The following is a 123,936-nucleotide window of genomic DNA, read 5'->3' as shown; positions in this document are numbered from 1 at the left end:
TTGATAGTTGAAACAAGATTTGACCAACGCAACACATAGGAGTGCATACATCTTTAACCACTAAACCAACCGAGTGGTGGCTCAGTTGGCATGTTAGCTAGGTAGTCCTAGCAGAGACGTGGATGCCACTATTGAAAAGTTGGTGTGTGTTGTATTAAGTACCAAAAAATTTTAAAAATTTACTTCATGGTAACAAATGAAATAAATTAACTTTTATTAACATTAATGACTACATGCAATCTAAACAACTTACACTTATATTCAACAACTTCAAATAAAAATAATAAAATAAATTTTAAGATTAGTATTTTATAAATTGATGGAATGAATAATTTATCAAATCCACATATACATATACAGATATACATAAATACATACATACATACATATATTATGATTTTTAATTTCAAAAAAGTATACAAATAAAAATATTAATACTAAACTAATTATTTTAATACTTAAAATTTATAAATTTGTACATGATATGTATCTTACATTTTTTATAAATTATTAATTAATATTTTAAGTTGCATTAAATAACATTGTATTTATAATTTATAAAAATAAAAATATTCTTTACAAAATGTTTGAGAATATAATATAAATTGAATCCATCAAAACCACTAACCTACATTTATGTAAAAAAATATTTTTTTTTTATTTTAGAAAATTTATAGAAAAATAAAAATACTAATAATAGAATAATTATTTTAGTAGTTAAAATTTATGAATTTCCATATGATATGTATCTTCAAAATTTTAATAGGTTTGATATATATTAAGTTAAGATTATTTATTTTTATCAATTATTAATTGATATTTTAATTACATTTTATAATAACGTATTTATTGTTTACAAAAATGAAAATTTTGTTTACCAAACATTTGAGAATTAATTTTGTAGTTGATTTTTTGTTAATGTTATAAATTAAACATAAAAAACATAGAAAAGTAGAAAAAATGATATAATAATTCAAATACAATAGTTGCATATGTTTTGTGCCTTGGACTTTAATTGAAAGTAAAATAATAATGGCTTTGTACATGTATGAATTTGTAAAAATCCATATAATATGTGTCTTGGACTCCTGGTTGATGCATTAGTAATAAAATTGCATAATATATATGCATCTTGCTATATTAATTGTAATATTTTCTTCATATATACCATTAAAATATATAATTTATATGTATTTATACATTATTTATAGTTATTTTAACATTAAACTTATTGTTGATAATATATTTATAGAATTTGTATACATTTCCCTATCATATCCAAGTGTTTCCTTATTTTTCGTGTGTATCCATGTGTTTTCCAAGCATATCTGTATCCGTATATGTATCCAAATTGTCTAATACGATACTTGATACCGATACTTTAATCATTGGCTAAGTGAACTAATGTGTCAATGTGATGATGGAAAAAGCCCTATTGACAACTCGAGTTGTTGATGTTGAATTTAGATAACGAGCAAAAGTGTTCACGTAGCAAGAACCCTTCAATGCTTAAAGCAATTTTGTTGAAACAGGTTGCATGATCTAAGCTAAACAAGTACACATTGATTTACCTAGTTGGATCAATAAGCTTCAAGCCCACATGGGGCAAGTATTATACTTATTTAGCTTATTAATTGTAACAAAGAAGGGCTTACTAATTGTGGTGATAAACTAAGGTTCAGCCCCATTTATTAAAAGAGGTCATGTGTCTACATTTAAAGTCTCTACTTTCTACAAAGAAGTTCATGTTGCAAGGCCTAGAAAGGTTCCTTCCTGCCTGACTACATGTTTTTGGTCAGTAGCAGTGGAAGGATATTAAGATGTACTTAACAAAAAATTAAGAAAGGCAGTATCCATGATCTAGCGGAGTGAAGGAATGAGAATGACATTCAAATCATATATTCTAACTCTATGTACTTGGAGTCAAAAGCAAATATGACCATTGAACTAGCATGTACATTCATTATAAACTCTTTTAGTACCTTCCAAACAACCTGGTTAGTGCATCCTTAAAAGGTCTCAACCATAAAAAATCGACTTTTTCATTCTAATCATTTTTTTTCGCTCTCACAAACCAGAACCATAGCTTTACCTCTATCAATATATGCTTTTTTTGTGTAGGTTTCAAAGTATCCATAAGGTTACAATATATATATATATATATATATATATATATATATATATATATATATATATATATATATATATCAATTCTAATACCACCAGTTAAGATCTAAACCACTTTTGAATGTTAACACCCTTCTTAGAGATGGCTTGACTCAATTCTTGAAACTCAAAAAAATAAATAAATAATTTAAGAGTATCACCCCCTGAATCGTGCAATATGGAATTTTGGGTATTGTGTACCCTGAGATTCCCCCAGGGTGGGGGGTGAACACAATGAATTCATTAATTTAAAAAATTTGTCATTGTTTGCCACAAGGCATTATTCAAGATTTTTCTTACTTGAAGGGTTGAACCTCCATTAGAAACTCCTTTTAATTTTTCATACTTTAATCATTATCATGACTTCCTCTCACGTGCAAACGCACATGCGCACTTACTAGTGCTATTTATGTCTTCAACATTGATGAAGTATTCATCATATATAATATATTGTATTTGGATTTAAATTTTTATGACATGAAAAGAACCCAAGCAAATATCCACTTCTTTTTTTTTCTTTGGTAAGAAGATATTTCATTAAAAAAAAGAACTACAAGGAAAAAACACCAAAAACAACACAAACTAAGAATATCTACTCGTACAACTAATCAAATTAAATGAGGTTAGAGCTCCATAGCTGCAAGGCCTGCACGAAAAGGAAATCCAAATAGAGACCTTTCTTGGCGAGCGCATGAACTGCAAAATTTGATGTAAGAGAAAACCATCTGGAAGTGTAACACTTCCATGCAGAAAGAGCTTTGATATCATTACATATGAACAATACACCGGTGAAACAAGACTCTTTTTCAAGCAAACAGTTTATAAGGTTTTGACAACCATATTCATAAAGCACCTTCTCTAGACCCAAATTAGAAACAAAAGAAACGGTTCCATAGAAGGCCTTTGTTTCAACTTCTAATGGTGAGTTAACAGTAATGCTTCCACCTTTTATACCCCAACAAAAAACCAAAATTGTCTATAATCAGCATGCCAAATGAACCTCTAAAGCTATTCGAAAAACTGCTATCTATATTAACTAGCATCTGGTGGAACCCATTCAATCTTCTTGTTAGACAAAGTTGGAGTCTGCAAACATTTTCCGAATTATAGTATCCTCATTTTCAAACAAATGATGATTTCTATCTTTCCAAATATTCCATAGATAGATAGAAATGTTGTGAAACCAACTATCAAACCCAAATGTCCCTATCTGCAACCGATCTAATGCCCAATCCTGATCCCAATCAGATACATTTGGCTTTCTCATAGAGCATAAGTGCATGGATGACAGATTCCTCTTGAGTCTTGCATCTGTCATAGTTAGGGGAGGGGGAGATTATTTTTCTTCTAAAGAGGTCCTACTTCATTGCAAAGCCATTAAGGCAACATCTCCAAATGAAGTACTTGATTTTTTGCTCTAAAGGTAATTTCCAAATCACCTTATAGTCTTCCTTACGTAAAACAGCTATTGGTTGATCTTCTTCATTCATGAGACCATTTGAAATACTTAAGAAATAAGCTAATTTGACTAAAAATTGACCATTCTCATTGAGGGACCACGTGATTTTTTCATCACAAGTATTATTTCCTAAGATTGATTGAGATAATCTTTTTGTGATTCACACTTAAGGAACGAATTGTTTGTTTTCTATGTGTCCCAACATCTTTCCTCTTATTTTGATTAAATCAGCCATTACTCCAATTGTGGAGGGATTAGGTCTAGGTCCATATATAGGGTATAAAATCTTTCATGCCTAGAACCCAAGGGTCCTCCTAAGGATCAATCAAATCCCCTTTGTTTACTTTTCATAGCAAGCCTTATTCAAGGACTTTCCTGCCCTCCATTATGCTTCTCCAACCCCAACCCCAAGATGGGTTACTTCTCATAGATGCATGTAGGAAGTGGCATTGAGGGAAATACTTTGCTTTCATAGTTTTGGCCCATAAGCTTTCTTCATAATTTAGAGTCTCCAAATTAGCTTGGCTAGAAGAGCAAGGTTAAAAGAGTGTGGATCTCTAAAGCCTAAACCCCCATTGGGTTTGGTTTTTTTTTTTTTTTTTTTTTTTTTTTTTTTTTTTTTTTTTTTTTTTACATTGGGCCCAATGGATCCATCTAGCATTTTTATTTCTTTCATTGTCTCTCCACCAAAATTTCTTTTGGATTTTTTTTTGATGTCCTTACAAACGTAGGAGAGATAAGCACCCTTCCAACCATTGGTTTTGTTTTCCACTCTCTCTGTAAGGTAGTCAAAGAGCAGACATTTCTTCCTCCCTATATTCAGGTAAGAGCCCAAATAAATGGAGGGATTTTTTTACCTTTTTTTTAAACAAAGAGTTCTTTTTCTTTTTCTTTTTTTTTTTTTGCTTAGGAAGGTTTGAACTGAAAAGGACCTCTGACTTTGAGTAATTGGCTTGTTGTCCTGAGGCTCTTTCATATAGGGTCAGGGCTTCCATTAAAGCATTACCTTCATTTAGGTTGGCTTTTATGAATGTGCAACTATCATATGCAAAGAATAAGTGGGATATAATTGTGGATTGTCTACAAATTTTAACTCCACCGATCTTTTTCCCTTCTACTCACCCATTTAGCATCATGGATGGAACATTTGAGCAAATGAGAAAGAGATAAGGAGAGAGAGGGCCCCTTGTCTTATCCCTTTACTAGGCTTAATCCTTTTTGTAGGCTTCCCATTAATCAACAATTGGTAAAATATTGAAGTTATGCATTTCATAATCCAATCCCTCCACTTTGACCCAAAGCTCATATTTTCCATGACATTATCTAGAAAAAACCACTCAACTCTGTCATAGGCTTTATTCATATCAAGTTTTATTGCCATGGATCCTACTGAGGATTTTGTATGCTTCAAAAAATGCATGATTTCATGAGCTAGCGGAATATTATCAGTCATTGCTCTACCAATAATGAAAGCACTTTGATTCCGTGAAATTATCATTGAGAAGATAGGTTATAATCTATTAGGTAGGATTTTTGCAATAGTTTTGTAAATAGTATTGCATAAATTGACAGGTCTAAAATGGGAAACCGATAATGGATTCTTGACTTTTGGGGTTAGGGCAATGAAGGTTGAGTTAAGATCTAAATGGAGAATACCCTCTTTAAAGAAGTCATTGATTTTCTTGATTACATCACTTTTCACTAATTCCCATAATCTTTGAAAAAAAAGAGGTTTGGGAAGCCATCTGGACCTGGGACTCTCCTTGTGGCCATATGGAACAGAACATCTTTAATCTCATCCTCTGTGACCTCTTTTTGCATATCATTGTTATCTTCAGGTGTAACCAATTCTTGGATCCCCGATAGAGCCCTCTCAATGTTTAAAGGGTTAGTAGAATAGAACAAGTTGCTTAAATGATTTACTAGAATTCTTTCCACTTGATCTTGATCTTCAAACCACTCTCCATTTTCATCTTTAATTTCAAGGATTCTATTATTGGCTCTTATTCTCATTGTAACCTTATGAAAAACCTTGTGTTTTTATCACCATGAATCTTCCAATTGATCCTAGATTTCTGAAACCAACATATTTTTTCCCTTTTTAGCATAAGTCTAGATTCCTCACAAGGTTTTCTACCTTCCCTGCATTGTGTTTCTAGCCAGCCTTTGCTTTTTCAATAGATAATTCCAGCATCACACTATCAATTTGATCTTGTAGCAAACCAAATTCCTCTTTGTTCCATTTTCTCAAGTCCTTACCCAAAGATTTACACTTTTTAGCCACAGATAGATTTGCATGTGAGTTGTTCCAACTTGATCTTATAAACTCTTCACAATTATCATGTGTCATCTACATTTCTTCAAAATAGAATGGTTTCCTAAATTTTATGTTTATTAGATCACTATTGAGACATAGGGAAAATGGTAAGAACCATGAGAGGATATAGTGAGTTTTTGCTTCAGGAAAAAGGTCTCTCCATTTATAATTGTAGAGATCCATATCCAATTTTGCTTTGATATGGGGTCTTCTCCTTCTCTTTTATTAGTCCATGTGAACTTTGGTTCACGGTTTGGAATTTCCCATAACTTCCATTTCCTTGGCAGATCTCGTCTCCTTTTGATCTCTTTCCCTTTCAACATTCTTCCCATAGAAAACACCTATTTTATGCTATATTTTCAATATTATTGTATTATGACAATTAATAAATAAATAGATTTACAAGTCTTTTTTTCCAAGGATAGACAATAATCCCAATTAAAGACTCGTTAGGGATTAGCATAGGGTTTTTTTTTTTTGGAACCAGTGTAAGACATTTATTCATCGAGGTTTGGGTTCGAGTCTCTATTGATCGGATCAAATCCAATCAATTGACAACAATGAGATCAATTGCCCATCTGGGCCAAGCTCTGTGCTCCTTGATGCTTTTAAGGAGTTTGGATCAACTACCAACACAGTGTGTCAACAATGCACATTGGGAACATGTCTCCCTAAAATGACAAGGGAGATGTTCCCAACTATAATGACATGTTGGAACAGGGTCCGTAGCATTTTGTGGGAGTATTACTTGCTTCAAAGAAAAAAAATTTTGGTTTCATTTTTTTGTTCAATTATTTTGATTTTTTAAAAACTCTGATGCGGTTGGTTTTTATCTAGTAATTATATTTAATTAATAAAAAACCAATTTTTTACATATATAATAATATTTACCAACAACTCTGATGGTGCGTGATCTGGTAGCTTCCTATTGAAGGACAACTCGGATGTCGGATTGGTGAGGTTGGTTGGCCAAGCTGCAAGAGAACAATTAGACTACCTGGGGTGGGCGCTCCAATGCTTAAGTCAGCAATGAGAGTAGAGAAAGCAAGAGAGATTTCATTGCACAATCGCGCATATCTTCTATGGTTGAAGGAGGTGCCTTTATATAGGCATGGGTCTTGTGTAGCATGTTCATGATCTCCGGGGGAACATGGCTTATCAACCCGCCACCCTTGGAGGTGGTTTTAGTGGATAGTGATAAGGCTTATCCGATTATCTTCGAAACATGCGACACTGAAGTCAATTTTGTTGATTAAGCAACATGATCTCGGAGGAATTGGAGACGATAAATCACACGTAGCGGAAGTCGATTGCCACATCACATAGGTCGCCACATCAGACCTTGGTCAGGTTAGTGAGTGCTCTGCAGGAGGTTGGCTCTCTTGCCGAGGTCTCCAGTCTGCTCCTACTGAGGTCTCCGGTCTACTTTGCTGAGGTGCGTACATCGCATAAGGCTAGGCCGAGGTGCGCTCACTCTCTCAAAGCGTGCGAAGTGCATTTAAGGTGGATCCAAGGTGCATCCGAGGTGAATCTAAGATGGTTTTGACTGACTTGATAAGGACACAACACTGACGATGTGACACCAAGGTGTTATGTAACAGTTTAGAAGTACCACGCGACGTGATGTCACTAGAAGGCTAAATTACCCCTCATCAAATTCCACGTATGATTCACCACCCCTTGAATTTTGAACCATTCCCCCCACGGGCCACATGTTACTTTCCAACTGTACTAAAATTTATGGGTGGATTAAACAATAAAATAGTATAATACATAATATATTATAATGAAATTCAGCGATTCGGTTTTTCTTGGTTTAGTTATTTTGGTTCGGTTTTTCATATGAGGGTTAAACCGAATGCTCACCCTCACTTCCGCAATGTCAGTGCTTTTACTGTTTTACACTCTGCATGGGTATCGTTGTAATTTTGTACATAGGCATCATATCCTCAATCTTCTTTTTCTTCTTCTTCTTCTTCATTCTCTGGAGAAAATAGTTAACTCCTCGGCCCTCTTCTCTCTCTCTCTGTTGCAGACAGTTGGTCATGAATCCCCTCTCCATGTCTACACTCGTTAAACCTCCCTCTTTCCTCTTACCTCACACCTCTAGTGCATCCCTTAAGCTTCGCACCTCTCGATGCAAATCCCCTCCTCAAGAAATCCAAGTCCGCATTTCCTCTTCCTCTTCTGTGACTAGTTCTCAGGAATTCCGCCCCAAGGCCCTAGATAACGTCGATACATCAGGTTTTAGCTTTGATCTTAAACCATCTTATCCTCTACACCCATCTTATGTTGCTCCACAGACGCAGGAGACTGCCATGAGAGGTGCGGCATCCGATGTGATGGGATTGTTGCTGAAGGAGAGGATTGTATTCTTGGGCAATAGCATCGATGACTTCGTTGCCGATGCAATTATAAGCCAGTTGTTGCTGTTGGATGCTCAAGATTCCACCAAGGATATTCGGCTCTTCATTAACTCTCCCGGTGGCTCTCTGAGGTATCAATTTAGGTTTTCTTGGTCGTATATGAATGGATTCTTTCCTTAGATTTTGTCCAATTTCGTTTGGTTCAATTTTTTATATCTTCGTACTTAAGTGTAACATGGTTGGGAATTTGTTATCTCGCTTCTAATCCGTGAAAATTTGGTTTCGTTCTTTTTCGTTTGTTTTTAATGTCATAAATGTGGTTTACTTAGTGAAAAGGTAACTTATATATTTTAGTCAGTGCTTTTGTGCGCGTATGGTAGTCGTTTTCTCTGGACATGAGCCTCTGAAAATAATGCCTTACTTCTTGCTTGTCAACCAAGAATACATTAGTATCTTGCATCTCCCCACTTCTTAATTTGAGGTCAATAGAGATGTAAATAAGTGCTTTCAGTTGCTGCAAGATGATGTGAAAAGAATTTTTTTTTTTTCACATTTGATACGTTTCCTCAAAGGTCAAATGGAGATACCAATGCATATGGTAATCCAATTTCTGGAGGAACCCACTATATAAAACTAAGATTTATCCACATGCTTGTGTGAAACTTCTAACATCAAGAAAAAGAATCAAGAATTCATTGGATTTCTTCCAACAATCATGAATTGCTCCAACACAAGCATCTATCAAAGTGAATCTCAATGGAATGAAAGCATAATTTTCCACTAATTATGAATATTTATGTGTTTGTTAACTACTTGGATCAAATAAACTTCTAGCACCCATCATCTCCAAGCAAGCACCCTTAAACCTCGTGATCCTAGAAAGTAAAACCTCATGATCCAATCACCACCTTTAAGTTGTGATCTAGTACACTTAAATGAGGTGAATCTATCCTCCATTTCATCTCAATAAAGTGCATAAGAACTTTTTTGTGCCATAAATACATTTTTTCAAATATATTATCTTATGTTCACCATTTTAAACATAGCATGAATTTGCATCTCTTGAATTAATGTCACTTACCAAAATGCAAGTCTTAACAAACCAATCATTATTGCTTTTCTGCATATTGAACTTGGTATCCTCTTTCTAAAGTGGACAAGGCAGTCTAGATGGTCCTCACTGGACCATTGATGCTCCTATGTGCCAATAGGGCTCCGATAATCCATACTTTCGCAAAGGGTTAAAGACCAAAACCCATATAAATTGACACCAACCACAACCTGCACAAACTTTCTAATGCCAGATTTTGTCAAAAACTTGGGGCATCCCATACATGCCTGCATAGTTTTCAAGGCGCCAAGGCGAGACGGCAGGGGGGGTGCTTAGTCGCCTAGGGGATGGATTTTTTTTAAGTAAAAAACATATATCCTAGGGTAGTTCCCTAGGTTCCATAACCATATTTCCTTGATAGTTATCCATAATTTTCATAAGAAAAGTTTAAACTTCATGTTAAAGTATAGAAAATCAACATATTTCATGATAAGAAAAAGAATAAAAAAAGAAAATTAAAAAAATATATGGGCTGAACCCCTATTTTTGTTATAGGAAAAGAAGAAAGTTATTGTGGTTAGACAAAATTTTAAGTTCTTCCATACTTACTGGTTCAGGTTTTGAAGTCTTTGAGGGTTCATACAGTGTTTAGCAATGTCTGTGTTGATTAAACCTAACAAATAAGAAAATAATAAAAAGAAATTAATATATAAACACAAATGAATATTTTAGTTTAGTTATTTCTATTTTATAATTATAAATTTATAATCTCAAAAAATTAAGAATATAAAAGCATTTTATAGCCCAATGTACAAAGCTACTTGGTGATTAGGTGAGGTGAGCCTCCAAGGGTGCCTTGTTGCCTAGGTGTTGCCTTGAGAACTATGCATGCTTGCTTTGCAATATGGAACCTACAGATTCATTTGTGCCATTTTCATCTTCTTTGATTTGAAGAATTGATGATACAGTAGAGAGAGGTTCTCAAAGTAATCCATTGAGGAGCTAAGTCTATTCTGATACATCTGATGGAGGGGAGTTTGAAGGAATATGTGGTACAGACTTTTGAGCATGATGGAACATTAATTGAAGAGTCAATCAAGACAATGATTGCACTGAGTAAAAATGTAGTCTTTTCTTCATGGGTGTGGATGCCCCTGCTAAGAAATTTTTGGGTCAGGCTAAGGTGCTGGATTAAAAGGAAAGGAATATAGATGGGAGTTTTGAATCACACCAACAATGAATCTGAACTTAAATTAAAGAAAAAGGAGAAAGAAGGAAGAAAGATGGAGAAGTTCAGAAGGAAGAGGAGAATGGAGGAAAGAGGGAAGAAGAAGAGATCTGTTCACGTCTCTCTCTATTCATCCAACTGTATTTTATCAGAACTGATTAAAATAATGGTGGAATTACATGAGTGCCCCTGGTATGGTGGCTGACTCAAGAAACACAGAAAAAAGGATATTAATGGCCAATAAAAGGAGGCCCACTACATCTAAAACAAAGACTAATAAATAAAGAAAAGAAACTAAGGCCCACTCGTCCTAATATCTCTACAGTGGGTAAAGCAGTAGTGTGGAAACAGGGAATAAAGTAGAGCTGTAGAGGTAAGGAGTAGCATTGAGAAGAGGGTTGCCAAAGACAAGAAGGTAAAGTTAAATTCATTTAATACTACAACTACTAGAGAAGTTAGAGGAAAATGGGATAAGAGACTAAGAGCTACAGAAAAAGAGGCAGGGGTATGCAAGGGAGTGTGGGCAAACAGGTGTTTTGGCCTTTGAGTATCAAAGTTATGATCTTTTGCAAGCCAGTGGTCTATCAATATAAGGTATTATTATTATTATTATTATTATTATTTATTGTTGTTGTTATCTTTTGCTATCATTACTTGGTGTAATGGTAAAATCTTGGATTGTTAGGTGTGAGATTACGGGTTCGAGTCTGAGAGCAGCCACTTTTTGCAAAAAAAAAGGCCAAAGGTTAGGACTGTATCCAGTCAACCCTTTCCAGATGGCTGGGACCATCGCTATCTTGTTGTTGTTGTGATCTTTTGCTATCATCATCTTGTTTTTGGGTTCTTTCTAAATTTTGTTGTTTTTGTGGGGGAAGCATAGTTGTCAAGGCGACACCTAGGTGACAAGGCGCCCTTGGAGTCTCACCTTGCCTAATCGCCAAGCAGTTTTCTATAGCGTGTTATAACAAACTTTTAAATTCTTAATTTTTTGAGGTTATAATTATAAAATAGACATTTTTAAACTAAGTTATTCATTTTGTATGTTTATATACTAATTTCTTTTTGTTATTTTCTTATTTGTTAGGGTTTAATCAACACAAACATTGCTAAATGCTGTATTGAACCCTCAAAGACTTCAAAACCTGAACCAATAAGTAAGAAAGAACATAAAATGTTGTCCAATCAACACATTTTCTTCTTTTTCTTTACTAATTTTGTATTTTATATACTAATTTCTTCTTCTTCTTCATCCAATTCAGCAATTTCCAAATGTGGTCCCATATAGTCAACTCCAGCATTGTTTCATATTGCTCTTAGAAAGTTGGTAGTGTATAATCCATTATCTAGCAAAATGAGGATATGTTTAAATTCATCACAATAGAGTAGGATATATATCTAGCAAATAGAGATATTCTTTTGGTCCTTCATCCCATTTTAGCATGTAATCCTCTGTTTATATATTGATGTCCATCAGTAGACTTGTACCAAAGATAACCGTTCAACCTGGCTCTAACCCAATTAGCCTCATAGGTTTGTTGGGTTTGCAGGGAAGTAAATGTACAACCCCAACCTTATCTTGTTTGAGGATTACCAAAATAAAAAGCTTATCTTGTTTGAGGACAATCAACCCTAGTTATGCTATGTATCTCTCTTCTCAATCAATGCCCAGAGAGACATCTTCTGTTTTGGTTGGGCTTTTATCATGCCAAATTCTAGTACATGCTACTGCACTCCTTGTACGACAAAGTCACTCTTATCTTCTTATGATCTGATTGTGAATACAACTAGTACTATTTGAAGGTCTTTATGTTTGGGGGTATTCTTGGTCACTTTGTGTAGACTGTGATGATTGTTTCAGTTGAATTTAGAAATATTGGATTTTGTGGCCACATCTTAGGATAAGAATGTTGTATCTAGCAGATTTCTTAGTATGTTTACTTGGTGTTTTGGGAGCTTAGGTAAAATTCATGCTGCTCTCCCAGCTTCTTTGTTTCTGGGTGGTTGGGATACATTTTGGATGTATAGGGACTTAGAGAGTTAGGTTTGAGGTGCATTCCTCTCATCTTCCTTAGGTGTACCATTTATTTGATTATTGTTTTATAAAATTCAGAGTTATTGATCTCTCACCTTGAGTAAATTTTAGGGCTTAAAAATGTTATATCTCGCATGTTGGTAAAGCCTTGGGAATGGTTTTCAACCAGCAATTGACACACCTCAGTTAATACCTAACTAGCTACATCATTGCTCCAAGCGCAAAGGCGGAAAATGAAAAGAAAAGAAATTTCTTGGTTATAATTTTTAACTATGTAATATATAGGATTAACTGCAGGTAAGAAATTGTGATACCAATAAACTATTTATTTTTTTATATGTATGATACCGATAAACTATTATGACATTCACATTACTTGCCATTTCATTGAGGTATCTTGATTCTTGTGCTTCATTTAAAAACTGCCTTCTTTAGGACAAGTATTTCCTTGAGGTTGATGCAAAATGAACATGATTAAAATTTTGGTCAAAGTCAGATTTGCAAAACACAACTGTATGATCTCTGGTGAAGCTTACTAGGTGCTGAGGCTTCCAGTTCTTAGCTTTCATTTTACTGATGTCACCTTTGATTGAGAGAAAAGCTTGGACTTCTTAGCATTCCTGGTTGTTTTTCTGGTTATGTTTCCCCTTTTTCCCCTAAGTTTGTTCTTATGATGTTTCCCTTTTCTTCCTATGTTCAGTGCAACAATGGCTATTTACGATGTGGTGCAGCTTGTGAGGGCAGATGTTTCCACTGTTGCACTTGGTATTGCAGCATCAACAGCTTCTATTATCCTTGGTGGCGGCACAAAAGGCAAACGTCTTGCGATGCCTAACACACGGATAATGCTTCATCAACCTCTTGGAGGTGCTAGTGGGCAAGCAATAGATGTGGAAATTCAGGCCCGAGAAATAATGCATAATAAGAACAATATTACAACAATTATTTCTGGCTTCACTGGTCGAACATTTGAACAAGTCCAGAAAGATATTGATAGGGATCGTTACATGTCTCCAATTGAAGCTGTTGAATATGGAATTATAGATGGAGTTATTGATAAAGACAGCATTATACCACTTGTGCCTGTGCCAGAAAAGGTTAAATCAAGACTGAACTATGAGGAAATAAGTAAAGACCCCAAAAAATTCTTGACGCCAGATATTCCTGATGATGAGATATACTAGATTGAGGGCATTTGATACAGGTACAACATTTTCTTTGTACAATTTTTGTTTATCTTTATATTATATATATATATTAATTTTTATATGAGCTGCAGTTGTTTGAAATGGATGACCGCATTGTTATGTATTTGGAAATAAAACTTTTAGACATATTGATTATGTAAAGCTTTATGTGGTTCTGATTTATGATTTTTTTTTTCAAGTTGGTGAATTATCATCTATGGTGTGCCTACTGAGTTAGTTATGCCAATATGCTCTCAAATATCACATCCTCCATTCAAAAAGGCTCTTACACCTGATTTTTATTAACTGGAATTTCACTTACTTTTGCCTACACTGAATAAAAATATCCTTTTGCTGCATATTTTCCAACTTTCTTTTCCTTTTCTTTTTTTCCCCTGATAATTAGGATTGAAGGACATTGATAAATATAGGTAACCTATGCCTGGTGTACATAGATATCAGTATATCACATTTAGTCCAGGCAAATGCATTGTCTTGTTAGGTGATGCAGTGCATTGGACCTTCAAAATATTTAGGCCCTCTGTTAAAATTGATCTGATCATAATTTCTGGCAAAAGACCTAGGACTTCTTTTTTTTTTTTTTGAGAAAAGGTAAAGTATAATTGTTTTGATCAACCGGTCCTTTGTACAATGAGAAACTGTACACCAGTATTAAATTTGTCTTCTTTTTTGCTTTTAAGTTATTTTTCACCGGATGACAGATCTTTGTACTTCTATTCTTAACCCCTTGCAAACATCAGAAATATGGTGAAAAATCTTAGAATTCCTGCCCATTAGCTTAAAATAAGGAGATCATCCTCTGCTTAGCAATGGTAAAATGCTAATCAACCATGAAGAAGCAAAATAGAAGCAGGAAGGAAAATGATAAATAGAAGGTTTATATATATACACTTAGATCTATTTTCCATTCTGAGCTGGGTAGAACCTACGTGTCGCTCTTCAATGGGCAAGTACCAAAAGGAAATTCTTTTCTCATTTACTTTGAATCATCAAGAATAATTGACAATATCTTGATCTTGATCTTTGTATTTTGATTTTTGAGACTTGCAGCATGGAACTAAGCTGCTGTGACGTTTTTGTATTGACTTTCTAGTTTTCTGTTCCATCAGTACAATTCAATACTTGTACAAAAAAAGGGAGTGATTTAGAGACATCCCAGTTTTGTTAAAGAGAGAGCTCACAACGTCCTAATTTTCACCATGGATGTTGTGCCAAGTTTGTCTAAAATGGGGTGTGTGCTAATCACTTCCCAACCACTCAAAAAGCAGTATTTTGTTTTTGCTACTTACAAGTGGAATAAGTAATAGCTCTTACTGATTTTTCTTTCGTGATTGTTGCAGAGAATATGCACCATCTTTTGTTAAACAAGCATCAAGATGCAGTGTCCATCTTGCTTGCTTGCAGAGGATGTTGGATGGATTTCAACCTTTATCCTTTGAGCAAGGTTGTTTCTCTCTCTTATAGTCAGTCACTCAGGTAGAGAAAAACTCATGAGGAACCGCCTGGAGAGCAACAAGTTTTAATCTGTCTTGATTGTTAACAAGCAGTTACGGACACTGGGACCTAGTCAGTATACCTCCGTTTACTGATCATGTTAAACATGACAGCATACTACAATATGGCTGAAAACAATTGGAAACAGATTTTTCGCAAGAATCTCACTTTTCTTTTTTTCTTTATAGGGGTAGGATGAGCTTTGAACTGAGCACTCTTTGACTGCCTTAGACACTCGCAGGCTATAGATATACACCTTAACACTGTTGCAGGTAATCAAATTAATGTGGGACTTGTTTTGATCTTCAGGGGAGATTTCAAATTTGAAGGGTAGCGAGCAGGAATCCAACTGCCCCCATATATAAGCACCTTTAAGCGATTTGTTGGTTTTCGAACTCACAGGTCTTCTAGGTGGGCTGTGGGCAAGCGCATTTAGTAATATGCCATTTTATCTCGCATCACCAAGATATATATCCCTGCATCTAACCTTGGGACCTACATTAAAAATTGGCCTTAAATTTGTATTTGATAAAACTATTCCTCCAAACCTTTATCCGTATTCGTGGCAATCTAGCAATTTCCCTTACGTATGCAGCAGCGTCCACCTTGCTGCTATAAGTTGATTATCGTCCAAAATAAAGTCCTATCTGGGTACATTTTCACCCCTCGAATCAAGTGATAGGTTGGGTTGAGCATTTGTAAAATTTTGAATGGGACTGAGTTTGGTTTGGTTGAAATTATTTTAACTCGGTAATCCATTCCAGGCTATGACAGTTGCTGCTTAAGGCACAATCTACATTTTGATGATCATGTTTATTCACTACTTAATATTTGCCAATGAAACGACTACAGTAACAAACTTGCCTTTCTCCCTTCCTAAGTGCTCTGCAACCTTGTTGGTATATCTCTGAAACAATTCATCCATCGTTACCTCTCTGAAGTGACTCATGAGTATTGGTTCTGCTATGGCTCTCATCCACTTGGTCACGTTCTGCGCGCTTCTGAATGTATCAATCACTACTTAATATTTGCCAATGAAACGACTACAGTAACAAACTTGCCTTTCTCCCTTCCTAAGTGCTCTGCAACCTTGTTGGTATATCTCTGAAACAATTCATCCATCGTTACCTCTCTGAAGTGACTCATGAGTATTGGTTCTGCTATGGCTCTCATCCACTTGGTCACGTTCTGCGCGCTTCTGAATGTATCAATCACAAAATCTTTGTCCTCTCCATCATCTTCTTCCATGTCATCTGGGTCCCAGCTGATTTCAAAAGTTTCTAGTGAATCAATCCTGAACGATCCTTCCATTTGAATGGTGTCTCTTATTTCTTGGGCAGAAGGTGTATAGTAAGGGAGATTAAAACAATCCAGTTTGGCCTCTTCAACAAGCCCCTGAAGTAAATTATACAGAAAGAAATTAAACAATGTTTGATGATCAATAGCTGATAAGAAGAGTTAAAATTAAAAGGAATACATGCATGAACTGAACCCTACCTCTGAGACCATCTCTCTTAGTGCCATAGACAACAATTCCCAGAGTTTGAAAACTTCTTTCTTCCATTGATTACAGCTTCTTCTTCCTACAATGTTCAGGACCATATGACCTCCAGGAACAAGTTCCTCTGAACGCGACTTGAGAAATACTGTGAAGTCCATCTGAAATTGATTGACGTAAGCATCGATCACGTCTGGAGGGGTTGATTCCCCAATGTAAATGTTCCCCTTATTCAAGGAAATACCTGTTACACCCTCAAGCCCCCGAGGAACCTACCATTTTTTTCATTGCAAGAAACATCTCTTCTTAATTAGAATTTACTATGCAATATAAAATAAATTAAGAGGCAAATTTCATTCCTCCCCTCTAGTTTGATTATTTATTCCTTTAATATTATAAGAACTGAAGTTTGATGCCCAATTAAAACCTATCTTAGATTAAGATCTTCGAGATGTGTTATTTGCAGCATAAACACAATTTTAGTTTTTAGGTGTAACTAATTAATTGAACATCTTTTTCTTATAAGAATACAACAGAAACTAACAAATTTAATGTTTTATAACGCAATACGTGGGTATTAATAATTACATATTAATTTACTTCAAATACTAACTATATATATTACTTTCTCTCGACTATCTGTTTCTCTCTTATTTTCGATATAAGGAAAACACAGTCATTGCTCACCTGAGAAAGCCAATGAAGAGTATAAGAAGAATGGGCAAAGTGTAGAACATTGCTTGGAAAGAGCCTCCCATAGAAAGACCCAGGTGTTGCCGTGATGTAACACTTGAAGTGATCACCCTTCTCTTTCTTGAGTTTCTCATAGAACTTGGGCAGAGACGCAAAGAGGGTGTTGAAGTCATTTCCCGGTAGATCATTTAAGAACACTTGAAGTTCAGGCAATGGGTGATCCAACCGGTGGCATATATCGTCAAGAATGTTTACAATCTCTGAGATCAGAAGCAATGAATTGGGTCCTGAAGAACAACCCAAGTCTGCAATTGCCAGACATGGAGGAAAATTGGTACAATAGACATCTTGTATGCCATCCCTTATTACATGTTTTGCATTTGATACTGCTGTACCCTGTAAAAAAAAATAAAAGATTAGAACATTTATAGAGAGAGAGAGAGAGAGAAACTTGTAATGTTGAGTTATTGGCATAGCTCATTTCTCCTTCTCCTCCTATCATGTGAAGAACTTGTTGCACTTTCATGGTTGCTCTTGTCGATCTCACTGTGAAGTGAAGAACCACCCACCAATTAATCCTTACATAAAGAAAATGAAAGAGTGAAGACACTGTGGATAAAGCTGACACCAAACCACCTTGAATCATGATCAATCGTGCAAAAGGGTTTGCAACTTGGAGGTGAGGAGACACCTGCGTCCAGATTGATTAAGTACAGGTACACTTGTTCTTAATCCTAAGCTGATATTCGCTGCTTGGACGGTGGATGACCAAGAGACGACGTCATTATGTTTGGCCTAACCTCATAACAAACTTCCAAGTAATCCTGTTTCTCATTAGCCAAATGACAATGGTCCTATTTGTCCTTCTCGAAGAAGCGAAAATGAACTCTTTGTATTCAATCAAAGCGACTTAATTTGTTGCATCTTTGAGATCAAATCAACCTTTTTCTTCTTTTTTTTTTTTTCTCCCGCCATTTCATTTTCTTTTGCTATTGTATGGATTGTATCTGCAATTAGTCACCACAAGTGTTGCCCTTTCCTGTTCACTTATGGAGGACTTGAAAGGAATATGTTTTATGTAATATTCCCTTACGCTCAGTTTGGAAAGAATATAAATATACAATTATTTATATATAATATAATACAAACTGAGCCTTAAGAATTTCAATGAATTTTCATAAATTAAAATACTATTTTCCACCTAATTAACTTGTGGAGAAACACAAGTTTTAAAAACAATTATTTTTGAAAATGATAGTGCCTTTTTTATGAAGGGAAAAATTTCAATTTAGTACCTTGAACTTTGGGAGTAGTGGTAAGTTAGTTTCCTAGCTTTCAAATGTGTCACTATTGTACTCAAACTTTCAAAAAGTGTCAAGTTAGTCCCTGTCGATAGCTGATCATCAGTTATCTAATCACATGATAACATGTGCAACTTAAATTTTTTGAAAATATCAAAATTACCCTTCAAAAGAAGACATTGTTCATTGTCTTCTACCTTGAGATTGAACCTCATGTGGCAGATGACTCGGATGCCTAATAAGATGCTTGTGATCGGTGGCCGAGATGTATAATTTTGCAAAAGGAGAGAGAATGCCCGGGTTGTTTTACCTGGGATGGGCACTTCGATGCTTAAGTCAACAAGGGTTTTTTAGAATGCTTTAAGTAATTAGAGTATGCGAGAGCTTAATTGCGCATACATCTTTAGGTAGAAATGAGGTCTTTATATAGGTGTGAGTACTCAGGGACCTTCTTGTAACGGGTCTCAGGTTCTCATAGAGCCATTTCCATTAAGTCGGGGGAATAATGACATTGATTATGTAATATGTGCAGAGGATTAAGGTTCGTTTGATTGGTCTTGATGCACATGATGTGGGTAAGCCGGCCTAACGGTCGACTCATTAATATTCCAGAGAACTCGGTATGGTAACAGATCTATTTGACAAGTCAACGAGTGTGCCTCGTAGGTCATCGATAGTACTTTCTTTACCTCGGCCTATCCCCAAGGTAGGTCGCTCCTTAGTCGAAGGTCCCCTCAGGTCGGCTGGGCTGAGGTACTTTTAGGTCGGCCCTGTGAGGAGCTTCCAACCAACTTGCCGAGGTGATAAGGTCATCAGCCCACTCAGCGCCGATGTGTCATTTGGAAGCCACTTATCATGATGTCATTCGGAAGACCAAATTACCCCCCATTAGAACCAATTGAGGTATTTGAGATTCTGGAATAATGAAGACACCGTTTGTTGCCTTCTACCTTTAGATGATAGGCCCACCTCTAACCAAAACGGGAAGGAAGAGAGGACCAGGCAAGTTTGACACTCTCCTCCTTCCCCACCTCACTCCTGTTTCCTATTACAGTGGCTGTTGGTTTCAATTCATAACAAACTCATGGACAGCAGCAACAACAATATTGCCAACAACCCCAACAAACAACTCCTCTCTTTGGAGTCTAGCCATGAATCCTGCTTGAATCTGTTTCTTTATTTCTTCTACCTAAAACAGTAAAACCCCTTATTTATAATTCAATCTACTCACCGATACAACCATACTTATAGCCGTTCATGGCTCTGTTACCAAGCATCATCCAATGCCAAGGGACAGAACTTTGATTTTATTTCACTTTGTTTGCACATCTCTGCTCCCCAAGTTGGTTATAAGGAGTTGTTGTCTTGTTGATCATGTAATGAAAAGGAAAAAAAATAATGAAGTAAAGAAAAGCGTATGAACTTTACTCTTTTTCCTATCACAAGTGAACAAGCCAAAGATCGAAGAAATCCATCCTCCTTTGCTTGAATTTCTCAGTTTGACAAAATCCCAACCCGAATTAGAAATAAAGTTGGAACTTGGTTACAAGCCTTCACTTACCAAGTTTTCAGCATCATTTGAATTCTGAGAAATCCAGACAAAAACAAAACTCGGTCCCATCTCTTACCCCGCTCAATCATCCAAAAAGTATTGGTTGTCAAAGCCAATTAGGTTGATTATCCACCACCCCAACATGATCTGACCTTTTGTTTGGTCCAATTCTACAAGCTTAAAATCCAGATAAAATGCTTTAATGGCATACTGAACTACAATATGATTATATATATTCTCGATGCAAATGGGGGAACAAACTGAGACAAGTTGTTAGGAATTGGGAGAGATGTCGAACATGGTGGTAATGGGCTCGGGTCTCTACAAGGTCGGGATAGACACCCATTAGTGGTGGTTCCTAATTGTTTTGGCTACCCGATGACCTCCTTCATGAAATGGTTCATTGCTGACTATTTCCAAATTTGCGAGGACTTAACCCCAGAAGCAAGGATTAAAGTATCGGTATCAGGTATCATATCAGAAAATTTGGATATGAATACGTTTTAAAAATGCATGGATGCAGACAAAAATATAAAAACAAATGGATGCGTTAGGAAATACATACAAATTAATAACACTAAATTTAAGACCAAAATAGTCACAAATAGTAATTAAATACATAAAAAATGTATATTTTAATGGTGTATATGAAAAAATATATTAGAATTAATATATCAAGATGCCTATATATCATATAATTTTATTTATAATGCATTAATCAAGAGTCCAAGACACTAAACACATATGCATATTGTATATTAATTATTATATCAGTTATTTTTTATTTTACTATTTTAACTTTCTAGCATTAACAAAAAATCAACTAAATATTAAATTCTCAAATGCAAATTAAAATACCAATTAATAATTCACAAAAATATAATATTAATGTAAAGTATATCAAATTTTTTAAAATTTCTAAGATACATATCCTATAAAAATTCATAATTTTTAATTACTATAATAATTATTTCATTGTTAATATTTTTATTTCTATAAATAATTCAAAATAAAAATCATTTTTTTGAAATAAATGTAGATTAGTGGATTTGATAGATTCAATTTAATATTATATTCTTTAATATTTTGTAAACAATATTTTTTATCTTTTATAAATAATAAATGTGTTGTTATTACTTATTAATGTAAATTAAAATATTAATTAATAATTTGTAAAAATATATAAAAAATTTAAGATGCATATCATGTTCAATTTAAATATTAAAATAATTATTTTATTATTAATATTTTATTTGTATAATTTTATTGATATTAAAAATCATCTTTTTATATAAATATGGACTTGATAGATTATTTGTTCTATTAATTTATAAAACACTATTTTTGAATATTATTGTTTGGAATAGTTAGAATTGTTAAATATAGACATGTGTTTTCTGTTTAAATTGTATGTCGACACACGTAATAAAATTTATTTTATTCTATTTAATATTGCAAGATGAAGCTTGGCTTGATGGTTTAGAGTGTGGCGAAAGATAAGCACGAATGGCCTGGTTCGAATAGTTATAGTTGCATTTTCTATGATGTATAGAGAGACACGACATTTTGCGTGTATCAATTGATATCGATACGATATGCCCAATATTGTGTCAATATTTAAATCCCTGGCTAGAAGGAGGTCTAAGACTGTGTCACTTCTGCTCTTGTCAGTGCCTCTTCTCGTCACAATAGGAGACATTTTGTGTCATCTACAATGGTTCGAGTCTTATGTGTGTAAGATACTACAACTTCAGAGAGCATTTGCAAAGATATGGTTTTAGAAGCTCGTTAACTAGCTTGATATTGGAGCTGGTTATTGTTAAGAGATTGGATACCAATCATAAGAAAATTAGATGATAGGTACAGGGCATTTTTGTCCTTTTACATGATACTTAATGTCCGTTAATGGTTTTGGACCAACTTGACACTTTTTGAAAGTTTGGGTACACGTTTGAAAGTTCGGGTACTAACTTGACACTACCCCCAAAGTTCAAGGTACTAAAAGTTGAATTTTCCCTTTTATGAATTAGACAATGCAAAAGAAGTTGTTTTATTGGTGGTTCATTTTTTGAACCAATGGATATTAGTATTAATTGTGTGGTTCATGTGTAAAATATAAAACCATACTAGCAGGGACCCGTGGGATGCACGGGCTTTGTTGAGTGAAAGTGGAATAATGGAAATATATAATAGTAAACACATTTTCTTTATTTCCCATTGTAATACTATGAACTAATATCATCATCGGCAAGGATTATAATGTTTAAATACACTATGAACTAATTACATTTATTTCTTGAAGATTATTGATAATCAGAACATATTTTCAAAAAGTAATTTAATGGTTATATTTTTAATTTTTGGTAATTTATCATATTTATTGGAAATCATGTTAATCCAGTTTTAGTAATTTCTTGGATCATTTTTGGTAATTATCACAAAATTATTGGTACTTTACTTTTTTGGTTATTTTCTTGGCTAATTTCTATTCATTAAATGTAATTTTTTGCTATTTATAGCTTAAATTAAAATGTAATTTAAATAATATTTAAAATACAATTTAAAGTATAACTTACATTAATTAACAATTTAAAAATTATTAATTAATGAATTAATAAAAAATATTATTTTAATAAACACTGTAATTAATAAATATTGTAATTAATAATACTGTAGTTATTGAAAATACTATAAAATGTGGTTAATTATTAATACTATAATTATTAAAAATATTGTTAATTAATAAATACATTATTTTTAATAAATACAGTTAATATTGTAATTATCATTAATACTTTAAATTTAAAATAGAGTAATTATTATTACTACTCCTTCCCTCCCTTCCTCACTCTCTCTCTCTCTCTCTCTCTCTTAAATGTCTTTTTTAAATGTAATAATAATATGCATTAAAATAAGAGGCTTTGGAAAATCCAAAGGTCTTTCTCTCTCTAATATTGTGCAATGATTATTTTTTAATATTTTTCAAACAAAAGAAAATAGAAAAAAAATGTTAATTAACGAATTAATTAAATAGTTTAAAATTTTAATGGGGTTTGTGCTCCCTTAGCCAACTTACTCATGGTCCTCATAATTAGAATGGTAAATACCCAAATGATCATCATATAATTAATGAGGGTTTAAAGTTTCAATATGTATTGGCCAATACATATCCCTTTTCATAACAACTAGAAAGGGGATGAATGGCCTACCACTTGGAAATCAGTTGTTAAGGCTTTAATTGAGTCTTGCAATGAGTTTGGTTTGATGGTGGGTAAACTGATGGATTTTCTGTTTGGCATGCCTCTTGGGTTAGAAATGAAAATAATTCTTATAGCCCTAGCTAGCTTCTAGGACCACCCATTAAGAATCAGGTTAGTATCAGAATAATGGATGTAATGCATGAACACTGATGTGTTGGAACTTGGATTAGAGAAACAAAAATTGTTGAGATATTGTCTATAGATTTTGGTGGGTGCAAGAAAAGGTTCAATCAAAAGTTATTTTATCAACAATTGTTGAAAATTCGTGTTAGACTGGTAAAAAAAGTGTTTGGTCTCTCAATACCCTCCCTCCTTAACTAGATGCAAATTGTTTATGTGGAGAGTCAGTAAGGCAACTTGTTCCTGCCAAGGAGAAACTCTGGAAGGATGATAAGCTCTGTGTTTTCTGTAGACTTTAGCCCATCTTTTCACTAATTGTCCATATGCCTTCCAAGTTTGCTATGATTCCCATTGGGGACAAGTTTGACTTTGTACATGAAAGTTCTTGGCTAAAACCTTTAATTGATTTAATTCACACAATGTTAATGATAAATCTATGTTTGTCAAAACATATGGATTCCTCTAATTCAAAACTTTACAAATTTTATCAATCCCCAATAGGGATTCCTCTAATTCAAAAAACAAGGTTAAATATCTAAATAGTAGATAAAATCTATGTTGCATCTATTGCATTGTACACTAAAGATGTGATTGATGAAATATAAATTAAACTAATGAAAATTAAACAAACTTTAACGTGATTGGTTGAGATCTGGATTTAACGTGTAGTTAATAATAATGAATGCACTATAATTGAACTCTAAATAGTATTCTTGATGAAGGGTTGTCAAAATTTATCATGAGACTAATTGTCATCGCATCTATCGTTTCTTGTGTCAAGGTAGAGAATTAGAATGTATATTTCAAGTGAGGCGATTTACAGAGCAAGGAACAGTAGTTTTAGCTAAAGAAAAAGACAAGAGTTCAGTTGTTATTGATGGTGCGCGATCTGGAAGCTCCTAACTGGAGAATTGCCTAGATGTACTCACGTGGTGAGCTGGATCAATATGCAAAACAGTGCTCAGAGAGACTGGGGTGAAAGACCCGATGAGGTCGCTCCGATGCTTAAGTTAGTATTCTATGTGAGTAATCGCGCATACCTTCGTTTTGAGGATCGATGCTCTTATATAGTTGAGTAGTCGTGATTCTTACGAAAAGGCTCCGGGACCCCTGGGCTGCATAGGTAAGATCCGTTCCGTTTCCAAAAGGAGAGCAATGCGCCAGTTGATAAGGTTTATCACTTTCCTCCGATTCAGACGGGGTAAGGATGAGCCTTGTTATTAGATGTCGTGATCCCGGGAGATTCAGAGTCCGTTGGGGAAGCTTCTGGAGTACTCACGTGGTGAGCTGGATCAATCTGCAAAATAGTGCTCAGAGAGATTGGGGTGGAAGACCCGATGAGGTCGCTCCGATGCTTAAGTCAGTATTCTATGTGAGTAATCACGCATACCTTCGTTTTGAGGATCGATGCCCTTATATAGTTGAGTAGTCGTGATTCTTACGAAAATGCTCCGGGACCCCTGGGCTGCATAGGTAAGATCCGTTCCGTTTCCGAAAGGAGAGCAATGCGCCAGTTGATAAGGTTTATCACTTTCCTTCGATTCAGACGGGGTAAGGATGAGCCTTGTTATTAGATGTTGTGATCCCGGGAGATTCAGAGTTCGTTGGGGAAGCTTCTGGAGTCGATTATGTGGCACTTCGGTTCTTTGGTCCTGAATTGGCACCTCGGTTCTTTGGTTCCAATTTGGCACTTCGGTTCTTTGGCACCGAACTGAATTAGGTGCCAAGGTGCTCAAGGTCCCGAGCTCCCGAGCTGCTAGCAAGGCTCCCTTGCTGAGTTGTCACCCTAGTGGCTGATGGAATCCACGTGTACCTCGGTCGCTAGGTCGGGCCAAATTGCCCCTCATCAATTTCCCCCCACTCCCCATGCCAGGGGTCGTAACCCCGGTGCGGGGAGTTTACGGCCAATGCGAGCAGGTTGGCCCGATTTCTTCTTGGCTCACTTCCTAGTTTTATGGTCGGACCAATGTAACCTATGTGGCTCAATGGAAAAACCAGGTCGCATGTCGGGGACACAGGGAAGTGACACGGTTTATAAACTCCACGGACGCCAAAAATCGCGCTCAACCAAAATCTTTCCTCGAAGAGAGAGACTGAATTTCATGAGAGCCGTAGGATCGCATCGATCTGAACCATCAGTTCCCAGATATGGTGTCTATAAATAGGGGGACCCAGGTCCCTTTTCCTTCGTCTTTCAAAGTTCATCGGAGAGTTGAGGACACGCATCCGTTCTTCAGCTCGCGTCTTGTATTCGAGGCAGTTCGCTTCCTCTTTCGTCTTTTGGTGAGTTCATTTGTTTCCTTTTATTCATTATGTTTGGCCTTAGTTTAGATAGCCTTCTAGATGGGAGTGGTGAGTCCGCTGGGGCCGAGGAGGGTACCTTGGTACAGACTACGGAGTTTCATCCTGCCGAGGTAGGAACTTTGGCACAGGATGAGGACCCCAATCTGTCCAAGGTAGACTCACCTTGGCGAGAGTGAGAAGCTTCTGGCAAATCAGCCTCCTCCTCACACCGAGGTCGCCTGCCAGAAAGCTTCGATCCGTCTATAATGACAGCAGACTCCTACCCTTAGTTGATCGCTATAGACTTCCTAACAACCTCATTTATAGTATCCCCTTAGGCAATTTTCCTTGGGATCATGGTCACGACGAGATCGTGGTTTTCAAGGAGCAGCTCGTAGTTGGCCTTCGTTTTTCACTCCACCCTTTCATAATCGAGATCGTCAAATTTTTTGACATCGCCATTGACCAGCTCCACCCGAACTCGATTCGCAACATTGTAGGTACCATCTCCCTTTTTCATGACTATAACCGACCTCTTGACCTTGCCATTTTTTCCTCGATCCTTTCCATCAAAAAGAATTCTACATATGTTCTACTCGAGCACAGGCGTAGTTACTACATATCTCCTTGCCCCGGGTACAAATTGTTACACGAGCTCCCCAACAAAGTCCCAGCCTGGAAGGGGTGTTACTTTGTAGTTCGTAACACGGAAGGGTGGCCTTTTCCAACCCACTGGAGACTTGCCATCCAAGACCCTGGCGTTAGGTTGGACAAAAAGTGTGGGAGGAAGTCCGGGCTTGGGCGAAGCTAGACTTGAAGTTCGAGAACTTCGTGACTGAAGAGAAGCTCGCGCAAGCCAGCCTAAGTCCTCCCGGTAGGTCGTTAACTGTTGTACTCTTTTTCTTATTTTGTTTTACTTTGATGTTGCATCTAACTCTGTTCGTTGCGTTCTTGTAGTCATCATGGCCGACTTCTCTACCGATGAGTTCTTCAAAGGCATGTAGAAGGGTAAGAAGAAGAAGAGGGCCTCCAAAAAGTCTCGCATTCAAGAGGAGGTTCCCATTTCGGGCATTGGTGTCACCACCTCCGAACCCCTAGCCGACACCAAACAGCCCCCAATAATCAACCTGGTCGAGGAGGACCAGGACAGGGCTTCCCCACACCAATTGCCCTAGGAAACTACATCTTCCAAGGCCCAACGAGCTCAAGAGGCTAACCAATCGGGCAGCGACATCCCAACTCAAAGCGTCTTGAGCCCAAAGCTTGGTCTCCTCAAGAGCAAAGACGCGGTCTTCCCTGAAGAGGTTACTCGGTGGGCCGAACAACCGGCCGCTCAGCTCAGGGGAAGAGTGATGACACACTGCATGGTCGTATGTACCCAACCTTCAATCCTTCTATACTTAGATTTTTTTCTCAATACTTATGTCTCGTTTCTTCTCCTGTCAGGTGAACTCTTCGATCCACGCCATGGTCTACCAGTTCGAGATGAACTTGAAGCGGGCTCTCGAGGCTGAGTAATCATCTCACAAGGCTCACTCTGAACTGAACCTGGCTTGCACCGAGAACAACAAATTATTGAGGGATGTGCGAGCTCAGAAAGAATTGTTGACAGTTCTAATGGCAGAGAAGGAGGAGCTGAAGAAGCACGAGAACCTCGAGGAGCTGGTGAGGGAGCGGACTGACATCTTGCTTCGTTCGATGGAGGAGGCGAAGATCAAGGCTGTCGAGGAATATAAGTCTTCGGCAGAACAATGCGAGCTGCTTTTCGAGACCATAACGGCGGGCTACCACAAAGGCTTCAAGCTCAGCAAGTGATTGACCCGACGTGAGTTTCCTCACCTCGACCGCAGTGCCATCACAACATGAAAGATCACCGAGGAGATGGCCCTCGAGACAGCTAAAGACCCCAACTCTGAGGAGGAGGAGAACGACAACCTCTTCGGCGAAGAGACTGTGGAAGGGGATGAGGGAGGTGATGTCGCCGACGCCACCAACGATCTCATGGAAACTGATCAGCCTATCGATGCTGCTACTGGGGACGAAGAGCCCCAAAATGATTGATACCTCTTGCTTCTTTTCTTGGACCCCCCATATAGTGTATGTCCCGGGCCTCCGAGCTTGGTTGTAGTTTTTTTTTTTTGTCATGTACTCGAAACTTTTTTTTTAATGAAACATAGTGATTCAAAGAACCTTTTGTGTACAAAAAAATATCAAGTGTTGGTTATTCCAAAATTTTTCTAAGTGTTGGTTATCCCGAAGTGCCAAGCTAACGAGCTAGACTCCAAGTAAGACTAACCCAGTATTGTTGTACGCTGAGGTGGATGGACATTGTAGGGTATGTACCCAACCTATCTATGGACGGGCTACTTGCTTGCCCAAGCCGAAGAGGCGACTGGGACTTGTTGCGCCTATGCCGAGGAGGCGACTAGGACTTTTCTGCCCATGTCGAAGAGGTGACTATGACTTGTCTGCCTATGCCGAAGAGGCAACTATGACTTATAGTACCATAACTTTTTGGAGAATCAGATCGCTAACACAAAACTGCCGCTTCTTGACCCAAGCATTATAGTACTGAGCTACTCTCTACTGGTACGCCGTAGTTCGGATGTAGGCCAGGTCTCGCACCTCCTCTACCAGGTCCAGGTTGGTACGGAGCTCGTCGTCGTTTGCTTCCTCATCATAGGCCTCAAGTCGCAATGTAGGTACCTCGATCTCTGTCGGGATCACTACCTCTGTACCATACGTGAGGTTGAAGGGGGTCTCACCCGTCGCGGTCTTGATAGTAGTTCGGTAGGCCCAAAGGACACTGGGCAACTCATCCACCCACAATCCCTTTGCTCGAGCTAGGCGAGCTTTCAATCCACGAAGTATCACCCTGTTAGTTACTTCTGTTTGTCCGTTCTCTTGAGGGTGTGACACTGAGGTGAAGTTTTGCTGAATCCCCATCTCGACACACCAGTTTTGGAACTTAATATCTTCGAACTGCTTCCCATTGTCAGATATCAGCACTCAGGGTAGTCCGAAGTGGCATACTATGCTCCTCCAGAAGAAATTTTGTATGTTATGAGTTGTAATGGTTACTAGGGGCTCGGCTTCCGCCCACTTCTTAATGTAATCTATTGCCATAACCAGGAACCTCCTTTTCCCGATTGCCAGCGGAAAAGAACCGAGGATGTCAATTCCCCACTTTGCGAAGGGCCACGGGCTGGTAAGGTACTTCAAATCGGCAACAAGTTGATGGTGAATATTAGCATGCCTCTGACATCTGTCACACTTCTTGATGAGCTCAAATGCGTCTGCTTTCATTGTGGGCCAATAGTAGCCTTGCCTTAACACTTTCTGTGCAAGAGCTCTGCCTCCCAAGTGTCCACCGCACAAGCCTTCATGGGTGTCACGAAGTACGAGCTCAGCTTTTGAGGGTCGCAGGCAGCGCAGGTAGGGGAGCATGAAGGATCTCATGTATAGCTGTCCATCTATGAGGACGTACTTGGTCGATTGACGCTCTACCCTCCAAGCTGCATTGCGTTCTGCAGGTAAGGTCCCGTGGAGTAGGTAATCAGCAAGAAGGTTGATCCAGCTCAGTTCCGCTTGCAACACGGGAGCAAACTCTTCTACCCACCGAGAATGTTGGGACGAGGTAAATCCCCTATGTACACAATTCGCATAGTGTTGCCACTCGTCCTTTCTAGATGTGATAAGGTGTTGGCCTCAGCATTCTCAGACCTCGAAACTTGTCTAATGAAACAGGAGTTGAAGCTACGCAGGATCTCTCTGACTTTGGCCAGGTAAGTTGCCATAGTTGGGTCGAGGGCTTCATAGTTGACAGTGACTTGGTTGACCACCACTTATGAATCGTTGCATACGATAAGGTGTTTTTCTCTCATTTCCTTTGCTATGTTCAGCCCGGCGATCAACGCTTCATACTCTGCCTCGTTGTTCGATGCCTCGAATCCAAACCGGAGAGCATACTCCAGCTTCACCTCGCTTGGGTCGTACAGTATCAGTCTCGCATCGCTTTCTCGCTAGTTGGACGAGCCGTCAACATGGAGGATCCAGGGCTCCTCGTCCTAGGTCAGTACTACTTTGACCGGGTCCGGTGCCGCACTGGTTGATGCCTCCATCGTGTGAGAGAGCTCGGTCAATTCAGGGGCCGGTGCACCGAACGTGCACTCTACTATGAAGTTTGCCAAGACTTGGGCTTTGATTGCTGGTTGTGGCTTGAACCGGATGTTGTATTTGCTCAGCTCGATGGACCACTTCGTTATTCTTCAGATACCTCGGGCTTAAGTAGAATCTGCCTCAGGGGTCTGTTGATGAGAACAACGATAGTGTGGGCTTGGATGTATGGGCGTAGTTTCTGAAATGCTATGACCAGCGCGTATGCTAGTTTCTCGATCTTCGAATACCTAGTCTTTACATCCTGCAAAACGTTACTAACATAGTAGATAGGTCATTGGACCCAATCTACTTCTTTGATCAGCACCAAACTAAGTATTTCGTCACTCATGGAGAGGTATAGTTTTAACTCGTCCCCTTCTTTAGGTCGAGTTAAAACTGGGGTGGTACATAGGTACATTTTCAACTCGTCAAAGGCGAGCTACACTCTTCGATCCATTTGAAATTCTTGCTTTTTTTTATTGCTTTAAAAAAGGGTAGGCATCGACCCGCCGATTTAGACATGAAGCAGCTTAGGGAAGCTACCCAGCTCGTCCGCCTTGGACTTCTTTTATTTTCTAAGGTGGTCTCATATCTACAACTGCCTTTATTTTTTTTCGGGTTGGCTTCGATGCCATGTCGGTTGACTATATAGCCTAGGAATTTACCCGAAGTGACTCCGGAGACACACTTATTTGGATTTAGTTTCATATTATATCTTCTTAAATTTTGAAAAACATCATTTAAATCAATTAACAAAGAGTTCGAAAACTAGGTCTTCTCGACCATGTCATCAACATAACATTCTATTTTATTCCTGATCAATGGCTCAAAAACTTTATTTACAAGGCGCTGAAATGTTGCCCCAGCGTTTTCAATCCAAAGGGCATGACCTTATAACAATATAGCCTGAGCTTAGTTACAAATGCAGTCTTGTCCTGGTCAGCAGGGTCCATCCTAATCTGGTTGTAACCGGAATAGGCATCCAAAAAACTCAGCAAGTCGTGCCCTGAGGTCGCATCCACTAGGCGGTCAATCTTGGGCAATGGGAAGCAATCTTTCGGGCAGGCTCTGTTTAGGTCGGTGTAGTCGACGCACATGCACCACTTGCCGTTGGCCTTCTTCACCAGAATCGAGTTGGCCACCTAGCTTGGGTAATGGACTTCCCTGATGAAGCCTATCGTGAGGAGTTTCCTGACCTCATCATCGACTACCTTCCAACATTCCGGGGCGAGGTTGTGTTTCTTTTGTCTTATTGGCCTGACTAAAGGGTTAGCATTAAGCTTGTGAGTTATTATTTTTGGGTCAATCCCGGGCATCTCTGCCGTAGACCAAGCAAAAATATCTAAATTTTTAAGTAGAAAACTTAGTAGTTGAGTTCAAAGTGGCTCGCTGATCGAGGCATCGATCTAAAGAGTTCCGGTCGGTTCGGCGTCAGAGACCGGTATGTGGACCATTTCTTCTGTCGAGGCAGCTCGCTCTTCGGTGTTCTCTGTTGGTTTCTTGAGCTCGACGTCTTCCGACAGCTTTGCTTTTCCTTTCAGAGCGACCACGTAACACTTATGGGATTCGAGCTAGTCACCTCGCACGACCCCCACACCGTAGTCAGATGGGAACTTCATCGCTAAGTAGTAAGTAGACACTACCACACGCAAAACGTGTGTGATAGGCTGACTTACTATCGTATTGTAGGGGGACGGAATCATGACCACCAATACTGCATTCTCAAATCGTACAATGTTTGCCCACGTGCCTGCCTCCACGAGTACTGTGACTTGACCAAGAGGCCTGACCTCTCCGCTGCTGAACCCTATCAAGGGTATATCTACCAGCTTCAAGTCGCTCTTTTGCAACTGCAATTTGTTGAAGGCCTCCTTGAAGAGTATGTCTTCTGAATTGCCCGAATCTACTAAAATGTGTTTCACCTCGAAGTCGTTGATCCTCAACTTCACTACTAAAGCATCATCATGCAGGTACTGGATCCCGCGCGTGTCATCCTCAGTGAAGTAGATAGGTTCCTCGAGCCGAGGTCGCTTTGGCGGGTTTTCGCATTCATTCTCCAATTCGCAGACCGAGGTCCTCCCACTTGTTGATGTACATCCCCGTGATGATGGATCCACCAGTGATCATATTGATCACTCCGCGAACTGGCCTCTCCTCTAGTAGCTACTGAGGTGGCTGCTCATTCTGCCTGCTAGTCTCAGGGGCATTCCTCCTCTGGTCCCCCTGATGATCCCTCTGTTGATCTGCCTACCCCCTCTCTTCCCGCAGGATGTAATTCTCCAGGTACCCGCGGCGGATAAGCTCTTCAATCTTATCGCGAAGATTCCTGCAATTTTCCGTGTTGTGTATATGATCTTGGTGGAAATGGCAGTAGACATTCGGGTTTCTTGTTGTTGGGTCTCCCCTTAGCCTGGGCAGCCATTTGACAAAGGAGGAGTCCTTAATAGCCATTAAGATCTCTCCTCGCTAAGCATTCAGAGGTGTATAGTTCGTTCTCTCTACGGGTGGAGTCCTGGAACGCCGACTTGACTTGTGGCCGCGCGAGGGGGACCTGCTTCCTGACTTGCTTCTTCCCCTGCTTAGGGACTTGCTCTTCTTTCTTTTTTGCCCATTGTTGCTCGTCCCTTCATTCTCTCTCTTCCTCTTTTTAGTCGATGGATTATCAACCTTCTGGTTAATATCCTCCTCGGTACCGATGAACTGGTTTGCCAACTTAAGGAACTCGGTGATATCTTTTGGTTTGTTGGCTACCACATGCCAATTGAACTCTCTGTGGGTGATTCCTTTCTTTTCCGCAGTGAGACGCACTATTCGGTCGAGGTCCGGTATCTACAGGCAAGTATCGTTCAAGCGCTTGATGTAACTTCTGATTGACTCTCCTACCCTCTGAACCACGTTTAGAAGGCTCTCTTGCGACTTCGGGCATTTCTTGCTAGTAATGAAATGAGCACTGAATAGGTCGGCAAACTTTGCCCAGCTCTTGATGGAGCCCGGTGCGGGGGTCTTATACTAAGTCCGAACTACCCCCCTAAATGTGGTGGAGAAGGTCACACACATGCAGGCTTCGTCAGCTCCGATTAGGTGCATTTGAGACTAGAAAGAATCCATGTGATCATTGGGGTCAAACGACCCGTCATACTTATCTAGTGGGGGAACCTTGAAGTCTTTCGGCATTGGGGTTGTTAGGAGCTCGGGAGACAGAGGAGATGACCTGCTAAGCAAGGGAGGCGCAGTCTTCATTGCCACCGAGTTCACTTCTTCCCTTTCTTTAACTTGCTCTGCTTGTTGGCTTGGCTTCGCTGGTGGACTGTTTCTGGCCGAGGACCGACGTGTCTTGTGGCGTCGCCGTTTTTGCTTCTTCATTGGCTCAGCATTGGTGCTACTGACCTCGGTCTGGTCTGGTATCTCGGCATCATTACGGACATTGTCGCGAGGTGGGTCTTGGTTCCTTCTCACCGAGTTCTCCTGACTGTGGAGTTTGCACCGGCTATCACGAGGCACCGAAGGGACCGGCCTCAAGTTCGCGCCTCTGGCTCCAGGCTGGTTGTTATCTCCCCGCGATCCATTGTTCTCCCGCTGGGAGTGCTACGGCGGATTGACCTTGTTGAGCTAGCTATCCTCGAGCCTACTTCTGGGGTTTTCTTGTGATACTAGAAGAGTGTGTTGACTGTCCTTCCTCCCACGAGGTGGAGTCTGACCCCTGAGAGGGAGTGGCAATTACCCCTCATAAGTTATCTTCTCTAATTCTCTCTATCTATGGCCTAACCGTTAAAAAGGATACAAGCAATATGCATTTAAAGGCAATTTTATATGAAACATAGTATTTAACTTATGCATATTAATATCTAACCTATTTGATTGATCACAAATTTCGGATATCATATCTTTCGAGTATCATAGTTGAATTCCAATTCATTAATTTTATATGAAACATGGAGTTTGGCTCTATATATGTGGAGCCGATCAGGTCCAATCCAATCCAATGAATTGGACCGGTTCAATTCAATGTCTAGACCATCTAATCTAAAGTTTTTAAAACTGATACAGCGAACGAACCGGTCAGAGGTTCGGTTCCTGGGTCGAACGGTCCGATCGTTCGAACCAAATGGTTGGCATGTTCTAACAAAATGTATAAAAAAAATAAAAAATAAAAAAATAAGATCAAAACCGTTCAAACAATTTAAACGATTCGAATGGTTAACCACCCGAGTCAGCGGTTTGCTGACCAAAATCAACGGTTTTTGAGAAAAACAGAACCGATCACCTAACCGGTTCCCGATTTTTCCGATCCGACCATCCAGTCTGGTCTGCTTTTGAAAACCATGGTCTAATCTATTCAAATTCATTTTCATTTAGATTAATTTCAACCCAAACCCGGTCCATTGACACATATATTCTTATCTTATATCAATGGACCAAATAATGGCTTAATCCAACCCAATCTAATATAAATTTGTTACAGACGGACCAGGTCCAATCCAATCTAATAAATATTTTGGACTGGATTGGTCCAATTCAATATGTCTTATTAGTCCGTCCAATCCATTCAAATTAATTTTGGACTGGATCCATAAACAGTACATTGACACCCTTACATGTCATCATAATTTCCTGCGAGAAAGTATTCTCAAGGTGTTGTTGTAAGATACAAAGAAAATGACATCATTACTGAGATGACCTTGTGGGGTATGTTATGATCATGGTTTTCAAAACGGGACCGGAAAAACTGGGAATTGACTAGGTGATCGATTCCATTTTCTCTAAAACCGTTGATTTTGATTAACAAACCACTACCTATTTAAACCGTTCAAATGGTTTTGACCATTTTTTACTTTTTTATTTTTTTTGTTAGAACGGAATGATCGTTTAGTTCAAACGGTCAGACCGTTCGACTCAGAAACCGGACCCTGATCGGTTAATTCTCCCTTGGTTGTGACCATCAAAGCTATTTAGATGGAACACTTAGGGTTGTTAGGTACTGCGGCTGAAGTGTTTCAACCTATTGGGTCCCATCATGGAGTGGATGAAACTACTTCACACTCTACGAAGAGGTTTTGCACCGTTACGTGGACAGTGTGGATTGTTTTGTCAAACAAAATTTTCTATGAAATGCCTTAAGAATTTAATGCAAGATTTTTACATAAATAGTTGTATTCAATATTTTCAAAACCGGACCAGACCTGACGTTCAGACCAGAAAAACCGGGAAGCAAGTCACCTGACCGATTCCATTTCAGCCAAGAACTGTTTTTTGGCTAAAAACCAATGACTTGATCAGTGAACCATTGCCCGTTCAGTTCGAACAATCGACCATTCGACCCGAAACCAGACTCCAAAACAGTTCCCTGTCCAACTCAGTTTTAAAAACCTTGGGTGCATCTATAATGACGTGAACAAGATTTAAATGTAAACAATAAATTAAAAGATGGCCTAATTCAATCCATGCTATACATAGTGTGAACCGAACAGAGCTACATCTCAAACAAATGCTTAAGATTTTTGGATGCGCTTATTGGGCGTTGAATAGACCATCTTAGATCTCCATCAAAATAAAAAAGAAAAAGGATGTTTTTTTTACTTCATTTCTTTTTGTACATGTTAGATACTTTTTATTACTTATCTATAATTCGATTATTTATATTGCACGTGCAAAGCATCTCCCTCTCAGCTGGTTCATAATAAAGGATTCATGTTTATTTTGAGATCATGTGTAGACCTGTTCATGGGCCGGGTAGCCCAATGGCCCGGCCCACACCCCAGTCAGGTTTGGACATGTAGTTAGGCCCATGGGCCTGACCTTGGGCTCAAAAACACCAATCCCGATTGTGTTTCAGGGGGGCTCGGGATTTGTCAAAAAAGCATGGCTCAATCCCGGCCCAACTAATTTATATAATATAAAATATATAATATTTATTAATATATATATTAATAATTTAATATACAATTTTTATTTTTTCTTTATAATTTCTCCTCTCTCTCTGTTCAGATAGCAGTAGCATGAGTTTTAGACTTCGGGCTTGGGCCCGGGCCCGAGATTTGGGCTTTTTATGAGGGTCGGGCTCGGGCCCAATTTATAGGCCCGATGGTCAGGCTAGGCTCAGGCTCGGACCTTAAAAAAAATCTGTTAATGAAGAGTGAAAGCTTGGCCCGGCCCATGAACTGGTCTAATTATGTGTAAGATTATCTTCAGTATTATTTCCACAAATTTTATAAAATAAAGGGTAAATTGCTAAAACCTCATAGGAAGTTTTTGGTTGTTGCTTAAACCTCCCTTGAAGTTTGATAATGGCAATCACCTTCCCTGAACTTTGTGACAGTTGCAAGTAGACCCCCTTTGAAAAAACCCTCTAACAGAGACATGGAAATGTCCAAAATACCCATGTAGTTACTTTTCACAAAAAAATGTCTATTTTTCAAATTTTCTCTTCATATTAATTGCTAGCCCAAACCCTTCCAATCTCTTTTTCTGAAATTGATTTATTTTCCAAATTTGCCCTTCATATCAATCACTCAAATGTAAAGTTGCAACTTTAAATGTTTTTTTTTATTGTTATTGTTTGTCTATAGAAACCAGCCTCAATAGTAATTGCATGGGTGTTTTAGACAATTTTGCATCTTTTGTTAGTGGATTCTAACAAAAGGAGTCTAATTGCAACTATGTCAAAAAGTTCAACGAATGTGATTACAATTATCAAACTTTATGGGAAGTTTCAGCAACAGTCGGAAACTTCTGGGAAAATCTCAGCAATTTACCCTAAAATATAATGGATTTATGTGATTTTTGCATACAAATGTAAATTTTAATTGATTAATGTCCAATATATTGATTGTAATATGTTACGTCAAAGTAAATATTTGTATACATTATTCATGGAATAACCTTAGTGCACATGTTTGTAGTTTTTCAAGGAAACCTTTCACCCTTTGTTTCAGTTTTTTCCAATAAAAATTGAAGGGTAAAACATAAAAATCTCCCCTAGGTTTTTTTGACAATCATATATATAAACCTCCCCTATGTCTTGACAGTAATAAAAACATCCCTTCTGTAAGTTTTTTTAAAAATGGTGCAACTACCTCTCTTCTCTTCTGTTAGTTTAATTTCTATCGGTAAACGCTGATGTAATACATTATTTTTTTTAAATACTAGATTTACCCTTAACTATCTTTGTTTAGATATACATTTACTAAAACATCCCAAAATAACAAAATCTCGTTCTTTATATTTCTCCTTCAATCACAAGACCCCTTTATAATCAACCGTGGCGTTTGATTGCACTTTTCAGATGTTTGAATCTGAAAATATTGCTTGTCAGACACCACCTTTGTTTGGTGTTGCATCTGAAATAGGGCCAGTCACTTAATGCGTTCAGATGCATTTCAGACGTTGCCAAAAGTCAAAACTACCCCTCCCCAATCGGCCTCTCTCTCTCTCTCCCTCCCTTGTCTTCCCATGCAATAGCGGTGGTTTGGTGAATAATAATAATATTTTTATTAATTATTAATTATTTTAATATTTTTTTATTAAACATTAATTATTTTTTATTAAATTTACTTGTGCTATTTTTTAATTATTAATTATTTTTATTAACTAGTAATTTTAAATTATTTCATTAATTTTAAAATTATTTTAATTTTTATTTGTGTAAATTATTAATTATTTTAATATTTTTATAGTCATTAATTTTTTTTAATTTTAATCGTCTCATTTATTAATTAGTAATTATTAAATTATTATTTTTTATTTGTATTGTTTCAATATTATTACGAGGTTGAAAATTATTTTTTATGAGATACTGCAAACTAAATTCAACATTTCCAAATAGTATGTTGTAGGGGTAAAATAGTAAAATCAGTAAATCTTAGATGGTAAAGGGTTAATCCAACACAAACAAAATTATGGATTCAAATCCTCTAAAAAGTAGAAAAGAATCTATGCCTCTTTTCAGATTTCAGACACTTAATATATTTTCAAATCTGAATTTTCAGATTTATCAAACGCCACTAAATCCTTCCTCTTCCCTTGACACAAGGTGGTGAAACTGAACCACCGTGAGCTAGCATAAACTTCATTTGCTTCGGCGTTGTGGTATTCTTGTGCCCTACTCCTATAAACCTCAATGCACCACTTACCCATGTTCTGCTTGTTTCCTTGAACCGCAAAATCAACTTAAAAGAGAGAGTATCCCAAAACACAAAAATCCTCCCCACTGAATCCGGCCACCATCTTTGTCTTCGTGAGGTGTTCTGACTTCTGAGGAGACCAAAGAGACAGCTTCTAACCTGAAAGATTCTCCTCTTCTTCCATTAATGCTTCCAAATGCATGAACAGTCGTTCAAGAGTGTACTAAAAATTCTTGATTTCCAGAAACCAAAGTTTGTTTTATTAGTTTTAGTGAAACTATAGTGGCCCAACCAATGCTCTTCAGGCATTCATATTTACCTTAGTTTGTTGTTACTTCACTGCCATCTGACAAGAACATATGTGATATTGTGATGACAAATGAAAAGGTTGTGGAATTTCACACCAGTGCTCATCACTTTGACATGGATACAGAACGTCAAGCTTACAGTCAAGAAAATGGCGAGCAACGTGTCTGCTGAATTTTAATTTCCAATGCATCTTTGGAGGTCCACGTCCAGCAGCAGAAGATACATATATTGACGGCAATGTAAATACCTAAGTAGGTGAGAAAAATTAAACTTAAATACCACAAATGTCATCATTTTCTCTTTTTTTTTCGACAGAAATTAAAAAAAAAAAAAAAAAAGTGAAAAATAAGATCATGCTCATGAAACAGAGAACAATAAACAAATTCGAGGTATGGAAATTTAAATCAAGTAGTAAGATACCAATGCAAAACAGTGAATTGAACCACAGTTATGAAAATTAGAGAAGGGTGATTTACCTTGCAGTTTAACCTCAAAAATAAAACCACGAGACTTTTAAACAAAGAGAGAACGAAGGCCACCATGATCAAGACCACAAGAAAACCTCATGAGCTCAGTATCAACAATAAAAAAGGAAACAAAGAAAAATGAGATTGGTTGTTGAGTCAAGCAAGAAATGAAGAAATCTAGGATATTGGAAATTTATCCTCAATGTGCCCTCCAATCTCTGCCTTCAAATCTTGGGCTTTCGCTCTGGGGTAACCGGGAAAATAAAATTAGAGAAGGGTGATTTTCTCTCACCATCCACACCGCAGCTTGTGGATGGTGAGAGAGTTTGTATCATGGTTTTCAAAACTGGACCGGACAGTAAAAACCGGGAACCGGTCAGGTGATTGGTTTTGATTTTTCCCAAAACCAGAAATTTGCCCAAAATCGTTGATTTTGGTCAGCAAACCGCTGACCTAGGCGGTTAACCGTTCGAACCATTTGAACAGTTTTGACCATTTTTTATTTTTTTTTATTTTTTTATTTTTGTCAGAACGGGCCGACCATCGGGTTTAACGATCGGACCCCTGACCGGTTCGGTCACCATGTCGTTTTTAAAAAGCATGGTTTGAATTTAACTTTTTACTCTCTCTCTAAAGTTGCAAGTTCAAGGTAAAGTAGCAGAAGGTAAATTTAGAATTTTAAATTTATGTAGGGTAATGTTTTATTGGTGATAAGAGTATTTTCTACTTTACTTGTTCTAACCAAAACATGGGAGGTTTATATCGGTCCTCGAGTATCTCGGTCATTTCACCTGTCCTCGAGTATCTCGGTTCTAACCAAAGATAGGGTAATGTTTTATTTTAAAGATTTATGTGAGCTTTCCCACCTGTCCTCGAGTATCTCGGTCATTTCACTATATCCTACATAGCATCTCCCAAGTGCATCCCTTAAAATTGCCTTTCCAATAGATTCAAGCCGAGCAAAGTCAAGCCAAATACTTGGTTATTTGAGCTCAGCTTGCCAAAACTAGGGATGCTCATGGTTCGGGTAACCAAACCATGGGCCTTTTTTGTGAATCGAACCGGTAGTACCGGTTTTTAGAAAACCGATAACCAGAACCAAACCGAAACCAGTTGGTTAACCAATAGATTGGTTTGTCGATTTTTCAGTTTTTTTTACTTTATAATATTTATTATAAAAATATATAAATATATAATAAAAATTATAAATATATGTAATATTATATTTTAAATAATAATAATATATAATATATCATAAATATATACATTTATATATAATGCGAATTTATTAATCTATAATATATATAATATACATAAATATATAAAAAATATATAGAATAGCATGTATATCGATCAGTTCAGTTAACTACCGGTTTTTTTTAAATTGGTTAGCCGAAACCAAGCCGGTACCTCGATTTCTTCAAAACACCGAACCGAAACCAAACTGACTAGTTCAATTAACCGATTTTTCAGTTCGGTTTTTCGTTTTTTTTTTTTTTTTTTGCTCACCCCTAGCTGAAACAACGTTAGGCTCAAGCTCGAGCTCGATTCGAGCTAGAGACTTGAGCTCAAACTCGACTCCGTTCTAAGCTTGCAAGTTCACACTCGGGTCGAGCTCAACTACAAGCCAAGTTTTTTCTAAAAAATAAAAATTATATATATATAAATATATTTTTTATTTTGCATGCAAAAAATTAAGAATTATAAAAATTATTTATTATTATGCATATAAAAATGTTTTTTTATTTACATACAAAAAATAAGAATTATAAAAATTATTTATTATATATATATATATTTATTTATTTATATGTATGTATATATATAATAAAAAATTATTTATAATTATACTAGGCTCACGAACCTAACTTCACTAGGCTCGAACTCGTCTCAATTAGCAAACAAATCTATATATCAGGCTCGAACTCGGCTCAAAGCACAGTTTAGCGCGGTTTAAATCGGTCTTTGAGATGAGCTCGAATAACTCGTGACAAGCTTGGCCCATGCACACCCCTAATTACACCAATACTATAGTCTTGGGTGAAAGTAGCATAACTAGCATCCTTGAGTGTTAACTGTTAAAGCAACGGCAACAAACAGATATCTAGTTCTATTCGAGGTAGGCATATTCTGGGTTGGTAACATACACATTGCAGAAGATAGGTGAGTTCAGAAAGCTAACAATAATCAATAGCCTTGGCCTCTAAATCATTTGACATGTCCTATAATTACAATGAGCCTTACATGAACTATAAAATTCAACATAAACAAGCATTGGGATTTGGGGCCATGCCTCCTACAAAACTTGAAGGGCGTATTACTTTCCCACTAAAAGCAGCATACAAGCGAAGATTTTGGAGAATACAGCTGAAGACTTTCTCAGGGAATTTGCATTTCAACGTTTTGGTATCAAGACTGGTGCTGTTACAAATACTACTAAGAATTGATGAACATTTTTGGGAAGCCAAGCATCTTTCCATATTGAATGGTCAACCAACCCATAAAAGAGAAGTATGCAACCAGAAAACAAGCTCGCTTTATGCGAACCCCATAGACAGCAAGATGAAGCTTCCTTGATTCCCAGCCTTTGCTCAGCCGGGATTTCAATCCATATAGGAGTCTAACTAAGATGACACTAATAAAGGAAGTTAACACACCAGCAACAAGTCCAGCTAATGTTTCCCTGTATATGTGCCGAACTCTTCCCTTGCCAGAAAAAGAGGAGTATACCATCGTTGTGAAGCTGTCAGTCCAAAAAGAGCCAGAATTTAGTCAAATTACCATTGGAGCATATGTTTCCCATATCATCTGTTTTGGTAACGACATAAATGAAATATGCTCTTACAATCAAAAAGAGAGATTTCATGGTATGTATGATATAAGGAAAAAAGAACCTTTTGTGTTTCGCAAGTGTCCAGGTTTCCTCCAATAGAACCACCATTTTTGCTCTCCCCCCCCCCCCCAACACACAAACACACACAGAAAAAACAATAAAGAAAGGTCCAATGTAATTGCATCGTCCAGGTAAAAATGAAATGTTTGAGTATTTTACTGTGCAAAAATTTGCAAGTCACATAGGTAGGTTTGCAACTTGGACTGGATTGGATTGGATTGATGTCAATCCTAACCGAACTCAATGTGTTGAAACTTCAACCCCAACCCTACAACCAAACTTCAACACAACCAAGTGGTAGACATACAGATGTTTGGAATCAAGACAAGCTTTGTAATGTGACTATGAAGCAATTCCTTTTATATTTCTTCCTGAGAGACTATTAAACAAAGAACAATAGCTTGATGAGTACATTTAATTTTCTAGTGGTCTAGCCTTATACAGTATGAGAAATATCCATGGTATAATTTATGTCTTTCCTTGAAGAGAAATTTCTGTTTAGGCATTATGAAACTCATGAATCTGCATTGAAAACAAGCATGCTCTTCACTAAGATGGACATGCAGAAAAGAAAAATCAGCATCATCATCATCCAAGCATTATCTCAACTATATGGGGACATGCAGAAAGAAAATAAATAAAATAGAAGGAAAGATCGAATTTAAAATGGGATGTACTCACAGGATGGAGGATCTTCTCATCATTTCAACAATAGATGGATCTTTGGTTTGACAATTGAAGAGGTTGTCAGAATAAATGCCCACTTTGGAAAAGCCAGGTGTATACCAGCAGTTATAAGTTTCATTTACCTAAAGAAAGCAAGCAACAGTAAGAGAACATCTTTAGGTCAACCAGTACCTAAAATATTAAGAAATGAAATTTTAAATGATATAAACCTGGCAATATAAAGAACAATAGTTCAGATCCACTTTTGTCCTTTTGCATAGAAAAAATAATTGTTTTGCAGTGTGAAATTTGCAAATAAAAATAAAAATAAGCAGCTTTTCTTTATTCATTTGAACTTGAAAGGTTCTGTCTACATTGCTTCTTTCAGTAATTTGACATACCAAGCTGTTGTTGGACATGTGGCAGTGATACTTGAGCATCAGAGTTATGTGGCACAGAAGCTGTTAGTTTACAGTTCTCAAGAACCTACCGGAATCATAACTTTTTTATATGGGGTTGAAAAGTTACTAAATCTGATATTCAAGAAGTTCATGTCAAAACACACCATTGCAGGAGAATACAGACAACTACCTTGAACTTATCCTTGGTCAACCATGCAGTGCCAAAACTAGGCCTGCAATCAAGAGGTAGAGCTTCCCTTGGAGCCTCTGCCAATGCAAGCCGTGTTTGACCTGAAGAATGTTCTTTGTATTCCACCTGAAATAAGAATATTAAAGTAAACTTTAATACAAATCATCAGTTGTCTGTATACTACTTAAATACCAGAAAACATCCAATGGTTTGGTTGGGATAAGGCATATAGCTGACCCCATATAGTTGTTTGTATTAAACAACTTGGATTCAAGCATTATACCATTGGATGTATTCTGGACCAGAATACATCCAAGTTGTTTAATACGTCCAATGGTACAGACAACTACTTAAATCCAGTTTTTGTATACTACTCAAATACAAATCATCAGTTGTTTGTATACTACTTAAAATTTTTACTTGAATCCAATTACCTTCTCTATTAAAACTTTGAAAGGATAGTGCACAAACAAATGATTAAACAGGCAAAAGCCAGTATAAGAATGATATTATAGATAATACCTATAAATCCTTGGCAATAAGAGCCTAAAGCAAGAAGTGACAAGAATAATGTTACTTCCCAAAAGAATATATTCTGTCACTGAGTTACATGAAGAATCATCATCCATGGGATTTTGCCTCATTTACAGGAAGCCTTGGACTATCATTAAAGATAAGCCCACAAACACTCATCAGAAAGACCAATTCATGCTCATAATTGCAGGGAATTAATCCCAAAAATCTACTCATCCTAGGAGTAAATAGGTAGCTTATAGATTGCCTATCCTTCAGGCCAAGAGGCAGGGTTGAGATGCCAGCATCTTTTATGCCCTGGTCTTCTCTATTTTTGTGTGGATGAACATCTTACTGCAATCAATCATAAGCCAGCACTGATACTCATCAAGAACATTCAGAAGAAACTTGATTTCTGCACAAGAAAAGGGCTGGATTACAGCAGTAAGATGAATTCTATAGAAGAGAGCTTTTGATAGTGACTGCAGGGAGGGAAAATGTGACCAATTGTTTGAAAATCATGTTCAGATTTCAGAAAATAGTCAGAGTTTGATAATGGCTTAAGTGGCTGAACAGGACAACTTGTTGCTTTGTCTTTTAGTGGATAGAATAGTCATAAAATAAGTCATTCAGTTCTGCCACTTCAGCCATTATTAAATGCCCCCTCAGTTTAGTAAAATTAACCATGTAAACTACGAAACCTGATCCAACTTTACTTTCTAAGCATAACACTGATGAAGTTGTCTGAGGCTATAATGATTCTGTCCATCAGCAAAGGGAGGAAGATCAGAGAAAAAGTTCAATAAAATGTTGACTGTCTGCAGGAAAAATAAATAAAGACTAAAAAAGAAACACGCCTTATAGGGAAATTCAAGGAGTATACAATCAGTCAGGTGTTGACTATATATGCATAGAAGGGACAATGTGGGTGAGTGGAATTTACCGACTATTAACTTGGATAGAAGGGACAAAGTGAAGCTGTGGAATTTACCAACTATTTACTTGGATGAAGATGCTTGTTTATTTAATGCACAAATCAACTGAGGTCAAAGATTTAGTTGTCAAAATCAATCGCAATAATGGGAAAAAAAACATTTGATCATGAAACTGATTAAATGGAAACACTTGCTTCTCAGACAGGCCCCTTAGAGAAGAGGTAGATATTACAAGAATTAATAACAGGAGAAAGGAAAATTCAACAATTTTGATTTCACCCCAAGCAGGCAGAGTTAACATGAGACACCATAGACTGTAACACCCAATAATAAATAAAGCTCGTACTTAGGTAAAGCAGTGCCACAATGCAACTTGCTTCTACTTACCTCACATCTAGCCTAAATAATCAGCTAGGACATTGGTAGATCTCATCCAACATAGCAAGGTATTCCTTCTAGCAGCTAGGAATTTAGCCTCCAACCCCTGCAATTCTCCTCTCTGCAGCCACTGTTCCCCAATTCTTTAGCTCATGCTGTTTCACCCCCTTCATCAACTCAATGCTGTGCCAGTGGCACAATGACATGGCAGTCAGTGAAACCAATAGGATTCTGCAATGTTGCTTTAAACCACAACCTATCAACAGTTCAACACCATTTCCTCTCTGTTGGATTATCCAAGGAATGTCACCCACAGGTCCTCATTGTTCTAACACCAGCCTCTCAGGACGTTTGGAACCACATTTACCATTGACGAAAAAGAGCCTCACTATTGGACTTCCATGCACACTCTCCTCCTGCTTCGAGTCATCAACACAGATAAATCCACTACAAACTTTTCCAATCATCTTTATGAATTCCCCACTTAATAGGTACATTAGGAGCCCAAACACCCTTATCCAACAGCAACAAGTCATCACCTTCTGGTCATCCTTCATTGTGTTCAAACCTTGAGATACCACCTGTCTATCCAAAGTGTATGCCCACCACCCAGACTTGATGCCATTGACAAACTACTAGGCTGACCTCTCTGTTAGCAACACGACTAGCAACAAGTTGTTCAGCATCCGTCTAACTTCCAGTAAGAGTATTAACTGTCATATTTTCTTTAACTTTGAAGCAACCCCTGCCAAAGATGTTGACCAGTCCCCCTCAAACTTCCATAACCAGGCACTGCCGCAGATGAGCCATTCTTGCATTGTCTCCTTCCCCAACCAAAACCAAGTAGAATGCCTTATCCCCTTCTCTCACCCGGCATGTTCCATCTTGTAGTCATAACTCCATTCCTCACTTCCTTGAAACTTCACTTGGTTATCCCCATTACATTCAACCATCCCCTTCTGGTTTCTCCTTGAACCATCTGCCCCATCCTTGCTCTCCACTCCACCTATCCATTGGATCCATGAAGGTTCACACCTCCACCCAATGAAGATAACACCTGAGGGCACATCCAAAACCTTACCATCAACTCCTTCAGACCACCATTACCTACTGCCCCATTCTTGATCTCCACTCCACCTTTCCATTGGATCCATGAACATTCACACCTCCACCCCATGGAGATTACACCTGAGGGCACAGATCCAAAACCTTACCATCAACTCCTTCAGACCACCATTACCTACTGTTCTTGGTTTCACTATTAACATTGTATTCAAAACATTTTTCTTCTTCAAACAAATCAAATTTAAATAGAAAGTCTAAACAGAAGAATGGATCACCAATCAAACCATTGCTACATGAACCAGATGGTTATCATACTAGAATGGTTGCATCACTTAAACATTTAAGAAGTGAATGTGGGGTCAATAGTTGTAGTTCATCTCGATGCCTAGCTGCAATGCTGAATCCTATTGAGAAAAACCATCAATAGGTGATCGATGTGAATAACCTCTTATTTATTAAGGTCAGCTTCAAAGATCAGGACATCTGATTTATGTATCAAATTTCAAAGAACCAGAGCGTGCATAGAACCAGAAATGAGAGAGGTTCATGGGTCAGAGGTTCAACCAGGATCAAACCGAAGGTCGAATCATCATAATGTGGCAAATACGTATATATAATATGGGTCACATAACTACTATATATAATATATTTTACAAATGTTATCATACTAAAATATGGTGGATGGATAGCAAGTTCCTTAATTTTTAAAGCAAATGACCAGGGTTCAAGTCTCTTTGTTTACATTTTCTTTAAAATACATGTTTAATAAAGTAATATATACAATAGAGAGTCATTAATTAGGACAAATAAAGAATTGGATAATGGTAATTAAGCAATACATAATAATAGGAGGTCATGGATTCAACCCTTGTCACATGCGTTTTGAAATTTCTATTATTTAATGACTTGGGTGGTTTCATGAAACTGGTAGGTTCATTGGTTTTCTGGTTAAACTGGCTGGTCAACCAGTTTTCATCAGGTTTTTAGCAATTCCTGTTCTTGGGGTGCAACCAAACTGGTCAGGGTTCAACCATTCCAACTGGCTGGTCCAGTCCAGTTTCCTAAGCACTAGTTATGAATGTGGTACGTCAATTCATGTACTAACCTAGGAAAATAGATCTGGAAATAGTTCATAGGATTTTTTAAGTCTTCATCTAGGAAACAGATTTTGTTTACCAACCATGGGCATTTGTGTATTGAAGCATATACAGATGTAGACTAGGTAGGCTCTTTCATAGATCATAGGTCAACCTCTAGTTACTGCATTTTAGAAAGTAGCCTAGTTACTTGGAAGAGTGAAAAACAATCTATGGTCACCCAATCTAGTGCTAGAGCAAAGTCCAAATCGATGGGTTATGAAGTTTGTAACCTACTATCGGTTGAAATTATTGCTCATAAAGTTCATATCTAGGGCCGTAATCAGCATTGTTCACAATCCTATTCATCATAATTGAACAAAACATATAGAGGTTGATCACCATTTCATCAAGGAAAAACTAGTTCCTTTGGTTTTGTACCCCATATACAGCTACAATTAATCAACATCTTTACTAAAGGCATTTTTCAAGATTGTTTGTTAGAGATAACAAGTTAAGCACGATTGATATCTCAGCTCCAACTTGAGGGAGAGAGTGTTCAGACATGGGGATATTCCTGGTATTTTACTGTTTTAGTTCTTAAGTGTTATTATTTACATAAGTGGATTTATTATTATCTTTTTCACCATTCATAGAGTATTATTATCTTTGCAACCAGGTAGAGGTGCATTGACTTCAAATAAATATGAAAGATGCAATAGAGACTCGTCAATTAGGCTCAGTTTGGTTGCAGTGAAAACTCCATTTGCATTAGCATAAATGCATGGGAGAGTACAGATAAGCTCAGTGTAAATTCTGGTTTACTTTATATTATTCGTTTGTGAAAGGTAAAATAGGAAGTAAAATTATGTGTTCCCCATCTTCTGTGAAAGAAAATGGAGGTAGGAGGAGGGTTACTTGTTTGGGAGGTAAGAAGTAACATGATGTGGTCCTCACTTTAAATGAGCAAGAATTTATGTAGGAGGAAGGTGGTGCAGTTTTGCATCAGTTCTTGGGATGCAAAATTCGCACTGCCAGTGAGTGGAAATGAGACAAAAAGTACAAATTTTGTGTCAGGTAGGAGTTCAAGTCATAGTCACAAACAAAAAAATGCAAAACTAAACTGAGTGCAAAATTTGTATCTGGTTCAGATTTGCACTGCAAACAAACAGAGCCTCATGTACAAATTTAACGTCTATTCAATTTTGGAACTGCCATAGGTCATGGAAATTTCTTCTAAACCAATTTTGAGAATTTAGCGAAGGATACAAACTATAAATTTGAACTAAATAAAATGTTAATGTCCATTTTCTATAAAGGATTTCTTGATTTTGCATGCTCTTTTTCCCATCTTAATAAATTCTTCTATTCAATCAGTCAAAGATAATGAAATAAAATATCAATATCACCTTGAAAACTGAAGCCCAATAGTAATCATAATGGCATCGAAACTTTCTTCTTTCTAAGGGATAAAAGACATGCTTGGCATTGTAATTCAACAACCCAAGTTCGCAAACCTTGGATGACCTCAGATCAACACCTGCAAGAAATACAATATGTCCATGTAATAATTCAATTCTCTTTCCTAGAAAGCATGGAAGAAAGAACAATAAAGAAAACACATGTTATTGCATGATTTGTTGGGTGAGAATTGAGAAACATATATTTAAGTACCCATCATATTAACTTCAATATAATTCATGTATCCTAGGGGCCATTGCTTTGTGCAATGGTAAAACCTCAACTGGCAAGCACGAGAACATAGGTTTAATTCTGAGAGCAGACACTATGCAAAAAAAAATACCAAAGGTTAGGTCTGTATCCAATCAACCTGACACAGATACAGAAGCAAGGAAAGAATCAATGGAGAAATAAATCAGTTTTTAAATTCCTACACCAATTTCAAAATTTCTGAGTGATAGAGATATTGGTATTTTGATTTTTTAAATTTATTTTCTAGTTATAGGTGTCTTAGGAATGGTATTTTAAGTTCTCTAGAAATTTACTGTTATTTTGAAATCACTATGTATGGTTACTATTGCATGGACTCTCCTAAATGGATGGCGTGTCCATGTTGGACATGTGTTGAGTCTGGCATTTCATGGACTCTTGAGGACACTTCTATGCAGCATTTCCTTTTTATCTACTAGCCTTATTTGACATAAATGAACAGCTAATATACAAGATAAATGCTAGTTTTCATATCAAATGTCACTTAGTAATAAAGGCAACATTTTTTTGATAAATAAATTACAATTTCATTAATAGAATGAGTGGTTCAGTTACAAGCTTCCCATGAAGTGGCACGAGCTGTGTCCTCTCCATAGAATTCAAAAAATATTCATTGCGTTAAAGTATATACTTGTCCATAGATGTGTCCAGGAATCCATGTTTTCTCATCTTTCCAAGTCAGACTCTTGGACATGCATCAGATTCCAATTCCTACATCCATGTCCATGCAACACTGTTTATACTAATTTCTGAACTTACAATTTTTTTTTTATCAATAATTTCTGAACTTACAATTTATAGTAATTCCTGTAATTAATATTTATAGTAACACAATAACTTACTATTTTTAGTAATTTCTGGTTTCTTTACATTAAATAAGTTTCATTAAGATTGAAGGCAGCAGTGTTTGGTGTTGAGAAAGCTAAAGAGTTGGAGATTAACAGGTTGATTATTGAAGGGGACTCGAAAGTCATTGTAAACTGGCTGGAAAAAGAGGAAGGAGCAATCTGGAGATTAAGAAATGAGTTCAGGTGCTTTAAGCAGGCTTCTAAAGATATGGAAATTCACACAAGATGGATTAAGAGGTCAGCTAATAGCATAGCTGATGATCTAGCTAAGCAAGGAGTCCAAAGGCAATCTATGTTCTGGGCTATGTTGTAGCTAGTGGGATATCCCTTGGGTCCTTTTGGGGCTTGTTTGTAACTAATGAATTTCTTTGTTGGGTAAGCTTGGGTCTGTATTGTAATTAGTTGGGTTTAGGTGGACTTTATGTCTACCCACAACTTCTTGTTGTACACATTCTGATAATCTAATGATCTTTTTGTGTTGCTGATAAAAAAAAAAGTTTCATTAGGATTGATTAAGTGTTATTGGAGTTTTTTAGGAGTTGAAGTGCTTTTTTTTAATAAGTTTAGGAGTTAAAGTCCTTATTTGAGTGTCCTACGGATTCCCCATGGATTTGTCCTAATTATAAAACAAGTATAAGTTCTTTTGGATCAGTTTCCTAGTCCAAATTGGAGTCTGTAAAGAAACATTCTAGTTCGCATAGTGAGTCTATAAATAAAAAACATTCTCGCTTATTTCTTCTAAGCAACCCATCTCATTGTTGGTTTCTATAACAGTTTGAATCTTCCCCTTTCAAATCTAATTACTCTTTCTTTGGTGGACAGAAAACTGTCTACTTGCTTCTCCATCTCTATTATTCATCATTTATCACCCAAATCTCCCTTTATCACCCCACAAAGACCATAACCAGATTTGAAATCTGTAGGACCCCTACCTTGTCCAACATCAAAACCCTTCCTAAGACCCTTGAGAGCCATGACCAGCATTAGGTAATGGGTCTAATTGAAGGAGTTAAGTAAAACTTTTCTTTTCTTTTCTTTTTTTTTTCTATCAGCATGGGGTTAGGTAAAAGTTTAAAGACTAGGCTAAGTAATTTTTTTAATTATTCTTTTTCTCTGGTTCTGTTTTATGCATCCCAGATAAGACAAAACCCAAACAAAGAGACCAGAAAACTAGCAAAAAGTTTATGTCAAATATGGAACAGTAACCTAACTGAAATAAAATAGAAGTTGCATCCAGTATGATTAGTGGCTGGTGGCTGCTTGAGTCTTTAGGTAAGGTATTTATTGTGTCTATATGTTAACGGTGACTTCATGTAGAAAAACCATGACACAGCATTATTGATCCAAAACAAACATGACATGGCATTCTTATTTTTTTCAAGTTAATTAACAAGACTAATGTTTTATTAAAAAACATCCCCCCACAAAAAAAAAGTCTTCCATTATATGGTGGTTCTGATATCTTCACCTAGGTCCACAAATTGTATGAGCTTCTTGTTAGTTATATATTGCTCTAGAGAGAGTATTTATGTATAAGTTCAGCAAGCCTTTACACCCATGTTACAAACATACATGGACCTTGGTGTGGGTGTCAAGCATATGTGTCAATGAGTAGGATTCGATCAATGTTATTCTCCCTCCCATCAAAATATAATTCCTTTTCCAGCTTGCTAGCCTTTTCTCAAACCTCTCCAGTCTCCACTACTAGGGTCCAAAAACTACCTGATCTAGGGTTGCCACCAAGGGGTAATCCTAAGTAACACAGAGGCCAATTCCCTTTCTCACAACCCAACGAGTCTGCCATTGCTCTCAGATCATCATCCTCCAAGTTGATAACAGCCAATAGACTTTTAAACCAGTTGATTCTCAAATTGGGAATCCTCTCAAAGAGCTTCACTACCAACTTCAAAATTTCTGCCCCTTCTCTGCCTTCCCATCACAAAAAACCAAGATATCATCTGCAAATTGGAACTGGGAGACCAAAACTCTATTTCTTCCTATTACCCAACCCTTAAACATCTCCATAGAGTTAGCCTTAGAGACTAGCTTACTTAAAACCTCAGCTATCAAAGTGAATAGAAAGGGAGAGAGTGGATCACCTTGTCTAAGACCTCGAAGCCCCTCAAGGAAATCAACTGCCAACCCATTAACTATAACAAAGAAGTGGCTTGTTTGCAAGCAACCTCTGGTCCATTTACACCATAAAACCCCAAAGCAACACCTCCTCATAATATTGATCAAGAAATCCCAGTCCACTAAATCGTAAGCTTTCTCCAAATACAACTTGATTGCTATTTCCTTCATCTTCAACCTTATTTGAGCCTTCACACACTCATTTGCAATTACAATCCGAAAACTATCTGTGTGTCCTGGATAAAGCCCCTTGGAACTGGGATATAAGAGGGGGGAGGACCTTTTTAAGTCTTAGAGAAAGTACCTTGGAAATTATCTTGTAGATACTAGTCACTAGGCTTATAGGTCTGGAAGTCCCCTGGTTGGGTGGCATCTTTCTTCTTTGGTATCAAGGCTAAGAAGGTTGAATTCATTCCCAAGCTGATTACTCCCCTATTGTGGAATTCCCTAAAAACTTTAATCAAATCATCTTTAATTATCTCGCAACAATCTTGATAAAAAGCCATTGTAAATCCATCAGGCCTAGGAGCCTTAGATCTATCCATGGAGAAAACTGTTTCCTTAATTTCAACCTCCTCAAACCTTTTCTCCAAAAACTCCAATTGATTTTCTTCCAAAAGATCCCACTCAAGCCTATCCAATAACCACCTCTCATTGATTGGCCTATTATATATATATATATATATATATATATATATATAAAACAGAAAACTTTTATTAATAGAAAGATTAAAATGGAGGATACAACGGGAGGGAGGGGTAAAATCTCTTAACCCTCCCTAAAAGTTTACTTCATATTACAAAGCTTCCCAGAAAAGAAAAGTTCTTCCCACCCCTTGCTTAGCCAAAGAATCTGTCAGGGAATTAGCACACCTTTTAGTCCACTGAAACTGAACTTCCATATTTTGAGTCAAATGTTTAATTTTCTTTTTCTCATTTAAGTATTTCCACAAACTGAAGTCTTCCTTCTGCAGCCACCCAATAACCAGACTTGAGTCACCTTCCACCACCAGTTTATTGATATTCAGCTGCCATGCTATTTTAATTCCTTCCAACACTGCCAGTATGCCCCGAATACATTGCAACAACTTGATCTCCTCTCTCAATAAAGTAATATCTAGCTCCTTTTTTAGAGACCATCTCCTCTCCCTATCATGATCATCTAATACACTTTGCATCTCCTTCTTGTCAATCTCCTCAATTTGCGAAACAATATTGCCTTTTTTATCTTCCAATCTCCCAAACTTAACTTTATTCCATTCTTTAATTTCTCCCTTCAAGATCTGCAGCTTCGTCAGAAATTTCTAACTTTCCCAAATAGGTTGTGGTATGTGGGTATCCCGCCACTCCTTAACCTTTTCCTTCAATTCCAGATGGGTAAGCCACATATCTAAAGGGAATTGGACCTCCATCATTGGATCTCTGAAACAAGCATACTGGCCAGTGATTTGAAGTAACTCAAGGATGTGCTGCTTGCACTAGTCTGTTGCAGTCCAACATTTTGGAGTGCAAGGGTTCTCATTTTCCATCATCATCATCTAAACCTTGTCACAACTATGTGGGGTTGGCTACATGACGTTTGTTCCACTATTCCATTCTGTTCAGACTTCAGAGCCACTCTATTGTCAAATTATTTGCCCTTAAATCATTTCTCACTACTTTCAACACATGCCTTTTTGGTAGAACACACCCCTCTATTTTGCTCGTTCTGCTCTGGTTCTATGAGTGACATTCTCTTCACTCTATCCCTTGTTATGGATTATCAAACCAAGATAATGGAAGATGCCTCTTGATCTCCAATCCTTAGTGTACATTGCTTTTCACTCTATTATTGTTAAATTTAAATTCACAAATATTCTGTTTTAGTCCTACTTATTTTAAAACCTCTTGTTTCTAAACAAATCTAAATTTGCATTTAATCCTTCTTTGGCTTCATCACCATGTCATCAAACAAATAAACAACAACTTTTGTTCATCAAATAAATTCTTCTAAACTTCAAATACAATGACTCTATTTATGGACCCAACATTAGGGCACAGAGCTCCCATTACAGACTCCAAACTTAACAGAGAAATTGGCCCAAAACAACATCTAATTTCTTATAAACTTATAGGTAACACAGTAGGAATAATTAAATAAGGGCTTTAAATCCCAAAGTAATTATGATAACCCAATACTATGAAATTGCCTCTAGTATAGGAATTTGAAGAAACTTGATTTCCTTTCCATGTCTGCATCATTCTTCCACAGTTAAAAAAAAAAAAACGTCCTTGAGTTTTGAAGTGAGGAATAATGAATTGTAGATCCAAGACTTGAACATAGGAGCCAACATTCGTCATCATATGCAGGATGAAATTTGATTTTGAAGAATTCTGCCAAAAGTCTCAAGGTTTCAGAAATAGAGATCACCATCCAAATGTGTTTAACATCATCCTGATCTGCAATAAAACCACAGAGAAACCAATTAGCAGCTTGTCACTAGATTCATGTTGAAGTTGTTCCCTTGAATACTTAGCCCATCTCCTTGGGAGCTTCTTCCATAGGCTTAAAAAGATGCTTTATTGCTTCAATAATAGATATCTCTACAACTGATATTTCCTTTTTCTAGAACTTCTTCTTACATACAAATTCAGAAATGAGGATTTTTTATGCTTTACAAAGGGCAGCTTCCTTTTGACACTCTGACCATACATCTTCACATTTACCTTGTTTTTTCCTCATATTGCAGAGATATTGTTGTGAATTTGAGATTTAAATGCTTTCAGCAAGCATGTGACATATCCCACATCTCCAGGCCTTGGTTTGATACTTCCAAGTTTTGCAAAGATACCTCTAGGTTTGACTCTAATACCAAAATGACATAGGAGAGGTAGAGGGACCTACATCTTTCAGATCTGATGGCAGGCTTTGGAGGATGAAGTAAGACATTTCATTATTAACGATGATGAATAGAGATGAAGAAATAAGTAAGAGATTAGGAAGAAATAAAAAGGATACAGAAATTTTAGCTTTTGCATCTTTAAATTTTCCATTTGAAAGAGCAATGGTTCTTCACCATTGCCATTTCAGGCTCAAACGTTTAGAGAAGCAATGCCATTTCATGTCAAAAAGCCTCTAGCATTTTGACATGAAACTTGTTTTGTTGGTACTTATGCTCACTAGGTGTTGAACAAGTGTTTTGAACAATAGTGTGTTTGGTATTGGGATTGCTACCTAAAACATTTATATGTTCATATTCAATGTGGACCGCCCTACTATATTGATTCTCATCTAATGGTCAAATTTAAAAATAAATGTTTTCTGATGATTGGCTCATTATCACACATGACACATGGATTAACATCTGGATGCAGATCTAATGGTTCTAGAAGCATAAAACCAAATAAAGAACCTTTATTTTGGAGGTAGGGTTTATGGGTATTTAATGGTGTATATTCATCTTTGCTAGTATGTGATGAACCAGAAGTATCTTACACTGCCACATAGGACACCAACTAATAGCCAGGTCATTGGACTATTTCTTCAAATGGGCAGCTGATGGAATAAATGTTAATTTGATATTTACCCAACACCCCCCAGTTCAGGTTTCTAATAGAAACGTTTTATGACTGTTTTAAAACCAAAACAGTCACAATCAAGCAGAAAAATGATGTTTGAACTCAAAACACATAGGTGGTGCTGATGTGGCAGCATTTCAAGTAGAAACGTCCACAGTACCAAACATCACCTATATTTTCATAATCATGACAAAAAAAAAGTGTAGAAATTCATTCTTCCAAAATTTGCTGAAACCCCAATTAATGTTGCATTTCCTGTCTTTCCAAACACTAGAAAAACCGTTCAACCTTCCCATTAAAAATTGGTTGTTCATAAGTTCCTTTCTGTCTGTATAAAACCAGCATATTGTAAACAGGGTCAAGTTTCATAGGATATAGATATGACCTTGTTTGCTGTGTACCCTCACTAAGAATCAGATATGACCTTGTTTGCTGCACCCCTTGCAAAGAATCAATCAAGCTCAACAAGTGACCAGTACAGCTCATTGCATTCTGAATTACTTAAAAGCATGCTTCAAAACCTGACTCAAGAAGCTAGAATAATCAAGAGATGGACACTGATTCTAGGAGGCTTGACAGGCATGCAAACATTTCTAATGTCTCAACCCCTTGAGGTAAGGTAGACATTTATCATGATTTTATTAAGATAGGCCATCCACATGAAAAGCCAACCTTAGTTGGGCTATGGAGATACCAAATCCATAACAACTGCATGTTTCTCCCTTCAATAGAAAACAAACTTAGCTCGCTTATCTCTATTGTGCAAGCACCAACGTTGTCAGTGCTGCTACTTGTCCCAACTACAGTAAATTAAGATTTAAGACCAGTTTAATACATATACACTAAGTTCTAAGCAATTAGACATAGACTTGCCAATATTGTTACCAATGGTTTGGCTAAATCTGGTGCATGGAGATAGGAATTGCAGTGGATGTGATAGCACTAAGGTAGTGCTTTGTGCTTTCTTCAAAGCCCACCAATTCTTTTATCTAGTCCCGAATTTGAAAGACATTCCAAGATGATAGCTTGATTTGTAAGCTCATTAAAATTTAGTCCAGAACTTTTACCACAAGCTAAATTTAAATAGAGTAGACCATTTACATATTCTCTTTCCTTTCTGTTAAAAGGATCGCTTTATTTAATTATGTAGACAAGGCATATCAGTGTAAAGGATATTAAAAGGACCCATCTCCAAGATTTCAAAGAGCAAGCAGATTAGCCAGTTAAAGTCCTACATTGAAAAGCCAATCAACAGCATGATTACATGTATATAAAGAGAATTATAAAGGGTATAAGACTATAAGACACAAGATCAGAGATGGCTCAATGGTAGACAGATCCCTAGTAGGTTGACAGACCACTTAATGAGGTTTTCCCGGCACTATATGAGACAACAGATTGGTGTCATAATCTCATGGAATTTTGAGATTAATTTCAGTATGAAGTTCTAGATTGCAGCATAACCTAAATGATTTGAAATGATTGAAGTGCCGTATACATGATCTGGAAGTTGATAAAATTGCCTCCCTACTACCACTACTTCAAAATCATCTTCTCTCAGTTGACAAGGACTCAAGTGTGTGGTTTTTTTTGGGGTCCTCAGTTGTCACTGAAGTGTGTGGTTATGTGATCCAACTGGCTAATTCCCAGTATGCTCCTATAGGAAGCTTCAAGCCATGAACAGAGGATCTTTCAGTCTCTCTATGCTACATAACTTTGGGATCCACTCATACCATTTACTTTACATTCATCATAGACTCATAGTTGAACAGGGACACCAATTTCATCAACCTCCAGTTGATCAAGAGCATTAATGGTTTAGGAGTTGACAGAGCTGGCAGACAAATCCAACTCTCTACCATGTCATTTCAGCTAACAAAACGAGAACATGATCAGAATAAGAAGGATGAAGAGCATTAAAAAATAAAAAAAAATAAAAAAATAAAAAAACTCAAGAACTCCTGGTTTGCAAAATCAAAGAGTGACTTAAGCATGGTGAGTATTGACTCGCTTGATACACAAAAGTTGTGTATCGCGTGATTCAAAGGGAAAATAATCTTAGGTTAAAATGTTTTGAGTTTCAAGAATTGAATCAGGGCATCTCTAGGAAGAGTATTAGCCTTCAAGAGTGGCCACATGTCCTAAATCCCCTCATTTAGCATTTCGGTGGTTCAAAACCAATATGCATCGTAAGATATGCAACAATACGTTATGATATTTTGAACCTTGGGCTTCAGTCTGAGATACTTCTTTCCTTGTTAAATTCAAAAAGTAACTGATCCCAATGGATAAATGGAACCAGTTTTATTTTCAGAAATCAAATTTCATATGAATGCAAAACAAACAAAACAAAAGAAATCAACCAGAGCAGTAAAAATCCATAAAATTCACACAGTTTAGCAACTCCACTACGGCCTTGCATTCACATATAACTACAAAAGCTGTAACCTTTTCTTATCCTCTTATCCAGTCTTGAACCTTTAAGGTGAGGTTACGGTGAAGTCTTTAAAATTCACACACTCCAACAACTATTCATGAAAATATAACCACAAAAGTTTCATCCTTTTTCTATCTTCCTACACCAGTCTTTAACATATAAGGTAAGGTGCCTGCCTTCTTCATTTGGTGATTTATTCTATAATGTTCATACTCCATAGTTTCAGTCATAACCCAGTAACCAGAATAGAGAAAATAAGGCCAAAAAGGTATATAAAGCTAAGGCATTATTTCGTTTAAAAGTCTCAGAAACCGGTGCATGTAAGCTTCCAAATATTGATAGATTAAGGAAGTAACCCTACTTTCGAATTCAAATCAGTAAGCTCCTTCGAGTAATTTATAGGGAAGAAACATTTAAGCTCCAAAAAAAAAAAAGGTCTGAACCAAACAAGCCCTGAATTAGAAAAGATCAATACAACTCAACAACGGGAAAGAAGAAAATACCAGAAAACATACCACTTGAGACAATCTTGCACTGCCCCGCCACTGAAATCGGACTAGAAATTGACAAATTTCCAACCAAGATAACGACGAACCCGGCGACGAAGGATAAGAAAAACGTCGCGACGACAGAGAAAAGGAGAGCAAAGGAGCAACGCAGCAGAAGGTGGTAGGAACCTTTCCCGGCTGCCTGAGAGATCTCGGGAGAATCCATGAAATCCAATATCACTGCAAAGCTATAACAGAGTTCGCTTCCACCCTGCAACTTCCGGCCACCGGAATCATCTTTTCCGGTGATCGGACACGCGATGCCAAAGAAAACGAAGAGATATTTATTTAGTTTAGAAAGACGAAATGGACCCGCGACCTTTATATGAGACGACCGACGAGCTTGTTTCAATCAAATAGAGTAAATTGGGAAACCGAGTTTTTGTAGGAGAAGCGTTCTTGATATACTGGACAGATTCAGGATTGCAGTCGGATGGGATGGGAGACTGGGAGAGCCGTCAACTCTATCCAAGGTCCATCAGATTGGAATAAAAGCCAAAAGGTTTCTATGCGTTCAGAGGCTGCGTAAAAGAAGATTCTAATCCAATGGTTAAGTTATGGAGCATTGGTTGTGCAGAGCCGGTGTATTGTATCAATGACATAGTTTCAAGTTTCAACCGTTAAAATGAAAAGGGGTTGTCAACTGAAAAACAGCCATGTGTTAAAAACGAGTCTACGCAGATTGGCTGGCTGTCGCTTGCCATCTGGCTCTGGTTTTAAGTAAATCCATCCACACATCCTTCTAAAGGAGTAAAACCAAATAAACAAATAATAATAAAAAACGCCCACCGTGGGGCTCGAACCCACGACCACAAGGTTAAGAGCCTTGCGCTCTACCGGCTGAGCTAGACGGGCTTATGACAGTCGCTTGAATAAAAATTTCTAGATGTATTATGTATGAATCAACTTGCACCAATGAAATCAATTTCTTCGTAACTTCGCAAGGAATTAACGTAAAAAATCTGCACGCACGTGTGAAAATGAAGAGTAAAGTTGTGTTTGGAAATGATGTAAATGGAGTGTAAATCCCGGTTTAGGATAAATTTGCACGTTCAGTTTTGATTGTGTTTAACAACAATGTATTCATGCATTGACAAATGACAAAAAACATGTTTTTTAATGCATATTTACATCAATAAAAAAGAAGTGAATTTGCATTCAAGTGGGCTTTGGATAAAAAAAGGCATATATTTTATTGGAATTCGTGCTTGTATCCATTACAACTAAAAGTCCGTTTGGTAAGAAGGTAAATTTGACGGTGCAAAACTAACCCAACTTTGTAATTTATATAAACCGTTTTACACTCTGCATATTTACATTCACACTTATTTGCATCATTTCCAAACACAACCTAGAGGAAATACTCAATTTAGCGAGTTAAAATCTAATCAATATAGTGAGCTCAATTTATTTTTGTAGAAATTTGATATCAATAAACAAGACCAGAACAAAAGAGGAAGACAAACTAGGAACAAAAACAAAACAACAAGAAAGAGAAAGAAAAGAAAAAACAACAGAAAACAAGAAACAAAGGACGCTAAGGAGGGATTAAATCCTTTTGGATCAGGCCAGAGAGACAAAACGGTATGATATAGATCTTGCAAAATGAAGACAGTCTTGAATAACAATAGAGATTTCAGAAACACAATCAACACCAGCAAAAGTCAAACATTCCACAACAAGTTTACATTCACTTTCTATGATGATTTGGGATAATCCTAGCTCAAAGGCTAGGAGTAAACCATTTAACACTGCAAGATCTTTAGTAAAAACAGCAAAATCTGCCTTTAAACAAACTGAGTTGACAAATAAACAGGTATCAAAACTATCCCTTACAACAGCTCCAGTCACAAACAGAGTAGATTCAGCTACAGAAGCTCTGTCTACATTAATCTTTATCCAACCTGGTGAGGGGAGTACAGCGAGACTCAGCAACTTCACCACCTTCAAAACAGGGCAGTGTTGGTGGTGATGAAGCTACTTGACCTTGAAACTCCTTGGCTAGCATCACAACCCTTTTAATCACCAAGCAATAATCAATATTAGACTCATCATTAAAAATATAATCATTTCTATGTAGCCATATACACCAAATCAGAGAAGTTGTTAGAGATAGCAACTCCTCTTTTTTATCCTTTTACCCACTACAAACTCTGACTCATCTAGTAAGCCAATCCTTAAAACTTGCATTTGCATCTACATTGTAAAAAACAAGACCCAAGGGAGACATAATCCATCACCTGCTTGCACAGTCACACCTACAGATAGCACGCAATACAATTTCTTCCTCTTTTAGACAAATAGAGCATAAAGGGGAACCTACAACTTTCCTTTTGAACGAGTTTGAATTTACTGCAATGGCTTTAATGCAACATTTATAGAGGAAAGTTTTGAGTTTCGGAGGAACTGCCAATGACTAGTAGATTTCTAGAGACATCTATCATTCTCTTTAGTTGGGCAAGAGTTAAAATCTGCATTCTTCATGACAAAATAGGCTTATTTTACATTAAAGTGACCCTTTTGTTTAGACTCCAAATCAGTCTATCTCCTTGCTCAACCAAAGGAATCCGAATGCTAAGAATTTGGCTAGCTATTTCGGGAATGAAGAGTGAGTTTATCAGCTCGATATTCCAGGTTCTGGATCCTTGGTCCATTAGGTCTGCCACTAAGGATACTCCAAGAATTATAGGTCTGGGCCCATAGATTCTAAAGCGAGGCAAACCAGGGACCCACGGGTCCTCCCAAATGGAAATTCTCCTTCCCAATCCCACCAACCAACAAACACCTTTGGAGATGACTTCCTTTCCTTCCAGCAAACTCCTCCAACCCCATTAACCATTTGGGGCAATTTGGCATTTAGGAATGACCTATGCATCACATACTTGGCTCTCAAAACCTGAGCCCAAAGATTGTTATCATTACATGCTAACATCTAAGCTAGTTTAGCTAAGAGTGCCTTGTTAAAACAAGTTGGGTCCCTGAACCCCAAACCACAATCCAACTCATTTTTACTAATTTGATTCCAACTAAACGAATGTATGCCTTTTGAGTTGTTACTTTTACCCCACCAGAAGTTTCTTTGTGATTTCTTTATATCCTTTGATATGTTTTTGGGTAAGAGAAAGCATGACATATTATAAGCTAGTAAGGCATTCAAAACTGATTTTATATAATCACCTCGTTACCTGCTTGGTTCAGTAACTTACATTTTCTAGTTTGAGGCCTTCCTATCCACTTTGTCCACAGGATACTCGAACATCCTTGAATTAGATCTGGAAAAATGAGAGGGGAGCCCAAGATATGTTAAGGGTTTCTCAACTTTTTTTAAATGCATGCTCTTAGCTATGATTTTCTCTAATTTAGAGTGTAGATTAGAGCTAAAAGAAATTTCAGATTTGCTAAGATTCACCTGTTGGCCTAAGGCTTATTCATAGAGTTTAATGGCCTCCATAATTTTCTAGCCTTCATCTAAATCTGCCTTTAAGAAAATGAAACTATCATCTACAAAAAACAAGTGAGAGATGATCGGGCCTCCATGACTCACCTTGATTCCAGAAATCAATCTACCTTCGACTAAATCATAAAATGCTCGAAAAGACATAAGAGGAATAGAAAAGGGGACATTGGATCCCCTTGTCTTAGCCCTCTCAAATGGTAGAATTTTCTACTTGGAGCTCCATTTATCAAGATCTGATAGGACACCGATGCCACACACTCCATGACCCACTTAACCCCCCAAACCCAATTTTTTCTAAAACTTTCCTCAAGAAAAGCCACTCTATTCTATCACAGGTTTTACTTATATCCAACTTAATGGCCATATAACCTTTCCTAGCCTTTGTTTTCCTAATAAAGTGAAAAATCTCATGGGCTATCAATATGTTGTCCCCAATAAATCTCCCTTCTAGGAAATCACTCTGATTATGTGAGATCACTGAGGGAAGGATTTTTTTCATCCTATCGGCAACGATTTTTACAACAACCTTGTACACAGTATTGCAAAGACTGATTGGTTTGAAGTAACTAGGTTCCTCTGGGTGGTTTACCTTCTGAATAAGGGTTATGAAAGTTGAGTTCATATCTTTATGGATAACCCCATTTCTAAAGAAACTTTTCACTGATGCTTTAACATCCCCTCCAACTACATGCCAATATTTTTGAAAAAAACATATTAGAGAACCCATCCGGCCTAGGGGCCTTTCTTGGGTTCATTTAGAACAATGCCTCATAGATCTCCTCATCAGAAACATTCCTTTCTAGGTCTCTAGCACCCTCTTCAGCTATTACTATTTTAACATGATCTAAGGTTGCTTCCATATTTGTGGGGTCTGAAGTGCTAAATAAATTCTAAAAATGATCCTTAAAAACCATCTCAATTTTTCTATCATCCTCATCCCAATTTCCTTGATTATTTTTAATTCTCAAAATTTCATTCCTTGATCTCCTGTTCAAAGTAGATTGATGGAAAGACTTTGTATTTTGATCACCCCACTTTAGCCAATTACACCTAGATTTTTGAGCCCAATGAATCTCTTATCACTTCAACCACTTATATAGGATTTGCTCACAATGTTTAACTTTCTCAATAGAGAAACTAGCTACAATGGCATGCAAGGCTCTTTCTAGGTTTGATTTTGCTTCTTAAATCTTTATGCTAAGAAATCCATTCTTGTTCCATTTCTTCAATTCAGCTCTGAGCCTCATATTTTTTGTTCTCAAAGCATGTTGATTTTGACCTCTAGAGGTCTTATTCCAAGACTCCTCAATTACCCTTTCACAATCTTTGTGGGTAATCCACATCTCCTCAAACCTAAAGGGTCTTCGTCTTCTCCCCAAACCAGGGTTAGTATTTAGGAGAATTGGCAGATGTTCCGAGCCTCCCATGAACAGGTGGTAAATACATGCATCAGGGAACACAACTTTCCATTCATTGTTACCCATCCCTTTTTCTAGAACTTCAAAATCCATGTCATGGGACTCCCTTTTATTACACTAAGTGAACCATGGACCAACACTTTTAATATCAGATATACCTAAACTCCTAACCAAATTCACATTTCACTGCAAAACCCAATGCTTACAATCTTACCTCCTAGTTTTTCATCCTTGCGGAAAATCAAATTTAGGTCACTTATGCATAACCACGGCCCTTGACGTATTGAAGCTATTTGCGTCCATTGATCAAAGAAGAGAGGTTTATCTTTTTTTGTGGGGAGGGCCATAGCAGAAAGTATAAAACTAGCTCTCACTCGTTGTGTTAGTGATTTAAGTGTGGATGAAATTTTAATTTGCAGTAATTACCTTGAGGTTTACGCCGTTTCTCCATAGCGGAGCCAAACCTCCACATTGCCCAATTGCATCTACCCCCACTTATTCCAGTCTCTAAGAGTCTTGAGTTTCCTAACAAAGTTTATCAATTTACATTTATTTTCCATGAGAAAAAAGAATGATAGGTTGTTCTTTATTGAGGATCCTCTTCTCTGAACGAATTGTCGGGGGGGAACCTACACCCTCACAATTCCAGTTGACCACTTTCATTTTCTTCTTGGTGGTTGTTTTGGGACAACCACCTACACCCATTTATTTAGGCAAGAACAACATGCATATGAGGAGCATAGAAGAATATTTTCAGAACATTGTGGCGAACAACACTAAGGTTCATTGAGTCAAACATGCATTAAAGTCAACCCCTACAGCAACGAAAGGTCTTAGCCCTACCAAGTAGAAGGTGATGGTTAAACTTGCCTCTTTTCCTAAACACAAAGTCCGATGTTAAGTGTCTCTTTGACCATCGACACTTAGCCTCAAAGTTTGACATTTCATCTTCCTTACACACTCGCAACTGACTGGGTTTAATGGTTAAGGTTTTCTTTTTGCCATGGATTTGTGAGCATCTCTTCTTAGGATGACCAGGTTTTTTAAAACTTTTACCAAAAGTTATAAAAATAAGGGGAAAACATTTATGTTAAGTAAAACATTACTGACCTCCATAGGACCTGATATCATTTTTCTAGTTTATTGAGTCCATGTTGAAGTTCCCAAAATAGACGCACCATCGACCAGGCTCTCTAATGGAATGGGGGGTTTTTGCAACTTCAAACTTTTGCTTTTTGAAACAGGGGACTATTTCCTGCATCGATTCTATAAACCCATATTGGAATCCTGCTCCGTTCATCTCTAACATTGGTTGTTTCAATTTGGAGTTTGAAAGGACAGGGTTGACCGAGGCTTCCTTTATTACCGCTAAATCTGGGGCCAAGGTATTGGAGTGCTATTCACCCTCAAAATCTTTTTGCAGCATTAAATCCTCTTTCGTGTCGGTTGCATCCTGTTGATGTGATATTTTCTTTATCACAATACTCGATTTTTTCTTTTAAGGGTAAATTTCTAGGCCATCTTCCTAGGGGATCTGATTAACACTCCCTAGAATGGAAAGACTTGAGTCACAGGTAAATTGGTCTCGAACTTCCATCCTGGATCCTTTCCAAGACTAATCATCTCGTCGAGGACATTTACCAGAGCAAACAACATATTGAAACTCTAACCATCTATCGCATAGAACTCAATTGACTTTGTTAAATCCTTTTCAAGTCTGATTTGAAAATTGATACATAAGGACAATGATCCTATTCTGAACATAGCACCCCTCCGGTCAAGCTACTTTAGGTTCGGTGAATCACTACTCGAGTTCTCAGAATCCTAAACTAGCTTCTGCTTCCCCTTGTCATTTGGCCTCTCAGAATGTCATTTCCTTTCTTCAAAACTCTTCTTCATACCTTTATTAAGGAATTTATCTCCTTCTGCGTCGGGTTCCGCTTGAATCCAGGGGCCATAATCCGTCGGATTGATTTCTTTGTTCATTACATTTTGAGCTAGCTTGGATGCCAATTCTTCAATAGGATCAGCTCGATCCTCAAAGCCACACTTTTCTTCTCCATGTCCAATCCTCTCGCACCTGTAATAGAATAATGGGAGTCTTTCATATTGAAAGGCATGCCAGGCTCTTGTTTCGTCCTGTTTCATTCTGTAAACACCCTTCTCAAGTGGCTTATTGATATTCAGACGGATTTTCACCCATATAAATGTCCCATTCTGGGGAGTTTATATCATTGATGTCATCCTCCTCCTAAGGTACCAGTTCTCTGGCTTCTTTAACCAGCATTTCACCGAAGGCTCTGGTCATAGCTTTTGGTGGAAGATCCGAAATACGAGCACAAATATTCAGATGTTCAAAAACTAAGTTCTTGGGGGACATATCAGGCACCCAGTCCCTAAGGAGCAACTGGTAGTCCTTGACTAATAGAGTAGAGGATTAGGATAACTAGGGGAGATAGATTTCTACCATATGAGGTTGCAAAAATGGAAACTCATTGTTCGGACTTCGAACAACACTGGGGCTACCTATCATGTGAGCTCAATTAAGGTTGCAAACTTGCAATTGAATTGAGTTATAATCGAATCTAGTTTAAACTTTTGGGTAAGCTCAATTAGAGATGGCAAATCGACCTGTCCCTATGGGCCCCACCCCAATTAGGGTAGGGTTTTTTTACCACTGATCGGGGTTCGGGGGTAGGTTCAGGGAAAACTCGAAACTCTAGGGTCGGGAATGGGGCGGGGAGAGTATTTGTCCAGTCGGTGTTCGAGACAGGTATGGAGCGAGGAATTAATAAGTATACAAGTAAGAATAATAGGGGCAGGGTGGGGCAAAGTCAGGGATCCCCGTTCCCTACGGGGTGAGGATGGGGTTAGGATTTTTAGCCCTGCCGAGGTTTGAGGCAGGTATGGTGCGGGGAATTTGAATTCGGGGTCGGTACAAGGTAGGCAAAACCTAGCCCCGCCTCACCTCATTGCCATTCCTAAGTTTAATTAATGGCTCTTACAACCCTTGTACTATTCCAAAAATGCAATTTTGTCTTCGAACCGAAAAAAATTTCAATTTAGACCCCAAACTTCAACAAAAAGGCCAATCGTAAGCAAATAACGCCTGGTGTTAGTGACACCGTTCACAATATGTTAAATAATGAATAAATAATAGGAAATGCTGATGTGACACTACTAAACTAAAAAAACTAAAAATATGCATGTGGGTCCCACTAAATAACATAAAAAAATATTTAATGTAAAATCGTAAATGTTGAAAATAATATATAAGTGGATCCCATTTGAAAATTTCTCTTTTAAGAAAAAATAATAGGTGGGCTCCACTTGAAATTGTAAGTGGGTCCTTTCTCTATCTATCTATATATCTTGCCATGCCAACCTTTGTTGACCGAGGTGAAATTGAAATCTAGCATCTCAGAATCAAACCACTCAACCGGATGACAAGGATACAACTCTGAGCTATCATCCCTCTCTTTCAGATCTAAGCAATGAGAACAACAAAGCGTATGTGTTTGGAATCATGAATTCCCAACCCGAGGAAGTTCAATCTATTATCAACTTCAGGACTAGTTATGACAATCACTGGAATGAAATCATTAGCAACAAGCGAGTGGAGGATGATTGGATCTACCCAAGCAATGTCATAAAAAAACCCAAGTTGAGCAGCTTTGGTAGACGTCTAGGTGGTGAGGAGGCAACCATCTTTTTCAGAGAGACCGACAATAGTGGCTCTGGCCTTGTTGATGAGAGAAGCTAAGTGTTTATTAACCTTACCGACGATGACCATTTCAATTATTTTCATGGTGGAAGATCAATCACTCGGAGACCTTTGACAAAATTGGGTTGCTAGCTAAGTCATCCAAGCATGGGGTTAATTTCAGGGCCACCTCCATGGATGAAGACAGGATGAAGACCAATGCAAGAGAGGAGGACGAGATCGTTGATGACGGATGCCCAAAGACTTTGATCCTTCATGGATGCGCCATTGTACTTGAAGAGGAAGGTGTTGCCACAAAACTTCTGGATAAATGGGAGGGATTCCGCAAGGATATCTACATGGGTTTGAGCTATCGCTTTTGATGTTGAAGCAAGGGATGGATCTAGTGGCGATATTGCTAGTTCCGTTGCTGAAATTGATGATTTGAGAAGAGGAAAAGTGAGGACTATAGAAGTGGGTCAAAGGGAACGGGATGTTAGCGTTAGAATTGGAGTTGTTCAGATGATTGGAAAAGGAGGGAAGAGATGCATGTGTAGGGGTTTTGCAATAAACATCTTATTTTGTCTCAGTATCTCCCGCACCACCCTTTTGTTGTCGTGTCGCGATGTTCTCAAGGGAAAGTATCCCCTCTGACCCACTTACAATTTTAAGTGGGGGCCACCTATTATTTTTCTCTCTTAAAGGAAATTTCAAGTGGGGCCCACTTATTATTTATCTTAAAAGAGAAAATTTTAAGTGGGGCCCACTTATTATTTATCTTAAAAGAAAAAATTTTAAGTGGGACCCACTTGTATATTATTTTCAACATTTATGATTATATATTAAATAGTTTTTTATTTTATTCATTGGGATCCGCTTGCAAATTTGTAGTTTTTTTTTTAGTTTAACAATGATACATCAACATTTCCTATTATTTTATTCATTATTTAACGGATTGTGAACGACATCACTAACACCAGGCTTTATTTGCTTATGGTTGGCCTTTTTTTCGAAGTATGGAGTTTAAATTGGCCTTTTTTTCGGTTTGAGGGCAAAATTACCTTTTCGGAATAGTACAAGGGTTGTTAGAGCCATTAATCCATTAGTTATTTGAATTGGAGCTCAACCAATAAAAAGTTTGGTTTGGAAGCTCCCAAGTTTAGCTTAATTAACACATACATACATATGTACTTATATGTATTATAGAATATAAAAATACATTATATAACATATATAAAAATATTTGTTATATTCTATATAATATAATAACATACACCTATTACTTAAAATTATCATATATATATATATAATATATTTATTTTCGAGCTTTTAAGCTGAACTTGAACTCAAACTTGAATATTTTAGTCAAGTTGAGCCAAGACATGCCAAAGTTCATTTTGTATCGGTTCGATTGCACCCATAGGCTCAATAGCCATTACAACAATGTATTGGAAATATCCCCCTTGTCCTTCGTGGCTAGATGTTACCAATATACAATTGTAATGGTTATTGGGACCAAATCCAAACTCCATCGAGTATACCCATTATCAATATAACCAAACCAATCTAATTATTTAAGGTTTCGATGTGCATCATATATCCCATTTGTAATTAAGGCTATAAATGTTGGACAAACCTAATAGAATTGAACCAAATTGGTTGAATTGTAGGGTTTTATTTGCATTATGTGTCTCGAATAAAATTGTATTAGGATCAACAAAAATTTATTTAACTATTTATTTATTGCATTAGGATCATTATGTGTCTCAATTATAATTCTTAGGTTTTTTAACAATTGACTAACTCTACTCCTATTATTATATCACCATTACATTTCGTCCACATGCAATTACACATAATTTTTGTAATTTTTAAAACCCAATTTTGCTCTTTAACTATTTGCATGTGAATGCACGTGATTCATGTCTTAGTCTATAAAAAATTTTAAAAAGCTTTTTTTTTTTTCATGCCAATGAAATGATTTTTGTTATTTTACTTGGTTCCTTTGGGTAAAAATAAAGGTATTTTTGGTTAATTAGGGTTTAAAAGAAATAGGTGAGAAAGAAAATAGGGGAAGTTTGGATGGTCATTTTATAATTTAACGCATTATGGAGGTATTTGTCAAGTTCATATATGCTCCTCACAGAGCATGCATCAAAATGGCCTCACAACATGTCCTGGCCGCTTATTGGGAATATGGCATCTTCTGGAAACCTAGACACGTGTAGGTAAAGGGAAGGTCTTCAGGCTACAACCCCCACCATTTAAACACGTGGCCTTCTCGTTTTTTTGGAATTCTAGGCACATGGCATTTTATGAGAAGTTGTTGTTAAAGTTTACAACCCACTATCACCATTCAGACAAGTGACCTTTTCATTTTTTTATTTTATTTTTAGACAAATTGTATAGGAATTCGATGTGATGTAATAACAGAAAAATTATGTTTTCCTATTTTAATTCCATATGGAGATTGCTGGAGTGCGCAACAGAGGAGAAGAAGATTTCATAGAAGGGAGTTCTACGATCTGCGATTTTGTAGATATCAATTATGCAATCTACGATTAATTGTTCTTTGCAAGTTTGCAGGACATCCAAGAAAATCATAGTGCAACTCTCTTATTTTGTTTTCTTGATAATTTGATTATCTTGAATTAATTTATTTTTCATATCATTATTCTTTAATTAATTCTTGAATTGGACACCAAAACTTGGGCCGATTTACACCAGATTTGGTCCAAACTTGTTGGACCAAATTGTTGGTTCAATGGGGTTGGTTTTTGCTGACGCTAATTCGATTTAGGCCAGAGGGTTGATGGCCCACTTCAAGTTTTAATTCGGTCCACCTCTGTAAAAACCTAGCTTTAATATGATACAACTGAATCAACCCTAATTTAGCTATATGGACCAAACTGCTTTTTGTAATACAGCCCATATACCTAGATAATGTTATATGATAACATTATGGGCTTTTGTTGGGTTGATACTGATTTAATCTAATTAATTAAGGGTTTTACAGATATTTAATTGATTTGATCAATTTGTTTCATGCATGTGATGTATGGATATATAACGTGCTACGTACATGGGCCATAAGTACTTGGCCCATGATTATTTCGATAGTGGTTCTTTCACACACCATGGTTGAATGCACATCATTGCCATGGTGTCTATAAGATCATTGGATGATCTCCCCATTTGGTGGGCCCTACATCAGCTTCCTCCTCGAGAAGGAACTGTGCGGAACCTTAGCCGTTTAGGGCCCATTTAAATATGGCTTTAAGAAAGCCAGTGGGAGCTACTTTGGTTTGACCTAAAAATTAGGGCGTAATATTTCGTTCCCTCCACTGAAATATAAGTGCACGTGATAGGAATATTCATATGATGAACTCTCTAAAGGCCTTCCATCATTAGCATGAAAATGGGTCATTCAGTAATGAGGAGATGCACCATAAAATTGGTATATCCATTTGCTACTGGATCTATTGGATTGTTTCATAAGATGATAGGGGCATCATAGACCGATGTAGGAGGGGCCTATTATAAAATGGAATACTCTTTCACAGTACCTTGGCGTTCACGAATATGATGGGTAAGCACTTACTAGACATAAATGTTTAACCTAAAATGACAATGAACCTTGTCTAGCAGAGGCCAAAGGGAAAGCTCATAAGATGAGTGGATGTAATCATTCACAGAAGGTGGTGGGGTTATGCAGCTGAAATAGTTGGTTCCATGCACTATATGTAGTTTCCCACATTTCCAGAGATATAATTCGCAATCTCTGTCACTAAGATAGGAGGGAAATCTTAGAGATGAATAAATGAAAATGTAACATAGATTAAAAGTCATATCTATGTAAATAACATTAATCAAATCAGGTTGTGGACTAATATTTGCTTTGCCTTTTATCGGAAATGGCAAACAGACAATTCGCCAAACTGTTGGACAATAATAAGTTTAAGGGCCCAAATTACGCTAACTAGTATCGTAACCTTATGCTGGTTTTGATGTCCAAGAAATTTGACAAAGTTGCTAAGAACCCTGCTCCGGATCGTCCGGGTGATAGGGCTTCTGATAGGGATTCCCGTATGGGAGTAAAGAAATTTTTGAAATTTCGCCCAATCTTCTTGTAGGATTCAGCCATCCATATGTTGGATCTCCCATCCCTTCAGGGATGTGGCTGTGAGATCAGTGTGGGGCACGCTTTGTAAGTAATAGATCCCACTATGTATTTGTCGCAAAATGAAAGTGTAGGTAGGAATGGCAACGAGGCGGGTTTGGGGCGTGGATTATATTCCCCATCCTTGATCCCAACTCCTAAATCAGCCTCCATCCCCATCTCTGATCCCCGGCAAGGAAAGGAATCCCCCCTCCATTCCCGACCCCAACGGGGATGAATTCCTCGTCGGAGACCCGAATCCCCGATGGATCGAGAGGTTGAGACAGAGAGAGAGAACCGTTGGGAGAGTTAAGATAGGCGATGAGAGAGACTCCGACGGGCAATGGGGTCACGACGATGGCGGTCAACGATGATAGGCGAAGGTTAGAAGGACTGATGACTGAAACTCTTCTTTATGTATTCTCTATCACTCGAGAAGGCACAGAACTAGGGTTCTGAATCTTTTGCAACGACGAAAAGTCGAAGATGAAGGAAGGCGAATCGGCGAAACTATTCCAAAGACAGATGAGTTGAGAGTTCTCGACTTCTCTCTTTCGAGGGTTTTAGACTTTAGTTTAGTATTTTACACTTTTACTATTTTTCAAGTTTTAATAATTAATATTTTAAAAACGAATAGTATTATATATAAATTTATAATATATATAATATTATATATTAATCGGGGACGGGTCGGGGCGGGGATTGCATTCCCCGTCCCCATCCCCGTCCTCGATCGGGGATTCAGGGGTAATCCCATCCCCGACCCCGACCTCGACCTCGCGAAGGTACCCCCATTCCCAACCCCATCGGGTCGGGGAGCCCGCATACCCGTCGGGGACTTGGAAAATTGCCACCCCTATGTAGCGAGTTGTTATCGCGCTGACAAAAAAAAGGGAATTCTTATCGCAAATGGAAGTTAAGGGGTATTTGTCACCGACCTAACTAAGTAGGAGGGGGTTTTTATAATTTACCCAAAAATTCAGTGTTTCTTCTTCATTTTCAAAACCCTAAACCCTTAAGCCGTCCACCCCTCTCCAGCTCTCGTCTCTCTCGTCCTCCCTCTTACCTGCCCTGCGTCGAAAAGAGGGGATCTAGGGTTTTTTTTTTTCCGCAACCAGATCCAATAGCCCAAGACGTTGCTGGCCCGGGTAACTTTCCATCTTTAATCTCTTCAATTGTTATTGACCCTGTCTGAATTGATACTGTTATTGGTCCTTCATTGTCTTCATCTTCCTTCTCTTGGTTCTAGAAAGACAATTAGGAGGCCGAAATTAGCCTTGGGATGGATTTTCCCAGTGTATCTGATAAAAGGGTTTTCGTATTGGTGATGGGGCAATTTTAACATGCTAAATTGATTCGATATTGCTGATTTAGGTGGAATATCGCCAGTGAGGGTACTGAATTGGGATCCCCGGGTTTGTGTATTAAAATCTAAACTTCATGGATTATAAATAGACGTTGCGAATCTTCATAATGCTATGCTGGTTTTATTTATGCTTAGTCGGGTCTTAACACACCACGATGGCTTGCTTGGAGTCTCATTCGAGTCATAAGTTTTTTAGTACCTCGCGTTTGGGCGAGTTGCACTCCGTTTTCGATGACCGGTAGCTATGTAGTGCTGTTTCCGTTTCTTCTTCCACGCCGGTGACCAGCAAGAAACCTATATGATCGTTGATAAGTCTACCGTTCTAGACAGTCAGATACTTCTAAAAGTAATTTGATGTGTGATTAGTTTTTGTGCCAATTTTGCCTGGGAGCTTTGCCACTATGATAGGTTCAATTACTTCTGGTTAGCACGTTCTTCTATGAGAAAGGTCCAGGCTTGAAAACATGTCACCCACAAAATTCATGTAGAAGATATTTACAACGTTGTCAATTATGGTTTCTGTGTAATATAAAGTCCATATATGTATCTGGAGAGCTCTGCACTTCAATAGAGATCTCATTTCTGGACTTCGCTCCACCTCTGACAAATAAATACGTTCTTTGGGTAAATAGTGTTTGAAAATTTTCTTTAGCTGCTTGCTGAAACTTCCTTATGTGGTACAGTTGAAACATCTCCTTTTGTATGTCATATCTTGGCCAGTTTTTTGCTTTAGAAATGATCTAATTGGTATTATGGGATAGACAGCTACATCCTTTTTATCAGTAAGAAAACACTCTAGTCCCAGGATCTCTGGAGCTTCAAGATTCTCTTTCACTCCTTATGTGCTGCTTTATTGGTAGGCATTTGATGTCATCAATGTAAAAAACAACCAACCTTCAAAGAAGTTCTGAATGCCTTTTCATTTGATCAGTCAAAGAAGTTCTCAGTGTTAATACTGTTTGGATCATTTTATTTGAGGACCTTGTATTTTGCTGTTTGGATGGATGTTTTTGGTTCTCACATATAACATCAGGCCAGGCTTCTGAGAATTTTTACTAGTTTATGAAGGAAATTTATCCTTTTAGTCCAATAGGAGCAGCTTTTTTAATGATATTATGATTTTGATGGCCAGATGATTGGTTGAGCATGATGAATTAGAATGGGCTATGGATTTTTCTGCCATCACCCTTCTAGCCTGTTCTCTCCCATGTTCTTTATCCTGCCTTTCTCTTCTAACATAGTCATAGTTTTCAGGGTGTCACCTAGGTAGACGCCTAGGCAAAAAGGTATTTTTTGGAGTCACCTTGTGCTTTGCCCTTTGCTTTTACACAAGACTGCAAGAGTCTACCAAGGTGTAGGTTACAGCTTTATTATTGTTATTTTTTTTGATCAATAACAGCATAGATTACTGGTTTATCATCTACCATATTTCTTGTGTAAATAGATTAATAAAGAGACATTTCAGAAGACCAATTTTCAATTCAGAGAACCATGAAATGGGGTTTGTAATAGGGGTGCAACTTTTCCGGGTTAGGGTTGGGATTTTCGAAGCCCGAACCCAAAACAGTGTAAATTGTTAACTTGGGCCAACCCGACTTGCACTCCTAGTTTGTAATGTGTTCACTAAGATAGAGCTTTAGCTAGTGGCCTTCATCATGGTATTCTTCATAAGAAATCTCTTCAACTTCCTTTTCTCTCAATATCTGTAAGAAAAACATATCATTGTCCTCCTCTGTTGAAGAACAAAGACTTTGTCCCTTAGGGATATTCAAGTAGGGGTGGCAATTTTTAACCCAACCCGTTGAAACCACCCAACCCACCCAGTATCTAACCCACCCAACCCGCCCATTTACTTGGCGGGTTGTGTGATCAACCCATCACCCAACCCACCCAGTTAAATGGGTTGGGTTGGGTTGTGGATAACCATTGGGTTAACCATTATAGACATAAGTATTAATTCCTTAACTTTTTTTTTTTTAAATTTTCTTCATTTGAAATAAATAATTTATAATTAATGCATTAGTTTTCTATTAATTATTGACTAAGTTTAGTTTTGTCTTGAATCAATACACTTCACCCAACATAAATCCAAATCAATTTGACTCGAGTTCGGACCAGTTCAACGCGGTCTGACCCGATCCAGCATATACTGATCCGGGTTGACCCAAACCCGAAATAGACCCCGGGCAGGATGGTTCGGTGCCGCTTGCTCTGTCCTATTTGGGCCGTCCGACCCAACCAATATTCACATTGTCCGACTCGACTCAGTACAAGTCGATCCGGGTTGACCGAATCCGAAACAGTTTTGGGTGGGATGATTTGGCCTCTGCATGCTTTGCCCGATCTGGACTGTCCATCCGACCAACATCCACACGACAAGACCCGACCCGAATCCAGACAGACCCGATTTAGTTACATTGGCTCGATTCGGGTCAGCCACTCCGGTCCCGAACCCATGCACAAACCTGATATGGTCCGGTCCAAGTCAATCCACCAATGACTGAACTGGTCCAGTCCGGTCCGACTGGACTGATCTAGATCTAAATGGTTCACCCACCCTTGAACCTATGCAGTTTAAGTTGGTCTGATCGGTTTGAACCTAAGTGGTTCGGTCAAATCTGGAATCCGAACATAGTTAAATGGCTTCGCTGCTTGTGTAAAAATAACATGCATGTAATGTGATTTGAACCTTCACCACTTATGTAAATGGTAACTACAATAACCACCAAGCTACAACCAACTTATTTGTTAAGAGAGAGAGAGAGTTTGTTTTTTAAGTCCATAAGTATAAGATTAATGGGTTTGAGGGGGTTGGATTGGGTTAAAGCGGGTTTGGGTTGGACCCAACCCATTTAATTTTATATAACTGGGTTATTAATGGGTTGGTGGATTAGATGGGTTGGGTTGAAACTCAACCCAAACCCAACCCAACCCAACCCGCCCAATTGCCACCCCTATATTCAAGCCTTTTTGCTTAGCCTACAAATAAGGTCATTGTAATTGAAATTTTATAGTTAGCCCCTATTTGGGAGCAATTATTTTAAGTACTTATTCGAATAAGTACTTAAAATAAGTGTTGGAACCACACCAAAAGCCCATTTTAAGTACTTAAATGCATTTGATGAATAAGCACTTATCTAGGAAATAAATGCATAAGAAATAAGCAACAGTTGGGTGGCTTTCTTTTTCAAGCACTTATTCAAATTTATTGGGACAAAAGTGCCCTTAATATTTTTCACTATTTCTAGAAAATGCCCCGTCTTCAAAAATGATAGAAACCCCATCGTTTCTCTCCCAACTCACTTCTATACTTGCAACAATGATGATCGGGTGAATTTTCCCCCATATAGGTTCAATCTCACCCCATCTTCTCTACATTTTTTTTTTCATTTTTTCCCATTTTTCCATATTGCTCACCTTAGTACCTCACCCATATCGGTCTTCCATTTTTCAGTTGCTTGCAGTGGTGTCAACTGGGGCAACTTCTCCCTTATCATTTTCCATATTTCTGAGCATACAAGAATGAACTCACTTCATATCTATGAGTGAGCCCTTGTTCATTCTCAAATTGATTTAACAAACACTTTTAAACAAGAGAACAAAAATAAATCAAAAATGGGGAGGGGTTAGACTACCCTACAAGGAGGTTAAGGTTGAAAGGGTGGGCATCGATTTGGGTAGAGGGAGCAATTTTCAGGAGTAGGAGGAACAAATTAACGAGATGATCAGATGACCGATAAGAAGCCACGTAATTTAAGAAACCATAATATCATACATGTGATGAAGATTTTTTCAAGGCTAAAACTCGGCTTGGCAGGGGCAGGACTTAACAAAAAATACAAATGGGTGTACAAGAGGAAAAGAATGAGAGGTAGTGGGGCATTTGGCACAGACCATAGGGAGGCAACAAATCAAAATCAGCCTTTGGCCCCCTTAAGATGAAGGAACAACAGGAAAGTGAGATAAGTGGGGTGGAGCCTGATTCAGGTGTGAACAGGTAGCCACAAAGTAATGATATTATTGATGGAGAGTCAGGTGATGTAGTTCTCTAGAGATTAGTGGAGAGAGAGGTTGCGATCGGGAGACCAGAAGAAGAAAAACAAGGAGAAGAGGAAGTTTCAAAGACTGGGGACAGGAATAGAGGGAGAGAGAAAGAGCAAAACAAATTCAAAAGGACCGAGAAGTCAAGGAAGTAATACAAAATGGGAAGGTGAATATCAATAAATTGGTGGAGAGGGAGGTTGAGATAGGAAAGTCTCTTGATTTAGTTTTTTTGGGAGGGGAAGGCTTCGTGAAAATAGCATTTGAGAAGTTTGAAAAAAGAAAATAGAAGAGAAAAAGAAAAAGGATGTTGATCAAAAAAAAAAAGAAAAAGAAAAAGGAAGAATACTTAGAAAAAATCAAGGGGTGGGACGAGGAAACGGGAGAAGATGGACTGGACGAGATTGAGTGATCTTGGGGCTGGTGGGAAGATAGGGAGAGGGGGAGGAAGATGAGGGTTCTTAGCTGGATTATGAGGGGTATGAGAGAAGGAAGAAGTGGGGAGGAGAATGGGTGGATCATTGAATGTTTGATAGCAGGAATGGGCAATTTGATCAAATCTCCAAAGCTGATTTGATTGAAAATTTCTGGAATTCCCTTGATTTACAACCTTGTAATGCAGAATCATTTTCATTTTAAAGCTTTGAGAATGTATTGGGTGTGTCATCTAGACAGCCAAGGGTGTTAGGATGTAATCATTTTCTTTTAATGAAATTTTTTTTGATTCTTCAAAAAGAAATCTAATAATATTGAAATCAAAACAAAAAAGAATCAAATGGATAATAACATTTTTTAATAATTGGAATCACAAGGGGATCCTCTTTCTCTCTCTCTCTCCCTCTCCCTCTCCTTTTCTCTTTACTTTAATTGCTGAGGTCCTTAGGAAAATAATTACTAGGGCAAATTCACGAGACTTAGTGAGGGGTTGGAGAGTTGGTTGGGATAGGGTTTCAATCAAACATTTGCTATTTGCTAATGATATGATCTTGCTCTGTAAGGGAGGGGATAGAAGGTGGGTTAGGAACTTAAAGTCAGCTGTACAACTCTTTGTGCAGACGCCAAATCTAAAAAGTGAATTTTGATAAGAGTTGTATAACTGGAGTAAACATGGAAGAAAGGGAGTTGTCAAAAAGTGCTAGCATTTTGGGTTGTACAGTGTTGTTGAGTTTACCTTTGGGAGACAATCCAAAGAAGAGTAGTTTTAGGATTCTATTGTAGAGAGGTTTGCTAAAAGACTTGCCTTGTGGAAGAAAAGTTACCTATCATTAAGAGGTAGGATTACTTTGATTTTGATAAGATCCATCTTAACTAACATGCATGTGCATTATTTATTTATACTTAAGATGTTGGAGAGTGTGGGAAAGAAACCGCAAAAGTTGCTGAGGGATTTTTTGTGGGAGCCAGGTAAGGAGTAAAGGGATCATAGAATTCGATGGAAGGTGGTTTATAAAAGGAATTTGGTGGTCTTCGCATAGGCAATTTACAGAAAAAACGTGGCTTTACCAGGTAAATGGTCGTGGAGACTACTTGGATAGGGATAAGTTGTGGGTAAGGTAGTAGTAAGCATTCATGGGCTTGCAGCGGATGGTTGGGACGTTGGAGTACTAACTAGGGCCACAAGGGCCTCTTCTTGGGCTTGGGAAGTTGGGAGACCATCCATACTATTTTACCTTTCATTTCTTCCGTTTATCAAGTGTGATTTGTGCTCTAGAATTCTTATAAAATTTTGGGAACATGCTTGGGTGTGGAACCTTTCTTTGGAAGATAAATTCCCCTCTATTTTGCCCTCTCAAGATACAACGATGAGCCTATTTCCACCTTTCTTGTTCCTTATAGTTCAAGAATTGGTTTTGATTGGGTCTTGGCTTTGAGAAAAGGACCAAGGGATTTGAAAGTGAATAGTGTCTTGGCCTTGCTTCATATCCTTGAAGGGGTCTTCTTAGATCCCTTTAAAACTGACAGTTGAATTTGGACCCTTCCCCCAACTAGTACTTTCTCTTGTGCTTCCTTCTTTAAGCCTTTAATTCAACCTTCTAATGGTGTTTTCCTTTGCATTGCTGCCTTCTTTGTAAGGTTTATGGAGAAACTTCCCATCACTTATTAATCTCCTACCCCTTTGTAAATTCTATATGGGAATGGTTTTTCTTGTTGTTTGGGTGTAGTGGACTCTCCTACCAAATGTGCAAGGTTTGTTTGCCTCTACATTTTTTAGTTGGTCAAACAAAAGGGGAAGAACAATGTGGAGATGTCTAAGGGCTACTATGAGTTGGACCATATGGGAGGAAATGAATTTAAGGATATTCAATTCTCTGACAAGGAAACAAGTAATGTTTTAAAACACGGAGGCGTGACACGAGGTGTTGCACTACCTATAGGCGTGAGGCGTAGTTCAGAACATAAGAGGCATAAGCTTCCTTAAGAGGGGGATGAGGAGGAAGAAGGGGGAGGAAGGGGAGGAGGAAAAGAGGAAGGAGGATCTCATTTTTCTTTTTTTTTTTAATAAAATCTTTTATATTAAGAAGAATGAAGATGCATAGCACTAGCTGAAGGGGGGCCTTGTTCTAAGGTGACATGATGAGAAATTGGAAAGAAGTGGCTTGTTCTAAGGAATTGGACATAAGTCTATTACAAGCCCATCATGGTCTCCACCAATGTCTTTGTCAAGTTACTTTTGATGGGAGTAGTGTAGGGAACCCAGGTCCATCAGGTATTGAAGGTGTTTTCAGAGATGAGGAAGGTAGAATTATTGGTTTATTTTCAGGGCCAATTGGTGTAGGTGATTCTTTATGGGTTGAGATTTTGGCTCTAATGGAAGGAGTGAAAAGGGAAGGCACATGAACATTAATAGGTTGATTATAGAAGGTGATTCAAAGCTGGTGGTGGGATGGCTGCAAAAGGAAGAAGCTGGATTTTGGAACTACATTAGTGAAAGAAAGAAATTCAAATGGCTGACACAAGACATGGATGTGAGAATGGGATGGTTTAAAAGAACTGCTAATGCAAAGCAAGGGGTGGAAAGAAACCAACTTTTTTGGGTTCAATTGTAACACTGTTATAAACTTTTGAGGAGAGTTAAGAGAGCTTATCTCTCCTCTTTTTTTTTTTTTTGCTCTTCATGTACTTTCTTTTAATTTATTAATCAAATTTGTAGTTATTGATAAAAACATTGGAATGGCTGATAATATAGACCATTCAAACAATTAAAATAACATAGAAAGTTACATCCAAATCAGTGATAATCCATCTCCCTCAAAAGGAAAAATAAATAAAACAAAATACAATCAATTAGCCCCTCTATGTTTTCCATTTCCAACAAAGACCAAACCCCTGCCCCAAAATATTAGAAAAATGATAAGAGATCCTGCTCTCATTCAGAGACCAAATTAAAAAATTAGGGGATTTTAGTCAAACTAAAGTTCCACACTCTCATTCACACTTTTAATAGTAGTATAGATAAGTACTTAAAATAAGTTCTCCCAAACAGGGGCTAAACTAATAAGACAGAAAGTTGTTTGGAGTTAGTAAGAGTGCTATCTTCTTCTTTCTCTCTCTTTACAGTCTCTCTCTGATGTTCTCTCCTCTATTCTGATCTGAATTTTTTCCACATAATTCAGATCCTTAATTCCCCTTCTTTATCCACCATGTTCAACCTAGTAAAGCTTCCCCTTTCTGGCCCTACATCATCACGATTTGTTAGCATTGGAATGTAATTAACATTGTACCATTTCAAATCAAGAGATTTTCAGTTGCCCAATATTTATTTGTAAGAAACAGGAGGAAGAAGTGAAAATTTATCACTTCTGAGAATGAGGATTCTTGGAATCCCAATTCTCGCTACGTCCCCTTTAAAATAACGAATACATGTTTACATGTCCTACGTGAGAAGAGGTGTATTATTGTAATTTCACATGAAATCAGAACATTCAAAGGAGAAAAAAAGCCTAACCCCCATCATTCAAACGATTCTCTTCTACTATTCTCCCTCAATGGCTCAAAACCATGTTTATTCTCTTCTTGGGTGACCATTCAACTTGCCACCACCAAGCTCTGGACATCTGCACTCCCTTTTTCCAAATTAATAGTAATAACAATATCAGTTTTAGCTTCTCCTGCACTCTCGGCACCAAGCTCCGACCATTTGAGAATGGTGTTTTCGTTTTCGTGCACAATGCACAAATTGGCATCATTCCCGGCACCAAGCTCCTGCATTTGTTTCTATCTACAAATGACCTTTTTATCAAGCTCTAGTGCACAATGCACAAATCTGTTAATGGTATGCAGAGCATCAGTTTGCTGCAAGTCCAAATTAAGAAGCCCAGGCTGTCGAAAGATCAAATCGACACCACCAAACTGGTCCCGGAAAAGGATAGTTTTTTCGATCTCTTTGGCTGGTTTATGGCAGAACACCTTGGTGAGATTGACATTGTTGAGAACATGAGCTAGCTCTTGGCAGGGAATTCCATGATCAAGCAACAAAGTAACCTTCCCGGGAAAACCCATGAAGAATTGGGGATCTGTAACAGTTAAAAGACTTTCGAGCTTTAAGGGTTTGATGACCTTCCAGCTCATCCCGAACAAAGCAGAGCAGCGGACCTATTTCTTCTGCCGTTAGTACATCAGGATGTTTGGTAATCAAGCGACAGAGAGAAAAGCCATCAATCCCAACGGAATGCAGTGTAAGAAGTCGGGTGCGAAGGAATTCCAAAGATGCAGACCTCAGACGTGGATTTTTGTGGAAAAGAACTTCAGCTTCTCTCATGCCCAATTTCTTGAAAGAAGGGGAAATATAACACTAAAACAGGAAGGCTGAAACAAATAAATACAAGTTTGGGTATTTTTCTGGTTTTTGTCAGAGAGATATTAGACTCATAGCATACAGAAACTGTATAGTGTTACTAACCCATTTCTGTCAAGTGATTGGAGGAAAAGGTGTTGCTGCCACTGCATAGGATCACCATCTGTTGAGAATATCGAAACTCCATTGCAGCTAATAAGGGTTTTTGATGCTACCTGGTTCTTCTCCAATCACTGTTTTGTCTTCAAATGTTCATTTCTCACTCAGCTTTCAGCTCCATACCAACCTGTTGACAGGTTTACATAGAACATGGAAGGGAGATGAAGTTAGGAGCTCTAATGACAAATAGGTACTAGTTGCAACAGGCAGATTTGGAGCTCAATCAGTCCTTCTAAAGTGAAGTTTTTGCTCTGGACAATGGCTTTAAATAAATGTCTATCCAAAGTTAATCTAGTGAAACGTGGCATACAGATTTCGGACATGTCATGTGGTTTATGTGGTGGGGTAGTAGAAACTACTGAACATCTGGCCTTACATTGCCCAGTCTCGAATTATATTTGGAGGCATTTTCTTCAAGCTTTGGAAATCAGCTGGGTAATGCCAAATTCTGTGAAGGATCTGCTGTTGTGTTGGCAGATTGAGGGTCTCAGCAAGAAAGGTATCTTGGTTTGGAAGACTATCCCGGCTGCTGTGCTTTGGACTATCTGGATTGAAAGAAATAACTGAATTTTTCAGGGCAAAGCTAAATCTTCAGTGGAAATGGTGCAGAAAGCTGTGGGTAAACTTCTGTCCTGGGTGTCGGCAATGGAGGTGTTTAAAAATCAGAATTTGAGTCTGTTGTTTAGATCTTAGAACTGGATGCATCTGTAATTTGTGGTGGCTCTAGGCAGCCTCTAATGGCCCAGGCTCCTTTGTACTGGTTCTTGTTTTAATAAATTACCTTACCTTTTCAAAAAAAAAAAAAACTGATGTTTATTCATTGTCAGTTAGACTATTAGAGAATTAATCCAAAGAAACAGGATCATGACAAACAGCATTCTAATTCCGAGAAATGAGAATTAGAGCTTTATACCAAACACCTACACAGTTTATTAGAATACAAAAAATCCAGAATCCATTCTTTTCTGGATGGATTCCGAGGATGAGAAACAGGAGAATTGATGCCAAACGGGGCCTTAGCAGTTAGATTCTTTTTCTTGGGAAAAGTGGAAGGAGATTCTAGAAATGCTATAAAATGGGCTAAAGCCCTGGTTTCTGGCCCCTGGAAACTGTCCCACATCTTGCATGAAATCCAAGAAGTTGTGCAGCTTCAGATTGATCCCAAGAAATCTGAATCAAGTGGCTGATAGGTTAGCTAAACATGGGCTGCGAAGGGATGTTTTGTATAGTGTAAATAGGATGCTTTACCAAATAATTTGGGCTCTTGTTTCTTTTGTTCTTTCAAGGGCCAAGGCCCTTCTACATCCTCTCATGTACACCCTCCTTTTGTTTAATACAAATCATCATTTTTCAAAAAAAAAAGACAGTTTTTCATTCATTGTTGTTGGGTGGAGTTTATCCAGGCATTTTTCTTCACCCATTTACTGATTAAATTTGCTCCTTGATCGTAGACAAGTCTTTAGCTCATCCAGAACTCAGAGAATTGAGTAGAGAGGCATGCAGGGCTAGTATGTGGTCAACATTGGGTTTATTTAATTGGGGTGTTTGAGTTGAATTTGGATTCTGATTTTGTATGCCAATTTGGATGCATGTTTTCATTTGCTTGGTAAAACCCATTGACCAAATGAACCTTTGTTTTTTTAATGGAACATGTTTACTTATTAACCAAAAAAATTTCTTTGTTAGACCTGGAAGGAGTTACTTGCAATAAGGAGAGGGAGAGCAGCCTCTTGAAGAGGGACTGCATGTTCCCTTTCTGTCAAAGGAAATTGCAAAGCTTGCAAGCGGACTCTTTCTTATAGGTTCCAATTCTAAATTAGTAGCTTTTTCCTCAAGGTAGTTAACTTGGTTATTGAAACCAAACTTACGTGGACATTTTAAAATGTGTGCCATGTCTGTGCTGGAAATGACCTGCCTAGTTTGTACTTGATAAGAATACTTATGTCAACTATAACCCAGGTGTTATGAGAGACTCATTAGTAGACTTTTCACATTAAATAATAATGTATTACAACTGTGCTTGCTCCTCCATTCATTGTTTCTGAAATATCATATTCCTTTTTATTAATGCTTGGTTTCTGTCTTACGTTTTTTTTTTCCTCACTGTAGAGAGCTGCTTGATCCTGATCCTGGCCCACAATGAGATTAGAGAAATGTTGGTTCTGTTCGTCCACTATTTATCCTGGGCATGGTATTCAATATGTGCGCAATGATGCAAAGGTAAAATTTTTCCCACCTATTTCTTTTTTATCAATAACAAAATTTCATTAAATTAATATATAAACAATAGTACAGCAATCAGAGAGAGTTAAAAAGGCTTAACACTCTCAAGAAAGCAACAACAAGCTCACAATACAGCCCAGTACAAATGAACCCTTCCCACACCCTGCTTTGCCAAAGCATCTGCAAAGGCATTTGCTGTTCTTTTCACCAGTGAATCCTTGATTTCCTTTCTTTCATTAGCGAACTTCCAAAGACCACTTGATTTCCTTTCTTTCAGTACAAATGAACCCTTGATTTCCTTTCTTTCATTAGCGAACTTCCAAAGACCATTTCTCCTTCGCAGCCAGTTCAACATCAACATTGAGTCCCCTTCAATAATTATTTTTTGTATATTCAGTTCCTTACTCTTTCTAATACCTTCCAATACAGCATAGATCTCAGCTCTCAAAGAATCCCCAATCCCAATGGAGCCTGAATACAATGACAACACTTTCCCCTCCTCATCTCTGAAGACACCTCCTACACCTGAAGGGCCTGGGTTATCTTCACTACTCCCATCAAAATTTATCTTTATAAAGCCATTGCTAGGTGGTGACCACACCGGAGAAGCCGTAGACCGAGCCCAAGCTGAAGTGACCACTTCCACCTAGCTATTCAACAACATATCAGTAGACACATCATAAAAAAGTTGCATTGATTTTAGCCAATGCACCACCCTAACTGTTATGGCTTCAATAATTCCTTCTTTGCTCCTTTTCTTTTCGGAGAAAATTCTGGAATTCCTTTCCTCCCATGAAGTCCAACATGAAGCAGCCCTTACACATCTCCACATAATCCTTCCCCTTCTTTTAGGCCATCTAAAGAATGGGGAACTATAAAGACTTTGGATGTTTGACGGGGGGTCCACCTGCAACCAAAAAGAGAAAGAAACCATTCCCAAATAGTAGAAGCAAAAGGGCAAGAAATTAACAAGTGGTAGGAGCTTTCACCATTGGCCTTACAGAGAATGCACCAACTCGGAGACAAGCACCAATACGGCCTTTTCCTTTGGAGTAAGTCACATGTGTTACATCTTCCCAAGATAGCTTCCCAACAGAAAGCTCCAATCCTTGGAGGAATCAGCTCACTCTAAACTTCCTTAATCGGGAAAGGGTCATTGTTATAGGGAAAAAGGGATTTGAAAAAGGAAGAACAAGAGAAAGACCCGAAAGGAGTTAAAGTCCACAGTCTCTTATCCCTCTCATAGGGATCCAACACCACCTTATTTAAGGTTTGAATCAAATTCAGCACACTTCTAGTTTCTGAATCCCTTAAGCCTCTCCTAAACCCCAAATCCCAATCAAACCCAAAATTGGATTGAGAAGGAACTGGAAATCTAGATACAACTATGCCTTTATATTGAGAAAGTGAAATAAGGGAAGGAAATTGTTCTTTCAATGGTAATTCACCCACCCAAATTTGTTCCCAAAATTTGACCCTATTCCTAGAGCAAAGGTCATACTTGACATGCTGCAGAAAATAGGGTAGAACTGCATGTATGGATTTCCAAGGAGAGGCACTAGTTGATCTTGCCGAAGTCCCTATATCCCAGCCATCCTCTGCCTTACCATGAATATTCAAGATTACTTTAGTCCACAGCTTTCCCCTTTCACTTTCCAACCTCCACAGCCATTATCCCAACAAAGCTTCATTTTTCTTTCGAATATTACCTAAACCCAAACCTCCATCAGCCCTACTTTTAGAGACCAATTCCCAATTTATCCCGTGATCATTCTTTTCCTTCCCTGGTTCCCACAAAAAATCTCTCATAAACTTTTCCAAAATTCTACTATCTTCACTGGGATTCTAAAGATTGATAAATAATACACAGGCAAACTTGCCAATGTAGATTTAATCAAAGTGATTCTGCCACCCAGAGATAAATAATTCTTCTTCCAATAGGCTAACTTCTTTAGAAACCATCAATTACAGGCCTCCAAAAATTCTTTTTCTTCGAATTTTCCCCAAGGGGCAGCCCCAAATACTTCATAGGCCATTGAGCCACCACACACCCCAAAGCTTCTACCCTTTTCCTTGTAGTTCCCTCTTCCATATTCAGCCCCACCACACAGCTCTTATCAAAATTCACCCTCATATTTGACATATGTTCAAAAACTTGAATCACCAGCTTCAAATTTCTGGCCCATCTCACATTCTCCCCCTCACAGAACAAAATAGTGTCATTAGCAAATTGTAAGTGGGTAATGGGTACGCTAGCTTCTCTGACCCTCCACCCCCTCACTAGACCTCTCGAATCTTCTCTCTCAATTAGCCTCCCCAATGCCTTTGCAATCAAAGTGAAGAGGAAGGGAGAGAGGGGATCCCCCCGTCTAATTCCCCTAAGTAAGTGATCCACTACAGCTCCATTTACCAGGATAGAAAAATTACAAGACTCAATACATCCCAATATCCATTTGCACCACTTCTCCCCAAAACGAAAACAATCCAATACTTGGATAAAAAATGACCAATCAACCATGTCATAAGCCTTCTCTAGATCTAGCTTGCATACAATCCCTTTCCTCCTCGTTCTCTTCAGATCCTCCACACACTCATTGGCTATTAATATTTGATCCACAATCTGTCTGTTTCGCACAAAGGCTCAATAATTCTGAGAAATTAAATCTAGAAGCACCTCTCTAATTCTTCTAGACAGGACCTTAGCAATTATCTTATACAAACTATTCACCAATCTGATGGGTCTAAATTCACTCGGTTGACTTGCACCCACTTTCTTTGGAACCAAAGCAATAAAAGTTTAGTTCAGTCCCAAATTTATTACCCCCTCTGGAAAAATTCATTTGAAAACTTCAATAATATCTTGTTTTAGTATCTCCCATCAGTCCTGGTAAAAAGCCATGGTGAATCCATCAGGTCCCGATGCTTTAGGTCTATCCATCGAAAAGATTGCTTCCCTAATTTCCTCTAGCTCAAATTTCCTTTCCAGCCACCTCTTCTTCTCCTCAAACAATTTCGGTCAATCCAACCCTTTTACCCAGATTCTCTGATTTAAGGGTCTTCTATAAATTGACTTGAAGTCATAGTGTCAAGGCGACTAGGCGAGGCTAGGCAACCATGGGGCGCCTAGGCGATGGAATCTATAAATTTAAAATCTGTAGATTTTTATACTTCCTAAAGGACCTAAACTATTTTATAAGTTATATTTGCTTACTAGCTACACATTACACTAAGCATAATCAATTCAGCATAGCATACAATCAAGTTTCAGAATTCAGATTTTCAAAATAAAGCATATTGCAAATCAGAAAATTCAATATTGCAATATTCATGTATTTCCTAAATCCTAAGTAAGCAAGCAACCATAATGCAAATCAGCAAATATTGCAATATGCTTCTATACAAATAGAAATTAAAAAAAAAATCAGCCATACAATCAAAACAAAACTGATAAAAAAATAAAAGAGCATTAGAGTAGTTCAGCCATGTAAAAAAAACATTAATGAAACAAAATAAAACTTAAAACATTTCAAATCTCAGCTTTTCAAAAAAAAAAAAAAAACAAAAGAATGTACTCAACTCAAGGAGTCAAGGGGCGGACGACTGTTGGACTCATGGCCTCATGGGGTGGAATAGAAGAAGAAGAAGAAGAAGAGTGGAGAGAGGACTGACTACTGAGAGGAATAAAGGGGCTCCGCCCCTGTTTTTTCAAAAAAAAAAAAAGAAAAGGAGGTTCGGCGGAGCCCCTGTTTTTTCAACTGAAATTTGAAGAAGAAGAAGAAGTGACTACAGAAGAAGGGAGGACTGGCGCCTGGCCTGGTGGACTGTTTTTTCGAAAAAAAGGAAAAAATGTTGAAGAAGAAGAAGAAGAAGAACTTACCTGTCGCTGCTGAAGCTGAGGTGCGATGGAGTTGGGCTGGGGCTTGGACGCTCGGTTCGATTCTCCTCCCTCTCCAATCGAACAAAGAAAACCCTTTTGTCTTAATACTAAAACCCTTTTGTCAAAGGGTTTTCTTTTAACTTGTTTTAATATTAAAATGATACTATGTAGCAGATGTATTTTAAAAGAATACAACCACCAATAAAATATCAAACCAATAAATTAAAAAAATAATAATAATTTTATATATGTATTATAGGCACCCGCCTAAGTTTCTGGGCGGGTGCCTAATATATAAAATTTGGGGCGTTTGGGCGAGGTGACCATAAAAAACCGCATAGTCGCCAAGCGTCGCCTTGCCAACTATGCTTGAAGTGCTCTAAAAAATCCCTAGCATTCTCATCCGGCTGAGTAAAAGACACCCCATCAACCTCCAATTTATGAATCAAACTTTTCCTCCTGCTATTAGCCATTGCATGAAAGAATTTAGTATTTCTATCACCTTCTTTCACCCACTTATGCGTAGATTTTTGCCTCTAGTTAACTTCCTCTTTGTACAAGGTGTCTTCTAGCTGTTTCCTGACGTTATATCTTTCTTGCTTGTCCCATTCTCCAAAATTACTCCCCTTTTCTTTGGCATCTAACTCCTCAATTTGATTGATCACTGCCTGTTTCCTCTCTTCAATCCTTCCGAACTATAATGTGTTCCAGTCCTTGATCCTCCTTTTTAACTCCTTCAACTTCCAATGGAATTTCATACCCTCCCAATTAGCCCCTAGATTGTAGTCATTCCACCAACTCTTAATTAACTCAACAAACCCTGGGTGAGACAACCACATGTTCTCAAATCTGAAAGGTGTAGGCCCTCTAGTACCAAGATCCTCCTTCACTAAAATAGTGGGCCAATGATCTGAAGTAATCCTAGGTAGTGCTCTAGAAATAACAGCCCCCAGTGCTCCTCCCAGTTTGCTGTGAACAAAAACTATCCAATTTAGAGTATATAGGGTTTTCCTGAAGATTAGATCAAGTGAACAAACCATGCAACAAAGGCACCTCTTTTAACTCAAAACTATTAATGATGCTATTAAAATTTCTCATCCTGGCTATACTACCTCTCCTCGCACTATCTCTTCAAAAAATTTGATGACATTGAAATCTCCTCCTAAACATCATGGGCCTTCCCATAGTCCTCTAATATCTCCCAACTCCTCCCACAATTCACTTCTTTGTCTGTAACCCGTTGGGCCATATACATTGGTTAGTACCCACTTAAAATTATCCACCCTGTGTTTGAATTTCAAGGAGACAGTATACTTTCCAATCAACTCCTCCACTCCCTCCATAACCTCTTCTTTTCACAGTGTCACCAGTCCTCCTGACCTTACCCAAGAAGGGCAGACATCCTATTTGATACCCCTTGCCTTCCATACAGATCTAGCCCATCTGTTATCAAACTCCATCAATTTAGACTCTTGGATCAGCACTACATCCGAATCTTCTCTTCTTATTACTTCCTTTATTAATGGCCTTTTCCTAACTCCCCCCAATCCCCTCACATTCCAGCTGAGAATCTTCATCTTCACTTTCTATTGACCCCTTACCTATCCTTTTTTCAGTTAATCCATCTTCTTCTTCCCTTTCTCTCACTAAACTCTTCATCTTCCTCTACATCTCTCCTCAGCCTCTTTGATTCACTCATCTTCCTCTTTCTCGGTGTACTCTCCATGTTTCCTTTCTGCAAAAACACACCCCATCTGCTCCACAAATTCTGCAACCGAATCATTTTTGTTATTTTCCTTGGAAGCTCCTCCCTGCTCTTTCACATTATTCTCCTTTTTTTTGATTGGAAACGGTAACTTCATTAAATAACTTTAAACTAACTTTCCAGATTTAAGTACAGCCGTCAACCCCTAAGTAGGTGTTGAGCCCCAGTTATCTTTCTTACAAAACTGCCCAGAACATACTCTCCCTCACAGTCCTTTGTTTAGCCAACGTGTCAGTTAAACCATTAGCTGATCTCCTTGTCCATTTGAAGCATGCGCCGATCTCCCTTGTTGTATTGTGGATTTCCCTTATGGGCTGTCTATAAATCCAGGCTCCCAACTAACCAGATTGCAGCCACTTGATCAACAATTTAGAGTCTCCCTCAATCTCAATTTGGTGTAACCCCAACTGTTTTGCATATCTTACACCTTGAAGCAAGGCCATCACCTCTGCTCTCAATGAGTCCCCCACTCCTATTGGTCCTGAAAACAAAGCCACAATTCTGCCATTTTCATCTTTGAAAACTCCTCCTATATCTGAAGGGCCTGGGTTACCTCTTGAACTCCCATCAAAAATTCGATTTCGTGTTGGTGGGGACCACAATTCCTGCACAATAGGTTTCATGGAAGTTGTAGAAGCCACCACTTCCCAATTCTTGTAAAGGTCTTCAATTGAGAAGTCTTTAAACAAATCCAAAGTTTTCAACCAATGAATAGTCATAATAAGTATCCTTTCTCATATCCTCCTTGGACTTCTCCACGCCTTTAAAGTTTCTATTATTCCTTTCTTCCCAAACTGACCATAAGATAGTTGCTCTTGTGGCTCTCCACATTAATCTTCCACGCCTCTTCGGTTGCCTTAAAAAGCTTGGGTCAAAAAGGCTTGCCACATCTGGGGGAGGTGTCCACCTACAATCAAAGATAGAAGAGAACCAAGTCCAAATAAAACATATAAATGGACAAGAAATCAATAGGTGTGTGATCGTCTCACCAGATCCCGAGCAGAGGCTACAAACATGGGGTGATAGGCAAACATTTGGCCTTTTTCTTTGCATCAAATCTAGAGTATTGATTTTTTGGATAACCATCTCCCAACAAAAAGCCCAAACTTTTGGGGGTACAAGGCTGACACCAAATCTCCTTTGAAGGAAAGCTCCTTATAGGGTTTGATGATTGAATGAGGATATCAAAAAAGGAAGAGCAAGTGAACACACCAGAAGGGGAAGGTTTCCAAATTCTACTGTCCACATAAGATTGATCTAGGTAAGTTGACCCTAGAAGTTTAATTAATTCATCCACCATTGTCATTTCCGACTCCCTTAGACCTCTCCTCAAACCCAAGTCCCAAGAGTTATCAGTAAAGACTGAAGATGTCACTTTTCTTTTATTTTCAGAGAGTGAATAAATAAAAGGGAACCTTTCATTAAGGGGAGTGTCTCCAACCCAAGCATCTTCCCAAAATAAGACCTTATTTCCTGCACAAGCATCAAATTTGACATAAGGAAGGAATGAAGGTAAAATACCATGAATAGCTTTCTAGGGAGAGCATCGGGAAGCCCTTGGGTCGACTCCTGCATCCCAGCCATTGTCTGCCAATCCATGAATGCTAATAATCACTCTATGCCAAAGTCTGTCCCGTTCCAAAGGCAATCTCCACATTATTCTCCTTTTCGCCAACCTCCCTTTTTTGCCTGTTCCTTTCTGTATTCCCCTTCCCAATAATCCCACCCAAATCACTTGTCTCAACTTCTTTCTTTTTTCCTTTCTGTATTCCCCTTCCCAATTATCTTACAAACTCTCTCACCCACCTCCACCTCTTCTTCACTATTCCCATTTGTCCCCCTTGCTTTCCACCCCAACAGTCTGAATGTTCTGCGGCAATAAGGCTGGCTGGGAGTCTGGGATAGAGGCAAACGATAAAGAATTAGTACCAAAAACAAAATTCACAGCCATACCTTGGGTGGAGACCAGGATAGGTTCGGTAGAAGAGGGAATACACCCTTCCAAGGCTAAGGCAACAGGAATCTGGGTTGAGCTGATTTCCTCAGATAGAACAAACATTTTAGGGGCGTTTCCTGTAGAAGAGTTCTCTTTCGCCGAACTCCCAAGGCTTTGTGACTCATCACTTTGTTGATCATCAATGATTGGTTGGCGGTGAATCGCTCCTACCTGCTTAGTATTCAACACTTTGCCCTCCACTTGGTTAAGTTTTTCCCCTATCGATTTCAAAATATTACCTCTTCCAACCAAACCCTAATCAGTGTCTACTTCATCCATTTCCTTCATTTGCAACAAATTAGAATTTGCATTTGCTGCTAAAGCATTTTCATCGAACAACAAGGAAGTGTCAAGCAAATCATCTTCGAGAACTACTACTTCTATGACGTCCTCCAAACTTTCTGTGTCAGACGACTCCACCGAATTTGTTTCCTCATCATCTGAAATTCCACAGTCAATCCATCCCTTATCTTCCACCTCTAAATCTTCCTTATTCATTCTAGAATATCTCGGATTAGGCCGATCCTTATTAATCTTGCTCCCTTCCTATTCTTTGTGGATTAATCTTGGTCTCCATCGAAACACTTCCTTCTTCCCCTTCTTGTCTTTTTTCAAATCAGTCTTAACTGGGGTCGATGATAGACCACAGTCTTTGTCTAGCAAAGCTCCTACCTGACATCCATCCACATGACTGTTAAAACACTCACATGCGCTCAGGGCCATGGTCGACCCTTTGGTCTGGCTTACTCAATCTCGGTTCGGCTCGACTAGTCTCAACTTAACACTGGCTTGCACTGGCTCCTTTACTATGTCAGCATATGTGGGCCCCACCCCTTGAGATTTTGGATTTAAAAGGATTTATTTTTCAAGGTGCCCTCCTACTACACCTCCTACACCTGACTGTTCCCCTTCCCAAAAAAGCATTCCTTCACCCTCTCTTCTGTCAACCAGTATTTCTTTGCCACGTATGACTTCACCCTCCACCTCATCATCTTCTTCCCCTGTCGAGCAACTCTTCCACATTGACGCTTCCACTTCCGTCAGAACCCAAACCTTCCTCCATAGCTCATTTGAGAAAACAGTTTTCACTTGAGAAATCTACTCCGGCCTGATCCCCTGGACTTTCACCTTGACCGCTCACATGTTACTAAAGTTGCATTCCTCCAGTTTAGCCCCCATGCTATGAACTATCTTCTCCACCACCGACTTCCTCCAAAAGTTGAACAGCAACCCGACGAGCTTGGTAGAGAATTTATCTACTTTAACGTCATGGTCATTACAAGACATGCACCATTTCTTGATGACGACCGCCCCTTCTTGGGTGACAATGGAAGAGAAGTCCAACTTCTCACTCCCCACATCAAGTATTGCTTTGCTGTCACTGAACGGCACCACTACCATAGGCGATGTGAAGCCAAATTTCTTTCCTATCTCCACAATCGGCTGCCAATCTTTAATTTTTTTTGGTCGTTGTTAGCACAAACCTACTCGCCCACTTCATTTTTTCCACGTCTAGCTTCAGTTTATGCATTTTAACAAAGCAAGCTACTTCACACTTCATACCCTGTTCTACATCTGCTACTTCATTTATTTGATTAGGGAAGTTAGTGTTGTAGTTCCTCTTCACCTCCCTTTTTTCTTTGTCTCGAATGGATTTCTGTGGTCTTGCCTCAGCCTTCTCCTCACCACCAGGTAATCCTGCAGTTTATCTGCAAACCCTTTCCATCCTGTTTGCTTGTTACCTTCCGGGATGCAAATCAACTTCCTCTTCCCGTTCCCAAAACACTCTATTAACATTATGAACCGTCCCTTTCTGTTATTTCTCAGTTCCGCCAAGAAACTCTTTCTCCCCGTGTTCATCTGCCCTTTCAAGCCATTCACTTTTTTTGAGTATACTGCTCCATCAACAAAGTCTTTTACCCAGGCTACCGCTTCCCTAACTAGAAATAATGTGGCCTTCTTTTCTTCCCAGATTTTCAGGCAGATCTGTCTATTATTCCTGCAATCTTCAAACACAAACCTCTTAGCCTCACAATCCCATCCCTTCCTCCATCTTGCGGCTGGTTTGAACTTCATCTAGTCCTTCAAACTAAGAGATGGACCTACCACCCACCTATTTCTTTTTGTTCAGTGTGTCATGGATGGTTCATGAAAATAACAGTGTTTTAAAAGCGCAAGGCGCAAAAAAGGCATAGGGGTCAATTTGCACCCGAGGCACAAGGTGCAAGGCAAGGTGCGTGCCTTTTTGAAGCAAGGCGCAAGAATAAAAAAATGCTAAAAATCAAGAAAAAGTCAGAAAATTAAAAAAATGCCAAAAAGTTCAAAAAAAATTAAACATAATATTAATAACAAACATATACTTTAATTTTAAATAAATGTTTAAAAAAAGTAAAAACCTATTATCTAAAATTAAAATACACAAACATAACATGTAAAGCATATTCAAATGAGAATTCAAAAATACAATCAAACATATAAAACATTTTCGAGCATGTAAAACCCACAATCTCTTTTTTTTCCTCAATTGCATTTCAAGTAGCTAATATGATGTGAAACATATTACATTCCTGATATCCAATTTCTAATGATTTATGTAGGAAAATAATAGGAAGTATTGCACTATTATGTAGGATTTGTAACATCTAATTTCTAATGATTTATACTTACCCTTAGAATTGCAGGATTTAGAATAATGTATAATCTTTATAATTTATAAATTAAATGACCTATTAATGCACAAATTTCATGCGTATGCAAAGTTCTCTTTCTTTCTTCACTGCTAAGGGCGCAATTTGAGTTGGTTGGGTTGGGCAGTCAAAGATTTGTCCTTAAATTTTTGTATCCAAGGTTCAGTTCGGAAGGAGTACAAATATAACTATGTAGAGAGCAAAACCTTGTATTTTATATTATTTCGTATGTATTTGTACTCTTCCCAAAAGTACAAATACAAATATGTACGGTACAAATCCTTGTCTAATGTATTTGTCAACCCTGTATTTGCACTTTACATATTTGTATTTGTACTCTTCCCAAACTGACAACTTCTTAAAATCTATCTAATTATGGATTCATAGTAAATTTTTTGGGTAAATTACAAAGACCCCCCCGTACTATGGGGTCTGACAAAGACCCCCCTGTACTATGACCGTGAGACAAAGACCCCCTTCCGTTAGCCTTCCGTTGAAGTCCACCGTTACAATATTTTTTAATCCCCATATTACCCTTGTAATAACTATTCAAATAATTGAAAGAAAAACACTGTTCATCTTCCCAACCTCATGATACACGAACAACAGTGGGGCGGACTTCCGTTGAAGTCCACCCACAATGTTCATCCCCACCGCACTTATTCCCTGTTGAAAACTAGTCAATTCAAATCCATTCCTCTTCTCCAGCTCCGAGAATATGCCATGTCCCTTCATATCCACCGTCGTATATGGCTGTAACTTCATTCCATCATAGCTTCTGTATGTCTGATAATCTGCCAAATCCCCAATACCATCTAAATCCTTCGTTGGAAATACTGACACACAACCCATGTTCAGGTCATTCATCTTAACAACTGGCACTGGTTGCTTCTCTACCCTGTAGGATGGTGCTGAATAATCACCGAATGCTGCTGGATATTTTGTGAATAGCATAGCAGAATCTGGTTGTGATGAAAGCCCAGTCTGTATTCTGCTCCCATCCCTGAAACCATGACTCCTCGCTGGAAATCTTCCAATCCCGAATAATTGCTATGATCAAGCTTTATTGAAACTGTAGCTCCATCAACCGCATGATTGGAAGTAGACTTCAAGTTGAATGAACTGCTGCCTAGTTTGGATGATGCCCCATTTTCATTGTTCTCTGGAGAACTTGAATTTCGCTTTGAAGCAGGAGTCGGATGGCTCGGTATCTCTGAGAATATGCCATGTCCCACAACAGGGAAGCAGGAATGAACGTTGTGGGTGGATGTTTTCTGGATGAACGTTGTGGGTGGATGTTCACCACAACAGGGAAGAAGTGTGGTGGGGATGAAGTGACTAGTTCAACCCAGAAAACCCAGAAGCAGAAGCAGGAATGGCGGTAGCTATTGCAGCTATTGAACTGTAATTTTGGAGCAGTTAGTACAGGGTTGGCATCGGACCCAACTCAAGCTGCCTATGGTGTCGATGTTCACCCAGAAATCTTGTTTTGGTGTGCCCAGTTCGATTTCTCTCCATATGCAAAGAACGGAAAACAGAGGAAATTGGAAAGAAGGGGGAGGATAGAAAGGGGATGAGGAAGAAGAGAGGTATGGGGAGAGAGAGGAGAGAGAGAGGGAGGACTTCAACGGAAGTCCACCGCCGCTGCAATAGTTACCGCCGCTTCTGTTCGTGTACATGAGGTTGGGGAAGATGAACAGTGTTTTTCTTCCATTTGAATAGTTATTATAAGGGTAATGTGGGGATTAAAAAATATTGTAACGGAGGACTTCAACGGAAGGCTAACAGAAGGGGGTCTTTGTCTCACGGTCATAGTACAGGGGGGTCTTTGTCGCAAAACAAAGTATAGGGGGGTCATTGTCACAGACCCCATAGTACGGGGGGGGTCTTTGTAATTTACCCTTAATTATTATTTTTTTATATCTTTTGAAGGGGTTCACAACCGGGAGGGGGGGTAGCCTATCCCCCAACCTATATGGCCATACACCCCCCCTCCCCCCCCAACCCAAGTGCAGGCGGGATTCGATCCCAAGTCTCCGCTACGACCAACAAGAGAAGTTGGCACCTTGCTAGTTAATATTACATTATTGTTTAATTATCAGTTAGTTTTTTAGCTTTATAGCCCCAGTAGCATCTCCTATTTTGAAACAGTTTCAAGTGATAACTCCCAGTTATTTCTAAATACTGTAACTCTCAATATCTAGTTTAGAATATGTCCTGCTAACTATTAGCATGTACAACCTCTGGTGGTTGCTATGGGACAAAAAGATAATAAATAAATAGAAGCTCCTTAAGTTGCTCCATTCATGCACAAAAGAGGAAGACTGCTCCGCTCCATCTGCAGCCATGCCCCTTGATCTGATGGTCATAACATCCCTACTCCAATAGAGAGGTAATGAGTTCAAACAAACGGGAAGTTGAGGCTTTTGTAGTTTGGCAGTGTCCTGTGCATTAAGGCCACTCTGTTTCATGCCATGAACCCATGATCAATTACTTTTTTTAGCTGCAGGTATCCCCTTTTTGGGTTATTGCTTTATTTGGTAAAAGATAATAGCTTAGTTGATAAGTATACATATCTGTTGCTTGATGTGTAATATGTCCTTAAGGAATAAAAGGTAAAAGTACACTGTGTCCATATATATACGCAAGTTTTTTGGATGCATTTGAATTATTTTCCACCACCTGAAAAAAGAAACAAGTTGAGGGATGGGGGGTTAATGCTATTCTGTTTGAGTTACGACCAACAGAGGATTTTTCCTTATGTTGCATATGTTAGTATCTCTTGAACAGTCAGTTAAGATGTTAAAGATGATCAGAATAGGAGTAACTAATGTGATTGTATGAGTTCTTTGATTTATGCCTGATGTAGCCCACAAGCCATGGATCCGTGGTTCATGACTTGATCTACTGTATAGTAATATCTTATTTGAGAGTTAATATTTAATGTTACTGGTTCCTCACAAACATGTTCGCAGATTTTTCGGTTTTGTAGATCCAAATGCCACAAAAATTTCAAGATGAAGAGGAATCCCCGCAAAGTAAAATGGACAAAAGCATACAGGCGGTTACATGCTAAAGATATGACACAAGTAAGGAATCCTTGGTTCAAAGTTAATCCTGGACAAAATGTAACTAGGCAATTCACTTCTTTTCATTCATCCTGTGTTTTGAAGGATTCGACATTTGAGTTTGAAAGAAAGCGAAACAGGCCAGAGAGATATGACAGAAATCTCGCAGAGAACACCCTGAAGGCAATTAAGAAGATTGACAAAGTCAGAGTGGACAGGGAGGCCAGACATCATGCATTGAGGTTTCTCTTATTTTACTTGTACATTCAAGTTACATACACGAGGAGATATTTGTCTTTAGTTTTCTTAAGCAATTTCTCAAAACATTGTCAGGATGAAGGGGAAGAAAGCCAAGGAGCAGAGGGAGGCAACAAAGGAGTTGGAGCAGAGCATCCACATGGTCAAGGCTCCTGCTGTGCTTCAACAAGAACCATCACTCACCCTTCCAAAGATCAAAGTCAAGGTTGCCCATCAGCAGTCAGAGGAGAATCACCCCATGGAAGAGTGATGCTAGTAGTGTTTGATTTGTTTATGCAGTTGGGTACCATTCTCAGAAATGTTTCTACTTCCAAATTAAAAAAAAGTAAAAAAAAAGTAAAAGAGTATTACAAAGTGTTTTTCTTTCTCTTGGAGGCCAGATTCATTGCTGTCTTTGACAGTGTACAAAGTAGACTATTTGATTTTTCATATCTATGGTTAATTGATGATTTTAGATGTTTGTTTGTAAAGGATCTAAGTATGAGATCATCCAAAAGTACAAATTAAGGAAACTTTTGTTTTTGTTCCAAGTTAGAATTCAGACTACAGTATTGACCCTACAGTGAAACTATTACTTGAAGTAGTTTAATGTTCTTGGTCACCACTCACCGATAATTAGTCACGGGTTCCGAATGACTGTTGTCTTCCATGCCCATTCTGTTTCTGAAGAAAGGATAGCTTTGGGTACAAGGTAGGAATGAAGGCTGGGGATTAAATGATAAGGGGTCTCTCTATTAGAGAGAGTGCAATCTTGTTTTACTTGTCACTGTGCTTGCACAAAGAAGGAAATGATACAAGGCTCTTGTTCCATCTGGAATGTAATGCATGTATGGAACGACTGATCAAATAATTCTCTGTACCCTCTTAGATTTCTAATTTGTTTTGCTAAAAAAAATTCAAAGAGTTTAAATCGTTTTCATTTAATTAAGAGTTAATTTTACCTTCTAGTAAATGGCTTAAACGTGCAGAGAAACAGGAATTGCCTTGTGACTTGTGATGGTGGGGCCGTGTCGCAATGGTTGGATTGTGCTAGTGCCGCCTGGGATGATCAGGGTTCAAATCTTGGAAACAACCTCTGCGGCTCTGTGAATATGTAGGGGGTTAAGGCCATGCATCTGTCCCTCCCCCAGACCCCACATTGGTTGAAGTCTCGTGAGACAATTTAATCCATCTAACTCGATGTAAATGGAGAAATGTAAAATTGAAGAAAGTGCAAGAGGAAAAAGAATGCAGAAGGGGAGCGTTACTGGAGCTTCCTCCAGAAACAGAGAATGCTTTGTGCTGCCAAAACCAGGAACAATGCACTTTGTTTCAGTACAAGGTTGTGAGATCAATAAAATGGAAGAAACGGTATTGAAAGGAAGAATTGGTCTTCTGTTTGTCTTTTATTTTTGTTTTCTCCTTGGCCGAAAGTCTGAAATCTCTTTTCCTTTTAAATGTACCATTCTTACATTTGTAATGGAATTTTACTTTTACCCAAGAGAAAAGAAAAGTTGTAGCTCAGTTGTGCCATTTTTAGGACCCAATGAGACCTTACAGAATCTTGGCATTCTGGTCTAAATTAGAGTGTTGTCCATTTGGTTTCCATTCTGGCCATTTGCATTTGGTTGCCATTCTGTTTTCACATTCATGCTGTTGTAGCTGCTTTATTACTCTCTGCTTTGCATCATGATTGAATTTGAACAAGGGCTGGTTCTTTCATTCTTTAATTGATTGACAATTCATGCCAGTGTTGCATGAACACAGGAGTCAGAATGCGATTCGTCTCCAGGAATCTGACTTTGACAATACAAGAAGATAAGGACTCTGAGGTACGATCTATATAAAAAAGTATAAACTATTGAAATAGTCCATGCATCTATCTATCTATCTGTCTATCATGGTTTTTGAACCTTGATTCAAGAAATATAAGCTATATATTAGTTTCTACCCTTTATTTTGATTTCATGGTACAATGATGTTTCTCTCCTGAGTCCTGGCCCTAGTTGTATCTCATGGTTAATCAATCTGCATTAAACTGCATGATCTTATTTTTGTTTGTTTGATTGGTATCTCAAGTATTTGAATATTTTATCCTTTGAGCTGGTCGGGTCCCTAGTAGAAAATCTACGTATTCAAACTCAAAAAGGTTTACACGGTGTTGGGAATGATATGATATGCCTGATGCATCCTGATACGTAACGAAATTTTCAACCTTATGAATTGGAATATAGATAAAATTCTTGATCAAGATGGCCTTAATCAAGAATGAAGCTTTTGAATTTAACTTTTTTAAAGACCACAAAGCTAAAAAATAGGAATCAAATCATATGCATTAGAACTTTAGAAGCAATTGCTCAGATTTATATTCTTTTCTTAGGCTCCGTTTGTTTGCTTAACAAATTTCTTTTGCATTGGGGTAAATGCATGGGAGTGCAAATGGGCTGAATGTCTGGTTTAGTTTTGCTTCGGATTTGACTTTTCTTCTATTCTTTTTGCTGGTGAGAAGTAAAATGATGTGGTCGATCCTAGAAAGAGAATGGAGCAGGAAGTTATTGTTTGAAAGGAATAAGAGGGAAAAGAAAATGATATAGTGCTCACTTTACACGAGAGAGAATCAATGTAAGAGGAAAGTAGGGCAATATCAGCACCACCAATGGGCAACAACTAACAATGAGATAAAAATTAAAAAAAAATCAAAAAGTGCAAATTTTGCATGGGGTTAAAAGTGTAGATCATATGCAGAGCTGAATCAGGTGCAAATTTTGCATCCAATTCAGGTTTGCACTGCAAAAAACAAACAAACAGAACCTTTAGTTTCCATCACATTCTAAAAATGCCCAGTAAAACAGAAATGAATGGAATAAATTGATTGATTAATATAGTTGTAGCGGATGGTCTGACCTTGAAAACGACCTCAGGATTGAAAATGGGTATTTATTCTATTATAATATCATCTCATGAGTTCAAAATGAAAGATTAAAAAATAAAAAGACAATGGAAATCAAACATTTTCCAGAAAGTGACCAACGGTCGTAAGAAAATGACTTTTTTTTTTTTTTCTTCTGATTTTCTATTAGTCGTTTTCTAAAATGAGGGTTGGTCCAATCAGTTTAGATCTCCTGCCAACAAAATATGATTCAACACATCTGACACTGTACATCTCATCCATTGCTGAATCCCAATGTCATGTTGAGGAATCTGAATGTGCTCACAATAAAATGCTTTTCCAATATCTGACCATGAAACTGGAACTGCCATAGTGAGATGTGAATGAGTTTGGATCAGTTACTCTACCTACCGGATATGACAACTGTGCATTGGAAATGTTCCCAATACATGGTGGTGGTGCTCTGTGGGTATGGGTGTAAGAACAACTTGTGGGTAACAGATCCCGAATCAATGTAAATATGTTAAAAAGTTATTTTGTTGTGATTTGTGAATACATTCAAGTTGTTAGAAGGTTGTTGGAACTGAATTTTCATCGACTCCCATAGAACACACCACATCCCCACGGTGCATTGTAAACATCTCCCTGTAACAATTGTATTATGCCAGATTACGTGCTGTGATGTTCTGTGGGGAGCCAATGAGAACGTGTTTATTGCCTTGTTGGCTTGAGAATAGGAAAAATCCCAATGCGTCTCCTGCGAGTGGTCCTCCTGGTTCCAATCAAATTTATTTATTATGGCACCTGTATATTTATGAGGAGGAATAAATGAACAATTCACGTTTGAAGAAAAATAAATCGTTTTCGATTTTCTGTTGAATATCCTATTTTCCAAGAAAAGCAAAAAAAAAAAAAAGGAATTTCCCCCGTTTTGCAGAGCAGAAGATATTTTGGTTTTGGATGGACGGTGTGGATTGAACGCCATGTCAGCAGAGAAATAGGTAGGGTCATGTAGCGGAACCCTAGCTTTGGGGAGGCCGAGTTTCGAGGTCCATAAAGGCTGAAAAGCTTGGGGTGGGGCCCACGCAAGTAAGCATCCCGGGGCCGGGAGCCAGACCTACCTGTGCTGAGTTCTGAAACTGGGGTTAAAAACAAAGAAACAAACAAACAAATCTGGATCCAAAAAAAAAAAAAAAAAAGAAAAGAAAAAATGGTCGTCGTCGTTGAATGAGTGGAAGTGAGGGGAGAGGGTCGACACTCCCTGGAGCCTGGAGCCTGGAGCCTGGAGCCCTGCAACAGCAAGGTCTAGGGCATGCTGCCATGGATCATCATCAGAATTCAGGTCTGCAATTAGAGGGTTTTGGTTTGGAGAAGGCGGCGATGGGGAAAGAGAGGAAGGAAGGGCAAAGAAGAGGGAAGCTGATGAACCTCCCTTACGATATCCTCCTCGAGATCCTCTCAAGACTTCCCGCTAGGTTTCTCCTTCAATGCAGGTGCGTATGCAAATCCTGGCTCACTTTGGTACGCGATCCCCGTCTCGCTAAAATGCACCTCGCTCGAGCATCCCAGCACAGAAACCCTAGTCTTATCTTCAATTTCCGTGATAATGGAACCGCAGACCTTAATCTCATCCTCAATTTCCATGTTAATGGAAATCGTGTTCTTTATCTTTTTGATCTCAACGAAGAGGGCTGTGAGGCAGTAACCATAGAGTTGCCCTTCCTTTCCTCTGGTTCACCGAATCCTTTTTCCATATTGGGTTCGTGCAATGGTTTGGTATGTGTAGCGCGTGGCTTCAGTTTGCCGAGTGATCCCGATATCTACATTTTCAATCCCATCACTAGAGAATGCACGATGCTTCCGGAACCTTGCATCGCACACACTTCCAGAGCTGATTATGCATTCGGTTACCATCCCGCCACTGATGAGTACAAGGTCGTAAGAACACTTTTCACTGGAACTAATCCTTTGACCGGCTCTTATCAAACCAAAGTCGAAGTCTATACCCTTGGCTCCAAGTCGTGGCGAAGGTTGGAAGATACAGAGTTCCTGCTTTGGGCCTCTCCAAGTTCGCTTGTCAACGGAGCTATACATTGGTTGTCTGGTTATCACCTTGGATCGGGGATTTATTTAATCGTCTATTTTGATGTTGGGGATGAAGAGTTTCGAGTTCTGGATCCTCCTTCTGAACTTAACCCAAGTCGAGAGAAGGGTTGTGCCTCACTTGTTGTGTTAGAAGGCTGCCTTTCTTTAGCTTATGCCCCTGATGATGGGGGAAGTCTTGTGGTTTGGGTGATGAAAGAATATGGAGTCAAGGAGTCATGGACTAAACAATTTGTCATCCAACGAGGAGCAGTATTCCCACCTATGAATTATCTTCAACTACTGTGCCTGTTGAAGAACGGTGAAATACTACTAGAGCACACAATCAAGAGATTGTTTTGTTACAATCCAAACACTAAAATGGTTAGACATCTCGCGATACATGATCTACCAAATTGGATTATGCACCCAACACATACTTATGTCCAGAGCCTTGTTTCACTCTGGACCAACAACGGTGCGGAGGAGTAAGTACCGGGAGAAAAGTGATCTATCTTAGGCGATTTACTACATGGACTTGTATTTACGTGTTTTGGCATTCTGCTGTTTGTTCTGTATGACAGATTATCTATCTCCGTTTCGAATGCAGTTGTAATCTAATGTTTGATTATTACGTACAGCCTGGTTCTTGATTAAGAAAATGTAAGAACTCGTTCACTCGGTATGATATTGGTTTCTCTTAATGTTCCTTGTCAAATTAAATCAACTGTCATTTGTTAAATACCCAATCGGTCAAACAACAACTAGAGTTCTCTTCTGGTCATTTCATTTCATTCTTTTTGATGATTTCAGTAATCGGTACTGTAGATAGCAACCGTGATTAATAAAAGCTGTTAGTGTACATTGTAGGTAGGACTCCATCTTGAAGATGTACTAGATAAAAATGGTTCAACTGTCTGGGTCAAATGGGTCAATTTATGATGTCATAAATCGTATAATGAAAATGTGAAAATAGATAAAAAAATGTAAGAACACAGAAATTTTGCATTAATTGGGCATATCTCCTATCTTGTATGTTCACCATATTAAACAAAAATAAATGCAATGAATTTGAAAATTGCCAGTTTGTCATTAAAGATGGAAATGGCTAAAAATATAGAAAAAGAGATATAATGTCTAACAAGTGACCTGCTGACCAGGTGAGTAGTTCGATTGGCCAGGTTACCATGATCCTGTCAATTTTTTGTCCAAGAAAATGGTTTAGGAGTTAAATGGACCTGGGATCCTGTCTGGATAATGGGTCAACTGGTCCAACCGTCTAGGGTAAGGACAGGTTGAAAACATTTGTCTACCTAACCCCAGCCTCCAACCCCCAAATAGAATAAATGAGAAAGAAAAAAAAAAGAAAACAAAAAATAAGTAAATCAATATGATAGAATGATCAGGATTCTCTTTGTCATGATCAATACAGAGTTGTCAAGGTGACACCTAGACGACAAGGTGCCCATGGAAGGTGGTTGCCCAAGTGCCTGGTTGTTTTCGTATAAGGTACTGTATATATATATATATATATATTAATTTTTTGTTAGATTGTAATATTAAACTAGACATTATGACACTACATTAGTCATTTTGTGGGTTTATAATATTTTCATAATTCATATACTAGTTTCTTTTTTATTATTTTCTTACTTGTTAGGGTTTGATTGTCACACAAGGGCAACTGAGGTATGCCTTTTCTTCTTCACCTCTTTTGTTTCTTCTTTTTCTAGGGACCTCATTGGCTCCACCTCTGTTCCTTTTTTATTGTAAGCCCTTCTTCTTCCACCCCTTTTCTTTCTTCTTCTAAGCTTTCTTTCTTTCTTCTCATGAATACATTGATTTTCTATATTTTGATATGGATGTTATACCTGTTTGATGAAGATTATTGGTTATTATTAGTTAGATATTATTACTGGTTGGCGGTTGCTATGGAACCTCAAGCATTACCCTAAGATTTAGATTTTTTAATACATTGCCTAGGCAACACCCATGCAGGTGACTAGAGGCCCTCCCTATTGCATAACTTTACCATAGTTTACAAGGTTCTAGCTACCAAAGCGAACCTAGGTGATAGGGGAGGCACCTTGTTGCCTAGTTGCCTAGGCGGTGGATTTCTTATAAAAAATTATAAATCCTTGGATAATTCCCTAGGTGTCATAGTAATCACTAATCAGCAATAATCTTTGATTAATAATTACCATGATCCTCATGAAATAAGTATAGATCTCATATAAAAACAATGAAAATCAACATATTTATGAGAATAAAAGGAAGAATTATAAAACCTAAACTGACAAATAAGAAAATAATCAAAAGCAACTAGTATAAGAATTATAAAATGTCATAAACCCTCAAAATGAATAATTTAGTGTAGTAATATCCTTTCTAATATTATAAATATCATAAAAAAAATACAAAAATACTTTATACATATTGGCTAGGCACTTGGGCACTTGGGCGAGGTGACCCTCCAAGAGTGCCTTGTTGTTAGGGTTGTCAATGGGTTGGGTCTAGGTAGAACTGGAACTGGCCCAGCAAGATATATTAAGGAACCAGAACTGAACTGATTGGTTCTCGGGACAATCGGGTCTGACCCGATGGAGCCAATCATAATGAACCCGGTATATATGGGTCTGGTTGGGTCTAGGTCAGTATGGGATTTAGTAGAACCGGTTCTGAACCGATAAAATGGATCAGGAACCGGAGCCAACCCATCGATAACGAATCTTGGAACCAGAGCCAGCCCATTCGGTTCGGGTCCATTGGATTGGACCTGACCCATTGACAACCCTACTTGTAGCCTAGGTATCACCTTGACAATTATGAGTCGATGTATATATATATATATATACATATCTTTTTTACAGTCAATTTATTTGTGGGGTCACGTTCATATGATTGGTTTAGTGAGTCCTCCTTCATGTAATCTGCTATATTGTTATGGTTATCTGATTTATTTGTTGGATTAGAGTACAAAAGAGGACTAGCTTGTAGGAATTCTGCTTAATGGACTAGCTTGTTGCATCCTGGTTTAATTGCAACTCTCAACTGGTAAATGTCTCTGATATTTTTACTTGTTCTCTTTGCATAATACATGCTTTCTTAGCTTCTCTTTTTGTAGGTGACCATCATGTGCATCCTAGCCCTTGTTTAAATTATTGTTATTAGTTGTCTTAATGTTAGAATCTATTCAGATCTTTTACTGATTTATGACCTGTTATTCTGGACTCAAATCTTATTCACTTGCATTTTAGTGATGTGGATTTAGTTCTGGTTCTATCTTTTGCCATGCAGTCCTAGCTTTATTGCACTCTTGGATTCAGTTTACTTTTTTGTTAGTTAGAATCATATTATTTCATTACTGGCAGCCTTCTTGCATGTATTCAAGGAACACATGCTGACAGTAGTCACACAACTTCATGCTGTTATTATGCTTGGTATGTTGGAATAAAATCTCTTTTGGTCTTGGCTGCCTTTCATAGTCAATCAAATCTGTCCTGTATGTTGTGGTAGCTAATCAATGGATGGCACTAAACAGAATGGAATGTCAAAACAGGATTCGTGTAGTTGACCCCATCTAGTTGGGACATGGCTTGGGTGATGATGATGATATTTTGGTAGTCAGTCTTGTGAGCTTCATTCAATTATCTTCCTTGAGCTTTCTTTTCTATTGGAGTAATTTTGTATTTTCAACATTTTTCACTCTTGTGAGTTAAGATATATGTGAGGGACAAGGCCTGTAAGCATTGCCCTATTTTCAAATACTAAACAAAAAAGGGGTTGGGTTTGCATGCATTGGAATTTGGAAATGATTTGCTTGTATTTGTTTCTTTTCTGAATTCTACTTTTGTTTCACATATTCACAAATCTGAAATGAATCACTATTTATTCAACCTAAATAAATGGGGCAAGTGGTGAAGTAATAGCAGATGGTCTGACTAGAATGGTTTAGGGTAGATAAATAAAAGAGGTATATAGGCACATGCTGGACCCAGATATCATTTTCTTATAAAAAGTATTTTCCATATGTAGAGAAAGCTTGCCTACCATAAAGAATAGAAACTAACAAACAGTTCAACATTTATATAACACTTGTTTCATTTTTTGATTGGAATAGAACGTAGCTAGTTGGTTTTTGCATCTGAACAACAAGAAACTGGTTGATCATCACTTTTTTCTCATCGATCTGAGTACTGCCTTGTTGGGTTCTAGGATATTCTCAGATTGATGGAACTTGAAGTCTTGAACTTGAGACACGGTATTTCAAATTTCGTATTTTGGGTTGGAGTTCCAAGAGGGGCTATGTTATGCTCTCAAATTCTGCTTGTGTAGGGCTTACGGAATTCCAATAGTATGGTAGTCATCTAGGTTCTGCTGAGTTGGTTCTTAAATGTAACTTAGTTCTGCTTCATCTTGGTGATCTTAAGCCTTACAGAATTCCAAGGGTTTCTAATTAAGCATGTGGAGAGTTGGGCACTTTTGTTCTGTTGATGTAGGGTGCTGTTGTATCTTGTTCTTGTTCAGAAGGGGTGGTTTGTTGGTATTTGTTCTTTGTGTCTGGTGATTGGCTGTTTTGATTTATAGATGCTAGAGTTGTCTTTTGGAGGTGTAGTTCTGTTTTTGTTCTCTTGGGTGACTTCTAGTCACCTTCCTTTGTATTTCTCTGTTTTTTTTTTTTATTTTAATAAATTTCTTTTCTTTTTTTTTAACAAAAATATCTTCTGTAAGCCTTGCTTTTTTTGATCCCTTGCTTCTAAGGTTGGTATTCCTGATAGCCCTTGCCAAATTGAAGAACAAGGTTTCTGAATAATATGCATGCTTCTTGAAATAGTATTTCCTAACATTTTAATTCTCTCATTTTGCTCTGCTATAAAGGGGGAAAATTAAATAATAAAGTGTCTTGAAATGTTCTTACCAAAATGCATAATTTCAAGTTATTTGGATCCATGAATGCCTTATTTAAATTGGAATTATCACTAAAATGATTGTATTACAGTTTAGAGTTGTTTTAAGCTACCAAATGATTAACTAATATTCTAGATTTATGATTGTTCTTGGAGACAAATGCCTTCCTGATAGCCTGCATTTTGCATACAAATTTTGTGCATGGGGATGATGTGTTGAGAGCATGAAAGGCATCACAAACTGCAGTGATTCAAAATACTGACAAAAGCGAAGAGCAACATAAGTTCCAGTATAGGACTTTACAAGTTGGAAAATAATTCTACTCACTAGTCAATATCTCTAACCAAGCTGGTACAGAATTTTCTATCCATTTCGTATTATTGAGCATCATCACCAGTCCACCGCACCATCACACTTTCGTTTCCTCTTTTATTTCTGAGGAACAGAACTGGAAATGTTTTGCCTTAGTCAGAAGAAATATGTGCAGTTGTGCATTTATGGCAACCAATAGACTGAAATCTCAGTGTTTTGCTATCCAGATCTACTTACAAGTTGATGGGAGATTATCTAAAACTCCCCTTGACTTTAGTGACAGTGTCTAAAACTTTCCCCAATTTCTAGATGTGTATCAGAGAGTATATCAATTAGCATAAATTATTACTCTATTCATCATTCACTGGGTACCCTCCATATGTATGTATGCTTGAGGACAGATCAATTCTAGGTCCTTGGTACATTAAATGTATGGTACCGGTCAACCTAGATTTGTGCTACTATTTAGGTGATCCAGTTCAATGCTTAGGTTTTAGATTACAGTTGGAGAGCCAGATTAATGTGATTTTTTTTTTTTGCTTATTTATGGGTTAACTATACATTGTTCTGTATATGTAATTCATAAAACCTTCTAAGGGGTTTCCTGGAGGTATCTTAAGTTGAGGGGAAGTTTTGGACATGGTCAGTGAAGGTAGGGGAGGTTTTGAATGGTCAATCTATAAAAATAAAGTCGTTCCATTTAATCACAGCAGGATGACAAGGAACGAAGATAAATTATCTATATCATAAAAAGCAAATAAGAAAACGTCAATTGTCAAGAGAAAAAGCAGCCGTAATGGAATGGGGTTCGGCACTCATGTCTCTATGTTGGTTCTACTCTTTTCTTTTTTCCCTCTCATTGTTCGGTCTACCGCCTACCCACTACTGTTGATTCTTGACTTCTGAGTAACCTTTGCACAACAGCACCAGTATGTAATTTTCTATGTCAGGGAATATGAGATCGAGATGTCTGGTCTTTCACTTCTAGCTAGGGTCATAGTCATGATAGACCAACTATCACAAGGCAAAAACATGTTTACAGAAAGCTGAAAAATTATTCTTATTCAACGACAGATTGCATTTGCTTAGCCCATGATTCCTTAAATATCTCACATGTGAACGCTTTTCAGGGATATTATATATTCATAGTATTTGGCATCATAGCGTTTCACAGCATTGCATTTTTTCGGAGAGTTGCAAAAGGTTGAGAAACGCTTTTGGACCGTTTGTTTGGCTTTGTTGTATGCCTCAACAGCATAGATTTTTTGTTTTTAAAATGCATTTGGTGCCAAGGTGTTTCTGCTCAGGCGTTTTTTTTTTTACTGATATCTACCATGAAACACAATTTTAAATGCATGATGTGTAGGACCATCCCAACGTAACGACTATAGATTTTAGACATTTACTAATATTGATAATATGCACGTGCTTTCTATATAACAATTCTAGATATAAAAATGATAATAATAATAATGTATTCAAAGTTTTTTTATAAGCTTTATGTTTTTCAAATTTTTATTTTTATTTCTTGTTTTTTATTATTAATTTAATGCATATTGCAAAATCCAAATCTGATTATATAAATGCCTCATCTAAATATGTGATAATCAGATCGAATTGTGAAATTTCAAGTATCATTGATAGGCTTATCTGTTTGGCTAGACATTTCTTTTTATAATGTTTTATTCTTTTTGGTGTATCTTGTTTCTATTCATTTACCAAAAAAAATGTAAGATTTAAATAGGAAAATTGAATGAGGTGAAAAGTTGCAATTCAATTTATAATTTAAGCATCACAATTATACATGGACTAAATTTAAAAATGAGTATTTTAGTCAAAAGAAGGTTTCACAATCTTATTCATATTTTTAATAGTAGTCTAAATATAAAATTATAGATGTGTTCAACTTTTTATATTTTTTATTTCTCTGTGTAAAAATAATTTTGATATGTCGCATTTACTTTTTGTTTAATATGATATTATACATGTGTTGAAATGTTTTTTTTTTTTTGCAAAACTTATGTTTTTTATTTTTTACTTTTATATTTTATTAAATTTTATTATTTATTTATGGCATTAATGGTTAACATGTTTGACCCCAAAATTGAACTATTGAACTTTGCCAAATAGTAAAATAAAATATTTTTTGTTATTATTTTTAAATTTCATTAATAAAAATTTCATAAATGTGTAATTTTTCTTAATTTTCTATATGTATTTATATTTAAAAAAATTATTACCTAATTATGACTTCATAAGTTGATCAATTTGATTCGGGTGGTTGAATTACTTAGCCACCACTTAGATAAAGAATGGTTTTGTTTTTGAGTCAATTTTAAAATATATGAGTTTATATTGTTAAAAAATATTGACATAGGTTTAATTAGTAGCATTTATTAGTGAAAAATAATTTAAATATAAGATTTAATAAGAGAAAATAGGAATTAATACCTTAATTATAAGACTTAATGAGAAGGGATTAGATGAGGTGGAATGTAATAATTAAAGTTACATTTTCAACCTTTAAATATAGAAATATGAGCATTTTATTAGTCATTAAAATTGTAATAAAATGACTTTTATACCCTTTCTCAAACAAAGAAATAGAGGATAATTTTAGTCCAAAAAAACTTTCACGCTACATCTCCACTTTTATATATAGTATAGATTGAAATACCATTAATATGCACAAATTAATAATAAGATTTTAAAATATTTTGTTAAAATATTGCACTAAAAGCAAATATGCGTTAGAAAATAGGGAAAATTTCTTAAACTACCCTTTTGGTTTAGCTAATTGACTAACTCTACCCTTATTGTTACATATTGTCTTAAAGTACCCCCAAGTTTTCTGAGAATTGACTTGTCATTAAATAGTAACTAAAAAATAAAATATCAAATTTACCCTCTATTATTCCTCAAATTTAAAAAAAAAACTCTATTTGATGAAAATTTACAAGTCAGTGCAAGTGTGCAACCGTTCAGCCTCGACCCATTCTCATTTCCGGTGGCTTTTCTGACTCACTGAAAGATCATAACACTATGTCTAAACGATCTAAAGGATTCAAATCCCACTAATCTCAAATACTAAATCTTCACAAAAAAAAGGGTTTTCAGCCGATGTCTCTCCTATAACTTCCCCCATCCAAGAGTGTGTGTGAGAGAGAGAGAGATAGAACTAGAGATAGGAAAACAAGAGTGAAAGATTGCTTGAACATAGAACATTGCATTCTAGTTTCTTTATATTTCTTTTGAAGATATTTCAAGAAGGGTTAACCTTAGATTTGTGTAATTTGCTCGCCTCTCTTCTCTTGTCTACCGGAAACCGAGATGAAGGTCATTGTTGCGAACTTGCTCGTTGTCTTGGGTAGAAACCTCCAACCCTTCGCCGATGACCTTAAAACCACCTTGGGATAGTGGGATCATGTATTTGAATATGGGTTTTTTATAGATCTGGAGTTGGGTTTTTGCATCTTCATCTCCATTCTAATTTTTTGTTTTTTTTATTTCTTTTCATTTTGTAGTTTGGGAAAAAACAGAAGATGATAGAATAAAACTCCTTCTTACCAAAATCAAGGGAAAGGACATTACCGAGTTCATCTCCTCTGGTAGGGAGAAGCTTGCCCTGGTTCCTTCGGACAATGGTGTCACTGTTGTTGTTTCTACCAGTGGTGTCGTTGGTGCCGGAGCTGCTGCTGCACCTACTACGGTTGAGTCAAAGAAGGAAGAGAAAGAAGAGTCTGGTGAGGTATTCTTTAAACCGACTTGTCTACAATGCATTTATTTCTATTTGGCTTATACTTTCGAATATATGTCGATTGCTTGAATGATGTTATTGATCGTCTCTGTTTTTTATTATTTGCAAGATATGGGCTCAGTTTATTCGATTAAAGGAGTTAGGGTTGTGAAATTTGACTTTTTTGGTAGTTATTAGAGCTACCGATACACATAGTTGTTGCTTTTCGGTTTGAATACTACGACGGTGGCGAAATAGGGCAAGTGAAAGAGGGTGAAAGGTTTCCATTGCAACTTGCTTTTCGATTGGGCTAACGCTGCTCCTCACTTCTCACTTTCTCACCTCCTCTATGTGTGTGTATGTGGATCAAAAAACCTTTTAGTCTTCTTCGAGCTTCTGTTCTTCGCACCCGCCGAAATCTGAGACACCTGGTGGTTTTGATTGTAATAGTGACTAATCTTCCAACAACAACAACATCAGGAATTCAGGATCTTCCGGTGTTACATCTTTGACATGTAGAGACAAAAGCAGAATCACTGGCAAAGATATACCCAAGATACTAGTGAGGAAGATCACAATGATAGATACGAGTTTGAGGGTATTACTATCATTTTCTAAAATATGTTAGTCATGTAGTGTGGCATATGAGTGAATTGTGAGGGAACACTAACCGAGGAGAGAATTAGTCAATTGTCAAAAAAAAACTTAAAAATTATTTTAAGACAATATATAAACAATAAGGATAGAATTAGTCAATTAACTAAATCGTAAGGGTAGTTTAAAAAATTTATCCTAAAAAATATTGTTAAATAGGATTGAAAAATATAAATAACATAACCAATTAAAAGATAAAAGTTTAAAAATAACAAATGACATAAAAAATTCAATAGCCATATATAAGGAAAATAACGGAAAACACGAAAAAATAATGATTATGGTGGCATTTACCTTGCTCAACGAGACTGGATTTGGTCGGTGAATGTAGCGGCTAAAAAGTGAAATTGGGATTACAGAGGCATAAGTGTTTTTTTGACTGTTTTTTTTTTTGAAAAACAACTTTCGAAAGGCGATTATTCTTCAAGTGATTCCATTTATTTGCTGATGTGGCACTATAAGTCTATAACCACGTGACTAAAAGGAATCGTTTGAAAACGTGTTGATGCCAAACACCCACACCACACTGTCACGGTTGATATAAACTGGAAGAAGGAAAGGTATCTTTTCCAATCGTTCTAACGATATGAAATTATAAAGCAATAAGGTGATACAAGGAATTTCAAAAGGTTATTGAACTTGGGAGGGATGTTCCATTAGTCAGAATTCATCATCCTCCACAATCAACATAAGAGGGGAGTAGTCAACTAAATCGAAAGTATTAGGAGTAATTAACCTCCGTAATCTTTTTTTCAGAAGGTTATTGGTAGCTAGAACCCAGCCTTTAGCCCTTTGCCAACTGGAGATGAAGTTCTTAACAAATTAGCCACTTTCCCTCAACATTTTGTTTCTCTTATTTTTCTATCAAATAAAACATTAACAAATTCGAGCGATTAATTGCAAGGAAATTTGTTAAGGTTGACTTATACTATTAATGCAAAATCTACATAAACTGCACCATTAAGCAAAAAAGGAAAAACAAAATAGGGATAAAGTTATACATTACAATTGAATTTTTAGTGTTATTAAAGTTTTAGTGGTAAATACATATTGTGAAACATGAATCAAAGAAAAGTAAATAGACCATGTGACATGTTTAATATGATTGGTTGAAATTTTGATTTAATGTACAACAAATATTCAAAATGCACCACAATTGATTTTTATTATTAATGAATCAAATGTAAAATCATTAAAACAATATACGTTATTAATTAAGGGGATGTTTGCAACCGTGGCCATTTTTCAAAAAAATGATGCCACGTCGGATCCAGATAGGCATTTCAACAAACGTCCATGTATTTCATTGTTTGGTTCAGCCGATTATTAAAAAATTGGGCATGCAGACTCCCCCGATGTCGTGCTTACTTGTCAGCACATACATGAAAAACGGTGATGAAAATCACCTTACCAAACAACATAATGTTGCTCATTGCCTACGTGGTAGAAGCGTTTTTTTGTGAAAAACGGGTCTTGGAAGCATGGGCGCTTTTTTCTTGAAAATCGGTCCCAAAAAGTGCCCACGCTTCCAAACACCATGTAAATAAGATAAAATAATGTTGTATATCATAAATAAAATTACTTGAAAATAATTTCTGCGACACTTTAAACTATAATTCCTGATTATAAACATACAAATCAACTTTGTTTATAGATGCATATTACTTTTATGCATATGTACTTAAATATAATTGGATAAGATTGTTTCAGATCATGTTGATTTAAATAAAGTGTATGAAATTTGCATTGTTTAATGGGGTTTAGGGGGTGATCATTTTCAAATTCAGATGTCCTCCCCATAGAACACGTCCGGCACATGCCTCGTACCACATCCCAACTGTGCATTGGGAACAATTCCCCATAACAAGTATTAGGAGATGTTCCTAATCTATGGGAAGTTAATCTAAATTCGAGACCGGATTTGCTTCTCATATAGGGCGCCTCACACCGACCTCACACGCACATCCTACCATGCATTAGAAACATCTCCTGTACTTATAAGTTATTATTCACGGGAGATGTTCCCAATGCATGGTGGATGTGCCTGTGAGGTGCCCCATGTGTGAGGAGCAGATCTCATTCCTCTAAATTCATCATTCTCAGCCCAACCTAGAAAGTCCAGCTTAGGCTGCACAGCCCATAACAAGTTGGATGATGCATTTGATTTTCAACCGATAGTGGATGCTCACTTTATTCCAAGTTGGTGGTGCCACATAGATCTATATATGCAATTGGCAATTGGCCCATTTTATTTCGTCCCAACATTTCTTCAAATACTGAAATACTCATAATGTAACCTTTTGAGTTTAATATTGCTCCTTGAATGAAGGATTGAGCACATCAAGATGGAAATATAATCAGTATTGTAAGTGTTCGGGTCGTGTCTCAGCCGGTTGAAGTTGCCACGTGGCTATTGTCATGTTCCATGCTCAATTGATCTCTTTGGGCCACGTTAGCGGGCTAATATACAATGTATCGAGGTTAGCAGATGATCCAACAAGCGAGAACCTTGGAAGGAAGCGTGATGGGTGATCTATCTCACTGATAAGCATCCCCATCGGGGAATACAAAGCCATCCAAAGACCTTGGCGGGTGATCTCGTCCCTTAAGCCCCACAAGGGACTAGTCTGAGTGCACCATGGCACTTGGTTATTTAAAGACATCTCTCCTCAAGATTTCTAATTTCTCACGCTTTTCAGCCCTCTTGCTCTTCTATTTCCTCTACCTTCCTCGGCCCAAACCACCTCACCCTTAATAGTTAGAGCTATAAATCGGGCCATGTTGCTTGCAACTCAGCACGGGCCAACATGATGGCACGCGGGCCATGCCAAGCACAACACGATCATGTGGGCCATGCTCGGTCGGAGGTTTCAGGTCCACCTCATGGCCCACGTTCCAGTATGGCCCAACTCGTAGCACGACATGGAATGGCCCGGCCCATGGGCCCGCAACTGGCCGAGTGCAACCCCGTCCAAGAAAACTAGCCATTAGGGCCCTTGGGGGACCCCCCCAAACGACTAGTTTTAGCTTTTTTTAGGGGGTCTTTATAGAAATACCCCTCAATCAACAACTATAAGTCTATAAATAGGTATACAGGGGGTATTTATGTATTTTGGCTTTTGGGGAGGGAAAAGACATTAATGCCCCTCTACAGCTATATATCCTATAATATAACAACTAGTTTGGGACTTTGAGGGCATTTGGGTAAAGCGATAAATGACTTTATAATAACCAAAATACCCCTCCCAACAATTAAAAAACTACTAATTTTTAGGGTATTTGGGGCAATTGAATTATTTTCAGTTCCCATAAATTGTCCTATCCTCCACCATTCTCATAATTCAGTAATTTTGAATTCTCTTCTCAATTCTTTATTCTCATTATCTCATACTCTCTTAGTCTCTTATCTCATATTGTCATAGTGTCATACACTTAGCAATTTTACCAATTTAGGAGGCTTTGGCCTTTAGGCTTCAATTGTTGAAATCAAGTTGAGATTCTGAATCGGTAATCCAACCATCCAACATCCGGGTAAGTGCAATTAAATTAATTTTTATTTTTTTAGAATTAAAAAAAATGATTGGCTCCTCCTCCTAAAACCAATTTCCCAACGGTAAGTTCTCTAGCCCAATTTGGAAAGTATTTAAAAGAGAGGAGGTTGAGAGGAAGGGAAAAAGAGCCACTTGCCAAAAATGTAAGATTGACTTTAGCTTCAGTACCAAGGGTGGTATTGGCCACTTGGGCAGACATTTTCCTTTCCATGAGAAACAAGAAAAAGACATATACTTTAAAGATTTGTTGGATGTTGAGGATAAATTACAAGACAAAGAAGGGCATGACACTACTATACCTGATGAAGTAGAATAGCGGATGATTGAAGTCAAGGAGATGGGGTAGTTTTTTTTCAGTTTTATTTAAATTATTTGTTATTTTTTCAATAATGTAATTTTTTATTTGCAATTTGTAATTTTTTTTATATTTTAAATGAAATAAAATTTCTATTTTTTTCAATTTTTTGTCCATTTTGTATTTTGGTAAGTATTTTTTATTTCCTTATTAGATTTTTTTTTCAATTCGTTTCCAAAGGAAAATTAAGTATTTTAGTTTTACTTAGAAAAAAAATGAAAAAAAATCAAAATGTCAAAAAACAACAAAAAAAGTTTGGGCTTTTTGGCCCGGTTTGGCCCTAGCCCAAGGCCGAGCCCAAGCTCGTGGCACGGCCTGTAGCCCGCCCGACCCAGACCTATGGCACTAGCCTATGCAGGCTCGGGCCATGGGTCGTTACGGGCCGACCCCCAAAATATCCCAATGAAGGAAGGCATGAGATCCATTTTACAGTCTACTCACCTTTCACCTTGCCTCATCCAAATTGGCAGGATTTATCTATTGTGCGTCCACTTCGATTCAGACAACATCATTAAGGTTTGCATCTTCCCTTCAAACTAACGGTTTACCTGATTATTTGACTATCATGTTTGGGAGGATGCTTCCGGCCTTTAAGTCAATGTTAAAAATATAAACTTATCTTTGAAACAAGAATTGGATGAGGACTTTGTTTGAAGAAGTGAGAGTAATCAATTTAGTGTTTGGAGGTTTGAACCATCAATTAGTTTTGCTTAATGCAATCTCAGTCTTGGAGAAAATTAGAAAACCTTTTGGATTTGAAGATAGTTGGTCTATTCATGAGAGTTGCTAGTGTTATAGGAAATGTGGTGGGTGGTGATGCTCAAGCTACCGAGGAAATTCCTCTTCCAAATGACTCCAAACAAGGCTTCCGGGATAAATGATTTGTTAAATTCTTAAAAAAAAACATTGAAGCATTGTGGGGTGTGACATCCTTAATGTAGTCAAGAGTTTTTTTTTTTTTTTTTCAATTTGGGTTTATGAATGAAAGTTTTAAGGGAGAATGACGATTCAACTCAGGGTCAGAATTTGTAGGCTCAAAGTACATTTGGGATAGGTGCCAGCTCGGAATTGATGCCAATTCACGGGCGGATATGGGTGCATAAAGTGTGGATTTTTGACCTTTTTAATGCTTATAATTCTGCTGTGGAAATCAGAAATCTGCATTGGTTTGATCCAAATCATTATCTCAAATCAAAGTACATCCATCCTATATAATGATATATATAACAAGTAACAACATTCTTATTACTCATGAGATATTATACTTTTTGAAGCACACAAATAGCAAATGGTTAAGCCAAATACAATGAAGACATACCATAGAGTTGAATGATCTTTCTTATAATAAGTTGTGGAATGTGGATTATGTAATACATTACTAGCTAGAGCCTTAGATAAGGCAATAGGTTGTCTCCCTACATATTGCTCATTTGCTCTGAATGTCATTTTTATGCAATGATTTTATACAAATCATTTGTACATATTCACCAAATCAGACCCAAAGGGAAGAAAAAATCATGGATGCAATTAACAAGGATGGTAGATCTTTTGGTCAGTAGGTTAACTTCCAGTAATTTAAAAAAAAAAATTCTTCAACTCTAATTTATATCATAAATTGAAGAATGATTGCAAAAACTGTCCTAAAGAAAGTTGAAAAGCCCATTTGTCCTGGGATATTCCTACTGACTTTGGTAGGTCCAATACAAAATTACTCAATTATTTGTTGACAATAGAGGCAAAGCCCATTTGCTCCCTAAAATTATGTGCAAGAAAATGGCTAAGATCCACCATAACTTCTGATGGGGAAATAAAGATGGTGGTTGAAATAGAGCCTACATTTCCTACCCACTCTCTATCCATCATGAATTGGAGCTATACATCTCTCAGTTCATAATAAAGATGTGTGCCTCCAATTCACAACGGGTAGAGAGTGGATGTGGATAGGAAAAGTGAGTAAGAAATCCCAAGTGGGTTGGAATATCGTTGGGTTAGTTAGAGTGAGGTGGGCAAAAAATTGATAAACGTGTATATTTTAATTATTAGGAAAATAATATAACTATTGCTTACATTTATAAATATAAATTATAACAATCATTTTTTTTTTTAATTTGTTGATACAAACCAGATTTCCTGCCCACTACTCTCTACCCGCCCCGAATTGCAACCAACCACACATCGCCATTGTGTATTATGGGTAAGGCACAGGTAGAGAAAGTGATTAGGAAATCTGATCGGCCACTTGTTTATAAGCATACAATATAAATTGAACTTTAAAACTAATGGTTATAATAAGTGATTAAAGCATGTCATGTTGGTAGATCTATTGTTTTTAACTTATAGATATATCCTTTTAAGTTTTTGTAACCATAAGATTAGATTTATTAGGTATAGTATAGAGAGTTAATGGAATTATTGAGAGAGAGCGGAGAGGATATTAGTGGCGTGAGTTGTTGAAAGGGGCGAGAGTCAATGGTGAGAGTTAATGCATAGAGCAAATGGGAGTTAATTGAATAAACATTTTTTTTGAAAGTGCTAAAGCACAAAATTCGTTCATCTCATTGAAATATCAACGGCTAGAGAGTTAGCAATGAAATTCAGGCTATTTGCCTAGTTGGGGTGGATTCAAACCGAGTCGAGCCGAATAGCTAGTTATTCGAGTTCAGCTTGTCAAGGTAGTATGAGGCTCGAGCTCAATTCAAGCTACAACCTTGAGTTTGAGCTTGGCTTGAGTCAAAAGCTCGTAAGCTCGAGTTCAACTTAAGAAAAATGTTTTATAAAAATAAAAAAAATATACATAAAAATATTTTTCATTTGATATTTAAAAATTAAGAATTATAGTAATTAGTTATTATTATATATAAAAATAAAAATATTATATATATAATATTTATTATTATTATTATTATTATTATTATTATTATTATATGTATGTAACTATTCGAACTCGGCTTGTGAGCCTCACAAACCGAGCTTTATTAGGCTCGGCTCATGGCCACCCCTATCGCCTAAGTACAAACTCTGGAAGAAATCACAAGAAGTCGAGCCAAATAGTGAGCCACTTGACTTGCAATTCACTTAACATGGTTGGTTGATTGAGATTAACTGAAGGCTTGTGAGAAGACTCCTGTAGGCTGTAGCTTGCAATCATTGTATGAATGCGCCACGGTGGAATCATAGACTCCACCAACACCAACAGAAGATTTTTGTTACTTGTAAAGCATCACCTTCAATAGCAAATTTGATCCCAAGAAAGAATGCCATCGCCTCCACCAATGATATGCTACAAGGAAGAGGAATAAATCGTGAGTAAATATGTTTACCATAGTTCCAGCAGTTCCATCAACGTTATTATTATTATTATTATTATTATTTTTTTATCAATTGATCTCTGTTACAGCCCAAACTTCGTGGCTAGAGTGGTTGTCAATGGGGATCAGATCATCTACAACACTAGTACTTCTATCAAAACTGATTTATTGAGATGAACCATCAAATGATAGAAGACTAAGGTAGGCACTTTTTGTTCTACCACACCTCTAACCAATGAATGCCTCAAGGATTTCCTAGTGTGAAGCAGCTCCACCTGAATACTCAATATTGGGGACACTTCTTGATGATGTTCCCAATACACGACGGAGATGTGCTGTGGGACGTTGTGAGGGGAAACCTTGTAGGGGGGCTGATTTGATCTCATATGTGGGGGTGTAAAACCATGCAAGACAATCGGTAGCAAAAGTTCCAGGGTGAGGGAGTGGGATATTTAACATTCTTTGAACTGTATTTTGATATTTTCTTGAAAATGTTGTCTCAGTATCTCCCTTCTCCACTGCCTTGTTTCATATATGGTCAATAAATTGCACCACTTTGAGATTCCCCTCCTTATTACTTGAGTTAATGGATTCAGCTAACCCTTGTTATGAGGAACCCATGGTGCGTGAATGGCCTCCACAGACCAGCCATCTCCAATTATCCATTTGCTACCATTGACAATGACTTACCTACATTTCAGCATACTAGTAGTCCAAACACAAGAATATTAACTTTTCCTCTCCATTGTCCAAAAATTGCTTTCTAGAGAGGTGTTTTGCTGAGAGTACAAAAATACCAACAATTAAAGTTTTGTGACTAAGGCTTTATGTCTTCCATCCACAACAATTAGTCCTAGGCCCCCAATTCTCCTTTAGCTCAGTTTGGAAGGAGTACAAATACAAATATGTAGAGTACAAAATCTTATATTTTATATTATTTTGTATGTATTTGTACTCCTTTCAAACTGAGCCGTTGGCTTAGAATCCCAAGTTGAATTAATAAATTAAATTAATTTGAAAAAAATAAGCATATTAATTGATACTCATTGATGCTTTAAAATTGTCGTTGAATTGGACGGTTGGTTCGTTTGACCTGGAAATTGGTCAAGGTATCAGTTCCATTTTAGTGGTGAACCACTATTTTATTAAAAATTATTCAATTGGTCAACACATTGTTGACCCATATGGTCTGACCATTAAATCGTTCGACCCGAACAATGATTTGCAATCTAATATACCTTATTTAAAATAAAAAATAAATAAAATAACAAAAAAGAGAAGAAAATAGAGGGAAGCGAGATCAAGATCTGAGATTAGAGAGAGAGAGATCCAAGGAATAAATCATATATATGAGAGAGAGAGATCCAAGGGATATATCATATATGAGAGAGAGAGATCTGATAGATGAGATATGTGAAAGAGATCTTAGAGACAAGATAACAGATCTGGGAGAGAGATCTATTGCTACTACAGGTCACCGTCACCATCACCATCACTCGCACAGGTCACCCACACAACCACACCTATTCATTTTCCTCCTTTCTTCTTCAAGTCTCTTTCTTTCTCCAACCTTCTTTTTTTCTCTATCTGAGTCGATAGTGTTCTCTCTTTATTCTCATTCTCACCCCCATCTCTTAACATCATTTATATTCATCTACCATCTTGGTAGGATGAAATACTATTAAAACGTTTGAACCGTTTGACCAAGATGATCAAATCACTGACCCGAAAACTGGCGGCCAAAGTGATTCCCTTTCTTGATCGGATTTTAAAACCTTGATTTAAACTTTTTATGGGGGTGTTATGTGTGAGGATTCATACTTTTTCAATTAACACTCGTTACAAAGTTTGCAATCCGTGGGAGGGCTTCTTCGTTTAGGGTGCATTGAGTGTATTGAGTTGCGATGGTTGAGCATTATTGTTTTGGAGAAGCTATTCAAAGTAGCTCCATATTTGAGTAGTGGGTTGGGCGTTTGGAAAGCTCATGTTGGCTTTTGTGATTTTTAAAACACAACTTTTGGCATTTCCGTGTGGGGCCTAGCTCAAAATGCCGAAAGCTAGGTCCCAAAAACCCTCCCAAATGGGCATTAAAAGTAGAGCTGTCAACGGTCCGGGTCTGGTTCAAAACAAGGTAGAACTGTTTTGAACCGATTGTTAAAATCGATAATATCGGAACCAAATCAGATTCCATCAGTTCTCTTATTTCAAAACTGGTACAAAACCATTTAGTAATCAGGACAATCGGGTCTAATCCGATTGGACCTGATTAAACAAAAAACCCTATTAATACTTAAGACCTATATTTTTTTTATAAGAAAAATTATTTTATTCAATAACCTATAATTAGTACATGTGACTAATAGGAAAATGAAAACGATTTTAGGTTTTAAACCTGCCTAACATCACAATGTTGTTACATGTAAAATAACAAAATATGTAAAATATATTAGGTATATATAATCGGTTCCGGTCTAGTCGGTTCAAAACAGCCAACACCACTCAAAACAGGTCCCGAACTGATAATCAAATGTCTTAGAATTAGCTTGACTCATATTCATCAATACTTCTACTTTAATTTCATGGGCCCTTTGGCTTCAATTGCACCTTGGCCTAAACAAAATTAACTCTAATGCAAGTTAATTTAAGCATGGGTGGACATCGTGTATCTTCTGGTATCATAAATTTCCCTTAATATCTATACTATATGTAAAAATGTGAATGCAGAGTGAAACTTTTTTGGACTAAAATTACCCTATATTTCCCTATTTGAGAAAGGGTATAAATATCATTTTATTATAGTTTTAATGTCAACTTTAATGGCTACTAAAATAACCATATTTGTGTCTTTAATCCATCTCTATTTGTAAGGGTTAAAAATGTAACTACAATTATTACTTTCCACCTCATTTAATTCCCTTTCATTAAGTCTTATACTTAATGTATTAAATCCCATATTCTCTTATTAAATTCTATTTTTTAAGTTATTTTTCACTAATAAATGCTATTAATTAGATCTATGTCAATATTTTTAACAATATAAACCCATATATTTTAAAACTCACTAAAAAACAAAACCATTCTTTATCCAAGTGGTGGCTAAGCAATTCAACCATCCGAATTAAATTAATCAACTTATGAAGTCATAATTAAATAATAAAATTTTTAAAATATAAATAAATATAGAAAGTTACAAAAAGTATAGAAAAATTACACATTTATGATATTTTTAATTAAATTAAAAATTAAGTGTAATAAACGAGAATTGTTTTTATTAATAATGAAAATGAAAGCATAATTTAGAACTGACAAAAAATGAAATATAAAATTTAATAATAAATAGTTCAAATTTTGGGTTAAATGTGTTAACCTTTAATGTCAGAAATAAATAATAGAAATTAATAAAATATACAAATGCAAAAAGAAAAAATACCTAAATTTTGCAAAAAAAAAAACATTCAGGTGCATGTATAATATCATATAATTATCATACTAAACAAAAAGTAAGTGTAGCATATCATAATTATTTTTATACACAAAAATACAAAAAAATTAAAAAAAAAATCAAGTGTATCTATAATTCTATATTTACACGACTATTAAAAATATGAATAAGATTGTGGAACACTTTGGCTTTTTGTTTTCGGGTCAACGATTCAATTGTCCAATTTGAGTGGGTCAAATTGGTAAGATGTAAAATATAATGCAACTTTTTATTTTGACTGTTAGATTAGGGTTAGGTTAAAGTCAACTGCATGGTTTTGAAAATTGGACCAGATTGGAAAAACTAGAAACTGGTTAGGTAATCGATTTCGTTTCACCCTAAAATCGCTTTTTGGCTAAAAACCTTGGATTTGGTCAGCGATCCACTGACTCAAGCAGTTGAACCATCGACTTGGACAACGGTTTTGGCCTTTTTTATTATTTTTATTATTTTTTGGGTTTTTTAAGTCAAAACAGGTTGTTCGTGTGAATCAAACAATCAAACCATTCAACCCAGGAATTGGTCTCCATAATGGTTCCCTGTCCAATCTGATTTTAAAAACCTTGGTCCATCGTATATATACATTATTATGAGAGGGGAGTGTGAAACTTTGTGAATGAGGTGGCTTATTAAAGTTGATAAGTGAGAAAAAATAAAGAGAAGAAGAAGAAGAAGGAACCGCCACTAGTGGCTATCTATGTTCATCATCACTGCCGCTACAATACTGTTTGCCCTCTTCTTACATCTCTCTAAATTTCTCTCAAATTGTATATTGTTTGCTTCATTTGTATCTTAGATTTCTAATATAAGATCGGTGCTTAATCTCTCATCTCTTGCATCGATTTTTCGATTTCTTCATTGGAGTTGTAATTATTTTTGCTATTACAACTTAAAAAGAAGGGTCCTAAAAAAGAATCACATAAATGAGAAAACTCAAAATCAAAATGGAAAAACCAGTGACTTGGCCAATTGAACTGTTCGAACCATCACCCGATCAAGACTCTAGGTCCAATTTCATCAAGCAGTCCAAAATCGTTGACTTGGTCAAGAACTGTCTAACCCGTTCGGTTCAACCATTGACCCATTTGACCTAGTCACCGGGTTATGGGGTGAATGCTCAATACATGCAAACTTTCAGAGGCCATAACTTTGTACTTCGATGTCAGATTGGGGTGATTTTTTTTTATTTTTTTTTATTTTGGGTAACTCTTTGAGATCTATGCATCCCATGATACTGTACCCTACTATTTTTGT

At 37.5% G+C, this 123,936-nt stretch overlaps 5 protein-coding genes, 1 long non-coding RNA gene, 1 other non-coding gene and 1 pseudogene across 11 annotated transcripts; 3 read left to right on the top strand and 5 right to left on the bottom strand.

Annotated features, from left to right (window-relative positions):
- The first annotated feature begins 7,910 nt into the window (after positions 1–7,910).
- On the top strand, positions 7,911–15,506 carry LOC104596355 (ATP-dependent Clp protease proteolytic subunit 4, chloroplastic-like). Its single transcript, XM_010257455.3, has 3 exons — positions 7,911–8,439; positions 13,320–13,823; positions 15,168–15,506. The coding sequence occupies exons 1-2, from the start codon at positions 7,988–7,990 to the stop codon at positions 13,801–13,803; spliced, it is 936 nt and encodes a 311-aa protein (XP_010255757.1). The 5' UTR covers positions 7,911–7,987; the 3' UTR covers positions 13,804–13,823; positions 15,168–15,506.
- LOC148804180 (U4 spliceosomal RNA) lies at positions 12,714–12,847 on the bottom strand (annotated as a pseudogene).
- Positions 15,507–16,119: 613 nt separating the features above from the next.
- Positions 16,120–18,266, bottom strand: LOC104596356 (S-adenosyl-methionine 4-1-methyl-2-pyrrolidinyl-3-oxobutanic acid methyltransferase-like). 3 transcript variants are annotated; one of them, XM_088895326.1, is made up of 4 exons: positions 18,149–18,266; positions 17,507–18,058; positions 16,819–17,091; positions 16,120–16,716 (listed from the first exon to the last, which is right to left on the bottom strand). In XM_088895326.1, exons 2-4 carry the CDS (start codon positions 17,984–17,986, stop codon positions 16,339–16,341), a joined length of 1,131 nt encoding a protein of 376 aa, XP_088751452.1. In that variant the 5' UTR covers positions 17,987–18,058; positions 18,149–18,266; the 3' UTR covers positions 16,120–16,338. The 3 variants fall into 3 exon arrangements, with proteins under 3 accessions (XP_088751452.1, XP_088751453.1, XP_010255758.1); XM_088895327.1 differs by lacking the exon at positions 18,149–18,266 and having other exon boundaries at positions 16,819–16,980; positions 17,507–18,122; XM_010257456.3 differs by lacking the exon at positions 18,149–18,266 and having other exon boundaries at positions 17,507–18,120.
- Positions 18,267–38,028: 19,762 nt separating this feature from the next.
- Positions 38,029–39,560, bottom strand: LOC148804179 (uncharacterized). The gene is made up of 2 exons (XR_016080679.1): positions 38,626–39,560; positions 38,029–38,465 (listed from the first exon to the last, which is right to left on the bottom strand). It is a non-coding gene; the product is annotated as an uncharacterized LOC148804179 (long non-coding RNA).
- Positions 39,561–41,260: 1,700 nt separating this feature from the next.
- LOC104596357 (exopolysaccharide production negative regulator) lies at positions 41,261–59,045 on the bottom strand. 2 transcript variants are annotated; one of them, XM_010257459.2, is made up of 5 exons: positions 58,422–59,045; positions 48,609–48,739; positions 43,233–43,358; positions 42,657–42,784; positions 41,261–41,825 (listed from the first exon to the last, which is right to left on the bottom strand). In XM_010257459.2, the coding sequence occupies exons 1-5, from the start codon at positions 58,618–58,620 to the stop codon at positions 41,519–41,521; spliced, it is 891 nt and encodes a 296-aa protein (XP_010255761.1). In that variant the 5' UTR covers positions 58,621–59,045; the 3' UTR covers positions 41,261–41,518. The 2 variants fall into 2 exon arrangements, with proteins under 2 accessions (XP_010255761.1, XP_010255759.1); XM_010257457.3 differs by having other exon boundaries at positions 58,410–58,826.
- Positions 59,046–59,236: 191 nt separating this feature from the next.
- Positions 59,237–59,309, bottom strand: TRNAK-CUU (transfer RNA lysine (anticodon CUU)). Its single transcript has one exon. It is a non-coding gene; the product is annotated as a tRNA-Lys (tRNA).
- A 12,888-nt stretch (positions 59,310–72,197) lies between these two features.
- LOC104596360 (putative ribosome biogenesis protein RLP24) lies at positions 72,198–97,963 on the top strand. Of its 2 annotated transcripts, none has more exons than XM_010257461.3 (5): positions 72,198–72,339; positions 83,662–83,772; positions 97,076–97,189; positions 97,274–97,410; positions 97,502–97,963. In XM_010257461.3, exons 2-5 carry the CDS (start codon positions 83,692–83,694, stop codon positions 97,674–97,676), a joined length of 507 nt encoding a protein of 168 aa, XP_010255763.1. In that variant the 5' UTR covers positions 72,198–72,339; positions 83,662–83,691; the 3' UTR covers positions 97,677–97,963. The 2 variants fall into 2 exon arrangements, with proteins under 2 accessions (XP_010255763.1, XP_088751451.1); XM_088895325.1 differs by lacking the exon at positions 72,198–72,339 and adding an exon at positions 79,691–82,171.
- A 3,458-nt stretch (positions 97,964–101,421) lies between these two features.
- Positions 101,422–103,081, top strand: LOC104596359 (F-box protein At3g07870-like). Its single transcript, XM_010257460.3, has one exon. It carries the CDS (start codon positions 101,523–101,525, stop codon positions 102,867–102,869), a length of 1,347 nt encoding a protein of 448 aa, XP_010255762.1. The 5' UTR covers positions 101,422–101,522; the 3' UTR covers positions 102,870–103,081.
- Positions 103,082–123,936: the final 20,855 nt, after the last annotated feature.

This window comes from Nelumbo nucifera, chromosome 1 (genome assembly GCF_055504915.1).
Source record: "Nelumbo nucifera cultivar China Antique chromosome 1, China Antique-T2T, whole genome shotgun sequence".
NCBI classification, from domain to species: domain Eukaryota; kingdom Viridiplantae; phylum Streptophyta; class Magnoliopsida; order Proteales; family Nelumbonaceae; genus Nelumbo; species Nelumbo nucifera.
Note: the sequence above shows the minus strand (reverse complement) of the source record. Positions and strands in the feature narration are given on the sequence as shown.

Bases quoted from the DNA above. Each gene is read 5' to 3' on its own strand.
- LOC104596356 (XM_088895326.1), bottom strand. From the start codon at position 17,986: ATGCCAATAACTCAACATTACAAGTTTCTCTCTCTCTCTCTCTCTATA. The intron at 17,092-17,506 runs GTGAGCAATGAC...AAAAAATGGTAG, and splicing joins CTCTTCATTGGCTTTCTCAG to GTTCCTCGGGGGCTTGAGGG. The intron at 16,717-16,818 runs GTAGGGTTCAGT...AATTTACTTCAG, and splicing joins TAAGAGAGATGGTCTCAGAG to GGGCTTGTTGAAGAGGCCAA.
- LOC104596357 (XM_010257457.3), bottom strand. From the start codon at position 58,620: ATGGATTCTCCCGAGATCTCTCAGGCAGCCGGGAAAGGTTCCTACCAC. The intron at 48,740-58,409 runs GTATTTTCTTCT...TATTTCTTGCAG, and splicing joins CTCAAGTGGTATGTTTTCTG to GTGTTGATCTGAGGTCATCC. The intron at 41,826-42,656 runs GTGAGTACATCC...TTGGACTGACAG, and splicing joins ATGAGAAGATCCTCCATCCT to CTTCACAACGATGGTATACT.
- LOC104596359 (XM_010257460.3), top strand. From the start codon at position 101,523: ATGAGTGGAAGTGAGGGGAGAGGGTCGACACTCCCTGGAGCCTGGAGC.
- LOC104596360 (XM_010257461.3), top strand. From the start codon at position 83,692: ATGAGATTAGAGAAATGTTGGTTCTGTTCGTCCACTATTTATCCTGGG. The intron at 97,190-97,273 runs GTAAGGAATCCT...TGTGTTTTGAAG, and splicing joins ATGCTAAAGATATGACACAA to GATTCGACATTTGAGTTTGA. The intron at 97,411-97,501 runs GTTTCTCTTATT...AAACATTGTCAG, and splicing joins GCCAGACATCATGCATTGAG to GATGAAGGGGAAGAAAGCCA.
- LOC104596355 (XM_010257455.3), top strand. From the start codon at position 7,988: ATGAATCCCCTCTCCATGTCTACACTCGTTAAACCTCCCTCTTTCCTC. The intron at 8,440-13,319 runs GTATCAATTTAG...TCCTATGTTCAG, and splicing joins TCTCCCGGTGGCTCTCTGAG to TGCAACAATGGCTATTTACG.